The sequence below is a fragment of the Eubalaena glacialis genome, chromosome 17 (genome assembly GCF_028564815.1).
Source record: "Eubalaena glacialis isolate mEubGla1 chromosome 17, mEubGla1.1.hap2.+ XY, whole genome shotgun sequence".
Classification (NCBI taxonomy): Eukaryota; Metazoa; Chordata; class Mammalia; order Artiodactyla; family Balaenidae; genus Eubalaena; species Eubalaena glacialis.
This window is the reverse complement of record NC_083732.1, coordinates 14330424-14474602: the sequence shown is the minus strand read 5'-3', so window position 1 is coordinate 14474602 and position 144179 is coordinate 14330424. Positions and strand designations below refer to the sequence as shown.

The following is a 144179-nucleotide window of genomic DNA, read 5'->3' as shown; positions in this document are numbered from 1 at the left end:
ATCCATGCTGCTCTGAAACACATAAAATCTGTCAGATTCAAAGCAATGATCATCACAGCACAATCCTGCTAATAAGCTTAGCACTTTCAAGAACAGACAGCAGCCATAAGACCCAAACATACTGTTTATGGTGCACTAACGTGCAATAACCAAATCTGGGAAAATAGGAGTAAAATACATTTAAGAGTACCCCTAAGTATAGTTTCAAGCAGAGCAATATTTCTATAACCTGATAAGGAACAAAAACACCATACATACCAATTAAAGATGTAGATAAATGAAATGGATTTCTTTTTCTCTGGATCATCAGTGTTTCATATATATGTATATTTACATACATGTATATATACATACACACATATATATGCACATATACTATTTAAAAATCATATATATACCAGAAATTATATTATAAACTATATTAAATATATATTCTGGAAATATATTTATACATATTCTTGAAATTGTGATTATAATAATACTGCAACACTGTTCCAAAAATCTTTATGTATTTATAGTGGGAAAGTGTCAGATGGGTAGTGCAAGATACATAGCAAGTATACAGTTTTAATGATATCTTCAAGCAGAAAACATTAAAGTAGACAAATCATCTCATTTGGGAAGACCAATGACCAAATCATTGAAAAGTATTATTTAACAAATATATATATGTACCTATATATATAATTTTATATTTATCATTATTGTTAGTATTAAAAAATCTACATGTTTGCTTTTCATAGCAGCTAGAAGACTCAGTCGATATGTTCATATACTGAAATCCATGTGAGTGATATAAGTGAACACCTAGCTCTCCTTGGCATTAAAATATAAAAAGAAGGCTAGTTTGCAATTTCTCTATGCTTTTCCCTACTGTGATATAAGTGCTATTTATCAGCCGTAACAGATAAGCCTGCATACAGAAAGCAGTTTTCCTTCTCTCTTTTCTGTACTATTCACAGGCACACACTATCTGCCTACACTAAGCTCGACCACCCAGCACAACAAGCGCAGTAGGATTAAGAATAACTTTTAAAGTATCTACAGGCTATGGGCGCGCCATACTTTTTTTAGATGGTAGTTCCTGATGGGCTGCCATTGTATCCACTGCCACTGTATCCACTGTCTTCAAGTTCAGGGCTAGAAGACTGACTACCGTCTACCCTAACTACAAAGGTCCCAAAGGGTAATTCCCTTCTGGAGATTTACTTACGAAAAAATAAGCAGAATTTTCAATAAATGCCTTATTATGTGGGAAGGAGACACAGCCACAAATTAACGTGGTCTTGTGACTAAACGAATCTTGGTCTAGCCAGAGGCTCAGAGCACTCCCTCTGCAGGGAGGAGGGGTCTCACTGGAATGGCTTTCTTGACATCACAGAGCTCGACCACATACATATTCTCAGTGCTTAATTCCCAAGGGTGGGCAAGTTTCTTCCTGCAGGGCCCTGCTCTTCTCTGCGGCATACTGCCATTTCCCAATAATTCCCTTACAGTCAATGCCTCTTCTATCAGTTTTCATGATCAGTCAGAGACTAACAAAAGTACCCATTCCCTTCTCTTCAGTAGAGGAAGCTCCTTTTGTCCCAGGCTTCTGTGCCAGACACTCAGCATAAACCATCTCATATAATCCTTTTGACCACTTGTGTATTATATTATGGTTTCTAATTGAATGAGAAGACTCCAAGAGTTAAGTCAGTGCATCTCATACCTTAAGTTGTATGTATATGACAAGGGATCTTGTTAAAATGTAGATTACAATACAGCAGCTCTGGGTTTGGGACTGAGATTCCACAGGTTTGCAAATTCTCAGGCAATGCCTATGCTGCTGGTTCAGGAGCATCCGTTGGGTAGCAAGGGGTGAATGATGGATTTCACAGGGCTTATATTTAGCAGGTGAAAATTTGTGCCCCTGACAGTAAAGGTATATTTCAAGCTGTGCATTAAAATTAGGTAGGGGAACTGCAATCAATATTGGATGCTTCACAAACATTCACAGTGAGGTTGGTTTGCATTTCTCCATCTGCACGCGGATTGCCCTCCTCACCACAGGAGCATATTAAGCATATTAAGACTGCTGCCGAATACTGACTTCTCTGCATTGCTCTGTGCAGGTGGGAGATGGGTCTCCTATTATTGTTCCCATGAGTTTGGACATTGACTAGATTCATGACAACATAGGAAACATGCATGTGATGGGAAGGTTTCTAAAGATGAGCAGGAGACAGTAAATGCAGAACAAATATAAATAAAACTAAGGAAAATCATGAAGATCGTTCCAAAATTTGTTTAAATGTTCTTAAGCCAGATTCAGCTGCATAGTGACTCTATGCTCAAGACATGCTCAGGTCTGCCCTCTGGTAATGGTTATGACACTTTGAAGAGAGAAAATGGTCTTCAATACAGAAAAACGTGGGCTTCCAGCCAAGTACTTTGAGGATAATAGAAAATACTGTATGAGAGAACAGAACAGGAGGGAATGAGCAATGAGAAGAGACTCAGTCTAGGGAAGACTGAAATTAAAGGGCACCCTGAACAGAAGATTTGGTGCCGGTAGCTTAACTGATGACCTGAAGTTTATTAAATTATTCAGATAGATAGGCTCTAAGCATGGAGGGAATGTAGGTGCTCTTCAGAGGCAGTTCCTAAAATGCTAAAGTCAGCAGTATTTGCCCGCAAGACTATTTTAAAAGCAGAGGCTAGGGTAGCATGTTTAAACTTTAATGACACTGACTGACCTCCTCTGAGTTCCTTGGCAGACGATACTCAAATTAGGTTGCAGGGTTTGTCGTACTCTGTCCTGTAGAGCTCAGGGTGAAGAACTCTGCAGGAGATGTGGAAAGAGGAAGTGAAGAAGTAGCCATGTTGAGGCTAGGAAGGTCAGGCAGACTTTGGCTAGGTTGTCTTGGGTGCAGCAGGGGGCCTGCAGCCACTCCAGCTCCTGCTGGATGTCTACCTTGTGGGTCTGTGACCTCCAGGCCAGAAGCATGTGCTACCTCTGCTGGGAGTCACCTCCATCAGTGAAGTTGGAGGCCAAGAGGCGGGGTGGGGCTGCCGTGGGCTCTAGCTGGTCCTTGTGGGTTCTGGTTTGTCTTTGCTCTCTGCTACTTCATGCCCATCTTTTCTCCTTCATGAGCTGCTCAGCTGACTTCAGCCCAACACCAGACACAGAAGCAACATCTTCACATAGATATGTAACCCACTCCCACCACGCATGTGGTCAAATCTTACAGTAAATCCCTTATTCTGTATCTTAGCATTTTTGTTTCTCTGAGCAAACTCCAAGTGATGCAGGGTTAGTTCCAAATTAACTTTTCTTAGTCAGGGACAGCAGGTGAAGACTGAAATTCTAGGCATAGAAACCTGTACCCTATTTCTAAACGTCAATAAACCAAGTGGTTATTCTTGGGGAAAAGATAAGTGGGTGGAGGGAAGGGAAAGAAGACAAACTACAACAGGGGTGGACAAATGAAAGCCCACAGGCCAAATCTGACCCAATGCCTGTTTTTGTAAATAAAGTTTTACTGGGTCACAACCATGCCCATTTGTTCACTGACTACTTATGACTGATTTCGCCATATGACGGCAGAGTTGTACAGTGTGAGAGAGACTTCCTGGCCCAAGAAGCCTAAAATATTTATTATGTGGCCCTTTACAGAAAAAGTTTTCTAATACTTATTCTCAACCTTAGAGACAAAATCCTGTTTATCAGGTTCAATATTAATGTATTACCAGTTTCTATTTTATGAAGCTTTATACTGTTAGAATTTTTCATATAAAGATCTTCCAACAAAGGATTATGAAAAATGTGGGCCTTCATAAAATCTACTGATCTAGTTATTGTGTAAATTACCATACATTAGTCGTCTACTTTGTAAACACTGTGAAATAGACATTGTTTCAGTTGCTCCATACAATAATACATTTTACAGATTAATAATCAATAGTTTAAAGAGCTTATAAAATTTCTTAGTATCACATAACTAGAGTGACAGTGTCAATATTAAAACTTAAATCCTATTCTAATCCTTGACCTTAAAGTCTCCCTAGCAATATTTATACTAAATATTCAGTAGATTCTTACCGCTAAAGTTCAGTAAACTACTACTTCACAAAACAGATATAAATAGTATTTTGATATAATTATATGCAAACTTAAAAAAATTACTAATAAGTAACCACAGATATGAAATTATAAATGTCTTCGAAATGCTTAACAGATAAAATAAAAATATAATTAATACAGATTAAAAAACAATGCTATAATGTTTAATAACAACATCTTGAATAAAACTCTTATTAGCCAATTTCTCCTTAGCTGTTCATGTATAATATGTACCTTCTTCCTCTTTCTTACATGATTGTTCAATTTGGATACACTAACAATTTTTTTAAAATCCTCGACAGCTATATAGCTATGTTTCATTAAAAAAAAATCATCTCATAACAAACTCCCTAAATCCTATTTAAACATTGTTTAAAGGTAAGATAAAACCTGAGCAAATCTTAGTCTATGCTGCCACATAACGTAAGAGTTTAAGCATGTTATGAGAAATTGTGTACAGTCCATCACTGCTCTTCAATGAAGTTAGAGAACCCTCGGCTTTGTTATACAAAAGACAGACCCATTCTGCAATGAGCATTATTTTAGCTTTTGAAATGTACCCTGTGTTTCTATGTATTCCTTTAAAGGCTCATTCCCTCTCTCTCTGCTTTTCCCTCACCACTCTCTGCTTTCTCCTTTCCTCTCACCCTTGGAAACAGAGTTGAAGAAAGTCCTGCTTTGCAGGGGATGTTCAGAGGCTATTTGGGGAATGACGGCACTAATTTGTTTTGGCTTCACCCGACCTCAAACCACTGGCTAACAGCTTTATCTTTTGGGGGATTGATTTGCTTCCTAAAATGTAGGGAGAATAAGTTAACCAAGTTGGATCTAAGAAAGAGCTATATCACAAAGAGCCCATTCTTTAAGAAAGCAAAGATCCAATTTTGAACACACTGTAACTACAGTGCTAAAGGTAACCAAAAAGGACAGAAGCAATGAGGCCAACAAGGACTGACAAGGACAAGACAAAAAGGGGTCAGACATCATATAAAGCAGCCACGGAACTGACTTCCACCTACAAACCTCTCTGTTTTCTTTTGCTTTGCTTCACCTAATCTTGACTTTCTCCCACCCTCTCTGCTGTTCGTCCTGTGGCCACAGATCATAGACCAGCAGTGTAGACCAATGAGAGATACAGACCTCAGGAGGAAGGGCAAGTGAGGGGGCTGGAAGGAGCTGCCACCCTGGACCTGTGCCTGTTTTTAAAAATATTCTGAAAAGCAGAAGCCTGGTCCAGGATAAGGCTCCTGCACCTAGCCATACAAAGACCAGGATCAAAGTAAGGTCACAGAAGAAGGATGCACTCTCCAACTCTTCACTACACCAGTCCCCCCATTTCAGGGCTGAAGAGAGAAACAAATACTAAGTCACTAAAAATACTTGTCAATGAAGTTAACTATGCATACAAATCAACCCTCACTCTCAAACCCCTCTTAGCCTTATTCTCCACTCTTTAACCATAGGCATTCTTGCTGGAACCTGGCAATACAGTGAAAAAATGCAAACTGAAAATCTTGAAACAGATAAGAGGATAACGAGAAGTGCTGAGAACATGAACATGAAAGTGGACAGGAGAACACTTGGAGTCCTACGCTTAGCTATTGAGAAATGGGGGTTGGGTTGAGTTTGGACCAGTTAACAACTGAAAAAGAAAAGACAGATAGCAATGATGAGATCACAGGGGCTTCAGAAGAGGAGTATTTGCATATCAAGGGCTTGAGAGAGAACCTTGGAAACATTATTGAAGCCTTCAAATAATTTTGCAAAACTGGCCATTTCTATGAAACTGCTGAAAAAGTAAATGTGGATAAAGGCTGTGATACTAGGCTACGGGGACTATTATCATCCTACACTGACCATGCCGAAAAAGTCCACACAACACATTCATTATTTTTAAGAGTGAGTACATAGTAGAAGAGCAACCTAAATTTTATAAGTAAAATATAATTTAAAAAAATAATTGTTAGTTTTTTAGGAAACATTCTAGTCATACTTTTCTCCAGTATTAAGTATGAAATTGTGCACACCATTTTAAGTGATCTTTTTCTGGTACCAATTTTTCTCAGATAACAATATCCTCGTCTATGAGGGAAGAACCTTAGGGGCCCCTACTCCCATTCCCTCACTTTACAGAGTAAGAAACCGGAGCCCACAGGATGAGATGACTAGTCCAAGGTCAAGGAGACCCAAGATAAGGGCAGAGCTGTCAATCAGCCCAATGGCACCAAGCTTAGGTATCCCCTGTCCAAATACTCTATTTTCAGTCTAGGCTCGTTTCCACAATTGGGACTAACCTGCAAAATACGTAAAAGCAGAAAGTTTTTCACTTTATAACCATGTTACACTTCCCAGGGGGAATCCTCAGTCAGCAAGGTCTACGTCTCCATTTGGAATCTCTTCTAATTCAAATGTAGCATTCCAAAGAGAAAAGATGACAAAATATGTAATCAAAATATCATCTCTTCAAGAGACTTATGTTACAATGGTCAACTATACTTCATTTCATTTTTGTTCTTTTAAAATAACATAGTCACTTTTTAAAGAGAAATATATTGTCTGCAAGTGCCATTTTGCAAAGTTCATGAAAACTGCAGTTTTTGTTCATTTGTAAAACAGAAAACTTCAGAAATAAAAATATACATACACGGTATTTTTATCACACTAACAAAATGTAGGGCATAAAGGTATTTCCTTACTAAGAAATAAACAGCAAACTCATCTAGTTAAGGGTAATGTAGACTCTGCAGTTACATATCATAGCAATTTTTATTTTGAAATTTAAATAAGATACAGGCATTTACTTTTCAGATATCCTTTTATCTTATCTAGTCTTTACTAAATATTATGTGATAGCTCCTGGCAGTTTTCTGAAGCTAAATCGCGTTCAGTAATTCCCCTTTCCTCTATATGTCTGTTTGATTTTGTTTTAGACAATGTAATTTGCTCCATTCTGAATTCCCCCTAGAAATTTGCACACGCTTCTGTTACATCACTTACCAGGCAATGTAAATTATTCAATTACATACCCATTTCCTCACTAATCTGCAAAAGTTTTAAGGATAGAAACTTTACTTATTTAAGTATCAATGCAATATAACATGATACATGTATTGAGTGTTGATGGAGTTAATATGCCCCCCACCCATTTTTTAAAAAAATGTAGCTCTCTCAAGCAGATAATCCCAAACCGGAAACACAAGCCCTCCAAAATCCCCTAGCTGGCTTTCATTTGAGATCTCCTTCTCTCTTTGTGGCACTGGGATCTGCAGGTCACCCGATGTGACAACTAAGAAAACATTTTATAAGAACGCTTTAAAAGTTGTGTTTTTATTTTAAACTTCCCCAGACTTTTGTTAAGGTCACGGATAGGACTGCTTCTTATTATGGCTCCAATACACATAGCATTTTTAAAATACTTTAAAAAAACACTTTTATTTTCTTGACTCAATTTCAACCCCTCCTCTCTAAATAGAGCTGGGAATATTTAGAGATGCCACAAGTATAAAATCTGAGAGAACAGCTTTTCAAAATACAGGAAGCTACGGCCCTAGAACTCTATTCATACATGTTTACATACCTCTTCACCTTGAATAGAAAATCAGTATTCTAATTAAGTTTCCTATTTTTTAACCATTTTCCTAGCTATCTAACTAGGTTAGACAATTTCTCTGAACCCTTGTTAATTACTAGCAGTACTGAGGATGTGGCAATGTTAGTAGCATGGGGGTGGGGTGGGTTTAATGGTGTTAAATTAATGGTGTTATAATGGGTCAAACAGTCCAGGTAGACTGAGACATGTTGTATAGGCTAATGGCTCCCCCAAACAACAGTTTTATACACCTTTGAAAGGCATCACTTTGTTAATATAGTAACCTAAAACCAAAATGAACTGTGCCATTCAGGAAATTATTTTTTAAAAATTACAGTGATATGCTACAAAATGTAGTTTTTGGATACAAGTCCAGCAATTATGCCTAACTATCAAGGTTAGGATATAAATAGAAATTTATATCCTAGGATATAAATATTACCTTAAGGAAATATTAATGTGTCAACTTTTGACAGGTATTAGGAAAACCAACAATGTTTCAGATGGCATGCTAAATTACTAGGTATAAAAATAGCAAAGATCAAGTATTCAGTCTAAGTGTTAATTCTCAATCTGATGGGAGACACATACTGATACACATGAATAAATAAGTTACACAATATAGTTATGCATCAAAATATTTTGCCTATGCTTCCCCTCCCCCTTCCCCCACCTCCATGCAACAAAGCCTTTTAAAAGACACTGGACACAATGTATCCCCAGTAGCTTTAGGATAAATCCTGCTATTTTTCCCTCACAGTCTCCCCTGTTCTCCCACTACTGCTTTAAATAACTATGAGTGTTGCAACTGTCTACATTTTCCTTCCAACTTCCAAATAATCAGAGAGGCAGAGGTTGATAAATGGTGCCTAGCACAGTATCTGCCACAGAGTTAAGAATGCAGAAATGATTTACTGAATGTTGAATGAAAATAAATCCCTTTATTGACTTAAAAGAACAGCTAAACATGATGAAAAGTCACAAAAGAAAATGGGTTTCCCAAGTATCAGATTCATTTTAGTATCATGCTCTCACCCTACCAAATACTTAGATGAAGGTACATCTGTTGTTGTTAATTTAGGTCCTGGTTTCAGGGCAGACTGGGAAACAGCATAAGACAGTGAAAGGCAAATACTTAGAAGTAAAATGTTCAGAAGGTGTGACTATACAATTTAATACTATTTTTAATATTAAACTAATAAGCAAACACAAGGGCAGAAATGAAAGTTTCTGTTTCTTTCCCATACTGTTATGTGCAGTTTTGTACACATATATGTATGTGTTTCTCCCTACATGTGGTCATAATGCTTTCCAATACGTATTCCAGACTGTCACTAGGGCAATGTTTCATGAAAAAAAATACATACATATATATATAATATATATATATATTTATATATATTATATATATATGTGTGTGTGTATATATATATATATATATATATATATATATATATATATATATATATATAAAATCACGTGACTCTATTACTTATACCTGTCCATAATTTTCCACTCACTTCAGGAGAAAACCCAAAACATTTAATGTGAAACACAAAGCCCTCCATTATCTGACCTCAGCCAATTTGTCTGTTTCATCACTTTCAATGGCTGCCTCCTGCCTGTGACCCACCAAGGATGAATATTTCCATGTTCTCTGTTGCCTTCATCTAAAACCTAATTTCCCTCTCTGTACCTACTTGATTTTCAGGGATTCTGTGCCATCATCAGTTTCCCTTCAATCTCCACCCTCTTCCATTTGTGTGGAGCCCATCCATATGTTCCCACAGTATCACATTCTTGCTATTCTTAGCATGTATCTCTTGGTATTTAACTGTTCACCTAACCTACTACTTTCTTAAATCTGAAGTTCTTGGCTATATGTTTAATTTCCTACCTAAATCATGTTGGGTTTTAATTTTTAAGGTGAGATAGTTGAGGACATGTATGAATAAAAACAAATCCAGATGACCTTTTCATTCTTCTGTATTAAGACAGGCATTTATAAAACCCAAAGAAAAATGACTCTGCCATGACTGTTGCCATTTCTCAAGTCCCCATTAGTGTCCCTTCTACCTTTACTTTAACGTTCTCTCTAAGCAGTTTTAATCTGCAAAACTAAATTCCCTATCCTATCTTCTTCATCAACCCCACTCCCAACTTACAGACTTACCCACACGCCTTATAATTTATAGAATATGTCAAAAAAACACTTTAAGACTAAAAATTAATCTTTTCCTGTATTCCTTTTCTAGGTTGGTGACACCAACATCTACCCAGGCCAGACACATGGAAATGACTTTATACTGCTGTATCTCCCTAACCTCCCTAGTGTAATTATCATCTCTCATCTGGATTCTTGAAATGATTTCCCTGATTCTCCCACTAACAGAGTCAATCATCCACTCCAGTGAATCGCACCTTATCTTGTACATACTTCTGATATTGTATATATATCACATGGGTTTGTAGCTACTCTTTTGTTTTGTTTTGTATTTTTCTTGTCTGTTGCATCTGGGTAAAGACTGTACTTCATTTGGCTCTGTATTTTCAGTACCTAGCACAGGGCATGGCATAATCAGTGACCTAAACAGCTAATTATACATAGAATAATAAAACTCTACTGGTATTGTTATCCAGCTACAATCACAAAGAAAATTAGCCTATTTTTATGTCTAACTTTTTTTTTGCTAGAAGACAAAAAATTATTTCCTGTGTCCCTATGATATATCCCTCTCCCTCCCCTTCCTCCTACCGGCATATTCCTAAAAATTATGAATATTTTTCGGAGTTAAATTCTCCATATTATTACATTCTATGAGGAGGAAAAAAGAAACTACATGGTCAGGAATTTTCTCTTCTGTTTGTTGAAAACAGTTTAATTTATTGTAAGAGAGGTCCATTTTATTAATTAAAAAACCTAACAGCAACAAACATTTGCTTTCCAAATTTTTTTAACTGGCAATTTAAAAAAATTCTTGTATTTCAGGTTAGCCATCAAAATTAGTCTCAAAGCCCAAAATGACGTGACAGAAATGTAGTTTTTAACTTTCCTCTAAAATTAGGTGTCTACACAACTATGTTTGTTGAACAATGGACAGCTTTATTTTGCTGTTGATTCAGAATGAAAATGCTTAGGGTATCATGTATAATCTTCATCTAGTCTAACTTCCACCAATAAAAATTTTAGAATTAAGAAATGAATACCAGTAGATGAGAACCAGATTCATAAAGAAGCACCTTCTGAACAACGGGCTTTTTAGCATCTGTTCATATTTTAAGTGGAAAATGTCCACTTTTCCTTTCTCCAGTTATAAGGGCATCTCATTCAAGTGGCCAAAAAATCAAGGCAGAGAACATTCTAAAACATTTCATTACTAACTCACATCTGTTCATTCTTAGCCTCTCATCTCTGACTGCCAGCAGCCACGCGGCCCATTGTTCTGATGTTTATGCTATGCCCACCTGGTCTGCAAAGGCTCCACCTCTCATGTCTATTAGAATAAAACTGCACATAGGAAAACATCCCTGTTATTACAAATTGAATATTAAGTAGAAGCCATAATGAAAGTCACAATATTCCCTGAATAACAATGCCTCTCAATCACTCTTTTGGAAGCATATTTGTTCCTTACTGATGTAGGAAGCTGATTTAATAAAGCCACACTTCTTGTTACAGGCTGTTCTATGGCAAGGCAGTTTGTAAGGAAAGCGAAGCACACTCTGAGAGCCCACAAGCGAGGTGAGGGTTTCTACGCACCTGCAAGATCTAGGTGGGCATACAGCAAATAAATACCAGCTAAATATAATAACAGTTTTATCCTGAGTCACTTAATTCCTAGGATAAGTAGCCTCATTGTTGGTCTAATTTAAATCTGATATCTTTATGAAGTAGTGTGTAAGTAGCTTATTTTAAAAGGAGAAACATTTTGGTTAAGCTTTTGGGGATCAAGCTCAAAATCAGTTTCCAAAGGATCAGCTAATTAGGCAGTTTAATTTACAAGAAAATGATTCTCCCACAGAGGTGGTTAATGGATTTTTCAGTGTAAGATTATTTGCCTAGAACTAAGTGCAGAGTAAGATGCCAAATATAAATGTGTAATGAGTTAATTACAAAACACAGAAGCTAACAAACTTTATTTTACCCTGCAGGGACATAATGTAGTCTGAAGTACTGTTCAATCAGTATGTAGAGAGAGCAACAGTTTTTCCCTGGTTCTATTAATGTACTGAAATTCAATAAAACACACATTTTGTCTTTGTTGATATGAATAACATAGGTTGTATGTATGGTAGAAAGGATCTATAAGTCGAATCAAAATTAAGAAACTTGGGTTCAAGAAAATTTATTGTAAGCATTCTTATCTTACGATGAATCAAATGTGGCTTTGTGGAAGGTTGAATAAGAATGAAAAAATTTAAAAGGTGGTATATGGCTATCAGAATCGAAGTCAGTGTGGGCCATGACAGCGAAATTCAACTGACCTTTAAATGCCATTTGTGGATAGTATCTATCATGCCTACAACCTACATTACTAGAAATGTTTTAAAATCCACAAGAACTTGTGGCCCTCTATAATGAACTCAAAATGCCATAAGGCTGACACAACAGGAAGGACACAGGCCAATTACTGACTTCCACTGTAGGTCGTTGCTGTCATGGTCTGATTCGCACCGTCCTTCTCTCCAGCAGGTGTCCAAGACTGGGTCTGCTCTCGGTCATTTCCTCCACCTGCTCCAGCATTCGGATCCTGGGGTCCACTGTGAGGCTGACTGCACCTCCCGACTTACCCGTTAACACCTCAGCCTATGAAACAAATTCCCAATCTGCCTTTTAGGTGTACAGGGTTTTCACTGTTAGTAACTATCAAAATATTAATCAGGGAAATTACAGATCACTTCACCTTAAAATAATTAGCAGTTTTAGCATCTTTTTCTTATTTAAAATGCCTATGTACAAAATCAAACAATAAGGAAATATATAAACTAGAAAAATTGAAGATCTCTACCACCTTAATTCTACTCTCCTAAGCTAACCATGAATAGTAGTTTGGTTTAATATAGAGAGAGATAAAAATAGATACTTAAATATTTACATATTTATAGCTCATATAAATTTATAGTTTTTGACCACATTTTTTTCAATAACTAGATGAGATACATAATATTTGCTACTTGTTTTTAAAAGCTAATAATTTCTTGTGTATTTCCCTATATATTTCTGTTTCATTTTTTTTTTACTATTATTTGGATTTCATTCAAATTAGACAATGTAAGTTTCCACCAATATGACTAACTGAATGTCACAAAAGGCTCTCTGCCATTCCAAATACAGAAATGCTGGATAAAGTATAACAAAATAAGATAAAGACAGATATGGCTAGGATGTTGGAACTATCACACTGGAAAATTAAAGCAACCATGATTAATACGCTAAGGGCTCTAAAGGATAAAGAAGACAGCAAGCAAGAGCAGAGGGGCAATTTCAGCAGAGATGAAATTCTAAGAAAGAATCCAAAAGAAGTGCTAGAGATCAAAAACTGTAACAAAAACGAACAGTGTCTGATGGGCTCATTAGTAGACTAGACACGGCTGAGGAAACAATCTCTGAGCTTGAGAATATGTCAATAGACACTTCCAAAACAGAAAAGCAAAGAGGAAAAAAACTCCAGAACAGAATATCCAAGAACTGTGGGACAACCACAAAAGGTATAACGTATACATAAAAGAAGGAGAAGAAAGAGAGAAAGAAACAGAAGAAATATTTGAAGCAGTAGTAACTGAGAATTTCCGCCAAATAAATGTCAGCCAACAAACCACGGATCCAGGAAGCTCAGAGAACACCAATCAGGATAAATACCCAAAAAACCCTACACTTAAGTATATCATATACAAACAGCACAAAATCAAAGATTAAAGAAAAAAAAGCCTAACCTACATAGAAGAGCAAAGGTATAAATTACCTCCGACTTCTCAGAGACCACACAAGCAAGAACAAAGTGAAACATTTAGCATCGAGAGAAAAATCTCACAGACCTAGAATATTGAACCCTGTGAAGTTATCCTTCAAAAGTAAAGTAAAAATGAAGACTTTCTTGAACAAACAAAAACTGGAATTTATGGCCAGTAGATCTGTTTTGTAAGAAAGATTAAAAGAAGTTCTTCAGAGAGAAAGAAAATTGTGTAGTTAAGAAACTTGGGGCTTCCCTGGTGGCGCAGTGGTTGAGAATCTGCCTGCCAATGCAGGGGACAAGGGTTCGAGCCCTGATCTGGGAAGATCCCACATGCCGCGGAGCAACTGGGTCCGTGAGCCACAACTACTGAGCCTGCGCGTCTGGAGCCTGTGCTGCGCAACAAGAGAGGCCGCGATAGTGAGAGGCCCGCGCACCGCGATGAAGAGTGGCCCCCACTTGCCACAACTAGAGAAAGCCCTCGCACAGAAACAAAAACCCAACACGGCCAAAAATAAATATAAAAATAAAATAAATAAAAATGAAAAAAAAAAAGAAACTTGGATCTGCATAAATAAAGGAAGAGCATCAGAGAAGGAATAAGTGAAGGTAAATAAAACTTTTAATTTTCTTTTCTCTTAATTGACCTAACAGGTAACAGTTTGTTCAAAGTAATAATAGCAACAATGCACTTGATTATGTATATACAAATACATAGTATTATATATATATGCTTATGTATGCCTACGTATAAGTGAAATGAATGCAATGATGAAATGAAATGAAATGACAGCAATGATACAAGGGAGGGAACAGAGGAATTATGATTATTTTGTTATTATAATGTACTTGTACTACCTGTGAAAAGGTGATCTGTTATTTGAAAGTGGACTTAGATAAGTCATAAATGTATACTGCTCATTCTATGGCAACCACCAAAAAGATTTTTTTAAAAAATATAACTGACTATAAAGCAGAAACTAACACACCATTGTAAAGCAATTATACTCCAATAACGATGTTAAACTATATATATATATATATATATATATATATATATATATATATAAAACTGACATGCTAAGAAAGGAGAGAATATAGAATAACATGAAATGCTCAATTAAAACTGAAAAGGGCAGAAAAACAGTGGAAGACAAATATAGAAACAAAGAACAGGCAATGAATAAAAAACAATAACAAATATGGTAGATATTAATCTGACTATATCAATTACACTTTAAACATCAATGGTCTAAATATACCAATTAGAAGACATATGTTGTCAGAGTGAACTAAAAAACAAGATTTAGCTATATTTGTCTATAAGAAACATACTTTAAATACAAAGATATATATAGACCAAAAGTAAATGGATGGAGAAATATACCAGGATAACAATAATCAAAAGAAACTGGGGGTAGCTAAATTCATTTTTGACAGAGTAGACTTCAGAGCAAGGAAAGTTATCAGGGATAAAGAAGAGCATTACAGCATGATAAGAGGGTCAAGTCTCCTAGGACATAATAATTCCTAATATGTATATGCCTAATGTACATATACAGGTATGCCTCAAAACACATGAGGCAAAACCAGAAAGAATTGCAAGGAGAAATAGATGGATTCATTGTTATAGCTGGAGACTTCACTACCCCTCTATCAGAAATGGACAGATCCAGCAGACAAAAAATCAGTAAGGACATAGTTGAACTCAACAGCACCATCAGTCAGCTGTATATAATTGACATCTACTGACTACTATATCCAACAACAGCAGAATACACATTTTTATCAAGCTCATATGGAACATGCTTCAAGATATACAATATTCAGAGCCATAAGACACAACTTAATAAATTTAAAAGAATAAAAATCATGAAATGTCTACTTTCAGACCACAATAAGATTAAACTAGAAATCAGTAACAGAAAGAAAATGGAAAATCACAAAATAATTGGAGATTAAACAACACATTTCAAAATGAGTCAAGGAAATCTCAAGAAAATTTTTAAAAATATGTTGAACTAAATGAAAATGAAAACAAACCAGATCTTACCAAAATCTGTGGATACAGTAAAACAGTATTTCGAGGAAAATGTATAGCACTGACTATGTACATTAGAAAAGAAGAAAGATCTAAAATCAATAATCTAAGCTTCCACCTTAAGAAACTAGAAAAAGAAGAGCAAATTAAATTCAAAGTAAGAAGAAGAAAAGAAATAATAATCAGAGCAGAAGTCAATGAAGTTGATACAGGAAATTAATAAAGAAAATAAAAACAAAAGCTGGATATTTGAAAAGCTGAATAAAATTGATAAGCCTCTAACCGATCTAAATAAAAAACAGAGAAGACACAAATTGCTAAAATCAGAAATGAAAGAGGGGACATCAATTCCTTGAAATACGCATATTGCCAAAACTCACATAAGAAAAAATAAGAAATAGACAATCCCATTAAGCCTGTATCTATTAAAGAAATTGAATCAATAATTAATAATCTTCTAAAAACAAGCACCAGGCCCACCTGAGTCCACCTGTGAATTCTACCAAACATTTAAGGCAGAAATTATACCAATTCTCTACAATCTCTTCCAGAAGACAGAAGCAGAGGGAATACTTCCTAACTCATTTTTAAAGGCCAGTATTACCCTAATAAAAAGACAAAGACAATACAAGAAAAGAAAACTACAGACCAACAGCTCTCATGACCACAGATGCAAAAATCCTCAACAAAATATTAGTATATTGAATCCAACACTGTATAAAAAATTATAAACCATGACCAGGTGAGATTTATCCCAGGTCTGCAAGGTTGGTTCAACATTTAAAAATCAATTAATGTAATTCATCACACCAACAGACTAAAAAAGAAAAATCACATGATCATATCAATGGATTCAGAAAAGCATATGACAAAATGTAACACCCATTCATGATAAAAACTCTGATGATAAACTAAGAATGGGGAAAACATACTCAAATTGAGAAAAAATACCTACAGAAACCTACAGCTAAAATCATATTTAAAAGTGAGAAACTCAAAGCTTTTCCACTAAGATCAAGTACAAGGCAAGGATGTTTTCCATCATCAGTCTTTTTCAACACTGCATTTCAACTTCTTACTTTCTTGTAATAAGACAAGAAAAAGAAGTAAAAGGTATATAGATTAAGAAAGAAGAAATAAAATTGTCTGTGTTCACAGATGACATGATTGCCCATGTATAATATTCAAAACAACTGAAAAAAACTCCTGGAACTAATAAGCAATTGTTGCAAGGTTGCAGGATAGAGGTTAGTATACAAATGTCAATTGCTTTCCTAAATACCAACAATGAACAAGTGAAATTTGAAATTTAAAACATAGTACCATTTATATTAGCACCTCCCCAAATGAAATACTTAGGTATAAATCTAACAAGATATGTACAAGATCTACAAGACAAAAACTATAAAACTCTGATGAAATGAAAAAGAACTAAATAAATGGAGAGATATTCTATGTTCATGGATAGAAAGACTCAATATTATCAAGATGCAGTTCCTCCCATCTTGATCTATGGATTGAGCAGAGTTCCAATAAAAATCCCAGCAAGTTATTTTGTGGATATCAACAAACTGATTTTAAAGTTTATATGGAGAGGCAAAAAATCCAGAGTAGCTCACACAATGCTGAAGCAGAAGAGCCAAGGTGGAGGACTGACATACCTGACTTCAAGTCTTACCATAAATCTAAAGTAATCAAGATGGTGTCATTGGTGAAACAGACAAACAGATCAATGAACAGAATAGAAAGCCTAGAAATAGACCCACATAAATATAGTTAACTGATCTTGACAAGTGATCAAAGGCAATATAATGAAGAAAAGATAGTTTGGTACTGGAACAACTAGACATCCACATGCAGAAGAAATGCATCTAGACACACACACACCTTACACCCTCCACAAAAATTAACTCAAAATGGATCACAGACCTAAGTATAAATTGCAAAAGTATAAAACTCCTAGAAGATAAGAAGAAAACCTAGATGTCCTTGGGTAAGGGGATATCTTTTTGGATATGACACAAAGTCACAATCCATGAAGAAATAATTGACAAGCTGGACTTCACTAAAATTAAAAACTTGCTCTGCGAAAAACAATGTCAAGAGGATAAGACAACCACAGACTGGGAGAAAATATTTGCAAATGATACACCCGATAAAGAACTATTTTCCAAAATACACAGAACATATACAAACAGGGTGAAGTGGTCAAAAGAAAAAAAACAGCCCTTAATATTTAACAATAAGAAAACAAACAAGCCAATTAAAAAATGGGCCAAAGATATGAGCAGACACCTCACCAAAGAAGATATATAGATGGTAAATAAGCATATGAAAAGGGTGCTCAACATCAACATCATATTAGGAAATTGCAAATAAAACGAGATACCGCTGCACACCTATTAGAACTGCTAAAATCCTAAAACCTTGCAACACCAAATGCTGGTAAGGATGTGGAGTAACAGAAACTCTCATTCCTTGGTGGTGGGAATGCAAAATAGGATAGCCACTTTGGAAAAGAGTTTGTCAGTTTCTCACAAAACTAAATATATTCTTACTAAACAACCCAGCAATCATGTTCCATGGTATTTATCCAAATGAATTGAAAACTTAAGTCCACGGAAAAACCTGCACACAGATGTTTTTAGCAGCATTATTCATGACTGCCAAAACTTGGAAGCAACCAAGATGTAATACTTCAGTAGAAGAATGGAAAAAGAAACTGTGGTACATGGAGACAGTGAAATATTATTTGGTGTTAAAAAGAAATGAGCTATCAAACCATAAAAAGACCTCGAGGAAACTTAAATGCATATAACTAAGTGAAAGAAGCCAGTCTCAAAAGCCTACATACAGTATGATCCCAACTTTTCAATACTCTGGAGAAGAAAGAACTATGGAGACAGTTAAAAAGGGTCAGTGACAGTTAGGGGTTGTTAGAGGCATGAATGGACAGAGCACAGAGGATTTATGGGCAGTGAAACTACTCTGTATGATACTATAATGGGGGAATGCAAGTCATCAAACATTTTTCATTTCCAAAAGAATGAACAACACCGAAAATGAACAATGGTTAAAGTATGAACTTTGGGTGATAATAATGTGTCAATGCATGTTCATTTATTATACCATTTCACTCTGGTGTGCGGCGTTGACAGTAGGAAAGGTTGTACCAATGTGGGATAGGATATGTGGGAAATAACTGTACTTGCAGCTCAATTTTCCTGTGAACCTAAAAATGCTGTAAAACCTAAAGTCTATACTTTTTAGAAAAGGAATAAAGAACGAATACATGCTATGACATTGATAAACCTTGTAAACATTATGCTAAGCAAAAGAAGCCCTTCACCAAAGACCACATATATTACATGTATGATTTAATTTACGTATAATGCTCAAAACAGGCAAAACTGTAAGCCGGAAAAAAATTACTGATTGCCTAGAGGTGTGGGAGTGGGTGGTGCTAGGGACAAGAAGTGACAGCTAATTGGGTTTCTTTGGGGTAATGAGAGTGTTCTGAATTAGATTCTGGGATGGTTGCACAACTCCGTGAATGTAGTAAAAGCCCACTGAACCGTACACTTTAAATGGGTGAGCTTCATGTCATGTGTATATATCAATAAAGATGTTTAAAAAAAGAATATGAGTAGATTCCCGTTTTAATACTACACATTTGCAGTTAATAGTAAGGACATTCTCAGGTCAAATTTCCACATATTTAGCTCTTTATATCACAGGCAAATTGATGAGAAAGGAACTTTTAGCATATCAAATAAAAGATAGTGTGACCATATTGGAAGAGTACATATATTCAAAACTAGGAAATTCATCATCAAAGATCAAATTCTGCTTTTCGATGTGCTACTATGAAATTAAAATGACAATTTCTGTTTCTGCTCAGGATTATTCAAACATCACGCTTACAGTAAGCACAGACTTTTTGAAAACTTATCAGAGGTCACGGTTATGAGATATTTCCATAGCAAGTGCCCATATGAGTGTCTTGAATTACTTTTCATACCTCGTGTCTTTTACATAAATTTAATCATGTCATTTCAGAAACAATAACAAATGTCAAGTTTAATTTAGACTCCTTGAGTATTCTATGATGCAACATTATGTAGCCATGATTTTTATATATTAAAATTGTTTTATTTTTTAATTCAAATTTACAATGAAATGCAAATATGAGGTTTGACAAATGTAATGAGTTTTGATAAATGTATACACCTATATAATGAACACCCCAGTGAAGATATAAAATATTTCTATCACCCTAGGAAGTTTCCTCATGCCAATCCCTCACTGCCCCTGCTATGTTCTGATTTCTATCACCATAAATTAGTTTTGCCTGTTCTTGAATTTCTTGTGATTAAATTAGTATGGTATGTAATCATTTCTGTCTGGTTTCTTTTGTTCAACACAATGTTTATGAGAGTCTTATTCAGCTTAGGCTGCCGTAACAAAGTATCTTAGACTGGGTAACTTAAACAACAGAAATTTACTTTTTCACAGTCATGGAGGCTGGGAAGTCCAAGATCAAGATGCCAGCAGGTCTGACAGGTGAGAGCTCTCTCCTTGGGTTGCAGATGGCCCCACCTTCTCACTGTGTCCTCACACGGCCTTTCCTCAGTTCATGCATGTGGGGAGAGGGAGAGGGGGAGAAAGAGAGCTCTTCCTCTTCATACAAGGCCACCAGTCCTCCTGGATTAGGAACCCACCCTTATGACATGTGGCCTTAAGTACCTCATACAAGCCCTATCTCCAAATACAATCTATCACATTAGGAGTTATAGTATCAACATATGACTTTGGTGGGAGAGGGGGAAATGATTCAGTCCATAGCAATGAGATTCATAATATTGTTACATGTATAAGTACTCAGTTCATTTTTATTGAATAGTATTCCATTGTGTGAATATACAATTTGCAGTGAATGTAATTTTGATTGTTTTCTGTGTGGGTTACTTTGAATAAAACTGCTTTCATGTACAAATATTTGTGAATACATGTTTTATTTCCCTTGGGAAAACATCTAGGAACTGCTAGACCACAGGATAGGTACATATTAAACTTTACAAGAAACTGCCAGCCGTTTTCTCCAGAGTGACTATAAAATTTTATTCCCAAGAGCAATTGCTTGAGAATTCCAGCTACTCCACATACTTGACAACATTTGGTGTTTACAGTCTTTCATTTTAGTCATTCTAGTTGGTGGGAAGACATATTTCAATGTTGTTTTAATTTACATTTCTTTGATGGCTAACAATGTTAAAAGCTTTTCATGTGCTTATTTACCATTTGTTTACCTCCTTTTGTGAACTGTATATTGAAATCTTTTGCCTATCTTTATTAGGTTATTTGTGCTGTTGAAAAACTGATTTGCAGGGGCTCTGTATACATTGTAGATTAAGAGTCCTTTGTCAGATATACTGCATATATTTTCTCCCGGTCAGTGGCATGCCTTTACATTTTGTTTATTTTCCTCTTACTTTCATTTTCTATGGAGAAATTTGTAATTTTAATGAGGTCCAGTTTATCAAATTTTTCTTTTACCCTTAGTGATTTTTTTTTTTAATCTCTAGAAAAATCTTTGCCTGCCCCAAGGTTGTGAATATATTCTACATTTCCTTCTAGAAGTTTCAGAATCTCTGCTCTTATGTTTGTGCTTATAATTCATTTCAAAATAATTTCTGTCATGGTATGAAGTAGAAGGTCAAAGTTCATTCTTTTTCTGTATATATATCCAATTGTTCCAGCACTAATACTTGAAAATATTTTCCTTCCTATATCAAATTGCCTTGAAGCTTTTGTTGAAAACTAACTGACCAGATATGTTTCTGGACTTTAATCCATTCCATTGGTCTGTTTGTCTAGTCATGTCAATACCACACTGTCTTACTATAGCCTTATGGTAAGTCTTGAAATGAGAGACTGTAATTCCACAGATACTGTTCTTTTCCCAGGTGATTTTGGCCACTCAAGGTCATGATTTCCATATATATTTTAGAATCAGTTCATCAATTTCTTTTTTTTAAAGCCCATTAGGAGTTTAATTCAATTGTACTGGATCATACAGATCTAATTTAATAATATTTTGTTAAGAACACATGTATCTATGTTCATAAGGGAGATGCATCCATAATTTTTTTCTTTTAAAGTCGTTGTCAGGTTTTGATATCAGAACTATGCTGGTCTCAAAACAATCTGAGAAATTTTCCCTCTTCTGTATTTTGTGAAAGAGTTTGTTACATTTGGCATTATTTCTTCCCTAAATTGTTGATAGAGTTCACCACTGAAAACTTGAACCTGACGTTTTCTTTTGGGGAAGGATTTTGCTTGCAAATTCAATTTCTTTAACATATGTTGAACTATTCAGATGCACTACTTCTTCTTGTTTTATCTTTGGTATGATGTGTTTTGCTGGGATTTTTTCCCATTGTATCTAAGTTGTCAACTATGTTGGCATAAAGTTACTTGCAATATTCTTTTGTTATCCTTTGTGTCTATATAAAATCTAGTAGTGAAATTTGGCCCTGTCTCTCCTTTGTAATATTGGTAATTTGTGTTTCTCTACCTTTTTGTCAGTATTACTAGGAATTTATTAGTTTCAGCATTGCTAATATTTTGTTAGCCTTTTTTTCTATTTCATCGATTCCCATCCTTATCTGTATTATTTCCTTCTTTCAACTTATTTGGATTCAATTTGTATTTATTTTCTGGATTTTCGAGGGAGAAATTCATATCAATAATTTAAAATTCTTTTGTTTAAGGTTCTGAGTTTCCTTTAAGCAGTGCTTTGGCTACATCCCCCCAAATTTTGTATGCTGTATTTTCATTCTCTTAGTTTGAATTATTTTCTAAGTTCCCTTTTGATTTTTCTTTCATCTATGTGTTATGAAGAATTAATTTCCATATTTTGGAATCTTCCTACTTGTCTTATTGTTGATATCTAATTTAATCCTGTTGTGATCAGAGTACAGATCTGATGTGATTGTATCTATCTGATACAATTTCCCTTCAGTCTCAGAGACTCTTAACACTTCTTATAGTGCAGGTCTGCTGATAACATATTCTATCAGCTTTTGTTTACCTGAAACTGTTTTATTTCATCAGCCTGACATTTTATGAACTTGTATTGTAGGCTCATATTTTTCACCAAATTTGAAAAAAAGTTGGACATTATTTCTTAAAATCTTTTTTTCTTTCCCATTCTTTCTCCCCTTTCTAGAATTCTGATTAAATGTTTTATCATTTTCTATTGTCCCACTGGTCACTGAAGCCCTTTTCATTTTATTCTACATTTTAAAAATCTCTGATCTTCAGTGTGGATTATTTCTGTTGACCTGTGTTCAAGTTCACTGACCCTTCTTTCTGCACTGTTCAAATCAGCTGTTAATTCTATCTGGTGAGTTTTAAAACTTCACATATTGTATTTTCAGTTCTAGGCTTTCCTTTGGTTCTTTTTCTAGTTTCAGTATTTCAACCGAGATGTCTCATCTGTTTATTCCTTGTGTTCCTTTCCTTTAAGTCCACAAAATATGTATAATTGTTTTTTAAAAGCCACTAAAAGTCAGCTAACTCCAGTATCTGAGTATAATAAGGTCTGTTTCTGTTGAATGCTCTTTTGTCTTGATTTGGGGTCACAATTTTCCTGCTTTTTTACATGACTAGTAATTTTTTATAATATGGTGGATATTATAGTTGGTTCTTTGTAGGAAGGCTGTCTTATGTTATCTTCTCTAAAGGATACTGAGTTTTATGTCAGGAATTAAATTATTGGCAGATCTACCTCACCTTCATAAGCATTAACAAAGTATGCCTAACAAAATATGCTTTGTTAGGCTGGGTCTATTTCAATTTTTCCCTCTTTCTTATAAGTGGCTCTCAATTCAGTGTGTGGTTATAACTCTTAATGTTTGATTTTTCCAAGGTCTCTTCTGAATGCTCAAGGAACTCAGGAACGTTTATTCTCTTTGGCTGGGCTGTAACTCTGATGTGTCCCAGCTCTGCCTGACCTCTCTTTCGCTATTCAGTTCCCAGACTCACAATAACCAGTCTCTCAGGTCTAAAGTAGTCTTGCCCTGTGCAAGAACAGCACAGTCCTCAGTTAAGAATCCAAGAAAACACACTTGTAGACTTCTGTCCTCTCCCTCTGCTGCCTTCTCTTGGCACACTGTCCCACAAATCCTAGCCATTTCCTCCTCAGATCAGTGAGATCACCACTCTTCACTCCACTTGAACTCCACCTCCATACAAGTTGGCCAGGGAAAGTGTCACCATGAAGAAAGCCAGCATGAAACACACGGCTCACCTCTCGTTTCCCTCCTCTCAAGAACCAAAGTCCCGGGCTTCCCTGGTGGCGCAGTGGTTGAGAGTCCGCCTGCCAATGCAGGGGACACGGGTTCCAGCCCTGGTCTGGGAAGATCCCACATGCCGCGGAGCAACTGGGCCCGTGAGCCACAACTACTGAACCTGCGCGTCTGGAGCCTGTGCTCCGCAACAAGAGAGGCCGCGACAGTGAGAGGCCCGTGCACCGCGATGAAGAGTGGCCCCCGCTCGCTGCAACTAGAGAAAGCCCTCGCACAGAAACGAAGACCCAACACAGCCAAAAATAAATAAATTACTTAAAAAAAAAAAAAGAACCAAAGTCCCATGCCACCTTTTGTCCTGTGCCTGTAAAGTTGGCATATACTTTGTCTAGTTTTATAATGACTTAATATGAAGGAGTAAGGCTAATACCAGCTACTCCAGCACGAGCAGAAGCAGAAGCCCCTGACGTTAAATTTTAAAACTTTGTTGCCTGTGTGGAAACTGCATATATAGGCAAGTAAGTCTATACAATATTAACAAAAATGGGTATTTTAATGTGTATGTATTCCACAGTTTAGTGTTTGATTCTTAAAGCTTAGGAATCTAACTCTTGAGTACCAACCATGTAATCTAAGAAAATTTTGTTTTGCAAGGATCTGTGTCCTTTTCTATGGTGTAAGAATAATTATATTGTCTACCCCATGGTATTTTTGTAATTAAGTAATGTACACAAAGCACTTAGGTGCAGTGCATTGCATATTGTAATGCACATAAATGTTAATACTATTCTATGTTTGTTATATATAAAAATACCTAGAAAGTACATCACTGAATATTAAAAGTAATTATTTCTGGGTAACACTTTTTACTTACTTATTTTGACCTCTGTAATGCCATGCTCTTTAAATTGAATATCTGTCTTTTAATAATCAAAAAAATATTATTTTAAAGAAAATTTGACTCCCAGAAGATTTGATATTACAAGTCCCTAAAATTAGCCTATGTTGACTTATAAGTGCCAATAGTTTTCCCCAAAAGAATCGTTCTTTGTTCAAATTTCTAAAATTTTTTGCTTATCAGGAAGATATTAAGCAATGTAATCACGTTGACAGTATACACATTTAAATAGTCAGTAGCACAGAGATGCTAAGATCTTGAAGCCATTACAAGGCCAGTAATGAGCACATATCACTTTTCTTGCTATTTTTTTTTTTAACTGAGAATTATTTAAACTCCTGATTACTAGGGAAAGCAATGATACAATTTAAAAAATAAATTTATAAATGTGTATATTATGACAGCATTATGGTTGGAAAGTGTGATTTAAACAAACATAGGATTTCTAAGGAAACAACCATGATTGTTGCTTTGTGGAAAAAGGAATCGCTTTATGAGCAAAGAATCTGAATTTTATTGTAAAAGGAATGCTGCTTCTGTGATTTTTTTAAAATGTGTGTTCTTAGGATTTTCTTTCTTTCAGTTAAAAGCTTTTATATCGGAGAATAACTTCTTTCACATTCATAATTTTCCTTAACAAAATGGAGCTACTTGGAGCTTGTTTGTCCCTTTTGTGTTTAAACTGTATATGAACAGAGATATGTTTCCTATTTTAAGCTGCTTTCTACAAAAGATGTCCTTAACTCAGCCACCGAGATGTTAGAAATCCGATGGTATCAGATATTAACAATGTTATTTGAGAATTTCAGATCGTAAATGTTCCAAGTCCATAAAAAAGAAGATAAGAACATCAGATTTTAGCCTGGGGAAAAATAAGAAAGAAAAAAATCCCCCCACCCATTTCTCTCTTGATATTTTTGCTTTTATTATTGGATGTGAATTCTCTAAATTGTGAGAAGATAAAATAATGCGTAGGACTTAAATATCAAGTAGAGAGTACTTGTTGAAATGATATCTAAACATGTGGAGCATATTTAGATGAAACATTGATGACAAAAGACAATAAACCTCTAAGGCCAAAATCCTATGGTCTCACTTTCTTTTTTACATGTACTAAACCTCTTGTGCTAGTTGAAGACAGGAAAGAAATTGATATAAAAATGATATGAATTACAATAACAAACCTTTTTTTCTAGGTCTAATCCTTTATCAGATACACTGAGCACTTTACAGAAATTATTTTACTTAATCTTCACAAAACCCTGTGATATAAGTATTGTTATAATTCCCACTTTTCTGATGACGAATCTGATATTTGGGAGAAGGACGTTACTGTTCTCAAATCATAGAATTAGTAAGGGGCAATGGGGAAACCTGCAAATAGGGCTACCTGAATACAAAGCTCATACATGCTGTTGTTATTCCTAACACTACGCTAAATTACCTTCCAAAAAATCAGTTTCATAAGGTTAATTTCAATTTTGTTTTATGATATTAACAACACTCTACATTAAATTCTTGAAATACAGAGTCCCAAAACAAATGTCAGTAATTAACAAGTAAACATGACAGCACTTAAGAGATGAAAAATAGCTGGCCTAATGAACCCCCTTCTGACAATTCTTGGAAAACTGAGTTTTAAAGAAATTAAAATTTTATATGGAATTTTAAGTTTATATTCTGACACAAGCAAATTCATCCTATAGCAACATAAGGCACTCATTCATCTCTTGCAGAAAGCAACTAAAAAAGTGAAAAGTAAAATATAAGTCACTAAATCTAATTAACCTCCACTAGAACACTGTCATATTTTTTCCCATTATGTACTTTAGCACTCTTCTATTTAAAAGCTTTAGAACAATTTTCAAAAAATGCATTCATTATTCTTAAGAATATTTCCTTTCTGAAATTACTGAACATGAGACTATTGAGAAAGAAAATCATATTTTCATTCCAAAAGAAATTCATATAGGACCAGTTTAAACATTTCAAATTTTGAAAAACATGTTTATTAAATAACTTTAAAAATTTTGAATGAAACTTTATTTCACAAAAACTACTGTTTTCAGATATTGAAAATTGGGAAGTTTTGTGAGCACTCTTCTGTTAATGTATATTCAGTGTTCAACTTCAATCATTTTAAGGTTTCTATTTAGAGATGATTAAATAAGATATCAGTGGTATTATAACATATGAAAATCTAAACAGATTACTATAGTTATATAAGAAGTTTTAAGCAATTCAGAGAAGAGTTTTAATGCCTCTTTAATATCTATTGTTTTTGATGTTAAAATGCAAATAACTGCTGAATTAATTACATTTCTTTGCACATTTTCAACCAAGAAAAAAAAAACACAATAAAGCCATGATTTTGTACCACTTTCAAATGGCTCTTACATGGAGTGCAAAATTAATTCAAATTCAGTCAAATTATATGAAAATCATTACCACAGCTAAACAAATCATCTTGAAGTATAACATCACCATTTTATTAAGTATTTGAAATGGACAAGTTTATTTCAAAAGCAACAAAACCCTAAAAATATTTAACAGTGATTTTCAGTTTGGTTGTGATTTGCTTATACAATGAATTAATGTAGAACCATCAAAACTGTGCTGTTTCAAATATTTTCATACTTATCAATATAATTAAAAGAGTTTTTAAAGCTCATAGATTATTCAATACATTTATGACTTTACTTACACAGAAGTATGTAAACATAAGTACAAATTTCTAGTTCTTATATATCTCCTCCTTGTCTCTCCCCCTCCTATTCCTGCTCCCAGCTCAACTTTTGCTAGTGGACATTCATGTGTATGCACAGAACATCTTTCTTTTCTTCCTAAAAACCATTTATATGGAAGAAAATTAAAGAGAGTAGAATAATTTGCTCTATATCTTTAACCAAATCACATTAATGTTTGCTGTTGCTTAAATATCCATGTTAAAAATAGATGTAATATTTTGTAGTGATACAGCAAATACTTTGGCTTGCAAATACATCTGTAGTTTTACATTCTTTGTCTTCAAGCTTTTGATTTTACTGTCTTGTGGGAAACTTCTATTTTTACTGTTAATAGGCAATTTCTCAATGCTAAAGAAAGCTTTTTTTTTTCTTTGCTTATAACTAGACAACATGTATGTAAGTTAGAAGATATGAATTTACTTGGAAGGGAAGTTTTGTATATAAATTCCAGTGTCTTTTTTCAGATATTCTTGTTAGGCAAGGCAAAAAGAAAAAAAATAAATAAAAGCACTTTCAGAGAATACCTCATTTTTATTCCCACAGCATCCCTATGTGATAGGAATATTTTTATCTGCATTTTACAATGAATTACTTGTAGCTCAGGTGACAAAACTAACAAGAGGCAGCATGAGGGCTGGAGCCGGTCTTAGAGCTCTAGCCCAGTGCTTTGACCACAGACCACACAAAACATCTCACAGTGTGGCTCATACCTTTGCAAAATAATCAGTGAAAAGCTATGGCCTATGTATGAAAAAGCACATTAACTTACATTGTTACATGTCAAAAATTTCTAATTTACTTCAAAGCGAGAAATATGTATTAAACAACCTACCCACAAATATACTAAGAACAGCTCTCTCTCAAATAAAGGAATTTTCACACAGGTATACAAATGAGATGAAGGACAATTGTCAATAATTTGTTTATGGGTTTAGATTTTATTTTCAAACTATTGACTTCATCCTGTTATGCTGATCTGCTTTTACCATTGGAAAAAAAATTTTTTTACTCATTATTTCAAATAGTTTATTCATCCCTTCATACATATAAAAAAACCTCAACAATTCACTATTATTTTTTGTTCCTTGGTGAGCTGCCATTTTCCTCTAAGCTGCTTATGCGTGGAAAGTAGATCATTTTTTGTTTTGTTTTTATTGCTCAGCTTTTTATTTTCATTTATACATATACATGTATCTATTACTTTTCAAGTTCTTTTCCCATTTAGGTTATTACAGAATATTGAGTAGCATTCCCTGTGCTATACAGTATGTCCTTGTTGGTTATCTGTTTTAAATATGGCAGTGTAGAAAATTTTTTAAAGGAAAAAAGCAACATTTCTTATCAAATACCATAGAAGTAAATCATGTAGGATGATATCTATTTTTGGTGGCATGCAAGTTTATATTTATTTAAAATGCAATCTCTACACACAAACCCTAGTTATCATCTGCAAATGTTCTGATATTTTTTGAAAAGAAACACAAATAAAGCGTGAAGAGAATGAAGCATAAATACAATTCCAAACACGAAACGAGTACGTCCAGAAAGCAATGAAGGAGGCTATGAGTCACATCTAATGAAAGCAAAGTAAGAATCCTAAATAAAGATTTAATGTAAAATGGAAGCTCATCGGAACCATGTCCTCAGGTCTATGCTAGAATCATTTCCTAATATGTAATTTTTCTACTCTAAGCAGTTCATTTTTCAAGCACTCCTGTAAATATGATATCAGGAAGGAAGACAGAGATAATAAGGTAATACAAACTGCATTACCCATATAGGTTCTTAGCAAGACTTTTCCTTATTTCCAGGAGACAATTCAATAGAGCCTAGTTAACTCAGAAACCTCTATTCCATGCTCTCTCTCTCTGTTGTAAAAATTAGACTTTCTAATATTTTATTCCTCTTTGTTTCAGGATATATCACATCAAACAAAAAGTGCACTGACCACACCTAGACTAAGATTAGAATTCCTCACTGTATGTTCTACACATCACCTGCAACAGAATCTCTTGGAGGACAGGCGGAAGGGCAGTCGTGTTGAAAAATGTTGATTCATGGGCTGTATCCAAATCTAATGAAACAAAAATTGGGGGCAAAGGCCACTGGAATTGGCATTTAAATAAGCTTCTCAAATGATTCTTAAGTAAACCAAATCTTGAGAATCATCCCTGAAGAGTTAACAGTTCGTGAAACATGTCTGTATTTGTGCAAATTTGAACTCCCAGGAATATGCAGAGTCACTTTGTAAGTGGAGAAATTAATAAACCTATGAATGAATTAATGGATTAATTGAGAGCTGAACTAAAGACCTACAAAATGTTTGGTTCTATATAGATGCCAACACTCACTAGATTCACTGTTCTCTCAGAGCCTCAAGAGGTCAAGATAATTAGAAAAACAAAGGGCACAATATTCTTAGTGCTATATATTAATATGTACTAGTACTATCCACATGGAAGGTGCATGATACTTGCTGAATGAAAATGTGTTTCAGTGGATTTTCTCAAATGTTTTTACTGTAATTCGGAGAGACAAGCACTGTGCTATTCAACTCCACTCAGGCTACACTTCAACCCAAGCTCACTTGGCATTTGTGCGGGCAATGATGGCACTAGAGCAAGATGAAGTCAGAATTCAGAAATATAGGACAAACTCTATAGCAGAAGTATTTCACAGAATTTCTTTAACAATATATCACATGGCTTAACAGGAGGAAATATTTATTATTTAGCATGTGAAAAATATTTTCACACATCTGTGTACATATATCCTAGTTTTTCAATTATGCTAATTAATTTAGTGAACATTTAAAAATATATGTGCAGATATTCTATTTTGGTTAACTGTGGTCATCAATTGCCAGTTTAATAACGAATTTTTAAGACTATCTAATATTTAAAAATGAGAGCTACTTACATTGAGGTGATTTGGAAGATATTTTATTCAGTATGTTCTAGATTTAGAGTACTAACTTCACTGGTACTCAAAATTGTTATCTCTTAACACCCACAAATTTGGACATTTTAATCTCAAATATGTACTAATTCCATATTAAATTACATTGGTATATACTGAACGAATTTCTAAGCAGTATTTAAAGCAATCTTACAGACAATATTAAAGGATCCATAAATTTAATTTTTGAAAGTCCTCAGACTTTTTAAAAGAATCATTTTACAAAGAATATTTTAAAGTGTCAAGTTATCTGTCATCCTGATGCTCCCAATAATCAATACTCAAAAGAAATAGTTTGTATGAATGTTCCCCTGTGCTTTAGACCATTTCACATACTTTAGATCACTAAAATACAGGTATAGAGGTAGGTAGGTAGATTTTTTTCTTTTAAACATTTAAAGGCCCTCTCCCTTTCTTTCTTTTTTTTTCTTTCCTTTTTTTTTTTTTTTTTAACATCATTGGGTGACAGCATCCATTTCTCACTAGGTGAAATGCACGTTCTTATTTTGCAAACATGAGTGATTTCTGCTTTAAGAAGCATCCAACTTTAAAAAAAGAAAAAAAAAAAAGAATTTGCCAAAGGATCACCTTAATGTAATGAGTCCCTCTAGAAAATTAAGTTTATATTTTACATAATTTGGCAAGATACTGGGGTTTTAGAAACTCAATTACTGTATTCTGCAAAGATACCAGTATAATTATACTTGTTCTAGATTATTAGATTTAAAATAAATACAATATACCTGCAATCACCTTGTTTGTTTTTGCCAACACAGTTTTAATTTTTATATGATTAGAAAAAAGCTAAGACCAGGTAGTATAAAGCATGACTAATGCTATTTTTCTTCTTTAGCATCTCTGGAATGTGATTTTTAGATATTTGTCTCATCATCAATTCTGAGAAAATCTAAAAAAAACTTTTTAAAGTAATATACTAAAATGTGTAAGAAAAGTAGCTTTCAAATAATTCTGATGACATTTTAAAATGAGTATAAATTATATAGAGAAAAATCAAACACATAATTGTAATCAGCATTTCATCAAAAATAAAATGAAAAGTCCATGTAATATAATGAAAATGGACTCACATTTACAAGCTGAAATATCTCTTAAACTAATGAGGTTCCTCAAATCTTCTGTGAAAGTTAATGGAGTAAAATATATAGAGATTTTTTTAAATCTCTTACTGCTCCATTGTAACTGGTTTTTCTGCTTTTGAAAGATTATTGACTTTAATAACTTAAAAATAATGTGCAGATTCTTCATAGTTTTATTCATTGTGATCCATTTCCAGCATAATTACAAAAATATTTGAGAATATCTTATATTTGAAGTTGAGAACTACTTAGTTTGAGATGAATTGGCAGATATCTTATTCAACTTCTTCTGTAATTAAAGCACCAATTTCAGAGGTGCTTAAAATTGTTATATCTTAAAATTCCACAAATTTGGAAATTTTATTCTCTGGTATATATTAATTCCATATTAAGCTACTTTTGTACTATGAATTTATAAGTAGTATTTAAAGCAATTACAGAAAATATTTAATCTACTTAAAAGTCATAGACGTTGTATTATAGTATTTTCACATGCCCAGTACACTTAGAAAAGAAACTCACAAATATACAATTAAACAACTGCGAAAAATTAAATGTTAATCAGTATGTATTAACAATGCTAGATTCCTTAACAAACAAAACAAGGGTCAACAGTTTTACTACTAAACTAAAAGTTTTTTTCCCCTTCAAATCAACCAGTTTTATTTAGGAATAATCCTTTGTTATATTAACGTTAACTAATAATTATACTTTTTACTTATTTATCAGTGCACAAAGCATATAGACTGCTTCCCATGCATAATAAATAAAATTTTCAGCCAGTTATACCTGGTATAGGTAACAATGACAAGTTAAACCCTTAAAACATATAAGCTATTGCAAATTCATTCTAAACAATGTTGTGGATTCAAAAGGTTATTTTATATACCAGATGTCTCTGTTGCATTTTACAATTATTTCATGTACTAAAATTTGATTTCAAATATGTTTTCAAGAACTTAGCATTTGTATTTTCCTCACATATGTACAATCACTTATGTTTCTCTGGAATCAGAGTTTCAAAACTATTATCTTAAAATTCTTTAATAATAAATGAAATGATGTAAATCTAATATTAAAAGGACTGGGAAGATAGATATTTTATAGTTTCTAAATTGATTTAGGAGTATTGCATCAATTGATTAGTGTAGGACTTGATATCCAATGGAATAATAATAGAGATATACATGCCTATTGAAGATGCAGGTTTTAAAACTGAATAACTTAATAACCATTTTATTTCATACCCATACTTCACATATTTATCCATTACTATATCATGACTGAAAAATTCTTAGCTCCTGCATTAACTGAAAATATTCATGTACATCTGTCTGATTTCATGTAAGACATGAGCCATTCATTACCTTAGTTAAAGGCATACATAACATTATAAGTCATGAACTTATATACTCTACTTTTGAAGAACACTCTGAGTCTATATTTTAAACATATATTTCTAAAATAATAGAACAATATTAATGGGTAGGAGTATTAGTGCCTTAAAGACAAATATATTTCATATCAAAATAACATTTTACTTTAATTGATGAACTTTATGGGCAAAACAATTTGTGGATAGAATTTTCTGTTATATGACCTTTGTTCACTGAGACAACTAGGCAAGACGGTTGCATATGGCATTATTTTAGGGGACAGCCCAGTGGACTTGGAACATTCCATATTATTGCAGGGAAATCTCATAACCTATAGATCAGCATGAGTACACCACCAGCTGCCTGTGCTGACATGTGGACTCACATGGCGAAAGTCCAAACCTCCAGCTATCTCTCATTCTTAAATTTGCTCAGACCAGAGGCTAAAATGTCAAATGAAACAAAATCAGTGAGGACCAGCTGTTAATTGCTCACATTAGGTAGTCTCCAAAAGCCAATCCTTTGGTCTTCATCTCGAGAGACTAGAAACCTCAGAACAGAGGAGCTGAGATCTAGGGATGCCAGCACTGAGTGGACACCTGAGTCTCCTTAAAGAATCTCTTGATATCACTGAAGTTCTATGAGTTCCTCCACCCTGACTAGACATTCCTGAGGCTATCAGGAATCCCAAAGTGATTTGGAAAATGCTTGGATTTCCTCAAAAGATTCTCTTTGCAACATAGAGTATAACCGCCTTCATGTGGGTATCAACTGACCATGAGCTGTTGTATAAAGGAAATGAGGGGGACAGGAGGATACCTGCAAACCCAATGTCAATGTACCAACACACCAACACTGACGTTACAAAGGCAACATCCATTAACGGTTCCAGACTTGCCCCCTTCACTGTTACTGACTGAAGCAGAGGAACAATGTACAGGCACAGTCATGAAGCACAACTGCAAGAGTCCATCCTTACAACAGCAAACCTGCAGGGGTAATGATCACACTGCCTGCTGAACTACATCCGCTTGTCCTCTGCGACTTACCAGAGGAATCAGACTCTCCAGGAAACATTCCCTGATAACCGGCCCCTACTTCTGCATTAGATGTTATTCCTATGTACAACTCTGCGCTTAATCAAATTAGCAACTGTAGCAAAAAATATTAGAGTGATATTTACATTTTCATCTTAAACACTAGAATGTAAAGTTCCTGTGAACAGAAACCATGATTATTTTATTTTTACATCCCCAGGACCAAGTCTAGGGCCTAGCATTCAGTAAACGTTCGCTGAATGGAAGTTGAATGAAGGCAGCACCACCATATCTGACACATCTGCCACATTACTGATTTGGAGGCAGGGAGATGAGATTCCTTAAAAAACACCCAGATTTAACAGTTCTTAAAAAAAAAGATGGACAGCATGAAGTGAAAATGCCATGACATAACCTCCTCAATGCTGGAATGAATGCAGTTATTATAACATCAGAAATTATCAGTGAACCTGCCACCATTAATTAATAACACCTTGTAGGCCTATGCATGGAGACCTATATCATTTATTATAATGATAGTATTTTAGTACCATAAACACTTAAAACCAAGGAAGCTAGTTTAGAAAAAAAATAATTAAAAAAAAATCTGTATACTTCTGGGGCTCCTTTTTCTATATGTTAAATTTATCTGAAGCATTCAAATGATTTTATTATTTATTCACTTTCTAGTATATTGTTACAAAGTATTTGAAAATTGTTCTAATTATTTAGAATAGAATAGCTAATATCACTGAATTAAAAACTCAATGTTTTATATGTGGATAATTCGCTCTGAAATAAAATTTAACTTCCTTCTTTTGAAAAAATGGTTTTACAAAAAGAAGTTCAATTTAAAAAAACTATTATGCAGAGATTTCAGATGAAACAAAAATGTACATTTACTCCATTAAAAGATATAAAAGATTTCCTATGTATAAAACTTTCATGAAAGTAATGAGCCTATAAAAACACTGAAATCTCTGCCAACTTTCCTGTCATTTATGAAAGGCATAAAACATTAATTTACTATCTGCCCTTTTAAATTTAACTTGCTTTTTCTAAAACATCCTTGAAACAATAGGGAGACATCTTGGAATGCGGGCTGAAATATGTACTCTGGATACATTTTATAGACAAAAGATGTGATCAAGGCAATCATAATAGGAGAATAAAGCAGACAAACTTGAATTTGTATCACAAGTGCACAGAGAATAAATCTTGATTAAGTAGTCAGAAGGTAAGTGCTGCATATACAAAGCACAAAATACAGTCTAATAAATACTTCACAAGCTCAAGTGATTTAAACTTAACTCTTGCATGCAACTCCATGAAAGTCTAATGCAAGTGTGTGCTAAATGGTTTCTTTCCCCTAAGACAAAACTACTCAAAACTTTAAAAATCTCTTAACCACTACGCACTTTTACAATGCCAGAGAAGAAAAAGAGAAATTATTAATTTTTAAAATTACCCAGCAATTCCATTGCATCATCTTCATCATCAATATCTTCTTCTGTTACCGATGGGGTGGGGCTATGGACAGACTCAAACGAATCTTGAGAGAGCATTGCTGCCAGAAGTTTCTTATGCTGCTGTTGCTGCTGTTTTAATCCTTTAGTCTTGGGCTCCACCTTTAAGCTGAAGAAATAGTTAAATGTTAATTTTCAATGATGATAACATCATCAATTAGCTGTGGTAACTAAAGAAAATCTACAAACAAATTTTCACGCAATTATTTTGCTTTGCAAATCTATGCACATATTAGTAAAATTTTCCCCAAGGACAATGGAAATACAGACTGTCTTCTTTCCAAGACATTCTTCGGTACCTCATTAACAATTTCCTAGACTGGAATACTTGAAGAATATGACAAACCCCTGCCCCATTTAAGGGAGGAGGTGCTAATTGGCTCCTAACAATTATTGCCATGTGGGAATTAAAGCCCACTGTTAATGGTTTTCTAATTTTTTAGAGGAGGTAGGAAGTTCAGATCATTATATAAAATTCCCTGATTTACAAAACGAATGCATGTCAAGCAAAACACATGTAATGGGATAACTATTTTAACACACTATAATAAAATTTTTTTAATGAAAACTTTAATTTTACATAATTAAAATAAATGTCCTCACTGGTCCTCTCATGTTGCCTAGGTCTGGGGGTAGGACAGGGTAGAAGGAGGGATGGAACCAGAATTGGCATTTAAATGACTCTCAGTGCCCTCCAGTCTAAAAGAGTCTTGCAAATTTGGAAGAGTTTCCTTGTGATAAAGCCAGACTCCTTTGGGTAAAGGAGCCAGTCTTTCATGGCTCTCTCCCCCAACTTCCCAAGACAGCGTCTGACGGGAAAACTTACATGTCCACGTGGCAACCATTTATAGTTTTAAAAATTGTCCCAAAGTTCTTCTCTTTCCTATAATCTGATTTCTTTCCATATAATTGCCCAAAGGAAGAAAACGGCAAATGTCACCTCATGAAGGAAAAAGACATGATGAAAAGGAGGTCTCTCTCAAGCAGGAAGGAGAGATTAACCCTTTCTAAAGGTGCTCAGAAGGAAGGTCCAGGAGAGAAGGCAAATGAGCAAGAGGAGGTTACATGCACTTGGTTATTAAAAGAACAAAAAACAAAAAAAAACCAACCAGGTAAGTTTCAGGGCATGGATCAAAACATTTCAAGCGGTCTTAATAGAAGGGCCAGGTCCAACACTGTCTAAGAGAAGGTTGGAAATGGCAAGATGGCATTGTATGTCATCAGTGGGCAAAGATCAGTCAGCTCCACCTCACTGTTCACCTCAGAGTTAGGCTGGATATGACAGATAAGATCAAGGGAAACAGGTGGAGAGAAAGCTTGTTCTTTCCCCCAAGTTAAGGCTATTTAATAAATGCACAAGGAATGATGGAATCAGAAAACCACCACTTTAACCACCAACACAGTAACTGCTCAGGCAAGGATCATCAAGGGATGCTAATGCCCTTTGCTGACACATTGCTGGGGGAGAAGGACTGTCAAAAATCTCAAGGTGGTTTCCAACAGATTATTTATGTTTCTACTTGAATTTTTTTGCTTTGAAACAATTATAGATTTACATGAAGTCGTAAGAAATAATAGAGAGAGATCCTGTGCACCATTTATACAGTGTCCCTCAATGGTAACATCTTATAAAATTATAGCACAATATCACGGCCAGGATACTGACAATGATACAATTCTCCAATCTTATTCAGGCTCCCATTTTAATTGGACTCATTTTTGTGTGTGCCTCTCTATGCATTTAGTTCTAGACTATTTCAGTATTTTTGTGGGTTTGTGTATCATGTATCCACCACCACAGTCAAGGTACAGACCAGTTCAAACACTACAAGGTTTCCTCGTGTTGTCCTTTTCTAACCATTCCCACCTCCCTCTATAACTCTCCTTCCCCTTCCCTCATTCCTGGCAACCACCAGTCTGTGCCCCATTCCTATAATATTGTGATTTCAAGAAATGTTATATAAGTGAAACTACACAGTACGTAATCTTTTAGGATTGGCTTTTTTCATGCAGTATAATTCCCTGGAGATTCATTCATGTTGTTGTCTGTACCAGAAGTCCATTCCTATTCTTTGCTGTGTAGTGTTCCATGGCACAGATATACTCCAGTTTATCTAACCATTCACCCATTGAAGGACATCTGGCTGTTTTAAGCTTCTTGGCTATTAAGATACAGCTGCTATGAACATTCATGTACATGTTTTTGTGTGGAAGTTCCCATTTCTCTGAGATAAATGCCCAAGAGTACAAATGCTAGGTTATATGGTAGTTTCATGTTTAGCTTAGGTTTTTTTTTTTTACATTTACATTATCAATGTGTGATTATTTTAATAACTCTAAATGTGTCATGAATATATATGCTTTCCCACTAAATAGCTATAGAAAGATGCTTGAATATTCATGAAAAAGGAGATGACATAGGATTTGGTAAATTATTGATACAAGAAGAGGTGGAACATTACCACAGTGAGGAAACATGAGACTCAGGACTGGTGATAATTTCAGGGAGAAGAGAGACAGCGAGGTCTGTAAGCAGGAATGAGATGCAAGGTTCATACCTCCCTCTTCTCCTGTGGATTGCACAAGTGAAAACTGCATCATTAGAGAGAAAATAGGGTCCTGCTACTGGGAAGTAGGGGTCTTAATGCACACAAGTGGTGAGTAAGTGGGAAGAGGTGGGGTTTGGAGTCTTTCTCAGAGCACTTAGATTTCTGGGTCCCCTTATTTAGACTTTGAACGTGAATCTTAATAACAGGATTCTTAGAATACCTTCCTGAAGAAAGGCTGTATAGCAAAGCATTTAAGCACACAGAATTTGGAGCAAGATAGCCTGGCTCAGTCACTTAATAACTATCCAATCTTGGGACAGTGATGTAACCATGCTGGGACGTAGTTTCCTTATTCCTAAAATAGGGATAATAGTAATGTTCTCAAGAGGATGAAATGGGTTAAGATATGTAAAGCACATACAGCAGTCTACTAATTGGTAATTAATATCACTATATATTCAAAGAACACAATGGGCAGCATCCTAGATATTTACATGTCTTTTCTTAAGCAGTAACATCCCACATCCCAACAAACAGAGAAAGGAAATAAAAAAATATCTTGGGACTTCCCTGGTGGTGCAGTGGTTAAGAATCCACCTGTAGGTGCAGGGGACACAGGTTCCACCCTTGGTCCGGGAAGATCCCACATGCCGAAGAGCAACTAGGCCCATGTGCCACAACTACTAAGCCTGTGCTCTAGAGCCCGCGAGCCACAACTACTGAGCCCTCGTGCCACAACTACTGAAGCCCGCGCGCCTAGAGCCTGTGCTCCGCAACAAGAGAAGCCACCACAATGAGTAGCATGCACACTGCAACAAAGAGTAGCCCCCGCTCACAGCAACGAAGACCCAACACAGCCAAAAATAAATAAATAAAATAAAAAATAATAAAAAGCCAATTCTTCAAAAAAAAAAAAAGTGTCTTTATGAAAAAGAATAGCAGCTACGTTTCAATTTGGTGTCAATACACTCTAGGACTCCATTTTGCTTTGGTCTAAAAGGTTAAGTTCTAAACCAGGATCAGCTGGAAAAGGACAGTTTAAAGTGGCCATGCCCTCCACTTCTTCCCCCTGGATGGCCTGCCTTCTACCATCTGCCCTCTTCCTCCTGGCCGCACTCTTCCAGGGGGCCTGACCTTGCTCCATTTTGTTTCACACTCTGACTCTGAACACAAGTCGATAAGTATTAATTTTATCTGGCCACATGTGCTCTCTTTGGTGGAAAACTGGATGATTCCTCTCTTGAACTATCTCCTAAGCTTGTTTAGTTCACCATCGCAGCCTAATAGAGAAATCTGTGCCCTTTCTCTTGACTCTAATCAGAAATTAAAGGGTTCTCTTTTATTAAGGCCCAGGTTGTTGAAGAGATCACAAAAAGTTTTACACTTAATCGCTTCATTTTGATTTATGCAAAAGAGCTCTGTCTTTTTTTCTTCACGTCTAAATGTGATGTTTTATAATGTATTTAGTAGACATTTATTAAGTGTTTGCTACGTACCAGGCATTGTGGGCACTGGGCTGCAGAAATAAGACACATGTCCTTGTCATGCTCCTCGCTTTAAAGCAAGTACTTTGAATCTAGGATTTTTGTTTTCATATTGGTCTCACCCAGTACCCAGCACATCACCTTGTGTTAATGCTCAATAAATATTTAACAAATTCACTTTCTTTTTGAACCTCATTTTTTCTAACACACTAAATAAAATAAGAATTATTTAAGTAGATATAATCTGAGTCCTCCAACTTGAGAGATGTGAAAATCCAGGGAAATGGAAAGGTTGGTAGTGAAACAAAAGAAGGAAAAACAGACTGGAATGTGAATAATGAGGAACAAATGGTAGATAATAAATTTGTAACTCCCATTCACCAGCTGACAATGACCAAGACCATTTCATGAAGGTTGAAGCAAGTGTTTTCATTAAAATACATGGTTTGGTCATGAAGATAGTGTTGGGCTATAAGAACTAGACACTGACTGAATCCAAAATGTTGCCTGTCTAATAATAAGAGTCCATCTATGAGTCTATGAGTCCAAAGATGACTAGCAATGTGTTTCATAAAATAATTATTTGAATTAGTATATGTATTTCCTAAATAAATAAATGAATTCCTAAATAAATGAGAACAAATTTTGAATATATTAAAATGACCTCATCAATATTCTGAAACACATGACTTAGCTACATATCAATACTTCTTTTGGTTTTAAAGATAAATTTGTGAGTCGTAAGATCCATATTTCTGTATGTTTTAGATAGTCTTAAGGTTTCTGTTCTTTGATTACTTTAGCAAAATTATTTTTGATTAATCAATATTCTTTGTGCTTAAAATTTGCATGTGAGAATATTCCTAAATTACCAAGTCTGTTTTAGTCTCTGCCACATGTACTGTATATTTTCTAACATGCCCACAATAGCCAAACTTAGACAATATTAAGGTTACTTCTTTATTCTTGACTTCTTATATTAAAGAGTGCCCTCCCTCCATTTTCTTCCTTCTTGTTCTGGTTTATTTTCCATCATACCACTTATCACTACTTGAATTTATGTCATAAATTCGTATATTTGCTTGTTTATTGTTTGTCTCTTGCTGCCAAGAGAGGAGCTCTAAGAGGAGGGGAACATTTCTAGGGTTTGTTAACAGATATATCAGAAGCAATTATGAGCTTTAATGAAAAGGAACACTTCTTAATGGGAAGTGAATTTAGCTTTTAATATTTAATATATATTTCTAAGTTGTAAGATTTTCTATTCATTTTATGGCATATTTACCATCTAATAACAATGCTCACTTAATGAACAAAGCCAATTCACAAGATCTATAATATTTATTGATATTTTTCTTATTTTAATAAAGTGGTTCAGCTTAGAGGAGCTTCATTAGGCTTTCAAGGCTTGATAAGCCTATTTAAAAATTCACATTATAATTTACCAAGTAATTTTAGGAAATCTATTATCAGCTATTAAAAAGTCAAATTAAGATGGCTCAAAATAGAAGTACATAGGTTTATTAACTCAATTTTTATTTACATTTATATTATCAATGTGTGATTATTTCAATAACTATAAATGTACAATGAATATATATGCTTTCCCACTAAATGGCTAGACAAACCATGGCAATTGATGCCAACTGGTAGTACATGATGATCACAGGAAGCCAGCAATCATTCCCTAACACATTCACCTCTCCCTTATGAATCCTTCTTCCTTTTCTTGCTCAGATGCTTCAATTTCTTTCTTAAGCTCTCTTAATCTAGAAGCTCTTGGAGAATCTAAGAAAGATGTGGCAGGAAAATGTCCATTTGCACACATGGGACATTTTGCACATAATTTCAAGAGACTCATAGATCTCTTGAGTCCTTCCAGAGATCATGTAGGGGTCATGAACTCCATGTTAGTAGCTCTTGTCTTGTTTTATTAGTTTCTCCATATTGCCCTCATAATTGCCTTCGTTTTAACCAGCACTTAACCCTTCAGGTGACAGCTATGTATACTAAAGTTGCTGACCCTCTTCACACAATATTGTATTTGTAGGACCTAAGAAAAAGTTCAGGTAAGGTATATCATTAAAAAAAAAAAAAGTTCCTGGAAAAAATCGTGGCTCAAAGTCTACCCATAAGAATCTCAAAGTTTACTGCACCATTCATTTAATCTTCTCTAATCTAATGGTGAAAGTCCAGCCAATCATGTATGTATTGTTCTGAATGAATGGGAAAGTTGGTTATGTACTAAAGATGGAGTGTTGTAGTAACAGCCATTCAAATAAGACTTGAGCAATTAACAAGAGGGAAATCCATAATAGGAAAAGAGATAAAAAGTTAAGATAGACTATAAACAACTCTTTTTATAAAAAAGTTTTATTAATCAGATGTCTACTCACGGCCTTCTATGTGCCTCCTTCACTCACATAACAGATGCCTACTGACAATGGCAATGCGCCAGGCCCAGTAGGGGAGAGAAAAACGGAAGAAGTCGTCTTTGAAAATTAAGTCTTATCTTTCAAGAGTCTAGAATATCATTTAGTCTGTTAATGTTTAAGACTGTTAAGTTATAAATGACAAGATCATTACTATTTAAGGGCAAAAGCTAATACTCTAGTTATAGACTCTAGAGTCATTACAAAATTGCTCCCCAATCTGTTTTTATTCATTCAAATCAAATCTAATGCTATGTGAGTTCCTGGTATAAATTCAGAAATCCTGGTTTTATATTAGAGGATGGGATATAGTTCCCAACCTGTACTTTATTGCTACTCTTTAAATTTAGTTCAGAAAGCATGCATTCTTTTTTTTTCTCTAATGGGGCATCTGGGCAGGATTTCACCACTTTCTTCATTTCATAGGTAATATATCAACTCATAATTTAAAGATAGAGAAAAATAAAACTGAAAACAACTTTTCAAAACAAATATTTGAGTGAGATCTTCATGGATTAAGTTTTCTGGGTAATGGATTTGACCAGGATTGCAGGAAAGATTCTCCTTTATTGGATATTCAAGAGGGAATAAGAGCTCACTGAAGCTAGGAAGAAAACAGAAGCACTAACATTTGCAATAAATAGCTCCTATTTATTATTATGACTAAATAAAAGCAAAATGAAAGTCAACATTTCTCTATTTTATATTTAAGAACTAAAGATCTAGCAATGAATAAAGATAAAGGTCTAGTGGGTTTCATAAGTCTAGTGTTAGAAATAAAATTACCCTCATTGACAGGTGAAATTGATCTGACATTTCACAAAAGAAGGTAAATGGATTTTTAGAAATGCTTTTCTTCTCCTTATACAGTACACTTCAACTATTTAAATAATTTAAAGGTTATTTCTCATGGAAATAGAATCAATTTTCTATATGCCTGAAGCACATTAACGAGTATTCTGAATTTCCTTCCCTCCAGCCAAGTGATAAGTCAAAGTAAAAAAAACCCTGAAAGCTATTACATTGTAGAAAATACAATTTTCTCCTTGAGAAAGAATAGTTATTGGTTGCCGTTAAATTTAATGTAGGAAATACAAAGTTACTGTGGCTATGCTGTATATAGGAAAAACTCTTCTGTGGTGGTCTGCTAGTAACACTCACAGAAAGTTTAAGTTCCTGTCACATTTTAATTCATGGGTATTTTTTCTCAATATCGTGTAAGCCATGCCTCGATAATGGTTTTTCACTCCAACTTCCTTGTAGAAGTTTTCATTTTTGTTTCGAATTTTACTCACTGCAGTTAGTATTACAAGAAATGGCTACACTGAATATATTGATACTTTTTCTAAAAAATATGATCTAGACTTTTCAAAATTACCCCACTTCTACCAGCATATGGAAACTTAAGGCAAATCTTCTGACATCATTTTGAGCATCATAGGGCTGAGTAAAATGAATTAGGGACTTTCAAATTCACAAATCACAATAGTTTCAAGAATAATTTCAAAAATTAAACATAGAGAATGTAATAATTATATTCAATCATAGTTATCAACTCTAAAGGTTTCTCTCTATATTCCATCTAACTCTACCTTGTGTAGTCTATCATACATTTAATAGTTTTCTTCTTGTTGAATAACTAGATCTTTATGGTACATCAGAAGTCCTCCCTCTCCAATCTTAACAGTCAGCCCAATAATATAGTAGGTCCCGTCCACTATTATAGTAGGTCTCAACTGACAGTTTATGTCCTGAAATTATTTTTCTATTTGGTTTTAGTAACAAAGAGATGATACTCTTCTTAGATGTAAAGAAAAAAAAATCAAAACCAAATCTATAATAAAAGCAAATCTAATAAAACTCTAATTTTAAAACAGAGAAATTAATTTTTATCTTATATGTAACATAATTTTCTATATAAAATTGCCGAGTTATTTCATCAAAATCGTGCACTTGATTTCCCCTTTGCCTTAAATGATTAAAATATTCAGAATCTTAGATGACATCTCATCTCACCTCCCTGCAGGGCTAGAGCTGTTATCTTCATTGTCCCATTGTTCATTTTTACTTCTTGGAATTGGGGGCTGTAGCATTTCAGCAGCCAGCGGATCAGCATCATTCTCTTCTCGGCCAATCCACTCTCCAATTACACGGGGTCTCAGAAGAGAAGAATTAAACGCCACTGTTTCCTGAAGAGAAGAAAAGAATTTCTCTGCCTTATATTACATATTCCCATTAATAGGACAACAGGGAAATAATCTTGTGTAGATTTTAAACTGCTTCCTCAAATCAAAATGTTCCTTTTTTTCGTCCTGAATTGACTTAAAATTTCAGTCCTCTCCATCCCTACTAGATGACTTACTCTATATGATTTGTGCTGACTCGTGAAGGCCACTGTGATAAAGGATCCAGAAATGAAATCTTTGGTTTGGACAGCTCCATGTTTGTTCTCAGGCTGGAGGAGCAGGATTAGCATCTGTGACAGAGGAAGGAGTGTGCGCGAAGGCCCACACGGCAAAAGAGCTTTTGGTGCTGCTAGAAAACGATACATAACTTCTCGAGTATGGAGGAAACTGAGGTGGAGTCAGGGAACAGAGTCAAGAAGAGACAGGGCTGGAAGGATGCATTGCCTCCAACTGCAAAGCATCTTAGACTCTGAGAAATCCAGTAGAGGTTGGAAGCAGAGCACTATCGATGATGGGCATGCTATGACAATTCAAAAAATGCTGAACTCTTTTCATAGACTTGGATATGATGTGGCTCTTAAAATGGCATTTTAAATATTTAAATCATTTAATAATTTAAAACGAATACTGAACACATGCAACTGCTACGGGTATCTCGGTACATGGCAAAAAAGCAGATTAAAAAGTAATACGTATTGTATGATCTAATTTTTGTTTAAAAAATTCATATGGGTGTATATCCATGTGCCAGTCTCAGCCTACCAATAGCCAATATTGTTATCAGACCGGCCCTTGTGGTTCTTAATATGAATGCAAGACACCCTTCAGTAATAACCACTAGGAAACTTGAAAAAGTAAAGGTTTATTACTTACAGAACCTGGAAATTACACACTACACCTGGTGCCACACAGTGAGGTTCAGGGGGAGAGAGAGAGAAAGAGAGCAAGCACAGGCCTGGGTTTCTGCTTTTACTGGGGTGAAAGGTGGGGACTAAGGGTTTCTTGGGCTCACTCTTTATTCATGACTTTAAAAGAGAGTGGAAATTTAAAGCAGGAAGAGGAAAAAAAAGAAGTGGCCAGTTGAAAAAAATAAATCGCCAGTTATTAAAATCAATTAAGAACTCTAAAACAAAGGTGCCGCAGTCTGGGGAAGTGACCTGGATCTCTGCAGTAGTTTATCAGAGATAGTCATCTTTGAAGTGGATGCCTCAGCAACCAAAGCTTAAGTCAGGCACTTGCATTATAAAAATAAAAAACAAACAAATAAACAAAAACTGTCAGGGTTCATACTATAATCCATCAATCCAGCATTCATAGACTAATCCATTCATTTATTCATTCTTTTATATTTATTATGACCTACTATGTGCCAGATACTGCTTGATTTATTGGGAAAAACAATGGTAACACCAAAATTTAATGGTTTTATCTGAATGGAGGGACTACAGGTAATTTTAATTCTTCTTTTGGCATTTCCATGTCTTTTCAATATTCTATGAGAAACATGTACTTATCTTAAAATGAGAAAAAATGTATTTTTAAAACATCTTGATCTGAGAAACACAGGCTTTTAATTTGTAATATTACAAGAGTCTTGAACAATTCCTTAAAAATTTAGATCTGATTTTCTGAATCTTTACAATTCCCCCAAATATTATACAAATACAATATTATAATATATACAATGTAGCATTAATTAATATACAAATACACACCAAAAGCAACATGTGAAATATGACTAAGACATATTTGATGAACATTTATCCAAGTGATTATAAGCGACAGAAAGTAGTTGGATATCTTAATATTGATTCCCCAGCCTACGTGAAAATGTAGCAGATAAATTTTAGTGTTTGTATAATGTAGCAACTAATATGAAATCCTTCTGTATTTATATTCCCAAAGCCAGGAAATCAAAGCTTGCAGCTGTGAAATCATGCAATCAAATTAATGTTTTGCAATTACTGGAAAGGCATATTCATCTACCACAATTTAATATCATTTGAAGCACAAGAATTAAAATTAACAGCAATACTGTTAAATTTTAAACCTATATTTGCATTTAAGAGCAGATTAAGGAAAAGACATGTTCTAGAAAAAGAAATCTATAAACATATTTACAGCTTCAGAATCAGTTTTGGCCTGTGTGACTTTGAAATGTTACTTATTCTCTGAATTTTGTTTTCTCCAACTGTAAAATGGTCATGATAGAAATTACAAAACCTACTGTATCAAATGAAATAGTAAGAAGCATAGTTAAACCACACAATTCTGTACATATGCTAGACACAATTACTTAAGGATGTGGGCTGTATTTAAACTACTTCTAAATATGTGACGTAACTGGGAAAAATGGTACAGAACAGCAGGAATGGGTGAGTTAGGTAAGAACAGATGCTTGGTTGTCAATATGGGCAGAGTAACAGAACAGGGAATTGATAGTACAGGTTTTCATTCTATAAAGTTTTATTTTACAGAGAGTATATTAAAAAGATTGGATAATTAATTTAGTATTATCAATCTCTACATAATGGGACAGAACTGGGCTTAATAAGAATTGGGACAAAGAAACTGACCACTGTAACAACAGAAATGGGTGAGTTTAGGCATTATAAATGAAAAAAATGAAACAGGATTTAGAGTTGAGAATGATCATAGAGTTCAGAATGATCATAAAGTTGAGAACTGCAGAGAATCAGAAATAACTTTTTGGTTGATTACTGGGAAATTAAATGATAGATGCCACTGCTATTGGAAAGTAGAGCACAGAGAGAAGGATAAATAGTTTGATATGCAGCCTGTTTAACTCCAGCTGGCAGCAGAAATTTAGTGAGAAATAGCTAATGAGCAAAGCAATACAAAGAGCTGCAAACAGGGTCAGAGGAGTTAGGGAGTGAATATTCTACAGGTGAAAAGCGGGACTCTACTATTTTTATTTTTCAGAATGCACAAAGCTATTCTTATATTTACTCCTTTATGAAAATGTTATATCTCTAAAAATTCTTGAATATAGTCCATTTACTTGTAATAGAGCAAAATAGCAGATTTTTCTTTGGTTCTATTACTTATATTTGATTAAGCTAAGTAAAAATCTCTCCATAAATCTTTATGAAAGGATTTCAGTGAAGAAAGCAGTTCCACAAACATCAGTACATGGCAAAAGAAATTTTAAAACTTCACACTGAATACAAGTTTTGGAAAATATTTTAAGTACATGGATAAATAAAACATGTAAAATTTCAGTGCTAAACAATGTAAATCCTAATGATTCCTTAGAAATGTATAAATACATATTCCTTTGCCCTCCTAAGGCTAGAGGTCCCTAAATGTTCAGATTCTTAAACAAGTATGCTTAAATAATAAGAAAAGCATTAGTAGTCAAACATTCTCCAAAGGTCACAGATTTGCTTAATATTTCCTATTAATAGGAAGCTATCCTATCCAAGAAGTAGTTACCTTAGAGGAAGCCTACTCTCTCCAAGCAGCCTGCTCCCGCTGGCTAACCCCCAGTGAGTTCAACAGCTCTGACCACTGGTTATCAGCACAACATTTGATTATATTCCATGTTATTCGAATGTTTTCTCGTCTTAATAAAACGAGCTGTTCATGGAAGGCTGGAATCAGGTCTTAAATTCCTTTTTCCTCCATAATAACTAGCACAATGATTTAATAAAGTAAGCACAAAAATCTGTCCTGATTGAATTAAACATAATTCAAAGAATAAAAAATGGTGAATTATGAAGTATCTTTATGTCTAAAAATCATATAAAAAATTCATGGACAACACTGATTAACAGTGTTTTTAACTCTAAATTTAAAAAAAAAATTTTATTGACATATAGTTGATTTACAACATTGTGTTAGTTTCAGGGGTACAGCAAACTGATTCAGATATATATATATAGAGAGAATATATATATATGTATATTCTTTTTTTACATTCTCTTCCATTATAGGTGATTACAAGATATTGAGTATAATTCCCTGTGCTATACAGTAGGGTAAAGAAAAAATCAAGGATGCTGCCATAAGACCCTTCATCAAGACCTCTGAAAAAAACTAAGATGTTGTCTATTAAGAGTATTGTTTCGCAACATCTAAAAGACCAGCAGTTAAGTCTTGAGAGAGAGGCATGTCTTGAAAAGAACTGTGGATGTGGTTTTTGGCACAAGAAGAAGACAGGAATCATATACACAGGAAACCCAAACATTATTTGGGATAGTTGAATTGGCAAAGGCAACAGCCTGAAGTAAAAGGGGCTGAGACTATTCAAGAAGTAAACAGCTCTCGGGGACCCATTTTTCTACACAAAGGAAGAAAACAGAGGAAGTTGCTCAGAGGCATCTTTTCCAACGCCTTCTTCAGAAGTGGCCAAAAGGTTAACAAAAAAGAAAGAAACCAGAAGCTGTGGAAAACAACAGATGGGGACTCCCAGAGAACCCAGTTTCCACTCCCAGGGAACAGAACTGGGGCTTAATTAAGGAACACCTCCCAACCCCTTGGACAGGAAGACCTGATGACATTTGCCCAGCAAGACTTAAGAACTGCTATGAACCAGTAATTTCTATAAACCTCTCATTATTTCCCTTCTCTAACAGGAATATTTAATGTGGTTATCCCACATCAGTCTCATCACTTAATGGAAAAGAAGAAACAAAACTATCATCATTCACATGTATTTTTTATATAGAAAAACCAAGAGAATTCAGAAACAAGTTACAAATTAATATGAGTTCAGCAAGCTTACTGAATTTAAGATAAAATTAGAAAAATAACATTCATTCCTATATGCCAATAAGTTTTAAAATGTAACTTATAAAACAGATACCATTGACAATAATAGCTCAAAAGACAATGTACCTAGGAATCAATTTAACAAAAATCTGCATGCTCTTTTTGAATGTAACTATATGACTTTATCATAAAACACTATAATATTTAATTAAATGGAAACATGCTTTGTTCATTGATAGAATGACTCAGAAATGTAAAGATGTCAATTCTCTCATATCAATCTAAAATACAAAGCAATTCCAAACCCAATGGAGTAACAGAAATAAGCAAGCGGACCAAAAGAAGAAAATAGAAGGCCTAGAAACAAGATAAGTGACAGAAGCATGCATATTTATGGACAAATTATGAACTTTTCAATAAATAGTTATAGGAAATTTATATGTTCCAACTTTTTGCCATATTAAAAAAATAGTTTCAAGTAGATTAAAGATAAAAAACAGAATTTTTAATAGACAATAAACAGTAATATTTTCAGGATATCAAGTAGAAAAGAATTTCTTAAAACATTACAAGTTAATGTTAAAATTTTCTGTTAATAGAAGGCACTGTTTAAAAAGTGATGACAAGCCTAAATTTTTTAGAATAGATTTGAGACAACAAGAGCTGACATCCAGAATGTATAATAAACTCACACAAATCTAAAGAAAAAAAAAATAACTGGGCAATAAAAATGAGCAAAAGAGACAAGTGGGCATTCAATCCTATTAAAAAATTATAAAATTGTTAATTGAATCCATGAGAAACCATTTTTCATTAAAATACTTGATGACAGTCAGTGTTAGCAAGGATCAGGAGCAACATATATTAGTACAAACTGTTGCTGGGAGTATAAATTAATACAACTTCTTTTGAGAGAAATTCTGCGGTATCTAGCAAAAGTTAAAAATGCACATGCCATATTGCTAGATTAATTGAAGTTCAATTAGTTGTGTCTTTCTCTTTTAGCTCAGATACATTTTCACTCCTTAGTTAGTTACAACATCTCCTGTCTCCTCCTGATTCTCAACTGATCATGTTGCTTATCTCAGTGAGAAAATGAAAGCAATCAGCAGAGAATTTGTTCGTTTTCTCACCACCAAACCCACCAGCTACTAGCACTGTTGCCTACACTTACAAAAGATGAACTGTCATTTCTTTTCCGAGGTCTGACATATAGAAAGTACTTTATAAACATTTGTAGAGTGAATAAAAGAATGACAAAATTAAGATAATGTATGATTCAATGTTTCAATATGTATTACCAACATTACTGGTCATTAGGGCAACGTAAACCAAAACCGCAATAAAATACTACTTTACACCCAGGAGGATGGCTATAATTTAAGACAGACGACGACAACCCTGATCACTTGGTTAAGGGGGTGTCTTCCATGTTTCTCCACTGTAAAGTTGCTACTTTTCTCTCATCAATTATTAAGTATCTTTTAGAGTAGTAACTGTGAGACTATGTAGATATCCTGTAATTCATCAAAATTTCATCAGCTAATTTTAATTCTTTGCTGACCTTTGTCTTCATCAATTACTATGAAGGTTGCCAATTTGTGATTTTCTAATTTCACCATTCCATCTACATTTATTTGTTGGTACTCTACTATGAGAAAGCGCTTCTCCCTCACCTCCACTTATGTAGGTATGTAGGTATGTAGGTAGGTATATGTATGTACCTAGGTATATCACTATGGACTTAACAGATTTTATTTCATTCAATAGACTATAACACATTACTATCATTATTTTTAGGCTTTAATGTTCCTAGTAGGAGCTCCTGCAAGGAGGTTCCTGTGTCCTCCTGACATGTTCCATCATTCTTTGATTTCATCTTTACCTTCTGGTGCTAAATGATATCCAGACTCATGTTGTACTTTCTCAGCTGCGAATCTAGATTCAGCCATTTTTCCAAAGGGACCTGGCTCCTTTTAATAGAGAAAAATATTCAGAAAACAATATCTGGGCTCTAGTTGAGTTTACTGCCTGTAGATAGTGTATTTTTGTTTTTAAAATAAAAAAATATTATGAGTTCTGAATGATACTTTCAATTCAAAACAGGATATAGGATTGTTATTTAAACTTATCATCTTATATCTGTATTTCCTTTCCCCTATGCCAAAAATTCTGGTTCTTAAGGATATCAATAGAATTACTTTGCTATATCACACAAAGCATATACAACAGTCTCTTTATAATAATATCAACACTATCACTAATGATACAATTACTAAAAACAGTTTAAGAGCTGATGCTATTCCCTCGGGCCTTAGGTACATCCCACTAGAGAACAATCAAATGACTGTGTTTATAATAACTCGGAGTAATTCACCTCAGTGTGTTTTGCCATCAACCTGAAATACAGTTGTGCTCATTTGTTTCATTTGCTTTTGCTTCTTAGAAATCACTGTTTTAAGATTTAACTTTGTTTTTTAAAAATTATATAAAATATTTAAATGATTCCAAAGTCTCACATAAAGTTCTAAGAAGTCAAGATTCTATTCCTATCCTCTCTACACCTTCCTCACTCCTACTCTCTATTCCTTCCCTTCTCCCATAGGTAACGTTTAAAAAGTAATTGTGTGTGTGTGTGTGTTTTACAGTATGGCAGGTTCTGCCATTGTTGTTTTGGCTTTAATATAAGCAAATATGCATCTATATTTTCTTTACACTTTAGATAAATGATAGCACACTATCAACACACTTCTTTTCCTTGCCTTTTTTATTCAACAATATATCCTGGGGATCGCTCTACAGTATCTACAGAGATATTCTTTCATTTTTATAGCTGTATGGTACTCTATAGTGGAAGTACTATAATTTATCTGTTATTCTTCTTTCAATGAACATTTAGCTATTTCAACTCTTTTCCTATTAAAGTAGCACAACAGTGTATAGTCACCCACATTGGTCTTTTTATAGTGTTGCCAGTGTGTCCTTGGAATAGACTCATAGAAGTAGGATCATTTCATCAAAGAATAACTGCATATATAATTTTTTATATATGAAGACATTGAAAGCCTGGAGCTTGAAGGATGGAAAACAGTTGGAGAAAGGGGAGGGACTGACAATGAGCAAAAATGTGGAAATAAATAAAAAATATGACTGGGAAGTGCTGTAGTCTGGCTGCCTTACAGTACTCCTTTTCTCAGCACAGCACAGACTCTGAGTAGAGAAAAAGAGGAAAATAAAGCATAAGATATAGATTTGAAAGACAAAATGGAAACTGTTAATTCTAGTCTTAGAAATTTGGACTTAATTTGTGAAGCAGCAGGGAGTCATGGAAAATTTTTTAGCAGGATTCCCTAGGTAGGGTTCCCTAAAACCAGAGGCTAACCAAGTGATTTACTGATGGGGGTCTCTTTAAGTAAAACCTGTAAGAGACTGAAGGAAGCAGGAGAAGACAGGAAGAAGCTAGGCAAAGATATGGGTTCAGCTAAAGTCTACTCTCAGCCTATCCCATAAGGAGCTCTGTAATGTAAACGACAACTCAGAGCCTCACTTTAGTCAGTCATCGGCTGATGGGAACCCAGGCAGCTCTGGGCAGGATGGCTCCCACCGAGTTGAAACCATCCTCTGCAGAAGGGTGAGTCCATAAGCACCCAACATTCACAGGAGTTGAAGGATGGGTCACACTGCCCTACTGAAGGGTAACTGAGCAGGAACCAGCCAGGCCTACTATATGGCATTTTGAAGGGTGAATTAGAATGGCAGGAGCCTGAAGAATTAGATAAAGATATGAAAGGTAATACCGTCTGAACTTGGATAGTGGCTGTGTAGGCAAAATAATGGCTTCCGAAAGATGTCCACATCCTAATCCTCAAACCTCTAAATATGTTACATGACATGGCAAAAGGGGCTTTGCATGATTAAGGTTAAAGATGCTAAGATGAGATTATCCAGATGAGCTGGGTGGCCCCAAACTAATCATGGGATTCCATACACGTGGACAGCTTTTCCGGGATGCAGTTAGAGAGAAATGAGACACTGCTGCTAGTTTTGAAGACGTAGAAAAGGGACCATGCACCAGGAATGCAGCAGCCTTTAGAAAGTGGAAAAGGCAAGGTAACACCTTTCTCCTAGAACTTCAGGAAGGAATGAAGCCCTATTACACCAGATTTTAACCCAGGAAGACGCATGGTTTAACTTCTAAACTACAGAACTGTAAGATAATAAATTTGTGTTGTTTCAATTTGTTACAACAGCAGTAGAAAACCAATACGATGACTAAGAAAAGGGAAAGGAAAAGACTAATGAATAAGACATTTATTGAAGTCTCACAATTTTTTAAAAAAGCCTTAAAAATAACATTAGCTTCTGTTTTATTTTTCCATCTTAAGTAGAATTAATAATTCTTATTACCTTTATCAGAATTCATAAACTAACTTTAAAAGTCACAGAAAAAATAACTTCAGTGAAATTATAAGTGAATTAGAATATGACAGTAAAAGATCAGTATTTTATAAAGGTTAAGAAAAACAGATCTTTAGTGAACCCCCAAAATTGTTAATGGAAGATTAAGAGGAAGAAGCTGTATTGTCAGCTCAACACCCATTGTAAATCATTCTTTTTTTTAAATAAATTTAATTTTTTTATACAGCAGGTTCTTATTACTCATCCATTTTATACACATCAGTGTATACATGTCAATCCCAATCGCCCAATTTGTCACACCACCACCACTACCCCCGTGGCTTTCCCCCCTTGGTGTCCATACGTTTGTTCTCTACATCTGTGTCTCTATTTCTGCCCTGCAAACCGGCTCATCTGTACCATTTTTCTAGATTCCACAAATGTGTTAACATACGATATTTGTTTTTCTCTTTCTAACTTACTTCACTCTGTATGACAGTCTCTGGGTCCATCCACGTCTCTACAGATGACCCAATTTTGTTCCTTTTTGTGGCTGAGTAATATTCCATTGTATATATGTACCACATCTTCTTTATCCATTCGTCTGTTGATGGACATTTAGGTTGCTTCCATGACCTGGCTATGGTAAATAGTGCTGCAGTGAACACTGGGGTGCATGTGTCTTTTTGAATTATGGTTTTCTCTGAGTATATGCCCAGTAGTGGGATTGCTGGGTCATATGGTAATTCTATTTTTAGTTTTTTAAGGAACCTCCATACTGTTCTCCATAGTAGCTGTATCAATTTACATTCCCACAAACAGTGCAAGAGAGTTCTCTTTTCTCCAAACCCTCTCCAGCATTTGTTGTTTGTAGATTTTCTGTGGATGCCCATTCTAACTGGTGTGAGGTGATACCTCACTGTAGTTTTGATTTGCATTTCTCTAATAATTAGTGATGTTGAGCAGCTTTTCATGTGCCTCTTGGCCTTCTCTATGTCTTCTTTGGAGAAATGTCTATTTAGATCTTCTGCCCATTTTTTGATTGGGCTGTTCATTTTTTTAATATTGAGTTGCATGAGCTGTTTATATATTTTGGAGATTAATCCTTTGTCCGCTGATTCATTTGCAAATTTTTTCTCCCATTCTGAGGGTTGTCTTTTCGTCTTGTTTATAGTTTCCTTTGCTGTGCAAAAGCTTTGAAGTTTCATTAGGTCCCATTTGTTTATTTTTGTTTTTATTTCCATTACTCTAGGAGGTGGGTCAAAAAAGATCTTGCTGTGATTTATGTCAAAGAGTGATCTTCCTATGTTTTCCTCTAAGAGTTTTTTTTTTTAAACATCTTTATTGAAGTATAATTGCTTTACAATGGTGTGTTACTTTCTGCTTTATAACAAAGTGAATCAGTTATATATATACATATGTTCCCACATCTCTTCCCTCTTGCATCTCCCTCCCACCCACCCTCCCTATCCCACCCCTCTAGATGGTCACAAAGCACCAAGCTGATCTCCCTGTGCTATGCGGCTGCTTCCCACTAGCTATCTATTTTACATTTGGTAGTGTATATATGTCCATGACACTCTCTCACCCTGTCACATCTCACCCCTCCCCCTCCCCATATCCTCAAGTCCATTCTCTAGTAGGTCTGTGTCTTTATTCCCGTCTTGCCACTAGGTTCTTCATGACCTTTTTTTTTTTTTTCCCTTAGATTCCATATATATGTGTAAGCATACTGTATTTGTTTTTCTCTTTCTGACTTACTTCACTCTGTATGACAGACTCTAACTCCATCCACCTCATTACAAATACCTCCATTTCATTTCTTTTTATGGCTGAGTAATATTCCATTGTATATATGTGCCACATCTTCTTTATCCATTCATCTGTCAGTGGACACTTAGGTTGCTTCCATGTCCTGGCTATTGTAAATAGAGCTGCAATGAACATTTTGGTACATGACTCTTTTTGAATTATGGTTTTCTCAGGGTATATGCCCAGTAGTGGGATTGCTGGGTCGTATGGTAGTTCCATTTTTAGTTTTTTAAGGAACCTCCATACTGTTCTCCATAGTGGCTGTATCAATTTACCTTCCCACCAACAGTGCAAGAGTGTTCCCTTTTCTCCACACCCTCTCCAGCATTTATTGTTTCTAGATTTTTTGATAATGGCCATTCTGACCGGTGTGAGATGATACCTCATTGTAGTTTTGATTTGCATTTCTCTAATGATTAATGATGTTGAGCATTCTTTCATGTGTCTGTTGGCAATCTGTATATCTTTGGAGAAATGTCTATTTAGGTCTTCTGCCCATTTTTGGATTGGGTTGTTTGTTTTTTTGTTATTGAGCTGCATGAGCTGCTTGTAAATCTTGGAGATTAATCCTTTGTCAGTTGCTTCATTTGCAAATATTTTCTCCCATTCTGAGGGTTGTCTTTTGGTCTTGTTTATGGTTTCCTTTGCTGTGCAAAAGCTTTTAAGTTTCATTAGGTCCCATTTGTTTATCTGTGTTTTTATTTCCATTTCTCTAGGAGCTGGGTCAAAAAGGATCTTGCTGTGATTTATGTCATAGAGTGTTCTGCCTATGTTTTCCTCTAAGAGTTTGATAGTGTCTGGCCTTACACTTAGGTCTTTAATCCATTTTGAGTTTATTTTTGTGTATGGTGTCAGGGAGTGTTCTAATTTCATACTTTTACATGTACCTGTCCAATTTTCCCAGCACCACTTATTGAAGAGGCTGTCTTTTCTCCACTGTATATGCTTGCCTCCTTTATCAAAGATAAGGTGACCATATGTGCGTGGGTTTATCTCTGGGCTTTCTATCCTGTTCCATTGATCTATATTTCTGTTTTTGTGCCAGTACCAAACTGTCTTGATTACTGTAGCTTTGTAATATAGTCTGAAGTTAGGGAGCCTGATTCCTCCAGCTCCATTTTTCGTTCTCAAGATTGCTTTGGCTATTCGGGGTCTTTTGTGTTTCCATACAAATTGTGAAATTTTTTGTTCTAGTTCTGTGAAAAATGCCATTGGTAGTTTGATAGGGATTGCATTGAATCTGTAGATTGCTTTGGGTAGTAGAGTCATTTTCACAATGTTGATTCTTCCAATCCAAGGACATGGTATATCTCTCCATCTATTTGTATCATCTTTAATTTCTTTCATCAGTGTCCTATAATTTTCTGCATACAGGTCTTTTGTCTCCTTAGGTAGGTTTATTCCTAGATATTTTATTCTTTTTGTTGCAATGGTAAACGGGAGTGTTTTCTTAATTTCACTTTCAGATTTTTCATCATTAGTATATAGGAATGCAAGAGATTTCAGTGCATTAATTTTGTATCCTGCTACTTTTCCAAATTCATTGATTAGCTCTAGTAGTTTTCTGGTAGCATCTTTAGGATTCTCTATGTATAGTATCATGTCATCTGCAAACAGTGACATCTTTACTTCTTCTTTTCCGATTTGGATTCCTTTTATTTCTTTTTCTTCTCTGATTGCTGTGGCTAACACTTCCAAAACTATGTTGAATAATAGTGGTGAGAGTGGGCAACCTTGTCTTGTTCCTGATCTTAGTGGAAATGGTTTCAGTTTTTCACCATTGAGGACAATGTTGGCTGTGGGTTTGTCATATATGGCCTTTATTATGTTGAGGAAAGTTCCCTCTATGCCTACTTTCTGCAGGGCTTTTATCATAAATGGGTGTTGAATTTTGTCGAAAGCTTTCTCTGCATCTATTGAGATGATCATATGGTTTTTCTCCTTCAATTTGTTAATATGATGTATCACGTTGATTGATTTGCGTATATCGAAGAATCCTTGCATTCCTGGAATAAACCCCACTTGATCATGGTGTATAATCCTTTTAATGTGCTGTCGGATTCTGTTTGCTAGTATTTTGTTGAGGATTTTTGCATCTATGTTCATCAGTGATATTGGCCTGTAGTTTTCTTTCTTTGTGACATCTTTGCCTGGTTTTGGTATCAGGGTGATGGTGGCCTCGTAGAATGAGTTGGGGAGTGTTCCTCCCTCTGCAATATTTTGGAAGAGTTTGAGAAGGATAGGTGTTAGCTCTTCTCTAAATGTTTGATAGAATTCGCCTGTGAAGCCATCTGGTCCTGGGCTTTTGTTTGTTGGAAGATTTTTAATCACAGTTTCAATTTCAGTGCTTGTGATTCTCTAAGAGTTTTTAAATCATTCTTTTTGACTACTGTTTTAGTACCAGCCTGAGATTCACATTTTCTTAGCGAGAAAAATGCAAGACTGTGAGCTTCATGGTCAGCAGAGGGCGCCATGGGGCAGGCTCTCCCTCTCCCCCAAGGGGCAGGCAAAGGATGGTGGTTTGGTTCTGGAAGCCTGTGTGTCCTCTGTATAACTTTGTACTCCTGAATATCAGATGTGAGAGTGGGAACAATTTTTTTGCACTGACATAATTTTTTTCAATAAAAGCTTATTTATGACAGTAGTTGGAATCTTCCTATTGAAAAATAATAAATATGTAATAAATTTCATCCATTTCCACGAAGTCTTCAAAAATGGGAACATTAGGTAAGTAGTGAAAATCTGCAGTTTATGCAACTTAGTTAAATGGAAAATCCCCTGAGCTAGTGCTTAGAAGAGAGGAGGTGAGGGGAGGCGAGGATGTATCCTAAGGATGATATTTAACCAAGTGTCAAGGCTTCCACATTTTTATCCAATGAAGGTGAAATCCATTTTCAGTTCAAAGAACAATTAGTATGTCCTTTAGCTCACCAAAAAAAAAGGCTGATGTAGAAACCAACCAGGCTGCAAGTCAGAGCCCAGGAAAAAAAGGGAAGGACAAGGGCCAAGCAGTCACACAAGCTAATTTATGGCTCAGGCAGGCAGGGCTTTGCAGAATATACTGGAAGGAGTGAAAAAATGAACCCAGAAATAGTGATAATTATGCCTTTGTACTTAGAATGAACACAAAAAATAAATACAAGACAGGGATTGTTAAATTTCTGCAAATTATAAGGAAAGTCACGGTATAAGGAGGAGACGAGCTGGGGCAAAGACAATGATGGACAGAGGAGGACCAGAAAAGCAGGACGAAGCTGGGAGACCTCACCTGCCACTTACTCTACTTGCTATGCTATACAGTCAAGATCTGGTTTTGCACACAGTACAGATTGAAATTTAAATAATTTAAAAATATTAGGATGGTTTATCAATTCATATTTAAAAGTACATTCATAAATTTCATTTATTTAGTGAATCAGAAATGTATTTTTTGGTACAAAACTCAAAAGGTATAGTCCTATTTGGAATAGAAGGATGTTAACTTTATTGCTTTTGTAAATTATAATTATTACCTTATAGTTTATTATTTTAAAATGTCATGATTTATATAATCCCATTTTTTGCACCATACTTTCTATCACTTTCTTTCTACCCATATATCTAGGCACCAAGCCAAATTTCAATATGTTTTCTCTTTAGAGAGACATCTGGACCAATGTTCACCAAATATTGATGGCTATTTCTAGGTGCTTCTCTTTTTTCCAATCTGATGTCATATTTTTTTTCAGCCACAACAGACTGAATGCAGAAGCAGATATGAAAATCTAAAATTTTCAATTAAACCAGACAGTAAAGAGATTTTCAAAAATGTAAACAATGCCACTTTCTCACAAATATCTTGTTTTGGAAAATAAAGTATTTTTCATAAAAATGTTATTTTTGTTAATGTAATGGTTTTATCAGTGCTATTTTTAAAATGAATAAACATGTAAAATTTTTATCAGTTTTAAATTCTAACATGGCAAATATTGATAAATGAAACCTATATAAATTAAAGCTTTTGGGGTCCTCTAGATAATTTTTAGGAGTATAAAGGGGTCCTAAGACCAAAAAAATGAGAACTTCTATTTCAGTGACTCCTAAATGTATAACTCTAAATCAAATCTCACTCATGAGCAAGATCTCATATAAATATGTTTCATAGACAACTCAAACTAAACAGTTCAAAGGAGAAATCCTGATGCTATCCCAACCTGCCAAATTTGCTATTTCCCCAGGTTTTCCAATTCTGTTAAATGGCACCACAATTCACCTACTTGCTCATCCCCCAAACCTAGGAATCATCACTGACTGATTTCTTCTACAACTGATCTATTAGCAAGTTCCACTGACATTACTGTTAAAATATATTCCTAATCATATCACTTCTCACCACCTTAACAACTATCACCCCAGTCCAAGGCACCATGATATTCCCTTGGCATCTTGGAATTAAAAAAAAAAAAATCTTACTGAGTAAGGTTTCTAAAGGGTAGCTACAGAAAAGTACAAGTGTCTTCAATAACACCATCATCATCATCATCATCATCATCTAGATACAGGCAGAATCCAAATAGTTTCTATTAGTTTTCATTTTTAATATAGTGATTCAGTGATTACAGTGATTCAGCTTTCTCTAACCAAATTCTAAAACTCTCAATTCAAAAGAACAGGTGATATATATTTCATGCAATAACTTTCTTAAAAGAAAGCATATAACTTTGAAAGTTTTAAAATGTTAGCACCAAACAAATTATATTTGAACACTTTATGTTTCAGAAACTCTTTCATTTAGACAATGGATTAAAATGTAAGTTCTATATTTTATTTTCATTAGATGGTTCAACGTACCTTATCGAGTTCATCTGAAATTGCAATACCTGGGATTCAAGAGAGAGAGAAATAAAAAAGTTTTAGAAGCAATCCTTAATAACCCAATCTTAAAAACAAAAACGGAAGTTCCAATTTGTAGAACTAGTGCATTTTCCACTCTATTTTTTCTTTTGAAGAGTGCTTCAAAATAATGTGGTACCAGCCTTTCTACCAATGAAAACAAATTAGAAATTTAAGTCAACTATAACAGCGTGAACTGCTGAAACAATGCAAATGATGCAACAAAAACAAAACAAATACCAAACAAAACAGGTACCTACAAGCCTACCAGCTTGTAGGCTATTAAATGCAGAGCATACTTGCAAAGACAACTGTAGAGATGTTGTCTTTATGTGATAATGACAATCAAGTGCAACTTAGCCTGTTACAATTTTGTTCTTTTTTAAGAACTGATTCGGATTCCTAGAGTGATAAAATATTAAGGCAGAAAGGTGGTTGTAGATCATGTATTTTAATTCCCCTATTCGCCAGATGAGGACACAGAATAGAGAACTGAAGGAATTTGTCCCACATTCCCTTAGATCAACAGCTTCTTGAGCCAATGGATAAAGATTCCTCCTCACAAGCTCCCCTTCTCCCATCTACACACTCCCCAATGCACATCAGTCCAATTTCTGTCTTTACCATTCTTCCAAAACTATTCTAAATTAGTCATGTAAAAAGTTTTAGTCCTTAATTTATTTCTCTGTGATGAGAGACTCTGTTAACCCCACTCTCCTTCTTGAAATGCTACCCTACCTTTTCTATTCTTCTTTGTCTCCTTCACAGGAATACTCTTCTCTGGGGGGAGGGAGTCCTTTCCTGAAATGCCAAGGGTACACTTCCCTTGGTAACCTAACCCATACCACTGACATTTTTATTCCTCTATATGGTGATGACCAGCAAATCTTTATCACCAGCACAGTCTTTCTTCCGAGCCAGTTGCTGAATCCCTGTGGGCATTTCAGTCATAACACGTCAGGCTAAAGACATCCTCCTCCCATTGTCTCACTTCCCCGTCTGCTTGAATGATGTTGTGCCTATGGCTGCACACAGGCACTGTGGCCAGGCATTAGAGCAGGTGCGGCCAGCCCTCAGGTTTAGGACACAGGACAGAGGGAAGCTGGTGTCAAACCCCAGTGTTTTTTGTTTTTTTTTTTTATGTTGCCATGAGAAACTAGAGGGCAGGTCTTCACAAAAGCCGTGAAGGCTCCCTTCGTGCCCAGTGTTAGGAGACAGGGATGTTGACAGCCCCTCTCTCACTGCAGCCTCTAGCACTTGCTCAGTCTCTCAGCCTTAGCACTTTGTTCACCGTCCTGTGTCAGAGCACTGCGCTCTATCTTCCCTTTCCTGAGAAAGTATGTGGGCTGAAGGTGGTTTCATTTTTTTGTTGCTTTTTAATTGTACATCTTTTTGTATGACAAAAACTATATTTTGTACTTAACCAGATATATTTTTCACCCCAGGTCGGGGGTTTTCTTTGTAAAAAATAAATAAATAAAATAAAGGTGTTTTTTAATGGCAAAAAGTTTGTTTTCTTGTCTCTGAGATGGTGTTGAAGAAGTTATTAGAAAGAAAATGTGTCCAAAAGAGTGTTCCCTCTACTTCACAATTCACATGGTTGAAAAAACCCTGTAGAGAAACCATTTCCTATTGACCGTAATGAATACAGTCAGAATGTGGGTTGGTGGGGTGAAGAGGGAAGGAATTTGAGCTGCATTGTCTTTTGTCCAATTCACCAAAGAACTGTAGTGGGATCCTCTGGTTGTCCAAGCTAGTTTTCTACATCTATAGTTAATCATTACTAAATTCCTTCAACTTTGGAGCGCATGAGACTTTTTTTGATTTTTGTTTTGTTTAATGAGCTCTTGAAATACAGGGAAATGAAGTTTGTGAGGGGATTTGGAAGGAAAGGGTTATGGGTCTCTTTCATAATTTGGTTTCATCATGGAGTTTCTTCCAGTATAAGCCTGGTTTATATGCAGGAAGACATAAGACAGGACTTAAGGATTTAGAGTTATGACCATCAAGTTATTTGAAGGCAGCTACCATTTTTTAACTCCGCAGCTTCCATTACAGTTCATATCCAAGCACATGATCATAACCCAGTAAATGTTTGCTGAATATTCAAACCAACCCTCATTCCTTAGGATATGCTTCAGCAGTTTCTGTTACTTCCTTGTAGAGTAATAACAACAGACTGATGGCACAATTCCACCTCTAATTGAAATGATTTTTATTATTCCTAAAGGAGTGACTAGTGATGAGAAACCCTGAGATGGCAGAGGTTAGCATACTTTCTGATTTCTGGTTCATTTAAACCTTTGCAGACAAATCTAGTCCTAGCCCTTATTTGGGGGTTGGCTTTTCTATGGACCTCCACATAGTAATTCCAAACCTCAGGCTCCTGGAGGTTCATAAAATCAATGTAAATTGAACAGAAAGTAGGACTGAGAAGATTCTTTTCCATTTCAATCTTTGTCTGCATCTATCTTTCATTCTCAGCAGCTCTTTTGCTCTCTCCTGGCTGTCTCTGTCTGTTTTTCTTTACCAAGGTGTCAGTCTCTAGCTCTGCTGTCATGGTGACTATCACCTTCCTGGGCCAAGAGACAAGGAAAATTCTAAAGTTTGAAGTCCAAGGAAACACAGAAAATAAGAACAGACTGAAGCCAACGTTCAGAAGACTCTAAAGCACAAGAAAGAATGAACTGGGTTGGAAGAGAAAATCTGAAAGTAGTCTCAAGAAAATGAACCTGAGTAAAGATACCCTCTCTGCTTAGGTATGGAATGTCTGTGGAGGATACTTTACCAGTTGCTACATCATCTCAGTCCACTAAACTGGTAAATTAATCACACACAAAGCAGAAAAAATACTATGCCCTACCTCATCTCAATAAAAGGCACCATTCTTCCCCTGTAGATAAAACTAGAAACACAGGTGTATTCAAGATGAATTTTTCAAAACAATATTCTATAAAATTCTTCTTTGGTAAAAGTTGTTGGTAATTAAGAATTTTTATGTGTCACTACACTAAAACAGAGTCCGGCCATGATTTTGGGGGTTCGGGGTGACCTAAGCTTAACAATTATTCAAGAACTTGCTGTATTATGAAGGTACCTGCTTCAACAATTCAGGGAGAGAAGGTTTCATGAAGGTAGCATTGCAGCTGGGCAGCATCACTACTGAGTGAGTGTGGTAAAGAACTCTGAGATATTCTAATGAGTCTGCAGTAGGGAGTACATGTGAGACAGACAGATCCCACAGCTTTCTGAGCAATGATAAACATTTCTAGAGGTCTAACATATCACACATTTATGAATATTTGGGTTTAAAAAATATATGAAATTATTCAGGGTCACCTGGAATAACTCAGATTTCAAGATAATGTAGGAATTTTAGACAGTACCAAATGGTTTATGTAAAGATATTATTCCAGTTTATAGAAGCCAAATATATATTTCAAATGCTTATATTTACAATGATACAATATTACAAAAATGTTCCTTTCCAATATGATTTCAAGATTAGAACTGAATATATTGTTTAAAAATAAATATTTAAAAGACTTACTCTATTTTAAAAGACAGAAAGGGAGAGTAGATATATAAAACCAAATTTTCTTTCTCATCCAAAATCATAAAAATTAGACATCTGGAATTAAATAACCTATTACTCAATTGTCTGAGATTTTTGAAACTCCCTTGATTATCTTTAACTTTCTGCATTAATGCCCTTGGCCCTGCAAAAAGAGTTTCCTCACTCAGTTTTTAGAAAGTTATCAGTTGGTCTTTAAATTTTTTTTAAACCTCAGACTTATGAATCCATTATTCATAAAGATGGCAGCAATACTTCACCTATCTAGAGTGTAGCCAAGAACTTGCAAGTAAGTAAGTCAAAAGGCCTTCATGACCTTGAATGGTCAAAATGCACGTCACACAGAACTTGCACCTCACTTGCGAGCCAGCTCCCTACCTCCTCTGTTCACTGTCCGTTTTAGCAAGTATCAGGAGCTGTTTTGCAGGGCCAAGAAATGTTACCAATGGAAAATTAAGATGAAGAAAAAGGCTGCTATGAAGACATATTACAGTATAAGAAGCGATGAGTCCCAGAATAAAGCTCAAACTAACTAAATGGGGAACTTGGTTTGGGGAAGAAATTATGCCTCTAATTGTTCTAAATGTCTGGTCTTACATATTTTTTCAGATACCTATTATTATATTTTCTTAACATTTATATATTTTGATGATTTTTACCTAAGAATTTATCTAAATAAATACTATATATTGTATAATTCTTTAGGCTCTCTATTCTCCATGTCAAATTGCCTAGGATATTATTCACTTTTTGTATTTCAATTTTAATCAAAGCTTAACCTGATTAAAAGCCATTGAAAGAATATTAAAGAAACGCTTCTTTACAGAAGCAGGAAGCTCTAATGAGAACCATTGATACTGAGTAGCCAGGCTATTTCTCCCACTGCCAAGCAGAACATTCACAGCTATTCCCTGAGATGAGATTAACAACTTTTAGGCACTTCATTAACTCTCAAAATCCATCATATTTTAAGGTATATTTTTAAATTTTATAGAAACTGAGGAGCAGTGGGGAACAGAATATGCGAGAGAAAATACAGTGGGTTGCTACAGTATGTTGTAAGGAAAGAAGGCCCAGGATTTGATTATGGGACTCTTGATGCATACTGGATCACATGGTCTTCCTAAAAGCCCAAGTGAGATCTTACAGGAGACACTGTCCTTTCAGAGTAGCCAAAGAGGCTTGGCTTAGGGCAGCAATGGTGTCCCAGATAGAAGTGGGCTTCCTGGAAATGAACAGGGGGAAATGAGTTCCTTCAGAAACTAAGCTTCTCTTCTAGATAAAGAGGCAAGGGCTCCCATAGGCATATCAGAGGTTGGTTCCTGATTCTGCTGTACTGCAAACCTATCTGGATACTTTCATTTGTGTCCTTCAACTTATGGGCCTTTCCATTTATTCCAACCCTCAAAGAGGTCTCAGTGGTATCAGGAATTTCTTCCAAAACAGTTCTCACATTCCAAGCTGTGCTAGATCAAGTAAATAGGAGTCACCTGCTCCACCAAGATTTCCATTTTCCCAGGCATCAGGTTAGCCCTAGAGTTAGAATCAGGTTGTAGCTAAGAGAAATGAAAGTAGCAAATTTTCACGATTCTTTACAGCTTAGTCAATGTAATTCATTTCATGAGAGTAGATCGGAAAATTCATATGGTATAAACTGGAAGTAGCTATTTTCCAAAGTCTGATTCCCTATTGGAAAAAATCCCAATGATATCAGAATGTAAAGACAGATTTCCCCGATTCTTCCTTTTGCCAAAAGCCTATTTTATTTCATTTGGTCAAACTGATACATATTTATCACAGAACAAAATAGAAAATATAATAAAGGGAAAAGGAAAACAAGTCTCCACTCATAAATAATGATAACAGTTTCTTGTGAATTCTTCCAAATAATTTTTTGAGCGTATATAGGCATACGTACAAATACTGTATGCCTCTATATGCATATATAAAACAAAATTAAAGGCAAACATACTATTTTGTTATCTGCTTTTTGTATAAAACTATATTTTTATATTAGTAAATATTTTCTACAGTATCATTTTTAATGACTATAAAGTATACCATTGTGTGAATGTACCATGATTTTTTTATCCATTTTTCTTTCTCTAATAAAAGACACTTAATTTCCAGCTTTTCCTATTATGAATCCCATTGCAGGAAACAATGGAAGCACAGCTTGGAGATGGCTGCACACACAATGAATGTGTTTCCCATCTTTTTTTTTTTACCAAGTTATCTGCCACTTCGGACAGCTAGATTTTCTGAAATATTTTCTCTCCTTGATTTTTTGAAAGCATTCTACCTTGGGTTTCACCCTACCTGTCCGAAAATTCCTTTTCAGTGTCAACTAGATCACTTTTCTACCTGTATCTCAAATGTTGATGGTATGTGTTTGGGGGAGGGCTCTTTTTCCCTACATACTAAAGATTCCTGTATCTATATCCCTAATCAAATTTCTTCTCCAAATAGGCAATTTACACACACACACACACACACACACACACACACTTGATTGCTGGGGAACAGAGGAGGGCTATCCACACCATTTGGATGTACCAAAGGTGTTCGAAACAACATTCCTCCTCCACCCTCAAACCCTCTTGAATTCCTAGCTGAGGCAGAGGCAGCACCCAGTCACCTTGATTATAAACAAAACCAAAAAATAAAACAATCTAAGCACATCATTCTCTCTTTATCCTCACACCTCTTTCATATCAGTGAGTCTTAACCATATAATCTTCTACACTTTTTAACCAGCGGTCCCCAATCTTTTTGCACCAGGGACTGGTTTCATGGAAGAATTTGTCCACGGATGCGGGGGGAGGGCGGGGATGGTTCAGGCGGTAATGCGAGCGATGCGGGGGGGAGCGGCAGATGGAGCTTCGCTCGCTTGCCCGCCGCTCACCTCCTGCCGTGCAGCCTGGCTGCCAACAGGCCGCGGACCAGCACCAATGCCTGTCGTACACCATTCCCTCTTTTCTATCCCACAGCTACCGTTCTATTTCAGGCTCTCTTCATCTGGTTTTTGCCCTGAGACATGAACCATATCAATTCCATCTTCCACGTGGCACCAGAGTGATCGTGCAAAAACACAGGATCATCTGCACCCCCTGACTCCCCTGCCACCTAGACTTCCACCTTCGTTGACTTTATGACTCACTTCATCCTTAATGCATCAACAATACAAAATTTTCTTCTTTCTCTGAAATTTTTCTGTGAATTTTCTTCCTTCTTTTTACACACATGCTTTTCTGTCAGGAACCTCCCACTTCATGACACATCTTCACTCTCCTTTTACCTTAGCTTTACCTTTTTATCCTTATAGGCTCTACTCAGATATATTCTTCACCACGTTGGCCCTAAACCTCCTTGTTGAAGGCTCCCACAAGTGTCCTTACAAGGCTTTGAAATTCTGCTTTTCACGACTATCTCTCCTACTAAAAGGTAAACTTGAGGTCTGCATGCAATGAACAAACAATCACCACATCATCTGCTTCCATTTTCTCTCACAGGCTATTATTCTCTAACTCCTCAGGCTGTTTGTCAGAAAAGACTTTTGCGGGATGTTCAGGATTGCTGAACTAAAAAAGTCATCTGTTATTTTTTTCTTGGCTGAGTCCAGATGGCTATTATCAGTCACAGAGCATAAACATCTGTCCTCTGTTCTCCCAACAGCTGGGCTTTTTTCCTTGGAAAAGCTCCAGCCGGTGTTTCACATGAACGACAATCTGTAGACCAATGTCTAAATGGACTAAAGATACTCATCCTATCATTGCCCTCCTTCACAGAAAACTGCCAAAAGCAGCAAAAGCCTTAGGCTCAGAAAAGCCTTGGGCTCCTACTTGCTTACCTAGCTGTTTAATTTAATAGACAGGCCACAGTTAAAGCCAAAGATCTCAGCAAACAAATCAAATATATAAAAACCAAAACCTATGTAATATGACATCAAAGGCCCACACTTAGAGAAGCAGGAGGTAGATCTGCAGTGAAGAAAGAGTAAGGGAGGGGTCACAGAGAAGATGGACCAGGAAGAAATGGAAGCAGAGGTGGCACTCGCCCAGCGAATTGTGACTGAATTATGCGCTGATCACTGCGCTACATGCTGGAGAGTCCAGGTGCCCCTGGACTCCCCGCAGCTCAGAGTTCAGAGAGCTGTGAAAGCAGATCACAGCATTTAAGTGCGTACAGAGAAAAGTATGGAAGCACAAAAGGAGGGGTACCAGATCCACTCCACAGAAAGATAGCAGCACTAAATCAAGTGGCATTTGAGCTGAGGCTAAAGAGAGGAGCAGAAATTAGCTTGGGGCAAGTGGGGGTGTGATTTCAGGGTACAGACACAGCGTACGCAAATACATGAAATGGGGAAACATCAGTGAGTGTGAAAAACTTCCCTGTTACTGGTGCACAAGTGGCCTGATGATGAGTCATGAGAGGTGCTACTGGACACATGACGAAGGGTCAGAGCATGCAGCACCTTCTATGAGGTTTTAAGGAGCCCTTGAATGTCTGCAACAAGTGGTGTCAGGTCTTCACTCTAGATCCATCCCACTGATTGCAGTGAGGGCTGTTTGGAGATACAGAGAAACAAGAGTGTGGACAGGAATGGTTATTCATGCTTCAAACTATTTCCGTATTTCTCCTGGGCTCACAAGCTAGACGACATTCCCCAGCCTCCCTTGCAGTCAGTTGTAGAATGTGGGTGATGTAATGTGAGCACTTCCACCTCTAGGCATTAGAAACCACCCCCATAATCCTCTATTGTCTCCTTCTGCTTTCAGGACCCTTGGATCAGGTGCTAAAGATAGTAGAATAACAGGATAGAACTGTCTGCAACCCTGGAACACTATATGGAGTGACTAAATACTTATACTGTATTAAGCCACAGAGATTTTGGCCATAAGACTCCCCTAACTTAAGGTCATGGTAATCCCTCCAGCCACAAGCTCAATATAAGCAGGGACTGCACCTGTTTTTTCTGTCATGGGGCAGGAATGAAATGAAACAAAATGGAACATGTTAAATGGATAAACCAATGGTCTGGTCAGTGGTGCTGAGCATGAATTAGAGGGTGCTAATGTGGCAGAGAAGAAAATCATACCCAAGATAGAGGGAAAATATCAAGACTTGGAAATTAATTATTAACCGTTAGGGAGAAAGACAAGTCTAGAAGGGCTCCAGCCTGGCTGAACCAGTAACTGATGATGCCAACAGCTGAGACAAAGCATGAAGAAGAAAGGTCACAGTAAAGAAGGAGGTATGATCTACTTAGATATATTGAATTTAGCATGGCAGTGGGATATCCACCATCTTGTATAAAAGCATACACAGTCTGGATGGGAAATACACTTATCTGAGTTAGTTGTGTAGGGGTGATAATTAAATCTATGACGGAGGATAAGGCTGGACACAGAGAGCATTTGAAAGAGCAGAGGCAGAGAATGAACTGTGGGAACAGCATTCATAGCGGCAGGAAAGAAAGAGAAGTGTCAGAATGAAACCTACAAGATATGATGTGGAGAGCATCCAAAGACGATCAAATGAGGGCCAAGTCCCAGAAACTCAAAGATCGGAGAGTTTGAAGGCAGACAAAGTAATCAACGGTGTTAAAACTACCAGAGCAATTTTGTAAGATGAGGAAGAGTGTTCATTCCGTTTGACAACCTGGATTCAACTGGTGACCACAGTGAGAAAGGTCTGAGTGGAATGACGGGTGCAATTATGTAACTACACAGCGGGGTGAGAGGAAGGTGAGCAGGTGGAGACCATGCGTGTTAACTATTCTTTTTGAAAATTTGGATGAAAGAGGAAGAAGGAATTCTGTTGTACCTCTGTCTGAAGAAACTCAACCTCAAGAGAAGGGCTTTTGTGTGTGTTTGTTTTAACATTGGGTAGAGCTCTGGTGTTCAACATGGGAGCCACGCATATGGCTAATGAACATTTGAAACATGGCTCGTCCATGCTGAGGTGTGCTGTGGAATAAAATTCACACCAGAGTTTTGAAGCCTCAGGATGAAAGGAAAAGCACATAAAATACCTCAATAATAATTTTTATATGGAATACAAATTAAACTGATAATAATTTAGATATACTGGGTTAATATTTTATTAAAATTAATTTTACAGGTTTCTTTTTCCTTTTTTGAAATGTGCCTATTTGAACATATAAAATTACACATGTGGCTCATATTACATTTCTGTTGGGCAGCACTCAGCTGAAGCATGTTATAGGCTGTTAGGGATAAACAGTAATAACACTAATAATATCTGTGGCAGGCAGAATTCTAGGACGGCTCCCAAGATACATACCTGTGCAGTCCTTTCCCTTTGAGTCTGCATGGTGGGACCACTGAAGATGAAAGGGTATCACTCTCTTGATTTGGTTACTAAACAGCTGACTAAGTAAATCAGAAGGGAGATTATCCTGGTGGCCCTGACCTAATCAGATGAGCCCTTTAAAAGAAGGCAAAGCTTCAGAGAGATGCTCCCCAGTGGCTTCAAAGAAGAAATAGTGCATTGTTGTTTTGAGAGGAGGAGGCCACAAGGCAAGGACCTGAGAATGGTCTAAGAACAACCCGTGGCCAAGAGCCAGTGAGAAAACAGGGATCGTAGTGCTGCAAGAGCAAGCACTGAATTTGACCAACAACATGAATGAGCTTAGAAGACCTCAAGCCCAGGTGAGATCACAGCCCCAACTGGTACCTTAATTTCAGCCTGCCCAGACCCTGAGCAGAGGACCCAGCTAACCCGCACTCACACTCCTGAGGCACAGAAATCGTAAAATAATAAATCTGTACTCTTTAAAGCTGCTAAGTTTGTGGTAATTTGTTATACAATAATAGAAACTGAATATTATATCTAACATTTAATTAGCAATTATTTCATACCAGGTAACATATCAAGCACTTTAGATAGAGCATCTCATGTGATAGTCACAAAACCTTTAGAAATAGTACCATGATTATTGCAATTTTACAGTAAAGGTGACAGAAACACAGAGAGGTTAAGAAAGATTCCCAAGGTCACAAAACTAATAACTGGCATTATTCCAAGCCACTGGAGTTATTCTAACACGTATACCTTGAGGACAGAATCACAGCATGAGGAATGTCACAGTTCATGACTGACTTTAAGATAAAGCATTACATCGAGAGGTTTGCAAAAAGCCAGAAAGACAGCATGGTACAGTCTGCATAAGCTGACAGCTGTAGAGATGAGATAATTCTACCATTTTGAAGGATATAAACGATTTTTTGCTGTCAATCTCAACTAAATAACAAATACTTTAAAAGTATGTAACATCTTTTAGAAAGTAAAACTAAGATAAAGCAAAGACCAACCTTGCCAGAGAGAATTCTATCAGAGACTGTATGAAAATTAGGAGATCACTAAAAACTTTCAACCTTTCCTGTGACACAGGAGAAAAAGGTCCACAATAACAAGACAATGAATATTCCTTTTGACTATAACTGGAGAAAAGAGTCCATTCCCTAAGTCTTCCTAGTAAATAAAACAATGGTTAATAAAGTTACCATTAGATTAGAGAAAGAGTTACCAAGCCACAGCCATTATAAGAGTCAAACAAGATCAAACAAGAATGAACGACATCCTCCTTCAGGAAGATGGAAGAACAGTTTGAGATTAAATAGCTCAATTCTGGGCAGCGAGATCAGTACATAAGCATAGTAAATGATAAGGCTGAATTTCTACTCATTTACAATCACCATCTCAGGTGAACTGATAACTGAGTAGTTAGATACATGCTGGGCCTAAGACAAGACGTTAATATTAAATCTCAGCGAAAATCACAGAAACTCAAGTCATCCAAGAAAGTAGCATCTTGTTCCAAAAGAGACTCAAAAAACTTATACAGAGAAATGAGCGACCCCTCCCTGCGTGACCAACTGCTCCCTTATGCCACATAAACACCACCACTGCTGCCACAAAAACCAGAGCCCCCTTAAAACGATCAATGAAGCCAAAAACAACTCTCCATCATATACATCATATACATAGACGCTGAATGTTACACCGTATTCTGGCCAAGCTACGGACTCACCCAACAACTTCTCTGGCCCTGACTCTGTCCCAAGAGTAATGTCCCAAACCTGCATCCCTTCTACTCTCCTGATCAACCGCTACCCCAGCCATTTTATTTCTCCAGACTTCCCTGCCTGCGTTAAATGAGCCCCTGTCATAGCTCCCACTCGCTTCTGCTCAGACGACTCAGTTGCGAGCCCCCATCTAAGGCTATTCCCAGGTTTTCCTGGGACAGACCGCAGCGTGAACCTTGACGCGTCTGCTACAGATCTGGGCAAGTGCATCAAACTCCTTTATTTAAAAGTTTTAGTTAGTGGTCAAATGCTTTCTTACAAGTTAACAATGATATAACAAGTGTTTAAAAGGTAGTTGTCATGTTTTAAAGGACAAAAATTGACTAATACTATAAGTGAAGATGTGTAATAATTGGGCATTTTCTTCAATCTTTTTTTAAACTCACATTTATAGATAAACTGAGAGTCTATAAAGAGCCACAGACTCTGACCAAAGGGGTAAGACATACATACATATACACACATAAAGCCTTTGACATATTAATAGGTAAGGTTCTTTTCATGAACGTAATAATTAGCTGAAAACTCACTTTATCATTATTTGCTCCAATAGTAAATCTAGACAAAAGCAGGATTTTCTTGAATCCCAACCAAAGAGTTTCTACTAATGGCAAAACTACAAGACCCTATCAGAAGTCAAGTTAACTTCTGAGACAGGTTCACTGCACAAAAGTCTAATAAAAAAGGCTCTAGTGAATTATAAATTAAGAAGTATGAAAAAACTAAATCTCTCTCTATATATAAAATTATACTACAATAAAATATAGTATATAAATATATAATTACAGTATAATACAATATATAAACACACACACATGCACATATATACATATATATATAAACTTCTCCCAAAATATACCAAGGGAAATTTCTAGCTTTAAAAAAATATCATGAAACTAGTAACACTATGCTATTTTAAAAAACATACTGATCCTCAAATATAATCTACTAGAATTTGCTAGTGTTCTATTTTCCATTTAAGAATCTTTAATATTCCATAATACCAGAAGAAAATTTTAGTGAGGCTATAGCATTAATATGCATCTAGAGGTGCCTAATTTTTAAAATTGAGAGCTACTTTAGAACGAGAGAAAGACAGAAATACCTTGAACTCACTACTAAAACCATAAAGTACATATGTATTTCTACATACATAGAATGCATTTATCAAATCAAAATATTTGTTTGTCTACTCTCACAACAATAACATTTAAAAGTTTTTACTTGAAACATATCATTTCAAACCTTCTCACCTATCAGAAGAGGGACACAGAATCATGTCTTCCTGATCTGGAGATGAGAGAACCAAGGCTCGTACAGGTTTAATGATTTACGTAATGTTATTCACCTCATAGGTGGCAGAGCAAAACTTCTGACCCAGGCCCTAGGATTACAGATCATTGCTTTTACAAAAAGGTATGTTGCTAGGTTCTGAGCGGATTCTAAGAAGAATCTGGTCCAGTCACTATCCTTAAGAAGTTTACAGACATCAGAAGGTCATGGAAGAAACAGGTACATGCATTAACTGGGATGACACAGAACAACAGGGTTCAAAAGAGAAGAATGAGTAAGGTACCATTAGGTGTACAGCTCACCTGGGTAACGAACAAAGACCTTGTAGAGAGACTGGAATCAAACAGCCATTGTGGGGAGGGGGTCTATAGCCCCTCTTACTCTATATAAACTAGTCTTCCCATGAATCCCTGTAACATGCAAGATCAGTCCTCGTTTCCCATCTCACGCTCTTAGAACTCCTCAACCTCTCATGGAATTATAATGCGGATGTTGGAAATATGTTACTGGTAATAGTAATGAATGCTTCTACTTTAATATTGGTTAGGAATTCCAATTATAATGAAGTAAATGAACTTACTTCGAGAGAGATTCTCAAGGGCTTTTCCCAGTTTCTTGCTCTCTTGAAGGATGTGGTTCAATTCATCAAAATCACGGCTTTCTGGTTTAGTCCTCCAATTCCACTTAGGATGATCTACTGACCTTGGCACTATGTTTAAAAAAAATGATTACTTCATAAGCATGCTACATAATGATAAAAACTTACTATTCATCATTATGTGAAAGACTGTATCAAGATCAGTGTACAGAATAAAAATGTTTGGAAATGGTTTTCTTGTGAGCAAACAGAGGGGAAGTTATGAAGCTGGGTTTTAAGAAATGTTTTAACTGAACAAGTAAGGAAGTGTGACAGTGTTTATAGAACAAAGAAAATTCAGGTGCTGATTTAAAACTAATAATTTGTATAAATCAGGGAAAAACACAAGCAAAGTATATTTTCTATTATGTTTTAGCAGCTTAAAAAATAATTGCTACCTTCTTCATGAGCAATTAGTTAAATGTTTTTAAGACATTATTGCTGTCTTCTGATAAAACAAAGAAGACTGAATACTTATATTTACCTTCATTTTCCCTCAAACTCCCACTAAAATTACATTATGGTATTTTTCTTTTATCAAAGAATTGGTTGAATAAAGAGGGAAGACATCATTAGGCAAGAAAGAGCTACACATTTTTTTTTTTGGAAGATGCAAAATGAACTGAGTGGTAACTGGATTTAGCAAGGTAGAGAATACTGAAACCTAGTCCCTGAAGAGAGAGATGCCCCATAAAAGTGTACGTTTCATACCATTTAAACATGAAAGCATCAATCAAGGAGGACCAATGCCAAAATAATAAGGATATAAAAACATAATTGCCTTTCAGATTGGAAGGATCCATAAAATGTCCACAGCATAATGTAAGGCATATTATCACAAAATTTTACAACAGTGGTAATAAAGAGAACATCTTTAAAAGCTTTCAGGGACAAAAATAGCAAACCAAATTGTCATCCGACTTCTCAATAGCAATGCTTGGCCCCAGAAGACACAGGAGAAATTCCTTCAAAATTCCAACTGAAGATCACTTCTAACTTAGAATTTTATATCCAATGAAAGAATCAATCAAGATACTTGTAAGGTCTCAGCAGAGAGCTGAGAAAAAGTCTGGAAACTAAGGAGTAAAGACTGGAGCAAGAGGAAAAAGGACTACAGGAGAGAAGTCTCTAAAACCTCTTAAATGAAATAAAGTATAAAATATAAACTAAGACAGAAGAACACGATGTATTTAAGCATATTGAGAGTGTTTAATATATACTTTAAGGCAGGGTTTGGTGAAGCATTAGTGATGGGTACAGAGAAAGCAAAGCAAACAGAAAAACAAGCCAATTATTAATTCTAGAAACAAATTAACAGTTGGCTATTTTATGGCTCTACTGTGAAAAAGGCTAATTAACATAATCATGAAAAAATCAATGCAAAGTATACATTAACCAACATTTGAAATATCTGCCTGCCTGTACTATAAGAATGTGATGGGCCCTGGGTATAAAGCACAATGTCTTAGAAGGAGGTCAAGAGATAATGCCTCAAATTTAAAAACTGAAAGAGAACTATATAAGTATCTTATATATTTAGATATGTAGATCTGTGTACCAAAAGAAACATCTAAGAGTTAAAAGTGGTTCCACATTAAAAGCAGGACAGGAGAAAAAGAAGGACACCATTGCCTTGTGGTACTAATTTGCTTTTTAAACCATATATATTTTTGTTTTGATAAAAATAAAATAATTTTTAAAAGTTTATATGGTAAGGCTATAAGAAAGACAGTCTCAACCTACTGAAAATTTTTTTCTGCTACCTTTTTAAAAGTAATTCAGAAATATTTGTTATAATAAAACATATACTGATCCTCTGACTCAGCAATCTTATTGTCTGGTAAATTATCATAAATAAATGAAAACACTCATACTTATGTATATATGTACAAGGTTGTTTAGTTTATCAGAAAGTGCACGATATTTGTTTATTTCACCAAAAAGTTTGTGGTGGCAAAACTCTGGAAATAATGTAACTGTACTTCAACAGGGGAATAAAAAAATTATGGCATATTCACACTATGGTACAGGTATGCACTTATGGAAAAGTATAACATAGATCTGAATTTATTTGCATGGAGATATGTCCATAATACATTTTAAAATAATAGAAACAAGTTGCTTAAGAATGTGTACTGTACAGTTTAAAGCCACTTTTATAAAGCAATTCAACTCACACATTTTATGTTAGTTTATACAAAGAAAAGGATGCAAACTATTTCAAAGGATGTGAAAAGATACAAACTATTTCCGAGGGAGTAGACTTTGAGATGGCTAAAGGGAGAGAGACTATCTTTCTACATGTCTCTATTTTTTTCATTGTCAAAATAAGTAAATATTACTTCTATAATTTAAATAAATCTAAACTAAAAACATGCAGCTGCTTCCTCCGTGTTTCTTTGTTTAAGGGACTCTGGGAAGGAGATGTCAGCTAACATCAACACACCAGTGTTCAAGTGTGGACAGCGGAAGCAGTGATTGTGATCAATGGTTTTATAAAACACTTCCAGGCATATTGCTATTACGCCACAGGTCATTCCCCAGGAGTTCCCGGGGGGACAAGCCCAGGCACAGGGAAGAGAAATGCAGAAGAGGAGACAGAGAAAACTGTATTTGAACCAGATCCTTCAAAACATTTACTGGCACTTTTGTTAACCTTTTTTGAATAATTTCTCTAATCTGCATCATTACATTATCTAATTTTCCTGGAAATTACCATATCCTATTAAGATCTCATCAGTTAAAAAAAATAAGAACATAGGTTTTTAAAAAAAATCAGTCCCAATCAACCGCCCCAGATAATCATGTGACATGCCCCGCTGCCCACCCTAGCAGCCTTTGCAGAACTCCACCTGAATGTATGCACGTGGGCAAGCCCAGGTGAGACCAGCAGAACTGCCCAGCCCATTCACTGAACCATGAGAAATTATAAATTGTTGTTTTAAGCTACTGAGTTTAGGGGAGGTCATATGCAGCACTACAGAGAAATGAAATGACACCCAAGCTCTTTTCCTCAGCAACTTTTGAGAGAAACTAAGACAAATTTATTTTTATATTTTTGTAGCTTGTGACAATTTGCTACACATGTGATACCCAATTTATCATAGGATCCAAATCTAGGATAAGGAAGGCCACAGTATAATCATGGTCTAATCAACTACACTGGATAATTTCAAAAGATGTTTCGGTAAATAATGCAAGGTGATTTGGGAAGTCATCAGTCCAGTATACAGTCTCCAGATGAGAATCTCTAAAGGTTTCTGATGGATTAAAAACCGTGAGGGACTTCCCTGGTGGTCCAGTGGGTAAGACTCTACACTCCCAGCGCAGGGGGCCCGGGCTCGATCCCTGGTCGAGGAACTAGATCCCACATGCATGCCGCAACTAAGAAGTTTGCACGCCGCAGTGAAGATCCCGCATGCCACAACTAAGACCCAGCACAGCCAAAATAAATATAAATAAATAAATAAATATTAAACAAAACAAAAAACCTTGCTTAGGTCATACTTAGTATTAAAACTCAGGGCTACAGTTTAAATACATTTTCTAAAAAATATCCTCAGGAGACATGGAAAAGAGCAGAACAATATAAACAACATAATATGACCCATATGAGGTGAAAGAATCTGAGATTAGGGACAACCTATAACATCACTGAGACAAAACTCACCCCCAAAGCAGGAGCCCATCCACAGCACCGTGTAGATGAGCATGCTCCATTCATTCATAAAGAGGTCACTACTTCACAAAACAGCCGATTGTATATTGAACAGGGCCTATTTTGAACAATTCTTTATTATATTAATCAAATTCTGACTCACTGATACCTCCACCAATAATTTCCATCTGTGGGTTAAATAATAAATTTACCATTTCCTCCAAATGACTTTTGAGATACTATCTATCTATTTCTTTGAAACCAAAATAATTTCAATTATTTAGATCTTTCAACTCTGTTTTCTAAAATTTAATAAATGCTAATATTCTTTCCTGAAAGTTCCTCCCATACTTTCATTTAAATATGCCAGGAGGTTTCCCAGTACTATAGATATACCTAAAATTGATAACAGTGAATTTATTACTTCATGTCTCCTGCCTTCTGCATTTCCATACTATGATTTTTCAGACATTGTTTTGCCATCTTCATTCTCTCGTATCTATGTAACTTGTGTTTCCTATACACATGCATGGTCTTATCATTTCTTTCCTAAAATTTTAGCAAATATACAGCTATTCCTCTTTGCATATGCTGTGCTAAATGCAACATTAAAAAAAAAATGAGAAATCCTTCCCCGAATACAAAAGCATAAATAAAATTACTGAGGACTGGTTTTAGGTTTTGGTTTTAACTGAAACTAATGTACTTACCTCAATTTTCTCATCTGGATCACAAATTTGAAATGGCTATAAAAGAATCAGTGCACACTATCATGCACAAGGGATTGACAGACAAATGCTCTGCTGGTTCTTTCTGCCAAGACCCTACTCATCATCCTCAACCACTCCACCAGAACCACCACTCCACCAGGTAAACAGTAGAAATGCTTGAACCACAAAGGAAAAAACTTCATCAAACCCTATTTGTCATTATTTTTCCTCTATGACAAATCAAAATTGAAAATTAAAAACATAATATTATCTTGCAGATCTTTGTAGCTATACCAGCTTGCACTGTGTAAGGTGCTTTTTTGTTATCTGAAAATGCACAGCTTCTAAACTGTTATCTCATGAGACTAGGACACATTTTAGCACTAATTAAATCTTAAATTTTCATTTACTCGTTTATTCACTCATTTGTATATAGCACAAAGCACTGTCCTAGGTTCTGGGAGTAAACCAGTGGGAATAAATGTAACAAAATTCCCTGCCCTCATGGGGATGACATTCTACAGGAGCTCACAATCTATTGGATAGGCTAACAGGTTATTTTGTTCTTCACTGGCCTAATTAATATATAGTATCTATTTTTAAGTAAGCTTTAGCAATAGAGATGTTTTTAATGAATGTTAATGATATTTACCCCATATAAAAGTTAATGACTTAATATTATTGTCTTTTTTCCTTTTGAGAACAATCATTTAGAAAACTTTTTATATATATTACATAAATGTTTCTGCCAGACAATACTTCAGTTAAGAAAATATCCTTTTATTCTAAAAGTCCTTTTATTTAGTTTTGTTTTAAAATAAGAAATTGATGTAAAATTTTATCAAATACCATTCAAGTATTATTTGAGATATCATATGACTTTTCTTACTTTATCAATTTGTATAATGTACCAACATACACCTAATGGTAGTCCCAAAAAGGAGAAGAAAGAATATTTGAAGTAATAATGATTGAAAGATATTCCATGAAAACAGAAACCAAAGAGAGCAGGGGTGGCTATCCTAGTATCAGACAAAACAGACTTTAAGACAAAACTTGTTACAAAACAAAGAATATCATACATTGATAAAAGGGTCAATCAGTCAAAAAGATTTAACAATTATTTAACATATACACACCTAACAACAGAGACCCCAAATACATGAATCAAACATTGACGTAACTGAGGGTATAGAGTTCTACAATAATAGTTGGAGACTCTAATACTTCACTGTCAATAATGGATAGAACAACTAAACAAATCAATAAGAAAACAGAGTACTTGAACAACACTATAAACCAATTAGATCTAATAGACATATAGAGAAAAATACACAGAATAACAGCCATACATATTCTTCTTCCAAGTGCACGTGGCACAATCTCTAGTATAGACTATATGTCAGGCCACAAAATAAGTCTCAATAAGTTTTAAAATATTTAAATCATAACAGTATCTTCTCTGGCCACAATGGAATGAATTGGAAAGAAAAAGAAAAAGAAAAACCAGAAAATTCACAAACATGAGAAAATTAAACAACACACTCTTAAACAACCAATGGGTGAAAGAAGAAATCCCAAAGGAAATTAGAAAATATCTTGAGACAAATGAAAATGAAAACACAACATACCAAAATTTATAGGACACAGCAAAAGTGGTGCTCAGATGGGAATTTATAATTGTAAAGCCCATATTAAAAAGCAAGAAACATCTTATACCAATAACTGATCTTTATACCTTAAAGAAGTAGAAAAAGAAGAGCAAACTAAACTCAACCTAGCAGAAGGAAGTAAATCATAAATATTAGAACAGAGATAAGTGAAATAGAAGATACAAAGGTAATAGAGAAAATCAACAAAACTGAAAGTTGATTCTTAAGAAAGATTTTAAAAATTAACAAACCTTTAGCTAGATTAACTAAGAAAAAAGGGAAAAGACTCAAATTACTAAAATCAGAAATGTAATCAAGTCTGTAATCTACAAACTTTACAGAAATGTTTTTAAAAGGGGTTATAAGAGAATATTATGAATATTTAATGCCAATAAACTGGACAACCTAGATGAAATGGAAAAATTCCTAGAAACAAACAAACTACCAAAAGCTACTCAAGAATAAACAAAAGATTTATAACAAGTAAAGACACGGAATCAATGATCAACAACCTCACAACAAAGTCAAGCACAGGACAAGGTGGCTTCATTGGTGAATTCTACCAAACATTTAAAGAAGAACTGACACCAATTCTTCTCAAACACGTCCAAAAAAACAGAAAAGGAGGGAATACATCTAAACCCACTCTATAAAGCCAGCATTGCCGTGACACAAAAGACAAAGATATGACAAGAAAACTACATACCAATATCTCTTCTGAATACAGATGAAAACAATCCTCAACAAAATAGTAGCAAATCAAACTCAGCAGCATATTAAAAGGATTATGGAAACACGAAAGACCTGAATAGCCAAAACAATCCTGAGGAAGAAAATGGAGCTGGAGGAATCAGGCTCCAGGACTTCAGACTATACTACAAAGCTACAGTAATCAACACAGTATGGTACTGGCACAGAAACAGAAATATAGATCAATGCAACAGGATAGAAAGCGCAGAAATAAACCCACGCACCTATGGTCAATTAATCTACAACAAAGGAGGCAAGAACATACAATGGAGAAACAGAGTCTCTTTAATAAGTGTGCTGGGAAAACTGGAAAGCTACATGTAAATGAATGAAATTAGAATATTCTCTAAAACACAAATAAACTCAACATGGATTAAAGACCTAAATGTGAGGCTGGATACTATAAAACTCTTAGAGGAAAACATAGGAAGAACACTCTTTGACATAAATCGCAGCAATATCTTTTTGGATCCACCTCCTAGAGTAATGAAAATAAAAACAAAAATAAACAAATGGGACCTAATTCAACTTAAAAGCTTTTGCACAGCAAAGGAAACCATAAAGAAAACAAAAAGACAACCCACAGAATGGGAGAATATATTTGCAAACAGAGCTACCGACAAGGGATTAATCTCCAAAATATACAAACAGCTCATGCAGTTCAACATCAAAAAAATAAACAACCCAATCAAAAAATGGGCAGAAGATCTAAATAAACATTTTACCAAAGAAGACATACAGGTGGCCAAAAAACCCATGAAAAGATGCTCAACATCGCTAATTATTAGAGAAATGCAAATCAAAACTACAATGAGGTATCACCTCATGCTGGTCAGAATGGCCATCAACAAAAAGTCTACAAACAATAAATGCTGGCGAGGGTGTAGAGAAAAGGGAACCCTCCTATGCTGTTGGTGGGAATGTAAATTGGTACAACCACTATGGAGAACAGTATGGATGTTCCTTAAAAAACTAAAAATAGAGCTACCATATGATCCAGCATTCCCACTCCTGGGCATATATCCACAGAAAACCATAATTCGAAAAGATACATGTACCCCAATGTTCATAGCAGCACTATTTACAATAGCCAAGACATGGAAGCAACCTAAGTGTCCATCGACAGAGAAAAGGATAAAGAAGATGTGGTACGTATATACAATGGAATATTACTCAGCCATAAAAAAGAATGGAATAATGCCATTTGCAGCAACATGGATGGACCTAGAGATGATCATACTAAATGGAGTAAGTCAGACAGAGAAAGACAAATATCATACGATATCACTTATATGTGGAATCTAAAAAGATGATACAAATGAACTATTTACAAAACATAAACAGACTCACAGACTTGGAAAACAAACTTATGGTTACCAAAGGGGAAAGGTGGGGGGAGGGATAATTAGGAGTTTGGGATTAACATATACACACTATTATACATAAAATAGATAATCAACAAGGACCTACTGTATAGCACAGAGAACTCTACTCAATATTCTGTAATAACCTATACGGGAAAAGAATCTGAAAAAGAATGGATAGATGTATATATATAACTGAATCACTTTGCTGTACACCTGAAACTAACACAACACTATAAATAACTAAAATCAACTATAAAATTGTAAATCAACAATAAATCAACTATACCCTATATAAAATAAAAATCAAATTTAAAAAAGTATTTATAAGCTGTTCCCATGCAATAAAAACTAAAACTAATAAGTGAACTCATAAAAAAAGGATTAAACATCATGACCAAGTGGGATTTATCCATGAATTCAAAAGTTATTTAACATAAGAAAATAATCGGTGTAATAATTATGTTAATATAATCAATTTTAAAATGCATGATTATTTTGATTGATGAAGAAAAAGGCTTTTGACAAAATTCAACATTCTGTCATAATAAAAGCTCCCAATAAACTAGGAGTAGAAGGGAATGTCTTCAATATGATAGAAGACATTTATGAAAAACTCACAGCTAACATCATGTAGATCAGTAAAATAATAAAATTTTCCCCTTAAGATGAGGAACAAGAAAGGATGCCTGTTTTCATCACTTCTAGTCAATACTATTAAAATTTCTATCCAGACCAAGTAGGCAAGAAAAAGAAATAAACAGCATTCAAATTGGAAAAGGAAAAGGAAAACTATCTCTACTTGCAGACGGCATGAACTTATATGTAGAACAGCCTAAAGAATCCACAAAAACATGGTTGCAGCTAATAACAAGCTCAGCAAAGTTGCAGGATATAAGATCAATACTTGAAAATCAGTTGTATTTCTAAACACTACCAATGAACAATTGGAAAAAGAAAATAAGAAACAATTCCATTTACAATAGCATACAAAAGAATAAAATACTTAGGTATAAACTTAACCAAGAAGGTGCTAGTCTAGTACACTGAAAAGTACAAAACACTGTTCAAAGAAATTAAAGAAGACAAATAAATGTAAAGGCATCCCATGTTCATGAATTGGAATCCTTAACAATGTTGAGATCACAATAATCCCCAAATGATCTATTAACAGAATGTATTTCCTATTAAAATCTCGATGACCTTTTTTAGCAGAAGTGGAAAAGCTGATCCTAAAAATCACGTGGAATTGCAAAGGATCCTGGATAGCCTAAATAATGTTGAGAAAGAAAAACAAAGGTCAAGTACTCACACTTTCCAATTTTAAAACTCATTATAAAGCTTCTGTAATAAAAATAGTGTGGTACTTATATAAGGATAGGCATATAGAATAGTGAAATAGTACTGAGAGTCTAGAAATAAATACATTCATTGTCAACTGCTTTTCAACAAGGGTGCCAAGACCATCATTTAATGAGTAAAAAATAGTATTTTCAATAAATGACGCTGTCCAACAAATGGACAACTCAATATCCACATATAAAAGAATGAATTTAGACCCCTACCTTACATCATAAACAGAAACTAACTCAAAATGAATCAAAGACCTAAATTTAAGAACTAAAACTATGAAACTCTTAGAAGAAAACATAGGGGTAAATCTTTATGGTCTTGGATTAGGCAAGGGTTGACACCAAAAGCACAAGAAAAAAAAAGAGAGAGAGAGAGAAATAGATAAATTGGGCTTCATCAAAATTAATAACTTGCATATCAAAGAATACTATCAAGAAAGTGAAAAGACAATCTACAGAATGAGAGAAAATATCTGTAAATCATATATCTGATAAGGGTGTAGGATCAGAATATATAAAGAACTCTTGAAACTCAAGGAAAAAAAGAGTAACAACTTACTTTAAAAAATGAACCAAGGATCTGAATAGATATTTCTCCAAAGAAGATATACATATGGCCAAGAAGAACATGAAAGGATGCTCAACATCATTAGTTATCACAGAAATGCAGATCAAAACAACGAGATACCACTTCACACCCATTTGGATGGTATAATATTTTTGTTATAAATAGAAAAAAACAAATGTTGGTGAGAATGTGAGGAAACTGAAAACCTCTTACATTGCTGGTGGGAATGTAAAATAGTACAGCCTTCATAAAAAACAACTGGCAGTTCTCCCAAAAGTTTAAACATACAACATGACCCAGCAATTCTACTTCAAGGTATATACTCAAAATAATAGATAATGAGTGTTCAAACAGTTACTTGAGCATGAATGTTTACAGCAGCACGATTCATGATAGCAAAATGTAGAAACAACCAAAATACCCTACAATAGATGGATGGATAAACAAAATGTGGTATATCTATACAATGGAATGTTATTCAGCCACAAAAAAGGAATGAAGTTCTGATACCTGCTGCAATGGGAATGAACTGTGAAAATATGAATATTATGCTGGGTAAAATAAGCCAAACACAGAAAGATCACACATTATATGATTCAATTAATATGAAATAACCAAAATAGGTAAATTCACAGAAACAGAAAGCAAGTTCCCAGGGGCTGGTGGGAGGTAGAAATGTTGAGTGACTGTTTATTTGTTACAGAGTTTCCTTTTCTGATGATAAAATGTTTTGGAACTAGAAAGAGGTTAGGGTAGCACAGTATTCTGAATGTACTGAATGCCACTGAATTGTACATTTTAAAATGGTTAATTTTTGTTATGCTAATTTAACCTAAAAAAAAGCATTTTAGAGTGATTTGTTATGAAGCCATGGTAACTAGAACATCTCTAAAACTTTTTGCCTCTCCAAGGTCACAAAGTTATATTTGTATGTTTCATTTTAGAAGTTTCATTGTTTTTGTTTCCATCTTTAAGTCTATGACCCATCTCAGATTGATTTTCAGTATGAATTAAGGTAGGGATCAACTTGAATTTTCCATATGAATGTCCAATGTTGAAGGGATTTTTCTTTTCCTACTGTATTGCTTAGATGTCCTTGTGGAAAATCATTTGACCGCATATGTAGGTCTATTTTTAGACTCTTTATTAAATTCAATTGATCTATTTGTCCATCCTTTCACCAAAATCACACTGTCTTGATAACTGTAGTTTTATAAGACTTGAAGTCAGGTAGGGTAAATTCTCCAAACTAGTTCATGTTTTTCAAGATTGCTTTAGATAATCATGGTTCTTTCCCTTTCCAAATCAATTTAAAATAATACTGTCAATTTCCATGGGTCAAATACCTGCTAGATTTTGGATAGGGATTGTACTTATTTCAATAGGAGATGGTTATTTATTTCTCTGTTCCTCTTTTCTTGCCTTTGTTTTGGGAGAATAAATCAAAAAATTTGGGGCATCCTATTTTAATAAATTTATTAACTTTTTATTTATGCTTTTTTGTGCTTCTTTTTAGTGGTGCTTTACATATTACAATATACAGCTTTAACTTACCATGGTCTATGTTCAAAAGATATTCTATTACTTCAGGAATAATTTATGTTTCAACAATATATTTCCAATCAATAACTCTGAATCCTATAATCTTACTGTCATGTATAAATATACTATCTCTACATACATCATTAAACATTCATGATACTCTGTTATTAATTTCCTTTAAAGAGTTAACAGTCCAATGGAACCAGAGGTTGAGAGTAGGTCACCTGAACAGAAAAAGATATCAGATGCCAGTCCACCAGTAACATTTTGTGGCTACACAGCATCCCATAAATAGCAAAGGCTCTGCAAAATGAAAGGCTTTACAGCATTCTACCCTCAAGGTGATGCGATCCAGGACTCAGCCCTTTAAAATAAGCCCCTAGGGTTATGGATTTATCATTGGGAGAGGGGGAGAGAGACAGACAGAAAGACATTTCCAAGGTAGAAAGGGAAATGTGAGACTGAGAACTGATTGATTTCATTTTTCATTTATTCCTTTACATTTTTTTCATTCAACACTTATTAATTGAGCCAGGAACTGTACTGGACATTACTGGGAATATGGTTGTGAACAACACATTTAAATTTTAAACTTGTATATTTTTTTAAATGTTGGGACCAAATTTTATAAACCAAACTGGTGAAGCAGGATAATTTAGCTACAATCATAATTTTAAAAGAACATTTGTAGTTTGTAGTACCTCACATAATTCTCACAAGAACTTTGTGGTTGATACAATACTTTTTATGAGTACCACTATATAAATAAAGAAACTCAAGGAGTTAATTTCAGTCATTTTCACAAATGACCCAAATTCAGATTCCAGTTAGCACATACCGATTTTTCAAATTTTTCAAACAAAAATAAATATTTTCTACCTATTCCTTTTCCTGTTTAAATTAAAATCAAACATCTCACTCTGTAACAACCACAAGAAACTGATGTGTAAGGACAGCTTTCAAGCTCTCTTGTCTTCCAAGAATAACTGACTTGCTACAAGATCCTAAGCTACATGACAGGTTTATGCGTACGTGGTGGTAACAGAGCACTGGAAAAACTTAGTGGCTAGAAAGGCAGTCGGAAAGGAGGAGAGGCATTGAGAGAGAAGGGGTACTTCTCATCGTGGGAGAGAATAAATATACAAGCTTCAGTAATAAATGGGCAGGGCTTCAGAGAGATCCTGGGTGAAGGATTTTTTTTTTAATTTTGTTAAATGTTTTGAACAGAAATCTTCTTTGCTTTCCCTCTAAAATATTTAATTTGCTTTTATGTCCTTTATTAAATGTAGGGTTGGTATTGCTCTGAATGTGATAAAACACTGCAACTGTTCATGAGAGGCAAGGGACCTGCTCCACGCAGTTTACATTCTTAAAAGAATATTATACTCAAAAGGATCTAAATCGATTACACATGCTTGAGAATATGAGTGAGTAGCTATATATAAATAAAGCTCAATGTTAATGCTGAAACAAATGTGAAATTCATTAGAATAGCCAGAATATCAGATAAAAAGTTTAGCTTCAATTCTTACCTTTTCTTCATTTTACTAACACACACTTACATACATTAAGTAATATATGAATGACAAACTTCCTTACATGATTTTGATTCTGGTGATGGTGGAGAAATATTAGACACAGCAAGGTCGCTTTTTGACTTTTTAGGCTTCTTTGCATTTAACTGCCAGGGTTTATCATAGTTTCTGAATTCCCTTCTTGTTCCTTTATGTTCTGTTAAAACAAAAAAAATACATATAAAAATAGTAAGTGATTTCATGATTGGTCAAAAACTAAATCCATGAAGTAATTAGATATACCTGGCAAAAGCTATGTCATCTCATACCAAAATAATGCAAATGTCCCACAGTATTACTTGCTTTATTTCTCCTGTAAATTTGAGTTTTGAATTTGATATGAATTAGCTTATATATTAATATGATTAAGATCATGTTAAACTGTGAAATTATTCGAAAGTCTTTTTAAGGCACAGATTACTTAAAATAACACTCTATAAATGGGTGTCATGGAATAAAGCCTTGTATTCTGTTGTAAATAAAAACAGCTAAATGTTTAAGTAAATTTTACTCATTTGATGCTACCTTATCTGTATTCACTATGGCACATAAAACCACTGGTGCTCACCTACATTTCCTCCATAGTATCCCTCATTTTTTCCACTGTTCTGTTCAAGAAAGAGTAGTTCAACCACCTTTACTGAAAGCTGTAGTTCCCCTTCAAAGGTGGTCAGTGTCATACCAACTTCCAAATGAAATGATCTTTCCAGGAGTTCCTCTCTCTTAACTTCTTTGCATTCCATATTTTTAGACAGACTTATACTGTGGAATTTTTTCTTCTCTTATTCTCAGGGCATTACATTCTCCTCATCCCCATATCACCTATCTAACTGTTCCTTCTCTGTCTTATTCATGCTTTCTTATCTTTTCATCTGTATGACATTCCTTAGTTTCCTTCTGCCTTCTTGTTTAAATTTAAACAGCTTCAAATCATCCCAGCTCTATGGATGACTCAAAAATCTTTCTCTGACTACCCACTTATAAATACCAAGTAGACATCATGAAATATTATAGGGATTCCTCAAATTTTCATGTTAAGTTTGTACTTAATGAGCTGTTATCCAATTTTTCTACTTCCAACATCCCATTAAATACCAAAAGAGGCACAAATATTCTAAAACACTAGGAACAGAAATATTGGTCTATATTCTGCCAGAACCCAGGAAGTATTTCCATAGATAGAACTAAGACAAAAGATCGGCATATCAGAAAGAGACTGAAAAATCTCTAGACATCCACAATGCTTGCCCCTACCTCAGATTCATCTCCTCATATTGTTTCACAATCTATCAGAATTTGTCGTTTTACATACAAACTAGAACCGTACTTTCTTCTAGTGCAACATAGCTAAAAGAATAAAAAATCATGGACACAAAGCATAGCACCTCATGATACAAAGAAAAACTAAAAGGAGCCAGAAACAATGATATATTGGATTTTGTGGCTTTTTCAATTCTCCACTATTGGAAAGAAAAAAAAATCCACATTAATGTAAATATTCCAGTAATGATATTGTTCTTATTTAGGCGGTTAAAAAGAGATGAGAGACAGAAAGTCACTTGTCAGTCTAGCAGAGACCTACAGGATTTGACTGATACTGGAAATTTTAGTAGCAACCATGATTTCACCTGTCTCCCCCAAATTTTTGAAAACTAACTAAACGGTTCCAAGCTATATGGTGAGGGAACAAAAAAGAAGAGTCTACCTACACTATTTATTGACAAACCTGAAACTAGACAGAACATTCCTCATTTAAATTCAAATAAACAGAAAATAAATATCATTTTAAGAAGGAAGATTCAGTATAAAAAACAAAAATACATCATTCAAAATATAGAGGAAATTCACAGTTTGGGGAAAGATTTACTATGAAAAAACCTTTAAATTTTAGAATGTGGCTATTTTATCTTCTTAATAAAAATAAAAGAAAATAGACTCTGTGAAGCAGAAAGAAATGAGAAAAGAGATAAAACTATAAAAATATAACTGCTAAGAGAAATTAAAGAAGATAAGGAAACACTGACAGGAAGCTAAAATGCAATATGTACCAACATTTAAATTTGTGTACAAAGCGAGAAAGAGAAAACCAATACTACAGAGAACTAAATCAGTGACACAGAGAACATGCTTGACAAACCTCCCTAGAAGTTATCAATAAAGAAAACTCAATTTATACATAGTTGATTTTCTTGAAGAAGAAATCAAAACAAACACAACAGAAACATTAAGTACACAAGAAGAAAACTGTTCTAGGCTGAAGACCTGGGTTTGCTAATTGAAAGGATTCACTGAATAAAATGAAAAATTAAAGAAAAAAGACAAACATCTAGATGTAGTCCCAGTAAAACTTTGGAATATCAGAAATAAAGAAAAAACAAATCCCGTAAGTATTTAATAACAGAATATCGAAAAATGAGTAAAAACAAGGTTGCTTTCAATTTTCTCCTAGACATTAAATGACAGACTTCTGAGAAAATGTTATGTCCCAAGATGCTGGATACATTTAAAAGCAAAAAGAGGGCACCTTCAGATACTTTCAAAAAGTACTGACCTATATATTTTGACGATTGAGACATTTTCTAACTAATTAGAAAAAGCACCAAAAGAAATAATTCAAAATTACAGTTACAGTTTAAACTGGCATTATTTACTGTCACCTGAATTATACCTTCATCAGTTAATATTCACATCCAAGAATTAGTCTATGCTTTTCTTCTCCCTCCTGCCATACCCTTCCCTCTAAAATCTTTCCTCTTCACCTCCTGGGGCATACGTTCCACGGTAAACAAACAGCCCTCTATCTTCAAATCCCCTCCTTCAAGTCAGAAGAGCCACTCATTCTTTCCACAAGGGCACTCCCTCCTCTGCAGTTTCCTGGAATGAAGGGTGTTCATTCCCCCACGCGTCAGCTGCCATAGACTGCGTTTCTCTGGTCCATCCACGTTAAGCTGAAAGCTTCTCCTCTCTTGCGGTAAGTGCTGCCTGTCTACACTGCTCACCCCTCTTCATTACTGCATCTTTCTGCTCCTGATTTCTGCCGCAGCCCTACTCGAGACACTGGCACCGTCACCCTTGACCTTTTAACAGCGAGAATGAAACCCTGGTGACCTCTTAATCCTTAAACAAACCATGCACTGAACCTCATACTTCACTGCCCTCCTCAACTCTAAAGAGCTTCACTTCCCTGGACATCAGACAACCCCAAACTCAGGTCACCCACAGACGTCCTCATCATCTGGAATCATTCCACCTCAAAAGTCTTCATCCCAAATATCACAGTTTCCCTGTCCTTCTCAATCTTTCATGTTTTCACCACACCTCCCCTTATACAGGCCTCTCAAAGGTTTTTAGCTCTCTGCCTTGCTTTTTATGTCTAAACTGTTTCCTTGCTCCCTACCCTCTCATACCAGACCACGTGCTTTGATCACTTGCACAGTTTACCCACAAATACCCTCAGCTCCTTCGCAGTACCGCTCTTCCAGGCTCCATCCTCACTAGGGTACAACTACAGTTCTCATCCGTCTCTCAAACAGCTTTCCTGTCCCTCCTCCCAGCACTTCTGGGCACTGTGGGGAAAAATCACAATCTTGCCCATGGTTTCCATGATTAATTCATGTCTTCAACTTCAGATAAGCCCCAGAACTGCTTTAGTCTTTTTTATTTTCCTTTGCCAACTCTTTTTTTCTTCCCCATGGGGACTTTTCACAATTAATATCATTCACTTCAATCTCCCCTATTCAATCCCCAAACCTCTTGCCCTCAGCAAACAACCTCACTTCCTAATAAACAGGCAGAATTTAAGGCAAAAGATATCATCTCACCCTTGCCTTCTGCTAGTCCATCTCCCTATTCTAAATTTGACCACAACTCCTTCCATTCTCCCACTCACATGGTTTTATTGTGTACAATCCTGAATGCCATACCTGCGACTCCTGCCTTAACCCACTCCCAGAGTTTTAGACTCCTATCCAACAGCCTGCTGGAATTATCTACTAAGATACCCCACAAGAAATTCAAATTCATCCAAAGGAACTGGACTTATTATGGGTCTTCATAAATTTAGTCCCGTGTTCCCAGCTTGCTTTATTAAACAAGCACTAAGCCATTACCCTAGTAAACTGGGAGTTACAACAATCTCCTTCCCTCTCCAAGCAATGAGTCATTAAGTACTTGTGCTAGTCAGAATTCTAAAGTGATCCCCTTGATATCTGTCCCTTGATGTTATGCCCTAAATAATTCCCTCCCCTTGAGCGTAGACAGGACCTTTGACTTGCATCAAACCAACAGAATATGGCAAAGGTAATGGGATGTCAATGCCATGATTACACTGTATTATATAAGATTCCATCTTAGTAAACCTGAATGAAAGAAATTCCCTTACTTGTTAAAGAAATAAGCTGCCATGATGCAAGAGTCATGTGGCAAAGAACTGTGGGCTGTGCCTATTTGCTGAGAGCAGGCCCTGGCTGAGATCCAGCAAGAAAACAGGGACCTCAGTCACACAGTTGCGAGGAAATTAATTCTGCCGACAACCTGAATGAGCTTGGAAGCAGATTCTATTCCAGCCTCCAACACCTTGATTTGCAGCTTTGTAGATTAAACAGAAGATCTAGTTAAACCCTGCACAGACTTCTGACCTGTGAAAAACGTGAGATATTAAATGTCTGCTGATTAAAGCTAGAGAATTTAATACACTACTGTCTCTCCAGATATGATAATTTATAAATATGGGCTCATATGAGCTTCAGTGAGCTCATAGATGTTTATCTGGTCCACCTTCAGAAGAATGGTGCCTTCTTTGCACCTACAAACCAGAGCCTATGCCTAAGAGCCACCTTACTAAGAATCTAACGATAAGAAAGTGAGGCCAAGAAAAACCAAGAGTCCCCTCTTTTGTGTACCAAAAGCTCATATTCTAGTTCCCTGTATGCAGCAGAGAACTTCTGTATGGATAACTAACACCAGAGTTGTCTACATTCTTCAGAGGATACCCTATTCCCTACCCACTTTAGGCACCAATGTGAGAATACAGCCAAAGAAAACCAAAATCCTTTCACAGGATCCCATAGAGCATGAAGAGAAGAGAAGCGATGGTGTTCTCCCCAGGAGCATCTGGAATCCTGTCAGTCAGATACCGTGGGAGTCAGGTGAGGAGTCAGCTAACCAAGCAACAGGTCTGGGGAGAGAGTGGGGATTTGGGTTTGGAAGTAAATACTAATACCAAACTAACAGACCAGGGTGTAGAAGAAATAAGCTGTCAGACACACATTTTATAAATAAAAATCGAAGTCACGTCTACCCAATTGTATCACCAGTGCTTACTGGGGAGGTAAGGCTATTGCATACTTGGTAAGGCTGGTTCCCCAATAGAGTGAATAAAGCTTCCTCAGGTTGAATTTACTACATAAGGTAAAATTAGAACTGAGGGAAACAGAGAGTAATTATCCATTTGGGTTACAAAAAAGGTAACTCTGTAGAAATCTACTGTCTACCTTTCTACACAGATGAGCTCCATAAGCACTTAATTCAAATTCTTCATAAAAAGATAAGAAATTTAAAATAATTCGTTTTAATTCATATGAAAGCTTTTCATGCAAATCTGAATCTTATTTCTATTCAGATTGAATACAGAGAAGCTCTTATTTTGAAGCTAATACATAACAATATATTCAAATTCAAGAAGATTTTTTGACAAATTTTAGCATACAGATGAAGTCTCCGATGAATACATGAAACCCTAGGTGACCGCCTAGATTTACTCATTATAAAGAGAAAGACTTTCATAAATTTTAGTTTAAATGTATTAACATTAACTGTAAAATATATTTTTCATTTACCTAATGTTTCACTTTCGGCCCAGAGAGCTGCAGATCCAGATAAAGTTCTTTGAAGGTGTCCACGGTTTCCTTGTTTAGACTGAAGATGGTCAATGAGAAATGGGATTGGCTGGTCAGGGGTCTCAGTAATTAACTTGGTCATTAATTCCTGAAGGCAAAGTAAAGCATATGTTTACATCTAATCATAAGAGCAAACACGTCTGTATAACTTATTACTGCCAAGCACGACCACTAATTTAATCCTCATAATAATCTTTTCAGGCAGGCACAAGTTACTGTCCTCATTTCGAGGAAACTGAAGTGCAGAGAAGTAAACTATGTTACACAGCTAATACATGGCAAAGCCAAGATATATTTATTTTTATTATTATATTTGTCCAAAAACATACTAGAAATTTATTCTAGAAAGAATTTTCAATTTCAGTTTACTATTTTGAGAGATGCCATTATATATTAACTTTTCAATAAACCTCATCATATGCCTTATATACCAATATCATTTTTCTTTCTTAACTATATATAAATATCCCTAAATGAAGAAAATATTGTTGGAATGAAAGAAACAAGTAACAAGTCACAGCTTCACAGAAACCAAAAAATGTCTTAAACTGGTTCTCCAACAGAAGTTCCTTTTTCCAAAAGCCCTGATAGGTATTCACTCTTTCTTGTTCTTGTTCTTTCTTTCTTTTTTGTAAGGAGTGAAGCAATGGAGAGTCCCATTTTTAGACAGCTCTAATGATGCTTTAAATTGGGGAGAAATCTGCTTAAGGGTCATATCTACACATTGTTTTTGCCAGTCAGGAACAGCAAGAGCAAGTGCCAATTTGTGGTCCATTAGAATCCCCAGACTGTTCTCCGATGAACAGCTGCCAAGCCAACTGAACATCACTTTGTGCTGTGCAATTGGGTTTGTGAACTTGCATGCACCACTTTAGATTCATATTAGTCACATTTCATCATGTTGGGTTTAGCCCAGAATTCTAGTTTGTCAATTGTCATTTTAAGTTCAGATTCTGTGAGAGGCAGTGGTTCTAGTGATACACTGGGTATCAGGTATTAGGACTGCTAATGGAAGGGATACTGGAAATTCCCCATCCCATTGTCTTTTTTTGTTGGTGGCCTATTTCCTTTGCCTTGAATGCTCTTTTCCGGGATGTTCAGATGGCTGGCTTGTCACCATTCAGTCTCTAATGATATCTTCTTAAAAAAGCTTACCCTAATGAATCTTCATAAGCTTTTATCACTTCTTTATTTTCTTCGCAGTATTTAGCACTCTCCAGAATCATCTCATTTAATATTTGCTCATCTGTTTGTGCCTGACTCTTCTCCCCCGCTACTACAGCACTAAGACCAAGGACTGGCCTGGTTTGATCTCTACTCTCTCCTTAGGGTCTAGATTCTACCTAGTTCATAGGTGGTGTTGAATGAATGAATAAATATTTGGTTTACCGACCCCAGGTAAATATTAGAAATTTAAATCCCTTATTGTCCTAATAAACAACAATTAAAGCATCCATAGATTTCTTAGCCCAGCAAAACACACTCTTCTGAACTCCTACACAAGAAACTGCTGTCATATCTCAGGGATATTTGTTGACATTTATAATAGTCTAGGAACACATGGATTTATCTGAGTAGAGACTAAATGGATTTTATAGATGACAAGATTCCAAGTTGATCTCGGAGACATGGTTAAAATAATTCAAGGTATTTCAAAAACGTGCAGACTGAACATAAAGTTGGAACTAAAAAGAGGAAAGGATTTCTACTACGAACACACTGTGAAGCAAAATATTTGTCAGACAAATGTAAGACGTTTTTATATTCTAAAAAACAGGTAAGCAAACAACCAGTTGGCAAAGGTCTTCTTCACTTCTGTTATTTAGTCTTAATTATTATGGTTATAACTTAAGAGGTCATTCCTCTACATGGTAGAGCAATGCAAGGTTCAATTAAAACCCAATTACACAGAAATGGAACATAATTTAAAACATTTTAGATTTTGCTACTGTAAAAAAGATGCATTATATTCTATTTAAATTAACTGTACATTACAAAAGCTATGAGAAAATAGAAAAATAAATAGAAGGACCAACTAGATTACTCTTGTCACAGAAGGCCTGGGCACTCCGATAAAGCAAAATTAGGTCAGATAACAGGGCTTTAAAGCTAAAGCAATTTCTACCCTGAAATCTCTGAAGATCTCATGCACTTTTTAACTTTCAAGTTAGATGGAAAGTTTCTGGGTTTTTTTCCTTTTAAAATAAACTGAAGTGTCCCTATATTGTCTTTAGAAGATGGACCATACAGTCATACTAGACCAAGTAGTCACTGTTAATTTTTTTTAAATAGCATCCGTCTAGTAGCTAGTTTTGCATACCCTTATATTCCATGAATGAATATACGAGATTAACAGGACAAAAACCGTTATAAACAAAATGAAAAGAGCTAATTTTGCAATAAGGTGTATTGGGTATCTTGGTTGATCAAGAGTCTAGTTCTAGATTATTGCATTTAAAAGAGGAATTACCCTGCCTCTCACTCAATCCATGTATATCCACTGGCATTCGGACTTTAATGATTCTGAGGACTTAAACTCTTTCCCAGACGTGAACATTTTAAATCCTTAGATTTGCAAAGATGCTACCGGCAATAAAAAGGCTGGTTTTCCCCACTAGGACTGAGACACACAGAGATAGAACCGAGGGGCCAACAGATCGAGGAGATGAGAAAGGAGCCGCGCACCTTGAAGGTCAGGTGGGAGAGAGACACCCGACCGCAGAAGGTGGTCAGGGACCGGCCACCATAAGGAAAAGAGTATTCCAGAAGAGGGGGCCAATGTCGGGGATGGAGGCCGAACGCCGTTAGGGAATGTTCTGTGCTTCCGGGGAGGGAGAGCGGGGCTCATTTACTATTCTCACCCTGAGCGTAAGAGTTGTGCCATGGAACTCCTGGGTGTCAGAGCCGGACCAACAGACCGACGCTGCATCCGGCTTTCCCCTACTGGGCCACCCGTCGCCCGCGCGGACGCCAGCCGGCGCGGCAACAACGCGCTCCGCCGACGCTGCCCGCTCTGCCGGACGGCGGCCCCGCGCAGGCGCACTCGGGGGCGCGGACTCCGGCGCAGAGGCGGTTCCGGGGGACCCCGCCCGTCCGTCCCGAGCCCTAGCGGTGCCCGAGCGCCTGAGAGCAGGCTCCCCAGCAAGGGTCCCTGGGGTGTCTGTCACCCTCTTCCTGCCCCGGAATGCAGTCGCCCCCGCAGCTGTCCCGAGGGAGATACACCGACGTGGCTTTTTGGCCGCTGCCCCAAGCCTGTCCCGGGACGCCGTCTGCAGAGCCCGGGAACCGTGCCACGCTCTGGATGGCGACCCCAGCGCCCCGGGAGCTGGCTGCAGTGTGCCAGGGTATCCCTGTATCTACTGAATCGTGTCTGGAGCCAGAAACCCCACCCTCCTGCCTTGCCCACCACACCAGAGACTTCAGCCTCAGACCCAATGAGGATGCTTCCCAGCTCGGAGGACCAGGAAGACCAGGGCCGGGTCCCCGCCTGACAGTTCTGTGACAAGAGCCCTCCCCAGAGCTCAGGCCTTAGGCTCAGAGGCTGCCCTGAACTTTGGCAAGAAGGTTTGGAGGGTACCCGCCTGAGCAGCTTCTACTAATACCCTTGCCTGTCAACCAGGAATCAGGCCTGTAGTGTGGGCCGCCCTCCTCATTTGCTCCTTCGGTGGTTTTCAAGCTTTCCTTTAGCCAAGGATCTAATACCCTTGCCTGTCAACCAGGAATCAGGCCTGTAGTGTGGGCCGCCCTCCTCATTTGCTCCTTCAGTGGTTTTCAAGCTTTCCTTTAGCCAAGGATCCCTGGGAGGTTTTGGCTGTGGGCATAAATAAATTGAAACAATGGAAATGGCAATAGCACTCCTGTCCGGGAACAAAAACATCGTGGAAATTTTAGGCCAAGGGCTTGGGAATTGATAAAATAAAGGTATTAATTTTAATATGACCCTGTTTGCACTCAAAGGCTAGTTAAAGATGGGGCATTCAAGTTGCAAACAAAATATATTAGCAGCTGTCCTCAACAGAGGATTTAACTCATAGTTAATTGATATCAATAATATTACCGATGTAAGCGAGATGCGATAGAAGAAACAGGATAAGGCAGCGATTAGACACAGAGGCTTTGAAATCCTATGGACACTTTTTCAAATCACTCGTCTTCTACTTAGTAGCTGTATGACTTTGGGCAAGAAACTTAATCACTTTAACGTTCAATACTTCATCTACTAAATGTGGATGATAATAGTACCTACATGATACGGTTGCCAGGAGGATTAAATAAGATAATGATCGCAAAGCATTCATAAAGTGCTTGGGATATATGTAGCCTATTGTGATGGGTGGCCTAACATTTTCTTCTAAGGCTGGGAACTGTTTCCCAGAATCTTCTTTATATGATCTGGGTTAGAGTACAGTATCCCAATGTGAGGAATTCATAGAAGACTTAGAAAGTAAGAGAAGCAGAAAAAATTATTCTCTGGAGTTGATTGCAAGCAGATGTGACGGCAGATGAGGCATTCACATCACCTTCCCAGCAAATCTGTGGAAACCTCCACTGCAGACTGGGATAGCTGTAGGAGTGGTACAAAAGTACTGGAGAACTGCAGCAGCTTCCAGGCAAGGAATTGAAAACCACTTGCTTTGGATATCCAGGTGGTGATTTTCAGGGTGGGCTCCTGCACCTTTGTTGACAGACAGCTCCCCGACCTTCAGCATTTCCCTGGCCTCTGCACCCCGACCTAACTCTCCATCATGCAAACTTATTTGTATTAAACTCTATATGACCCAGATACGGAGTGGCTTCTGTTTTCCTGACTAAACCCCCCTTAATGATCTACCCAAAGGTGGTGTTAGCTAATATTTTCAAGTTTATTATTACTTTTATATATTTCTATATTATTTTTATATATTTCTATGTTTATTATTACCACTACTGTTATTACCATTTTTATCAGATATTTTTATAGCATATGTTTTTGATAGACTATGTACATTGCATCTTTTTATTGGCTTTATTTTTTCTGATTATAAAACGAATGCTCTCTTAATACAGTTTATTATAAACTGCAGTCTTTAACTTCATGAATATACTATATATTGAGACAGCCCCTTCATTGATATGTTTCCTTTTTTGTTAATTATAATTCTGTTACCAATTCAAATATATTTATTTTTAAAACATAAATATATAGGAAGATAACATTATTTTTAAAAATTTTGAAAAACAATCTAGAGAACATAAATCATTAATTACTGACTGCAAATTTGTATTATACATCATGTGAATACATGGAAGTTAGGGCTATTATAACCTTGTACTATATAGAGCATGGCCATAATTAATAAGTTGGAGAATGAATGCTAACTAAATAGCAATAATGACTGTCACAAAATACATTTTAATTTTAACGTCCACTAGATAAAAGCAAAACCATGAGTGAGTTGGTAGCTCATTATAGTCATTTATTATTAAATAATGTGTGAGTAGTTAAGGGAATGAGTAATCAGGCAACAGTAGAAAACATTTTAATAGATTCCTTTCATCTGATGAAAGCTATGGAATCTCTTGGTTAAAAAAACAAAAAGTACATGTATACACACAAACATCAAATCTTACATAATATTCCTGGGTGTTTACCCATCCATGGGCTAACCCTCTAAGATTTCATTGACTCCAGGTTAAGAATCCTTGCTTCAGGTCACACAGCAAACAGACAGCATGGCATTCTGCCTAAAAATTTACTTACTTACTTAATTACTTACTTGGGAGTAAGTTACTTCTTACTTCATTCCCTGAGAGGTAAGTACTAGCCTCAGTAGAAAGTTATCAGGAAACAAAATTAAAACCATTTCCAAAATCTCAGGACTTTCTCATCATATAGTCTTTTTGTTAAATCAATAAATATACAGGATATTACACTATAGTAATAATGGAGGTGGTGTCAATCAAATATATTTTTTACTCAACACCATAATTATCTTAAATATTAATTGGCATGTGGCACATTACCATCTGTAGAATATTTTAGTTCAAAGCTGGCATTAAGATCTGACGACTGAATTAATTCATTCTAAATCTGCATGTTTCAATTTTCTCTTTTTAATTAGGTCTTATTAAAAATTTGCATGAGATCACAACCTTCCAAACACTCACCCTCTCCACCACCACCTGTTTTTCATAAATAGGTAGTTAATGGGCATTGAATTGTCAACAAATAAATGAGAGACTATCCACTTGAAAATCAGTTGTCTCCAAAGTAGCTTATTTTTCTGAAACAGCCTTATTTTAAATTGATGTCAGCATTCCCAACTGATAGAATCCCACTTGGTTTCCACCTCCACCAGAACCCTTGCCTTTTCATTCATTCCATTTTTCTAAATAGAAGTAGAATGGAGGAAGTTTTTTTTCTGCTTCATTACACCTCTAGGCTCTGTTATGAGTTTTGGCTTTGGCAACAAATAGGTTCCAATGCAGCATCTAGGTTTCCATGCACAAGTGAGAAGGGGACAGACATCTGTTTGATGTTTTCCGGTCAGACTCTTCCGTTCACAGAACTCAAACTGTCCTCTGGTTAATCAACCTTCCTCCACCTCAGGACCATGCCCAGGCCCACCCTAAATGTTCTCTCATTCCCAATCAGAACTGAGATTTCACTGGAAGGCTGAGCTCAACAGGAAAGGAAGCAATGTGAATAGCAATAATTAAAAGTATCAGTTATTTATTGAGTTTGATAGGCACAAGTGTCAAGTATATTCCATAGATTTAACCACTCACTATACATTAAAGGACTGCATACAAGATGCACAACCCAACTAGGATATATGCACTTTTACAAAGGTGTGTGTTAACTCCCTGCTTATTTCAGGTCACCTGCCCCTCACCAACAACCCACCAATGCAAACAATCTTAGCCACGCATCCAAACACAAGCATACAGGCCTAGGGAATAAGAAATTCTCACCCCTGTTTTGAAAGACTCTTTGGCCCTTCTTAAATATCATTTAATACAAAATTAGGTTATGATACTCATTTGTAATACACAGTAAAAGGCAACTAATTTACCTCGTTATATATTATAGAATATAATCCAGTTAGGGAAAGTAAAAAAATAAAAATGAGTAGTTTTATAATGAAGATTAAGAATAACCCTACATCTCTGTGATTATTTAGCTCCTACATCTTAGATCAACAGACAGAAGTGAACTTTGAGGCTCTGGGTCTTAAATACAAATATTCCCAGCAGAGACAGAGTGGACGTATTGATCAGGTGCCCACCTGGAGCTATCCGACTGAGGCTAGAGTCGTAAGGACATGAAGAAAATTATAGCCTTTTAAATTGTCATATGAATATTAAAAATGGCATTTATTAAAAGAAGAAGGAATTGTGGGCAAATGATGACACAGATGCCTACTAAATATAGCTTCAAAGAAGTCACCAGAATAATAGGAACCACATGGAATTAAAAAAAAAGGCTCTGATCAGCTCCAAGCAGAGTTAGTTAGGCATAGTAAGTGTTTGAATAATATTACAAATACAATTGTACACAACACTCATGCCACTGTATTAAATCATGTGTTTACCAGTTCAGCTCTCTGAAGAGTTCTTGAGGTCAGGAAACATGTCTTAGACATCTTTGTTTCCCAAGATCAAAGAACAGTTCCTGGCACATGTGCTAAAAGAAAGAATGAATAAATGAATAAATCATGTCAATAACTTTACTAAAAACCTTCTGTAGCTGCATTATTACCTGAAAAAAAATCCCCACAAAAAACAAACAAACCCCACATACCTCCCTTCATAGCATTCAAAACTACCTAAACACGGTCCCCAACCTGTGGTTTCATCTCTTATAAGATGCTCTAGATTCTACAGAGAGCAAAAGTTCCCTTGATACATCTTTCATATCACATAATTATAGTAGGCTCTCATCTCAGAATAAACAAGCCTGGCATGGCCCAGGGATTAGGGAGCTTACATTCTTTGGAAGAGTAAGACAATAAACAAATAATAAAATCAATAAGTAAAATAAATATAGATTCTGGAAAGTTCTATGGAAAAAAGGCAGAGAATATATTAGATAAATGGGGGTAAGATATATTACAGGGAGTGATCAAGAAAGCCTCTCTGAGGAAATGATATTTGATCTGAGACCTGAGGGTAAAACTAGAACCAGACCTTCAAAAATCTAGCAGTTCAGGCAGAGAGAAGAATAAATGCAAAGACTCCTGGGCATTGTGGGGCTTGGTATATTCTAAAGAGCTGTCAAATGCCAGCAGGGAATAGTGAGTTGAAGAGGTAGGCAGATGCCAGAACCTGCAGGGCTTTGTTGCTTGACATGTAGACTGAATATTACTTTAAACGGAATGCAAAGTTAGTGAATGATGTTAATTAAGGAATTGAAATTGATTTACCCTTTGAAAAGATGTGCTGAAACTGTTCAGAGACTACTGAACTATATAGTGGTGCTTTAAGTGAGGGTGCAAAGCAATGGCCTGACTTTATACATAAATTTCTAAAAGTAGACCTGACCCGGCAAGGAGTGGGTCAAATCAGCCTAAAGAATGAATCACCCAGGTGCTGGGTTTGAATGACTGAGCTGATGTCAGTGCCATTCACGATAATACGGAGCAATGAACAAGGGATGGTTCAGTGGTGGAAGACCAAGAGTTCCAACATGAACATGGGAAAGGAGCTGTGAACTAGCCAGACAGAAGAGACAGATAGTGTTCACAGCAATTTTTCAATTAATATTTTTCAATGCTTACTTTAGAATGACAATCATTCTCTTTTATTTGTGCAACAGATATTTATTGAGCGCTCACTATAAACTAGACACTGTGCGTTTCAGCTGGTCAGTGAACAAAACAGAAAGGTATCCCTGCTCTGCAGTTGTTGGTCTGTGGGTTTCCTCTTCAAATTGTCTGGAAATAGGAAACAAGTGTCAACAGCAGAAACAGAGAATGGGAGATGAAGACTGGGAGTTTTGAGAAAAGGGAAACAAATGAAAAATAGTGACCCAGGAGTGTAGGATTACCTGGCCACTTGAGATTTGTTGTCACAAATTTAAAGTAAGACAAGTTTGTGTGGTAGCATGTTTTTCTCCCAGCCCTGTTCAGCTGCACAGGTGTAGGCATGAAAGAGGCAAAAATTTGTTATTTAGGCAGGTTTATGGTTTAACTAATTAAGTAGGATGAGCTGAGAGAGGGGCAAGGTAGCAATACTTGGGAGTACGTGCAATGGAGCAATTGTAATGACTGGCCACTGGCCCCAGAATTTAAGCTGAGCAAGGACATCAAAGAGGTAAGGGAAAATGAAAATGTGGTAGGATCAATGGATTGGACATCCAGGTAGGGTCAAAGAAAAGTTGGGGTTGGGATACTAGAGGCAGTGAGCTAGATAAAGAGGAGAAGATGGTTGGAGAGAAGGATGCTTGAAAGTGAGACTCTGGAGAACTGCAGTTATTGAGTAACAACAAGAGGAGTGGCTAAGACAGGAAATAAGGTGAAAAACAGATCACTGGGTGAGAGGAGTTCAACAAAGAGGTCAGTGTGATGGAAAGGTCCTTTACATGTATACAAAAATTGCAAGAATGAACACAGATGTAGTATTAGAAAGAATGGCAGTATATTGAGTTACAGCTATTGAGAAATACAGGGAAACCACCCAGACGTCTATAGAGTTAAAACTATTGAGGAATATAGGGGAGCCACCCAGGGGTCTATAAAAGTTACAACTGAGGTGGTAGGCAATATAATCTGATGACACAGAGTTGAAAGATAGGTCTATTTTTACATTTTTCCTTAAATCTAGTAAGTCTAAAACATTTAAGTACGAATGTTTCCTCTTTATTAGAAATATTTCATCAGCAAAAAAAATTTGGGGGGAGAATGGATACATGTATATGTATGGCTGAGTCGCTTTGCTGTGCACCTGAAACTATCACAACATTGTTAATCGGCTACACTCCGATATAAACTAAAAAGTTTAAAAAAAATTTTTTTCAGCTAGGAAGAAAACCATACTATTTATTATTAAAATCCAAGATTATAAAACATTAGATGAATATACAAATTTATATATTCATTTTCAAAGAAAAATTATAGCTAATATGCAGAACACCAAGTCAATGTACAAAACAAAAAGTTAACTGATAAGGCACTTAGTCCTAAACCAACATTAAACTAAGTCATGGCATTAAGCATAGACAGAAATTCTTACTTTTTTTTTTTAATTTTTTTTAAATTTTGAAATAATTATAAATGTATAGGAAGTTGCAACCACTTTTTTTTTTTTAATTTTATTTATTTATTTATTTATTTATTTATGGCTGTGTTGGGTCTTCGTTTCTGTGCGAGGGCTTTCTCTAGTTGCGGCAAGTGGGGGCCACTCTTCATCGCGGTGCGCGGGCCTCTCACTATCGCGGCCTCTTTTGTTGCGGAGCACAGGCTCCAGACATGCAGGCTCAGTCATTGTGGCTCACGGGCCCAGTTGCTCCGCGGCATGTGGGATCTTCCCAGACCAGGGCTCGAACCCGTGTCCCCTGCATTGGCAGGCAGATTCTCAACCACTGCGCCACCAGGGAAGCCCAGAAATTCTTACATAAATTAATTTAGCAGCATGCTGGCATCAAATATTCTCTACGGTTTATGGAAAGTAAAAGAGCAAATTGACGTCATTAGTAATTGCTGGTAATAAATTTCTATTTTACAGACACCTAATACCCCATTCACAGAAGGTATGTGCTAAAATCTCTCTCTCTCTCTCTCTCTGTGTGTGTGTGTGTATATATATATATATATATATATATATATATATATATATATATATATATACACACACACACACAGAGATTATATATATATATACACTCTATGTAGGCTTTGTAGAGTTATATATGTTTTGATGAAAACAGACATCATGTGCTTAAGACTAAATTCCTTAATGAACAATAAACAGCAATCAGTTTCAATAAACCCTCACTGAGTTCGACTAGGCTCACTGCAGCTGGTAAATCACAAGGTGATTTAGAAAGATTCACAATCACTCAATAAAATCCATTTTCTGCTGAGGCAATGAATAATCTTGCCAGCTGTTGTCAAGATGGTTTTACATATGAAGTATGCCGTGTATGCTTATATATTTTTATTTGACCAAAAACATTTTCCCTCAACACTGAACCTAGACCACAAACACTATTTGGAAGCAGTGGCTCTGTAATGTTTAACAGGTTAAATACAAGTTGGTTTCTTGTATAATACAGTGGAATGACCTTACAAACCTACACAATGACTAGCCTCATGCCCCAAGGTCCTATTAGAATAACAGAAAAGATGTTATGTAAAAAATGAAAGCACAATAATAGCATGGGAAAACAAGAAAGAGTGCCATCAATGGACTGGAAATTTTGAGAAACTCTAAAGCATGAAGAACTAAGCAGATGAGGTAAGACTAATGGTTACATTAGAACAGCCAAGACACTACAGCCCAAGACACCAGAGGAAGTTCTCTTCTTCCCAAGAGAGCCAGAGAGACCATTCCAGCTAAAGCACCAACCATAGGCCAAGGAGAAGCCATCAGTGTAATTCATTAAAGAACTACATTCGGAGCAGCTGGGCTTGTTGAGACCCATCTCCCTCTTCTAAGGGATGCTGTTGGCAGCTGGGGCTTTTACACACAGAGTGAGGTCAGAGAACTCTTTTTTTTTTTAGTTTATTAATTAATTTATTTATTTTTGGCTGCATTGGGTCTTCGTTGCTGTGCGTGGGTTTTCTCTAGTTGTGGAGAGCGGGGGCTACTCTTCATTGTGATGGGAGGGCTTCTGATTGCGGTGGCTTCTCTTGTTGCAGAGCACAGGCTCTAGGCACACAGGCTTCAGTAGTTATGGCACGTGGGCTCAGTAGCTGTGGCTCACGGACTCTAGAGCTCAGACTCAGTAGTTGTGGCGCATGGGCTTAGTTGCTCCACGGCATGTGGGATCTTCCCGGACCAGGGCTCGAACCCGTGTCCCCTCCATTGGCAGGCGGATTCTTAACCACTGCGCCACCAGGAAAGTCCCCAGAGAACTCTTTGCCAATGCCATCTGTCTAAGAAAGGACTCCAGGAATAGCCGTAGACTCCAAGAAGCAGCAGAGTACAACTTGAGGTAACCCTGGGCTCCACATCTCATGGAAGGTGAGGACAGAGTCCGGTAAGTGAACTACAGGAAAGCTTTCTACTCCCAGAGCAGGGCCCTCCTTTCTTGGGGATGCTGGATTTCCACCTGCATATTGTACAAGGAAGTCTGACTGCTAAGCTCTCTAAGCCCATTCACCCAGCTTTCCCAGTCAAGGAAGAGGTCAGATGGGGAATCTACTCAAGTACAGAGGAACCCATACAAGCTACCTATAATAAGAAATCTTATCTTTCATTCATATATATGAATCGACAACCAGAAATCACCAGAAATTTTAGGAAAAATTGTGCAAGTGTATAAGCAAGACAACTGAGATGAGAAGAAATAGAGCAATTTCAGGAAACTACTGGAAAGAGTGTTACATTTATAAAACAAGAACTTGCTGCCATGAAAAATAAGAAATCTAAGGAAAATATTACATAGCGTCGACGAGGATTAAAATAGAATTGCGAAAATCAAAATATAAATGGAAGGACTAAATAAATTCAAGGCAATGTAGTGATCTAAAAACTAAAGTTGAATAAATCTAATGATAAATGAAATAAAAATTCAAAAATCGGGAAATATACATTAAGAGGTATGGAAGTCAAGATATGGAAGGCCCACCACTCTTTTAAGAAACATTTCAGAAGAATACACTGACAATGCCGATAAGAAAACAAAGAAAAAGACAATAAAAATTCCCTAAGCTAAAGAGATATACCCAAAGCATCAGACTAAAAGAGCTCAGAATTAATGAAAAGACCCTTAACTAAAAATACCCTGATGAAATGTTATGAGTTCACAGACAAAAATAAAATAATAAAAGATGTCAGAGGGGAGAAGTGCTGCCTTATAAAATAAAAAGAATCTGAGTGATAGTAAACTTCTCATCAGTAAAACTCAATGTTAAAAAACAAAAGGGCTGTAAACTTTAAGATGCTCAACTGGGGTGAGCGGGGGACATGACCTTAGAATTGTATGAACGGGCCAGGATATAAATCAAATGTGTGGGAAAAAATAAGGATATTCTCAGACATGAAATTCAGAGAGTTTATTTCCCCCCCTCCATGAAAAAAAAAAGTTAAAGAGATGCTCTACAATGATAAAAAAGGAATCTAAGTAAAAGCGTAACATGAATATAAAAACCAAAGGCAGCCAGGTATTCAGAAATATGGTGAAATGCTAGAAAGAATTTTTTAATATAGAATTTGACCTTTAGTAAGATCTTCAGGTAACAATATTTTAGTAAGAGGTGATTACTTTTCCGTTTTTATGGGTATAGTCACTCTACATGACTCTGCAGCCCCACACCTCGTGCTTAGCCTCCACGGTGTCCTACTTCTGGGGCAGAGGGTGGCTTTCCTCTCCCTGAGACGCCCACACCACAGCTCCACCCAAAGAAGATGCTCGCACAGCCCCTTACACGCCAGTCCACGCAAAGAAGCAGCCTTCCAAGACATCACCACTGGGATCTTCAGAAAGAACAGTGTTGCCCAAGAAGGTCCAGTGCAACTGGATGACCTTCCTTTACCCACAAGGCTCTCAGGAGGTCCCATCATGCCTCACCTCTCCCAACTGTGTCATCAACAGAAACACAAGCCTCCCAGTTTAGCGCCCAGACTGTCATACCCATAGTCTTCTGTATATTCACAAATCTAACCTATCTTCACCCCCTCTCTATGATTCCAGACCCTTCCACCACGTTCTATGATGGTACACTGAAAGAAGGATGGAAACCATGTTTAAATTTACTGAAACTAAAGCCACCAGCAGACCAGCAGATCAAATCGTCCATGTTATTCCTCCCATTTGTTTCCTCTCTGTGTCCACGCAGGCGTTTAGCCCATGGTTGGGTCCCCAGCACCAACCCCTGCTTTACGTTTCACAACCTCACTCCCTTCCTCTTAACACTCAACTCTCCACCCTGTAAATGAAATACTTTCTGTCAATCTTATTCTGTGCCTTTTCCTTGGTAACATGGTTTTTCTGTCCCCATACCTTTGATTCCTTCCTCCAATAGCCAACATTTTTGTGTCCTTTTTGGTATTTTTCATGGCCAAAGAAGTCAGACAAATTCAGGAAATCTGAAAGTGGAGACCCAACAATAAGAATTCTCTAATAGTTTCATTATAGCAGGAAAACAAGAGAGAGTTTATTTTATTTGCTTTGTGATTTTTAAAAAGTAGTTGATTTGCCTTTATTTTAGTTTTTCAAGGAATTAGGGAAGAAGTTAAAACTGGAAACAAAGACTGAATGTTTATTTTCTTCTGGGTTAGTTTTCAGTAGTGGTAAATAACTAGATCTTGTCCTATGTGTTTGTCTTGCTGTTCCTCTGTGTATGTGACGCAGGTGGTTATAGACTGGAATACTGTCAGAGGTAAATGACCCTCTCTGGAAAAAACCTTAGATGACATATGAACTGTGACCCATCATACAACCAATCAGCCAGCTGTATGTTCTCTGCCAGTCCAGAGCTGAATCCACCATCAAGTTCTCACGGCAAGTCTGTGAGAACTGTCCTAAAAAGCCATGACTCAGACTGCCTACACCTTTGAATTTACAATATCTTAGGGAGATCAGGTTAGGCAACAGACTTACAATATTTTATTTTAGGACCTGGGTGGACCCAGTGATCCTAGAATAAACCACATTCTTAGGTTGAAAGTATTCCCAAGCTCTCAAGATTGAAGTGTCCTAAGAGACCCGTATTTCTTTGCTCTTTGTGAAGATCCAACATAGGATCCCTATGTCAAAATAAGCCCAGTCTAAGCTAACTTGGATGACAGGCTCCAAATGACAGATGATCATCAAATCACCTTAAGAATGTGCAGAGTCAAAAGACAAATGGACTCACTCAATATGTAGTAACTCTGAGGCTTCCAAAAGAAGGGGGAAAAGAAAAGAAACCCCAGAAAGTTAAGAGTGAGAGCAGCCAGTGGTGAGAATAAGCAAGTCATCAACGGATGCAACAGGACCCGAGGGCCCCGGGAACCACGCCCTGTGATTCAGGCACTCCTGTCTCCCTACAGCCTCCCGCGGGGGCATAAAAGTACATCACAGAAGAGGTGTCACCTCCTCTTCTGCAAAGATAACATCACAAAGCTCCTTACCGATGTCTGCTCCCGGTTGAGTGAGGGTCTTCAAGAAGTAATTTGGCACTTGGAGACAGTGAACTGCATAGATTTGAAACTCCTGGAGTAGCAGGGAACCTCATCAAGGGGTTTCCAATGCCTGATGCTTCTCAGTAACCAGGAAGGGGAGACAGACAGGGCTGGGGTGGCAGGGGTTACTCCCACAGACCCTGTAGGGATGAGGACTTCATTTGCCATCATCATGCATTGGCCATTGGTTTCCAATAGAATAGATGTAGTCATACGGATTTCGTTCTAAAGTTTTCACTGTAATTAGGATGAATACTGATTCAAGGATACATGCGAATAAACAGTTTCGTCCTGAAAAATATACTAAGGATAGGACTGGCTGTAACATTTGTGGGGTCCAGTACAAAACAAAAATGTGGAGGCCTTTGTTCAAAAATGATTAAGAATTTCAAGTCAGTGAGAGCAGAGCATTAAACCAAGAGTGAGGACCTGTGTGACTGCACAGGGCACATGCCCATGAAGCCAGCCCTGGCTACAGGAATGTAAAGAGTTGCTGAGTCAGACCCTGCTGTGCTATAAACTGCTTTTTCAGTAAACTTCCCCAATGCTAAAGGTGCATATTCAGCAAAACAATTCAAATACAGCATGAACATCTCAAGAGTACTTGAAGTACTTTGCTCCTGATAATTGTTTGATTACATATTCCTTTCAGGCTATGCTAATCAACCTGTGAGCATATATTTAAAATAAATAGGATAGTGTTCAGAGATATTAATCACTCGTTCATTTGCAAGGGAATTTTAATTAGCTTTGTTTAAGCATACCCATTTGGCTTTTAAATTAATTAAGAGGCCCTGTAGCCTTCTAATAGTTAAAGTGGCTGCAGAAAAATCATAGGCTATATTTTAGTATCTTTATTTCTATAATCTATGTTTCAGGGCTGTAAATTTCTTTATTTTGCTATATTTTGCTTTTCTTTAGAAGATACACCAGGAATAAAAGAGAAAAATTGACTAAAAAAATCCAATAAAAAATATACAGAGCCAATTCACAGGACAAAAGGAATGGCTCTTAAACACTGCAACACAATTTAGCAGTGCATTTCAAAAGTAAAAATGTGAATCCCAATCTAGCAATTCAAAAATGAGAAATATACATGGATATTTATTGAGCACTACTATAAGTCTTTTGATAAGATTTTGGCTAAAGAAATAATCATACACTACACTTTGGAATATTTTACAATTATTAAGCAAAATAAAGCAGTTTATATGTACTCATATGGATCTTTCTACAAGTTAAATTGCTAAATGAAAAAACCACTCAGAGTGTTAGTTTATGGTTTTTAGGATAAGAATCCAGTAAACTGGAAGTTGGGAGCCTAATTAGGAAAACGTTTAGGAAAATAGGGGAATTGATAGGAGAATGGAGAAATACCTGGGGGGGACCTGGAGAAAGGAGACTGCCTCAATATGAAAGCGATGAGGGGCCACAGGTGAGAGGAACAGTCTAAGACTACAGGAACGGGAAGAGATCTTCAAAATGATGGCAGAAGTTCCTCACTTTACAGAAGAGAGAACTGAAGACCACAAGGATGGGCTGATTTGTCTAAGTGTACAAAGCCACTCAGAATTGTGCTGTATACTGTACAAGATGGAATTCATCATTACTTTATTGCAATGATTAATTATTAATGATAAATTAATTCATCATAAAAATTTTAGGAAATATTATAAATTTAGAAACATGCTGATAAATTCAGTAAACAGACATTGAGCCTTTTAAAAAAAAAAAAAAATCACACCCAAACTCCATGCTAGGGCCTGGGAGATACTAGGATGAACAGGACATGTTTCCTACTGTTTGGTGGCAGGGAGTGGAGGGAAGAGGTTGAGAGAAAAATATGCCCCCAAAGTTGCCATTTAGTGTAAAAGTTGCCATTTAGTGTAAAAGTTGCTGCAGTTAGATATGAACTGCCGGGACTTCCCTGGTGGTCCAGTGGTTAAGACTTCACTCTCCAATGCAGGGGATGCAGGTTCAATCCCTGGTCAGGGACCTAAGACCCCACATGCCTCATGGCCAAAAAAATCAAAACATAAAACAGAAGTAATATTGTAACAAATTCAATAAAGACTTTAAAAATGGTCCACGTTGAAAGAAATCTTTAGATATGAACTGTCTACTTAGGAACAGATATTGGAAAAGTGTATGGCTTTATAACATGTACCATGAAAAGTACCCAGCACACTTTCTATTTCTCTGCCTTCAGAATCTTAAGTTTTCATAGCACTGAACACGCTGGACAAAATGTGGATGTTAGTTTTCTACCCCACAGCATCAACCTCCAGCACAGATACTTGAAGATGACTGGTTTCCTAATTGGCCCTTCCAATACCCCTCTATTATATAATTGTCCTAATAATATAGTTCTAATATAATAGTTGTCCACAGAGCTCTCCCTTAATAGACCATAAATTCCTAAACCACAAGGATCTGGGCTCATATATATTTCTAAATTTCTCCTAGTACATAGTAGGACTGTTAATTTTTATTTTTTTGTTTGTTTGTTTGTTTGACATGGTGAGGCAAACATAAGAAGTATAAAAGAGAACACATTCCTTGACATCGAGGCGTTTACAATTAGTATTTGACCAATGAATCTCAATAGGAACGGGAGGTCCCATTCCAGATGTTCAGAATCTTGAATTATTGGCTGGGGGGAGAGAGAGAGAGACAGAGAGAAGGAGAGAATATGAAGGTGTGTGTGTAGTAGTTAGATTCAGAGAGGAGTGGAACAAACATAATATATTTTAATACCTTCCCCCTGTAAAGTTATATGTCCAGGGAAAACCCCACGCTCTGTTCTTTGTGTCCCTCAGAGTACGACAGTGTTAATCCCTGGGCACACAAAAGTTGTTCACTAGGTATTTGCACACTGATAGTTATAAAAATCCCTTTGTACCTTTTCCACATATTTGCCATTGAGGTATATCCTCTTACTTGACATGATATGGAAGAGTTCAAATTATTGCTGAATGTTTTGCTAAATTCTCCCTAAAGCTGTTAAAATAAGTTGTTTCAAGTCCTACTCTAGAAAAACTGTAGAATTTGAGCTAAAAAATTTAACAGTATCTTCATATCACTAACACTCAACATCATACATGGTATAATTCATTCAACTACAGGGAGACCTACTGCATTTTCAAAGATGCTGGTTCTCTAATAGTTAATATTTACTTCTCCCTCAGAGCAGAAATGAAATCTTGAGCACAAAATTAAATGAAAGGTACCATAACTAACGGTGGCCACTAGATGGTAACAGCAGAAATGTCATTATTTTCAGAACTAAATTATTGAGATAACTGCCTTTACTTAAAATGAGAAATTATGAGTTTACTGTAAAGCATGTAAGTCCAAAACAAGATGGAATTCATCATTAAAATTGTAGGAAATGTTATAAATTTAGAAACAAAATTACTTTGTACAATAGTTGGCACTTAAATCCATGCAATAATTGCTAAGGGACGCATGTTTCCTCTCTCAGAAATAGCATGACTACCCACTTGATTTCTCAACTATGGCATTATTCTTGATTTCTCCTTCACCTGCACCCCCAGGTAGTCAAATGCTAAGTCTGACTGATAGAACCTCATAATTAGATCTCGAATCTAATCAATCCTCTCCAATCCAGATGCCACCCCCTAGTCCTGGCCACCATCATCTCTCCCCTTGGTCACTGTAATGCTCTCCTAACAGGTATCACCACCTTCAGCCTTGTTCCCCTCTAATCCATTTTTTCAAACTGAAGCAAGAGCACGTTTGTACTGCTCTCATCTAATTATTTCACTCTCCTAGTCAAAGCCCTTCAATGGCTTGCTATCACCTTCAGAATCAAGTAAAATCTCCTACAGATTGTTATAGGGACGTGCGTGAACTGATTCCTGCTGAATTCTCTAATTTCATCTCCTGCCACTTCTTTCTCAAACTCTGCACTGAAATATTTTCTTTCCTTTGGTAAATCTTCTAAAGGTGTCCTTTCTCTATTTTTTGCCACAATGTTCATTTTCTTTCCCTACACCATTCTTAGGATGCCAAGGGAGGGAAAAAGTCATGCTGAAACTTGACTTTTAGGCTGTGATATAACTTCTGATTTGTCACTGCAACCTAGTACTGTTGCATAATGGTGGGAAGGAAGGTTCACTGCAAAATGCCTCACTTTTCACTGATCTGCTCACATTTCCATACCTTGTTCTACAAAAAATGTGAGATTATTAGTGAATTTTATTTTGCTTCAGGATATCCTCCATTTATTTCATCAACAATGAACAACTCTGCCTAGAGGAATGTGTCAATTCTCCACATTTTTATATTTAATCAGATCCCATTAATATAGCCAACATTCCTTGTAATATACAGAATGAGATTGAAATTATCCCTGGGTTTCAGATTGACTAGACTTGAGCAACCATCACTAATACCTGAATTCAACTCATGTTACTCACAAAAAGGCTATTAAGTTGTAGGAAATTCACTAAATATCAATACATGGATATATATCATTTCTGTTTTCAGCATTTCCATCTTTTGCCAGCCCCAAATAATTAGGTTAAAGCATGAGTGAGAACTACAGCATTGTCTTACAAATGAAATGAAATTTTGGCTAGTGGATTAAACAAAATTAAGAAAGTAATGTGTTTCTCTAATATATTCCCTTAGGAAACATTTCCAAGGTCAACATTCAATCCTCAGGCTTTTTCCAAAGCTTAGTCTTTATTTCCTGAAGCCAAGAACATGATGTTCTCTCTTTTCAAAATCATAATAACCTATGAAAGAAAATAGGACCGTAGTCCCTAACAGAGGCATATTCTTCAAACCAAGAATGGACTGAGGATGAACTAGGGTCAATCTCCTTTAAAATGGATTCTCAGAGACTACCCATTTTTTATATATTTAATTGGAATACTTGTATTATTTTTTAAAGTAATGTACAATTGGGGATAAAAAGTATTTGGTAAGCAAAATTATTTGTAATGGAATTTTTTAAAAATATTTATTTATTTGGCTGTGCCGGGTCTTAGTTGCAGCACGCAGGATTTTCATTGCTGAGTGTGAGATCTTCGCTGGAACATGGGATCTTTTTTTTTGATTAATTAATTAATTTATTTATTTTTGGCTGCGTTGGGTCTTCGTTGCTGCGTGTGGGCTTTCTCTAGTTGCGGCGAGCAGGGGCTACTCTTCGATGCGGTGCACGGGCTTCTTATTGCAGTGGCTTCTCTTGTTGTAGAGGTGGGCTCTAGGTGCGCAGGCTTCAGTGGTTGTGGTACACGGGCTCAGTAGTTGTGGCTCGCGGGCTCTAGAGCGCAGGCTCAGTAGTTGTGGCACACGGGCTTAGTTGCTCTGTGGCATGTGGGATCTTCCCGGACCAGGGCTGGAACCCAGGTCCCCTGCATTGGCAGGTGGATTCCTAACCACTGAGCCACCAGGGAAGTCCCTGTAATGGAATTTTATCTATAATATCTTCGACTTTAAAAAGTAAAATAACAGTTTTGGCAGAATATGACTTTTTATATTTGGGGAAAATATACAAAAATATACAAAGATTAATCCAGCAAACATCTGTACTCAAAACCGAAGTAACATTCATTATTTTTGTTTCCAGTTTTTTCTTTTTACTATAAAATAAGTAGAATATTTCAAAGAAAAATCAAAATCTCCTATGCACCCAAGTAAAGATGGGAACTTAATATATTTTAGAGATGGCCTTATATATCAGAGGAGAAAAATGGACAATTTAAAAAAGGGTATTGGGACAATTTGCTTTCTATACATAAAAAAATAAAATCAGATTCCTAATTCAAACCCCATATAAAAATAAACTCCAGATTTATTAAAAGCTTAAATGGGGCAAAAAATACTATTAGAAGAAAATATAAGAAAAAAATCTTCATAACCTCAGAAAAGGAAAATATTTTATAGATAAGAAACAAAAATCATGGCAAAAAATGGAAAAATTAATAATTTTGAAATCAGAATTTATATTCTCTTCAAATCAGTTACCCTTTACCAACAAAACTATCCAATGTGTTTTACATGAGTGACAAGTTGTATGAACTATTCAGTATGTATTAGTGATAGTCATCAATTTTTCTGGTTTTTCCCTTCCGGGCATGTGGTAGGATTACACTTTCCCAGTTCTGAGTGGCCATGTGATATACTTTGGACAATGAAATGTGAGAGGTGATTATGTCATTCTGGGCAGAAGCCTTAAGAGCCAGTGCACGATCTTCCATGCTCTCGTCCCTCTGCCGTGGTGGCCAGTCATGTTTCAGAAAGTGGACGTTCTCAAGTGAAGATGGTAAAAACCAGAACTCACCACTGACCCAAGATGGACACTGAGTGTAAGAAATAAACTTTTGTGCTTTAAGCTACTGAGATCTTATGGTTGTTTGTTACCCATCACTTGGATAGCAATATGACCAGATCATGCTGGACTCTGAAAGCAAGTGACAGAAACCCAACTCAAAGTTGCTTAAGGGAAGAAAAGCAACAACTAGTTAACAAGGTCACGTCGTAGAAAAGGAATGACCTCTTGAAACATTCATGGTTACTTTTCTCTCACTCTTGTCATCGTCTCTAAGCATGTTGGCCTCACGCTCTTAAACCAGCCTCTTTCATGGCCATCAGCACATCGGTTCAGCTTTGAGCTTTGAGATGGTAAAGAAAAACATTAGCTTTTCCAATTTAAATTTGAAAATTTGGGGGACAGGACTCTGGTTGATCCATGCATGGCCTGGCTCCCATGCTTGTGCAAGTTACTGTGCGACAATGACAAGTTTTATCCTAAGATCATAATAATAGTTCCTCCTGTGGTTTTTATCAGAACTAAATGAACTAATCCATGTGAACACGCAGCTCACATAGTAACCATATACTAGCTATCATTAACATGACAACTGTGTGATGGTTAGTTTTATGTGTCAACTTGGCTAGTCCACAGTACTCAATTATTTAATCTAACACTAATCTAGGTGTTGCTGTAAAGGTACTTTTTTTTTTTTACTGTCAGTTACCAATATTTTTTTTTAGTGGGAGTATAATTGCTTTACAATGTTGTGTTAGTTTCTGCTGCACAATGAAGTGAATCAGCTATACGTATACATACATCCCCTCCCTCTTGGACTTCCCTCCCACCCCCCCATCCCACCCATCTAAGTCATCACAGAGCACCGAGCTGAGCTCCCTGTGCTATACAGCAGGTTCTCACTGGCTATCTTAGACATGATAGTGTATTTATGTCAAAGCTAATCTCCCAATTCATCCCACCCTCCCCTTCCCCCACTGTGTCCACACGTCTGTTCTCTACGTCTACATCTCTATTTCTGCCCTGGAACTAGGCTCATCTGTACCATTTTTCTAGATTCCACATACATACATTAATATACAACATTTGTTTTTCTCTTTCTGACTTACTTCACTACGTATGACAGTCTCCAAGTCCATCCACGTCTCTACAAGTGACCCAATTTCGTTCCTTTTTATGGCTGAGTAATATTCCATTGTATATATGTACCACATCTTCTTTATCCAGTCCTCTGTCGATGGACACTTAGGTTGCTTCCATGTCCTAGCTATTGTAACTAGAGCTGCAATGAACATTGGGGTGTGTGTATCTTTCTGAATCATGGTTTTCTCAGGGTATATGCCCAGTAGGGGGAATGCTGGGTCGTATGGTAGTTCTGTTTTTGGTTTTTTGAGGAACCTCCAGACTGTTCTCCACAGTGGCTGTATCATGTAAAGGTGCTTTGCATACATGGTAAACGCGTACAATCAGTTGACTTCAAGTAAAGGAGATAGCCCTTCACAATGGGAGTGGGCGTCATCTAATGAGCTGAAGCCTTAAGAACAAAAACTGAGGTTTCCTGAAGGAGAAATCTGTCTCTAGACTGCAGCACCAACTCCTGCCTGAGTTGCCAGCCTGCCCCACAGATCTCAGACTTGCCAGCCTCTACAATTGCATGAGTCAATGCCTCAAAATAAATCTCTATCGGATCTGTTTTCTCTGGAGCACCCTGACTGATACAGACTACAACCACATTCACAGGTAACCTTCATCTCCATTTTATAGATAAAAAACAAACAACGACAACTGAGCTGATAAGCAGTAGAGTTTAATTCAAATTCAGACGCCATGATTCCAAAGCCCATGGCCTGGGGGAGATACTCAAGCTGGGTTTTTAACACTGGGTAAAATTCCCATAGCCCAAGAGAAAAAGGAAAAAAAAAAAAGACAGGGATGAAAAGCAAGAGTCTGTCCTACTTTTAAAGAATTCTATGTGATACAGCCTCCATTCATGATCCCTTCGGATTTGTACTAACAACCACAACCAGAGCATTTGCTTTGTACACATTATCTTAATGCTAGCTATTTCTTCTTGATCTATTTGTGATTTATGTAGAAAGCAACAGCCACCAGCTTTTAGGTCAAAAAACTTCATAGATGTATTCAGTGAAATCTGGCTACCTCTCAGACTTTTCTTTTCCAAGGAGAAGAAACTCAGTTCATGGTCCTTAACTCATGGACGTGGAATCCAAGGTATTAAAGTTTTAGGACACTGGTCCAGGAGACAGACTAGCAGACTCAGAAGCAAAACCCATGACTCTATCATCTCCAATCAAGTGTATTCTCCTTGAATCTTGCTTCCTTCTCATTCCTTCCATGGCAAAAGACCCCACACCAAAAGGAAAGATACAACAGCAAGGGAAAAGGGGAAACACATTCAACTTTGAAACAAGTTGCACAAATCTGGGGTAATGGTGGAGTCAACTTTTCACTAATAGCTGTGGGGATAACTTCAAGAGTAACCAGCTCACCAAAATGCTGACTCATATGCCTTAATACATAAGCACCTTAGGACAGAGGTTCAAAGAGAAGTGGTCATCATTAGGATTACGTAAGCCTAAAAATAATTTCCATCTAAAGACACCGTCCTTGAACCAGATATTCTTCTTATGTGAAAAGTAAATATATTTCTATTCACATAAGTTCACCAAGACTTTTAAACAATAAATAGAAAAGAAATTGTCAAATCATCTCTTCTATGTATCAAAAGATTACTGTATTTCTTTAATTTGGTCTCACCTTCGATTTTTAATATATAACTCTTTGGATAAATAAGTCTCCAAGTGCCTGATAAATTCTGAGTTCCTAAGCAACAATTTAAAAAGATATTGTCACCCATGCCTTTTACAACATAATAATTACAAAATAAGTTCATACCTTTAAAGAGGGAGGCCTGTGTGCCATGAACAGCAACGTGGATCACAGGTAGACTTAAGTGTTGGATGTGCTCAAAATGTGCCTATAAGTCACCACCACAATGCTGTACAGTCATCTTTCTTTCTATCTATCATGGTCTATCCTAACTGTACTAGGAGTATTCTTATTTTTTATAGTTTGTGCCTCACCTCTAAGTAGCACTTGACAGTATACAAGCCCCTTATGGTACCTCATTTAATTCATAGAAGTTATGCAAGTATCATCATCATCACAGATGTGGAAATTGTGATCCTAGATCCTAGATCATGCTGGATCACTGAGATGGAAACTGTATCTTCAAATTTGATAACTGCCTACCTACTATTCTTTTACCTTGATACATTACAGGTTCCATGAAGACAATATTTTGCTCACTAGTCTATCTGCATTTTCTAGCAGAGAGGGAGGATTTAATAAATCCCTATATAATGAATGCATACTAAAATCTGGATGCCAGATCTTATTAGCAGTGATAAAGCTTCAATTCACTGAATTTCTGGTGGGCAACACACTCTGTAATTGATCATTTACATGCACGCTTTATCAGTAGACTATGCAAAAGGGTTACCGTACAGTTCCTCATCAGAAATGGCTAACATGAAACTGATGACACTCATTAAAGCTCAGTTTAGAACAGTGGTTCTCAAAGTGGGATCCCTGGACCAGCAGCATCCACATGCTTGGGAACCAGACGTGCAGATTCTTGGGTCCCACTTCATAGCCACTAAACCAAAAGCTCTGAGAATGGGACCGAGAATCTGTGCTTTAACAAACCCTCCATTATTTATTTATTTATTTATGGTTGTGTTGGGTCTTCGTTTCTGTGCGAGGGCTTTCTCCAGTTGCAGCAAGTGGGGGCCACTCTTCATCGCGGTGCGCGGGCCTCTCACTATCGTGGCCTCTCTTGTTACGGAGCACAGGCTCCAGACGTGCAGGCTCAGCAATTGTGGCTCACGGGCCTAGTTGCTCCACAGCATGTGGGATCCTCCCAGACCAGGGCTCGAACCCTTGTCCCCTGCATTGGCAGGCAGATTCTCAACCACTGCGCCACCAGGGAAGCCCATAAAAAGATTATTGAAATAGAGTCATGTTAAGAAATTACTCAGCTGGTTGGCAAACAGGTAAAGTACTGGAGAAAGCCCTCGCACAGAAACGAAGACCCAACACAGCCATAAATAAATAAATAAATAATTAAATAATTAAAAAAAAAAAACCCTCCAGATGACTTTGATACACGCTCAAGTTTTGAGAACTGCCAGTTTAGCAAGACAATATCCACGGAAGATGGTTTGAAGGATATGACGTCCTTCTACTCCTCAAAATAGTCTAAAGCACAGGCCATGTTATTGGCCCTCTGTAGCATTCCTTTGCCTGCCCTGTGTTTTGGCATCAAGCCACTGACCTGTATCCAGAAAGAATAACTTAAAAAATAACTTTATGTATACTCATTTGTTCATTTCTTCATAGATTCAGTATCACAACACCATATTGCCTCAGTCTGCTAAACAATGTGTGTGGGGGGCAGGTGGGGAATGGGGGGAGGAGGAAAACAGGTCTCTACTCCCAAGGAACTTAAAATTTGATAGAAGAGAAAAAAATACTCATATCAAAATGCATACGACAGTGACATGGGTGGTAAGTGGTTACAGACACTTTATACCTCAGAGGAGGAGTGGTTTCCAGCTGGCTGAACAGCTGAGGTGATCAGATAAGACTTCTTATGACCGCTATAAGGAAGGACAAATATGTTCAACTCCACTGAGGCTCTGGAGCAAAATACAATAAGGCTAAGCAAGCTTAAAGGATGGAGTTGCTAAATAAAATATATATGCAATTGCATTTTATCCCCAAAATCTTTTTACAAGCTTTGTGAAGAATTTTCTCCATGGAATAATAAGTAAAGGGGGGGGAAAAACATAAATTGTCTGTTTTATCTGAAAAAAAAAAAAAAACCTCAAAACTGGTCTTGGGGATAAAAACTAGAGGCAATCTTCATGGAACTCATTATTGGAAATGATCAGTGGAAAATAACCATCAACAGTAGAAAGCAATTAAGTATTCCATGAACTCGCTGCCAGGAAATGTAGTCGGTGCAAGTCGGAAAGTAGCTCCCTAAATGTCAAAGAAGTCCTACAACTATCATAGAAAGTTCACGTTTGTGGGCAATTAAGCGGCTTTTACTAACTCAAGCTAAATGCCCAAACACTGAGTGAGGGGAAATAACATATAATACACATACTACAGCTAAAAAGGAAAAAGAAACACTCACTAGAAATGTCACATTCGTGCTCCATTGCCTGTTTTGCGTTTATTTTAGACTTCAGTAAACAATGAGGTATGTATCTCAAAGAAAGAGCTACTTTTTATTGTTTTTAGTTCTGCCCAATCATTAAGAGTGGCTTTCTATATGATTTTTTTCTTAAGAAAAAATCACATGGAGTATAGACACACAGTACTACGAATCGAATTCTCTTAGTCTGTGGAAAATCTCCATCTATTTCAGTGTCTTCTTCTGTAGGAACTCTGTTTCTCTTCAGGACCTTTTTCATCATCCTCTCCACCACCAGCGCTGAGCATCACCACCACCACCACCCCCACCCCACCCCCCGCCCAGGTTCTCTATTTTTATTACTAACATTACCTTTTTAATCCACATTAATTCACATTTGATCCTGATCAACCCTCACATACTCCATAACTTCCTACCCAACCCTCACATACTCTACAACTATTCAATTGCATGTCCTGTTTAATAGCCCCCACCTGCTGCCTCCCTTTCCAGTTGCGCTTACCATCACCCTAGTTTGGGTCATCATCATCTTTCCCTTGGTAATTGACACCAACTAGTGCTCTCTACATCCCAGTCACCCCACACACCACTATAAGATGTATCTTCTTAAAGCAGCAATTTGATGTGCACTACCCTGTCCAAATATTAGCTAGTCTCACCTACCTACCAACTTAAATAGTTGGTAACTTACTTAAGTACTAACTTCCTGCCTGACATTAAAGTTGATCCATGTCTGGGACCAGTCTATTGTTCCATCACCATCGTCCACTATCCTTATACACGTGTACTGTGAGCCAACTACACCAAACTGCTCCTCCAAGAAAACATTCCAGTCTCGGCACACCCATCTTTGGATCATGCCATCCTTTGAGCTGGAATGCCTCCATCACCTCCCAAATCTCTTACTGTCCTGAAAAATCTTCTTCTAACTCAAGATTCATCCCAAATGCAACTTCATTCACTTATTCATTCATGTGCTCATTCAACAGCTACTTTTTCGAGCATCTACTGGACAAGACACTGGGAGATGCTGAGGTAGAGCAGGAAGGGGAGGGCAGTGTGACTAAGTGAACAACTTCTGCCCTCAATAAACTTATAATTGAATTAGAGGGTAAGAGAAAACATAATTAGCAGTAATACAAAGAACATTTTCCAAAGACCTATTGAAAGTACAAATCAAGAGCCTTCAGGCTAGAGAAGGAGGCAGCTTATTCTGCTAGGGAAAAAAAACAAAAATCATGTTTCCTTCATCTTGTATTCTTTTTTTTTTAAGATTTTTTTGATGTGGACCATTTTTAAAGTCTTTATTGAATTTGTTACAATATTGCTTCTGTTATAATGTTTTGGTTTTTTGGCCATGAGGCATGTGGGATCTTAGCTCCCCAACCAGGGATCGAACCTGCACCCCCTGCGTTGGAAGGTGAAGTCTTAACCACTGGACCACCAGGGAAGTCCCATTCATCTTGTATTCTTGACTGGTAATTGGTTTATATTAAATATTAAAGACATTTAATGCCTTTCCCTCAAGCAAAGGTTATCAATCTGTGGTGATTTTGCCCCTCAGGGCATATTTGGTAATGTCAAGAGTCATTTTTGATTGCCACAACTGGGAGAAGTGTTACTAGCATCTAGTGGGTAGAGCTGCTAAATGTCCTACAACACATTCCCCGACAGCAAAGAATTATCTGGTCCAAAATGTCAACAGTGCTGAGGCTGAGAAACCATGCCGTAATACCATAAATAAGATGGAAGCTTAAAGGTCTACGGAAGTTTGAGTGGTAAAAGGCATTTTGGAAAGAGGTGAAGGGAATCCCTTAACACTTCTCAAATCATAACAGAGATCCAAGTAGAATTGGCAGTTACCTAAAACCAATCTCTTATGTCATAAACCTTTAGGAGCTTATAGAAGGAAAAAATAAACCATTCAATGTTTAAACAGTTAATATCATCAGGAAGTTGTCATGTTGTTTTTACCCATTGATTCTAGTTTTGTCTCCTGAACATACACAGAAAAAAATATATGTTCCATACAATAATCTTTCATGTATTTGAAGACATAGGTGATGCTCCCCTTAAGTTTTATTTCTTAAATTTAGTATTTCTAAATATTTCAAACATTTCTCATTATCCTAGCCATTATGGCAACGACAATTGCATTCACAATATTTCCAATTAAATGTTGAACTTCATCTTTATTCCTTTGAAGGGTCATATTGTTCATCTTAAGTTCCAGGCTCTGTTTTTCAAAATTCTGATTATATCATCCATGAATTTTTAAAATATAGCTTGCCTTTCATCACCTAAGTCGAATTTTTAAAATATAGCTTGCCTTTCATCACCTAAGTCATTGGTAAAAATATGGACCAGGACATTTCTGGCACCAGCAAGTCACTGAGTGCTGCCCTCCAGGCTCACATCAGTCAGCAGTGCATCCTCCTGGAGACAGTGGTCCAACAAGCTCCAAGTGACTGTACTATCACTCAATCCACATTTCTCTACCTTATATATAACCATCTTACGCATATGGAAGACTTTTCCAATTGCCTGGGATAAAATCTCAGGCTATGTCTCCTAAATGGATCTTATCAGTAAGCCTAGTTATCTTATATCAGAAAGGAAGATTGAGCTAGAGTGAAATGATTTGTTTTCAATAAACGCATAGTGGCTTCAGTGGCACATATTTCCCACTCTAAGCACACAGGTTTTATTAATCAACATTTAATCATAAATTCTCTGATTTTACTCTAGAACAATTAATCTTGTCTTCTGTTGAATATACCTAGTCTACTACCTTGAAAGTTAAAAATCCTTTTCCTGCTTCCCATATTTTGGCACTTTTATGTTCCACCTTGGCAAGTCTGGCATGGGGATGAAGAGCGGGGATATTGATATAAAAATACCTGGGTTTGCATCCTAGCTCCTCTATCTGATTGATGTATGACCTTAAGCAAGTTAACCTCTCTTTGCTTCAATACCCTTATCATTAAAATGGAGCTAACAAAATTACCACATAGGATTGTTGTGAGAATCAAATAAGATATATCCTGGTGCTTAGAATAGTGACTGACACGTAGTAATTGTGGTTAGATGTCAGCTTATTAAAGAGGGTATGGTTCTATGAACCACAGAACTATGGTTCTATGACCTCAATCCAAGTTCTTTAAATTCAGAAGGATATAAGTGCTCTGGAACAAGAAACCTTTAACTGATTAAAAGTATAGTGCATTATTTTTTCTCATTTCTAGATCTTCAGCTTCCTCTTAATCAAGAACATCCTATTTTGTAGTTTTTTAAAGATAATCATTTTTGATAGAAAATATATCAGCAAAATAAAGGTAGAATTATTGCACTTTTTCCATGTCATCTGCTAAAATCTCACCATCTGCTCCCACCATGAGCTCTGTTCCATCATGATATTATTAGAACCTATACTTCCAATCTTTCAAAATATATGTAGAGAGAGAGAGAGAACAATACCTTTGGCTAAGTGGAAATAACAGTTATGCCTACCCATAGTAACGGAATCAATTTCCTTGTCAAAGTATTTTTCTGTATTTCAGCAACCAATTTTAGCCAATTAATCTGATAGTGATCAGCAACAGCAGAGCGTAAATTGTACACAGTAAACTCATACTGGCGTCTACTGAGCATTGTTTCTCTTCCTTAGTACTCAGTGTATTTTATTATACCACGCTTAACCGTAAATCTTAGAATTTTAATATTAACCAATTAATCTTCTCTTCTTTCATTTAACAAGTAAAGTGATACACTGGCAACAAAAGCACGGAGCCAGAAGCAGAGGCCAGCTCCACATATTACACATTCATTCCAAACATGATGTTGGGGCCACTCAGCAAATCTCCTAGAATTGATACAAACAGCAATACATTTGTATGTAGAATACTAAACTGGCAAAAGTCATTGAATACACGTTCTTCTGATCCATTGCTGTTGCTGATATCTGTTCCCTCTGTAATTAAGGAACCGATTAAAACTTCAAAGAAAGGGGCTGAGAAGTCTAAATTGATGTTGACTTGAGATGCAAACAAAATTTTAAATTAATAGTTTCAGAAAGCAGAATTTGAACAATTTCTATCTGTAAAGATTTAGCTTTAGTTCAAGTTATTAAAATGGGTAAAACTTCCCATCCCATTGTATCTGCAGAGAAAAGGCACTGTGGTTAAGTGTCTCCTTATAAATAGGACACACAACTGAATGGCAGACTGCTTAAAATCCACCCATATCGATCCCAAAGTCTAGTATGTTGCTTTTAGTAAAAGAGAAATACACCTGCCACCCTACTGGAAAAGCTACACAGCTTCATTTAGACTGCCTAATGATGTACACCTAGATTCCTTCATTCAATAGTCTTCCAGCATATAGTTACTGCCAGAAAATTCTCCTGGGCACACTGCTGCAAAGTATTTATGGAGATACCGGTGGCCATAGAAAGGATATGACCTTAGAAAGAATCAGGATAGGCTCGGTGGAGGCACGGGGAGGAGAGGTGAGGGAGTTTTTTCCTGATTATTTCCCAGAAAGGTGCTCTGTTGCACACTCTACAACCTGAAGCACAAATTTGAATGTGATAACTTAGAAGCATCTTCATCAGCCTCATATCGCAGGTGTCGATGTGTATATTAGATCTAAAACCTTGAAGAAATCTTCCAGACACAAATATATTTCCTCTCAGGAGGCAGCTTGAGAGGAATGTGCATTTTTAGTAATATTGAAAACTATAAACTTCAAATATTAACACTGGAAGGAAAGTTTCATGATGGGGAAAGGTCTGAACCACAAAAGCAAGACAGAGACCTCTGGAGCAACTCATGATAATCACAGTCACTACCACATGGGTCTGAAGTAGGGGATGAAAGGATGGAGGGATGGAAGACATAATTTCATGGTTAACTCTTACCCAAATTTAGGCAAAAGTTTCTCTCCTTAATGTGCTCCATACAGTATTGTTGAAATAGGTTCAGAATTTTCAGTATCATTTTTACTAAAGATTATGAAGTAAGAAAACCATGAGCACAGTCATGACAATGATCTCAGATAATTTTACTTTCAAGTGTGCACTGGACCAAGGATGACAGCTACATCTTGCCTGTCTTTTGCATTTCCTAGTTCTTGGCCCAATGCCGTCCTTAACCTCTGCTGCACGGAATAGCCTCATAGATATCCAGACCCAATGTCTGGTCCAAAGGGAAAGATAATACTCTTCTTCTAATCACTAGAGTCATCCTCTCATTTTCTAATTCTTGTCTAATGAGGCCCTCTTTCCCAGGAAGGTGGAACTGGAAACAAATCCAAATGGCGAGGATGGAGACATACCAGAAGACACGATATGAAGTGAAAGTAGAAAATTCAGAATTGTCAGCAAATCGAAATTTGAATCCATAGAAGTGGATGAGCTCTAGGACTAAGCCCTGAGAATATTCAACATTTGAAGAGGAGGTGGAGGTGGAAGAGTTCCCAAAGGAGACGGAGAAGACATGGCTTAAAGAGGCAGAAGGAAAACTAGGAGAGGATGGTGTTACAGGAGCCCAGAGAAAACAGCATCTCACTGCGTGGAACAGTTGGAAGGCCAGGGAGAATGGGAAGAAGAGATACCTCTGAAGCTAAGGCAATGCCGTCCAATTACATATTCTGCAATAATGGCAATAATCTATGTCTGCTGTGGTCAATTCAGCAGCCACATGTTACTACTGAGCTCTTAAAATACGGCTAGTGAGAATGAGGACTGAATGTTTAATTTCATTTCATTTAGTTTAATATAAACAGTCACCTGTGGCTAGTGGCTGCTGTACTGGACAGTGTGGAGAGTCTAAGCAGATAGAGGGCAAACTAGCCTAGTAGCTAAAAGTATGAGCTTTGATCATCAAAAAGACAAGAGATCACAAGTGTTGGTGAGGATGTGAAGAAAAGGGAACCCTTGTATACTGTTGGTGGGAATGTAAACTGGTACAGCCAGTATGGAAACAGTATGGACATTCCTCAAAATATTAAAAGTAGAACTACCATATGATCCAGTAATCCCACTTCTGAGTATATATCCAAAAGAAATGAAAACAGGATTTCAAAGAGATATCTGCACTCCCATGTTCACTGCAGCATCATTCACAATAGCCAAGATATGGAAACAACCTAAATATCTGTCAATGGATGAATGGATAAAGAAGATGTGGTGTACACACACACACACACACACACACACACACACACACACACAAGGACATTATTCAGCCATGAGAAAAGGAAATCATGCCATTTGCAACAACATGGATGCACCCTGAAGGCATGATGCTAAGTGAAATAAGTCAGAGAAAGACAAATACTGTATGATATCACTTATATGTGGAATCTAAAAAAGCCAAACTCATAGAAACAGAGAGTAGAATGGTGGCTACCAGAGGAAGGGACATGGAGGATTGGGGAGATACTGATCAAAGAGTTATAAACTTCCAGTCATAAGATGAACAAGTTCTGGGATTCTAATGTACAGCATGATGATCATAGTTAATAATATTGTATCATATACTTGAAAGTTGCTGAGAGAGTAGATCTTAAATGTTCTCACCACAAAAAAGAAATAGTCATTATGTAACATGATGGAGGTGTTAGCTAACACTATGGTAGTAATCATTTTACAATATATAAAAGTGTATAAAACCAACACTTTGTGTACCTTAAACTTACACAATATTATATGTCAATTATATCTCAATAAAGCTGAAAATATTTTAAAAATTAAAAAATTTAAAAGTATAAGCTTTGGACTCAGACATATATCCCAGGTTCACATCATCTCCCCCACTTATGCTCTGTATATTTGGGGAAAGTTATGTCAACTCTATAGAGCTACGATTCTTCACATGGAAAACAGGCATGGTAAAACAACAGCATCGTTAAAAGCATAAAACAACATAATACAATACTGACAAATGAAATGCAGGGATTTGGTGGATTAATTAGAGTCTGGTTAGTTAACCCACAAAGGCCCTCTGGAAGATTTAAACTTAGAGCGGGGCTTTTGAATACAGATTCATGAAGTTTATTGTTTTCCCTTTGGAGAGAATCATAGCCTAATCTTCCTCCTTCAGATAATGCGACAATTAAACTAGCCAAGGTAGTCAAGCTTTTTGTTGCATTTCTTATTATGCAGAAAAAATGCTGAAGTATTCTTTCATTAACCTATTCTTGTACTAAATAACTGAAATCCTTCACACTTTAGTTCATGATAGTTTCTTCTACCATTCTTAATTGTAATTCCGTCACCTCAAAGCCTTCTTTTCGCTAGGACAACTTATCTTACTAGCTTCCATCTTTTTGCTTACACTTTTTACCTAATTTATTAATATTGACCCTCAGTTGGAATTTAGCCTCAAGGTGTAATTTGACACTCAAAAAGGAGTCAAAGATTTTTCCCAAAAACATCTGCTGAAGCAACTGCATGTGCTGTAAAATTTGATTGCCTTGAATTGAATTCTTCCGAGCCTGGGTTTCAATCCTGAGTTTCCTTCCAAATTGTCGCACATATAAAATATTTGCTGAGTTCACCAATGTCTTAAGTATATCTATCCACCAAGTTGTACAATTTAATTCAGTTAGCGTGGCATAAAGTGGTTTTTTATGTCAATGAAATAGCAATGTATACAACAAGCCCCAGTTAGAACCAAGACATCTGGGACCTGCATTCATCCAATCTAAAAAAGCCTATTAACAGTTTTGCTGCCTTGACAGCCACGGAGCCAAATAAAGATAAAAACACACTATGTTGGAAGCAGAAAATTATCCTAATCAAAATGTCACTTTTGAAAATATCTTTTTTTAAATGCCAATACTGTAAACAGAAATTTCCAAATGACAATTAAACATAATTAAATGCTAGATTTCTCTTCAAGCTTCTTTCATTCTCTACAACTTATTTTTCTGAACTGAAACTCAATTTCTCTTTCAAGTACATCTTGTTCCTGTCAGGGAAAAATGCAGCTAATATTTTTTAAATTTATCAAGTAAATTTAAAGGCGTATTGGACCATATTTAAAAATCTCAAAGACTCTGAAGGTATTTTCTCTAGCCATAGAGCCTTGGATTAATATACAACAAGACAAAGGGTGAGGTGTAGACATATGCACCCATGAGGATCAGAAGGTACCCTGGCACAGCAGTATCTAAGACAGTAATTTGCTTTTTCTTAGTTTCTAGAAAGTGGCCTACACTGGTCAGGTTTCTTTTTATTTTTCTTTTTTCTGGATTTTAAATATGTGTTTCTTTGTTTAAACAGGAATCAGTGACATGTGGAAGGAATCAGATAATGCTGCAAAGAGAAATGAAGGGAAGGTCCAAGCCATGGAAGCAATGGAAGGAAAGAGAATAGATGAATTTGGATAGTCTCATCCACCAGAGGGCAGACAGCAGAAGCAAGAAGAACTACAATCCTGCAGCCTGTGGAACAAAAACCACATTCACAGAAAGACAGACAAGATGAAAAGGCAGAAGGCTATGTACCAGATAAGATAAAAGAAAGAACAAGATAAAACCCCAGAAAAACAACTAAATGAAGTGGAGATAGGCAACCTTCCAGAAAAAGAATTCAGAATAATGATAGTGAAGATGATCCAGGACCTCGGAAAAAGAATGGAGGCAAAGATCGAGAAGATGCAAGAAATGTTTAACAAAGACCTAGAACAATTAAAGAACAAACAGAGATGAACAATACAATAACTGAAATGAAAACTACACTAGAAGGAATCAATAGCAGAATAACTGAGGCAGAAGAACGGATAAGTGACCTGGAAGACAGAATGGTGGAATTCACTGCCATGGAACAGAATAAAGAAAAAAAAAAGAAAAGAAATGAAGACAGCCTAAGAGACCTCTGGGACAACATTAAACACAACAACATTTGCATTATAGGGGTCCCAGAAGGAGAAGAGAGAGAGAAAGAACCCGAGAAAATATTTGAAAAGATTATAGTCGAAAACTTCCCTAACATGGGAAAGGAAATAGCCACCCAAGTCCAGGAAGCACACAGAGTCCCAGGCAGGATAAACCCAAGGAGAAACACGCCAAGACACATAGTAATCAAACTGACGAAAATTAAAGACACAGAAAAATTACTGAAAGCAACAACGGAAAAACAACAATAACATACAAGGGAACTCCCATAAGGTTAACAGCTGATTTCTCAGCAGAAACTCTACAAGCCAGAAGGGAGTGGTATGATATATTTAAAGGGATGAAAGGGAAGAACCTACAACCAAGATTACTCTAGGGAAGAACCTACAACCAAGATTACACTACCCGGCATGGATCTCATTCAGATTCAACAGAGAAATCAAAAGCTTTACAGACAAGCAAAAGCTAAGAGAATTCAGCACCACCAAACCAGCTCTAAAACAAATGCTAAAGGAACTTCTCTAAGTGGGAAATACAAGAGAAGAAAAGGACCTACAAAAACAAACCCATAACAATTAAGAAAATGGTAATAGGAACATACATATCGATAATTACCTTAAACATGAATGGATTAAATGCTCCAACCAAAAGACGCAGGCTCGCTGAATAGATACAAAAAAAAGACCCATATATATGCTGTCTACAAGAGACCCACTTCAGACCTACGGACACATACAGACTGGAAGTGAGGGGATGGAAAAATATATTCCATGCAAATGGAAATCAAAAGAAAGCTGGAGTAGCAATACTCATATCAGATTAAATAGACTTTAAAATAAAGAATGTTACAAGAGACAAGGAAGGACACTACATAATGATCAAGGGATCAGTCCAAGAAGAAGATATAACAATTATCAATATATAGGCACCCAACATAGGAGCACCTCAATACATAAGGCAAGTGCTAACGCTTATAAAAGAGGAAATCAACAGTAACACAGTAATAGCAGGGGACTTTAACACCTCACTTACACCAATGGACAGATCATCTAAACAGAAAATTAATAAGGAAACACGAGCTTTAAATAACACAATAGACCAGATAGATTTAATTGATATTTATAGGACATTCCATCCAAAAACAGCAGATTACACTTTCTTCTCAAGTGCACACGGAAATTCTCCAGGATAGATCACCTCTTCGGTCACAAATCAAGCCTCAGTAAATTTAGGAAAATTGAAATCATATCAAGCATCTTTTCTGACCACAACGCTATGAGATTAGAAATCAATTACAGGGAAAAAAATGTAAAAAACACAAACACATGGAGGCTAAACAATACGTTACTAAATAACCAAGAGATCACTGAAGAAATCAAAGAAGAAATCAAAATATACCTAGAGACAAATGACAATGAAAACAAGACAATCCAAAACCTATGGGATGCAGTAAAAGCAGTTCTAAGAGGGAAATTTATAGCAATACAATCCTACCTCAAGAAACAAGAAAAATCTCAAATAAACAATCTAACCTTACACCTAAAGGAACTAGAGAAGGAAGAACAAACAAAACCCAAAGTTAGTAGAAGGAAAGAAATCATAAAGATCAGAGCAGAAATAAATGAAATAGAGACAAAGAAAACAATAGCAAAGATTAATAAAACTAAAAGCTGGTTCTTTGAGAAGATAAACAAAATTGATAAACCATTTAGCCAGACTCATCAAGAAAAAAAGGGAGAAGACTCAAACCAATAGAATTAGAAATGAAAAAGGAGAAGTTACAACAGACACCACAGAAATACAAAACATCCTAAGAGACTACTACAGGCAACTCTATGCCAATAAAATGGACAACCTGGAAGAAATGGACAAATTCTTAGAAAGGTATAACCTTCCAAGACTGAATCAGGAAGAAATAGAAAATATGAACAGACCAATCACAAGTAATGAAATTGAAACTGTGATTAAAAATCTTCCAACAAACAAAAGTCCAGGACCAGATGGTTTCACAGGTGAATTCTATCAAACATTTAGAGAAGAGCTAACACCCATCCTTCTCAAACTCTTCCAAAAAATTGCAGAGGAAGAACACTCCCAAACTCATTCTACGAGGCCACTACCACCCTGATACCAAAACCAGAGAAAGATGTCACAAAAAAAGAAAGTTACAGACCATTATCACTGATGAATATAGATGCAAAAATCCTCAACAAAATACTAGCAAACAGAATCCAACAACACATTAAAAGGATACACCATGATCAAGTGGGACTTATCCCAGGGATGCAAGGATTCTTCAATATACACAAACCAATCAAAGTGATACACCATATTAACAAATTGAAGAATAAAAACCATATGATCATCTCATTAGATGCAGGAAAAGCTTTTGACAAAATTCAACACCGATTTATGATAAAAACTCTCCAGAAAGTGGGCATAGAGGGAACCTACCTCAACATAATAAAGGCCATATATGACAAACCCACAGCAAACATCATTCTCAATGGTGAAAAACTGAAAGCATTTCCTCTAAGATCAGGAACAAGACAAGGATGTCCACTCTCACCACTATTATTCAACATAGTTTTGGAAGTCCTAGCCACGGCAATCAGAGAAGAAAAAGAAATAAAAGGAATACAAATTGGAAAAGAAGAAGTAAAACTGTCACTGTTTGCAGATAACATGATACTGTACATAGAGACTCCTAAAAATGCCACCAGAAAACTACTAGAGCTAATCAATGAATTTGGTAAAGTAGCAGGATACAAAATTAATGCACAGAAATCTCTTGCATTCTTATACACTAATGATGAAAAATCTGAAAGAGAAATTAAGGAAACACTCCCATTTACCACTGCAACAAAAAGAATCAAATTCCTAGGAATAAACCTACCTAAGGAGACAAAAGACCTGTATGCAGAAAACTATAAGACACTGATGAAAGAAATTAAAGATGATACAAACAGATGGAGAGATATACCATGCTCTTGGATTGGAAGAATCAACATTGTGAAAATGACTCTACTACCCAAAGCAATCTACAGATTCAATGCAATCCCTATCAAACTACCACTGGCATTTTTCACAGAACTAGAACAAAAACTTTCACAGTTTGTTTGGAAACACAAAAGACCCCAAATAGCCAAAGCAATCTTGAGAAAGAAAAACGGAGCTGGAGGAATCAGGCTCCCAGATTTCAGACTATACTACAAAGCTACAGTAATCAAGACAATATGGTACTGGCACAAAAACAGAAATTTAGATCAATGGAACAGGATAGAAAGCCCAGAGATAAACCCACACACCTATGGTCAACTAATCTATGACAAAGGAGGCAAGGATATACAGTGGAGAAAAGACAGTCTCTTCAATAAGTGGTGCTGGGAAAACTGGACAGCTACATGTAAAAGAATGAAATTAGAACACTCCCTAACACCATTCACAAAAAAATAAACTCAGAATGGATTAGAGACCTAAATGTAAGACTGGACACTATAAAACTCTTAGAGGAAAACATAGGAAGAACACTCTTTGACATAAATCACAGCAAGATCTTTTTTGATCCACCTCCTAGAGTAATGGAAATAAAAGCAAAAATAAACAAATGGGACCTAATGAAACTTAAAAGCTTTTGCAAAGCAAAGGAAACTATAAACAAGACGAAAAGACAACCCTCAGACTGGGAGAAAATATTTGCAAACGAATCAACGGACAAAGGATTAATCTCCAAAATATATAAACAGCTCATGCAGCTCAATATTAAAAAAACAAACAAGCCAATCAAAAAGTGGTCAGGGGCTTTCCTGGTGGCACAGTGGTTAAGAATCCGCCTGCCAATGCGGGGGACACGGGTTCGAGCCCTGGTCCGGGAAGATCCCACATGCCGCGGAGCAAATAAGCCGGTACACCACAACTACTGAGTCTGCGCTCTAGAGCCCATGAGCCACAACTAAGGAAGCCCAGAAGGCCAGGCACCTAGAGCCTGTGCTCCGCAACAAGAGAAGCCAGCGCAGTGGAAGCCAGTGCACTGCAACGAAGAGTAGCCCCGGCTCCCTGCAACTAGAGAAAGCCCACGTGCAGCAACGAAGACCCAACATAGCCATAAATAAATAAACAGATGTTCTTTAAAAAAGAAAAAAAATGGTCAGAAGACCTAAATAGACATTTCTCCAAAGAAGACATACAGATGGCCAAGAAGCACATGAACAGCTGCTCGACATCACTAATTATTAGAGAAATGTAAATCAAAACTACAATGAGGTATCACCTCACACCAGTCAGAATGGGCATCATCAGAAAATCTACAAACGACAAATGCTGGAGAGGGTGTGGAGAAAAGGGAACCCTCTTGCACTATTGGTGGGAATGTAAATTGATACAGCCACTATGGAAAACAGTATGGAGTTTCCTTAAAAAACTAAAAATAGAATTACCATATGACCCAGCAATCCCACTCCTGGGCACATACCCAGAAAAAACCATAATTCAGAAAGACACATGCACCCCAATGTTCATTGCAGCACTATTTACAATAGCCAGGTCATGGAAGCAACCTAAATGCCCATCGACAGATGAATGGATAAAGAAGATGTGGTACATATATACAATGGAATATTACTCAGCCATAAAAAGGAACGAAATTGGGTCATTTGTAGAGACGTGGATGGATCTAGAGACTGTCATACAGAGTGAAGTAAGTCAGAAAGAGAAAAACAAATATCGTATATTAACACATATATGTGGAACTTAGAAAAATGGTACAGATGAACCGGTTTGCAGGGCAGAAATAGAGACACAGATGTAGAGAAGGAACGTATGGACACCAAGGGGGAAAGTGGCAGGGGGTGTGTGTGTGATGAATTGGGAGATTGGGATTGACATGTATACACTAATATGTATAAAATGGATAATTAATAAGAACCTGCTGTATAAAAAAAAAAGAAGATGAATTTGCAGCAATGGAAAGAGTAGGAGCAAAGTCAGAAAGAAAAGCAAGAGTTGCAACAATGGTTAAAATGATATTCCAATAAATGTTATCTAAGCCAGTGCTGCCATGAAGGAGGGCAGGCAGAGATAGACAGAGATAAACTTCATGCTTGGTTAATTTGCCTGTAAGGATGTGAAAACTATATTAGACCTTCTTCCTTTGTGGGGAAGGAAACAGATTCTTCCTGGAGTTTTACTCAGAAGACAGTCTGATTCTTGCCACCAGGAATGGACTGGGTTTGGGATTGACAGCTAAAGTAATGCTGGGGACTTCCCTGGTGGTGCAGTGGTTGAGAATCTGCCTGCCAATGCAGGAGACACAGGTTCGAGCCCTGGTCCAGGAGGAACCCACATACCTCAGTGAAACTAAGCCCATGCGTCACAACTACTGAGCCTGCGCTCTAGAGCCCGCGAGCCACAACTACTGAAGCCCGTGGGCCTAGAGCCCGTGCTCTACAACAAGAGAAGCCACCACACTGAGAAGCCCGTGCACTGCAACGAAGAGTAGCCCCCCTCACCGCAACTAGAGAAACATGCGCAGCAGTGAAGACCCAATGCAGCCAAAATAAATAAATAAATAAATATTTAATATCTACTTCTAGATACAAGACATGACACACCCTATGAACTGATACCTATTGTCTGCAGATTACTGATGCTCACACATCCTTCACTGTAGAATGGTCCTCTCTCCCTCTGGATAGACTGTCCTGTACTATTGGGAGTGCACAGAGGAATGGTATAGAAAGAAGAGGCCCTATTCAGACCAGTCACACACATCAGTCCACTTTTTTAAGTTCTTTTTTTTTTTTTTTTTGACTGCATGGCCTGTGGGATCTTATTTCCCCGACCAGGGATCGAACCTGTGGCTCCTGCATTGGAAGCACGGAGACTTAACTACTGGATCACCAGGGAAGTCCCAGTCCACTTTTTTATCCTATGCATTTTAGTGCTGTAAAATTCCCTCTCCGCACTGCTTGAGCTGTGTCTCATAAATTTTGACATACCTTCCTTTTCATTGTGAGATGGGTTTTTATTTCCTTGTGATTTCTTCTTTGACAAGTAGATTATGTAGAAGTGTGTTGCACGGTTCCCCAGTGTTTTGGGAATCTTCCTGTGTTCCTTCTACTACTGATTTCTAGTTTCATCCCACTGTGATGGAGAAAACACCTTGTATGTTTTCAACTGAGGATTGTTTCGTGGTTCAGGGAATCGTCTATCTCTGTATGCATTCCATGCCACTTGAAAAGAATGTGCATTCTGCTGCTGTTGCATGGAGTGGTCTACAAATGTCAACTAGACCCTGTTGTCTGATGTGCTGTTGAGTTCTTCTATGGTGTTTCTGAATTTCTGCCTAGTTGTTCCTCAATTGTCAAGAGAGGGATTTTGGAATTTTGATAAATTCCAATTATCTGTCTATAATTACAGATTTGTCTATTTCTCTTCTTAGTTCTATCAGTTTCTGCTTCACACATTTTGCAGCTCTGCTGCTCAGTGCATACACACTCAGGATTGCTCTTTTTCTTGGTGGGTTGACCCTTCTATTATTACAAAATGACAATTCCTGTCTCTGATAATTTTCTATCCTCTGAAGTCTACTTTATCTGACATTTACATAGCCACTCCTGCTTTCTTTTGATATTTGCATAATATTTTTTCCATTCTTTTACTTTTATCCTGCCTATATCTTTCTATTTGAAGTGAGTTTCTTAGTTGGGTCATGTTTTTCAATCCACTCTGACAATCTCTTTTAACTGGTATACTTAGACCATTGCATTTAATTGAATTAGTGACATATTAGGGCTAAAGTCTGCCATGTTATTTTTTTTTTTTCTGTTTGTTCTCTCTGTTTTATTTTTTTCTTTTTCCTATTCCTGGGGGTTACTTGAACATTTTTTTAAATTCCATTTTTATTTATCTATCATTTTTGAGGGCATCTTTTTGTATAGTTTTTTTAGTGCTTGCTCTAGGTATTACATTATACATATACAATTAGTCAACAGGTATTGTCATTTTACCAGTTCAAGTGAAGTATAGAAACCTTACCTTCTTTGCAGCTCTTTACTCTTCCTTGATTATAATACAATTTTCTTAAGTACTTCCTCTACATACTTTTAGAACCTCATCTGACATTGTTATAATTGTGCTTCAATCATGACATAATTTAGAAAATTCAAGAGGAGAAGGAAAACGTATTGTATTTACTCATATTTTTGCTCTCTCCATGTTCTTTCTTCCTTCCTGATGTTCTAAACTTCCTTCTTCTTTCATCATTTCCTTTCTGTTTAGAGGACTTCCTTTAGCCATACTTTTAGGGAAGGCCTGCTGGTGACAAATTCTCTTGATTCCCCTTTCATTTGTGAAGGATATTTTCTCTAATGGAATCCTAGGTTCTTTTTTTTCAGCACTTGAAAAATATTGTGCCACTTCCCTTGGACCTCCATGGGCTGATAAGAAATCTGGTGTCATTCTAATTGCTTTTTCCTCTATAGGTATAATGTTGCATTTCTCTGGCTGCTTTCAAGATTTTTCTTGTCTTTCTTCCCCAGAAATTTAATTTCGATGTGTCTTGGCACGGATTTCATGGCAGGGGTGGCCTTGTTACCACTGGACCACAAGTCCTGAGTCTTCTCTAGGCCTCTTCTGACACAACCCCAATGGGGAGGGAGAGGAATGCCTTATTACTGTCAGGGGTGGGAGGAGGCCAGGCTCCCCACATGGTCTCCACTGACATTGGCCTCAGATCGGGGGTAAGAGTGAGGCAACAATGTAAAATCAAATTAAAACCACAATGAGATACCACACAAACCAGTTAGAACGGCTATTATTAAAAAGACAGATGATATCAAGTTTGGGTGAGAATAGTGAACACTGAAACTCTCACACACTGTTGGTAGGAACGTAAAATTTTACAAGCTTCAAAACTAGTGGCTAATGTCTTAAAAAGTTAAACATATACCTACCATATGATCCATCCAACCTATTCCAGGTGCCCAAGAGAAACAAAAGTATAAATCCATACGAAATACTAATTCAGCAATAAAAAGAAGTAAACTACTGATACATGATGCAACATGGGCGAATTGCAAAATAATGATGTCAAGTACAAAATGATATACACCTTCCCCCAAAAAAGGAGCATAGAGTATGATTCTATTTATACAAAACTCTAGAAATGGAAAACCAACCTTAGTGACAAAAAGGAGATCAGTGGTTGCCTGGGGATGTGGAAGAAGTAAGGAAGGGTAGGAGGGAGGCATTACAAAGAGGCATTCCAGACAGCAGGAAGGAGGGCAGGCATATGAGAAGATGTCCCAGCTGAGTCCATGTATTTTAGGTACCTTCCAGGAAATTGCAAACATTTTCACTACATATCATTGACTCTATGACACTTGATCATATGTAGGTGCAAAGGAGATGCCACCACTCATAAACAAACAGAAACAGTATCTCTGCCTCAGCACCCTTTCTTGTGTTCCAGCACTCTTATGCATTTATTTTTTTAATATTTTTGCTGATATTTCAATAAAATTTTGAGAGGGAGTAGAGGAAAATGCATATGCTTAATTAACCAGAATTGTAAATTTTCTTTACTCAGAATTTTAGTTTATTATTCATTGGTTGCCATGTATAAATCATTGATAACAATTCTTAACTACACTCACATAATTTAATGTTTAAAGAAACCCAATGGATGAATTATTTTGTAAATACTCATTTCCTAGGTGTCCTTTTCTATTTTTAATATTTTTTAAAATTTTGAAATAATTTTAAACTTACAGAAAAAGTATGTGAACAACACAAAGAACTCCATATACCCTTCACCTAGAGACCCCATTCAAGTTTCGCCAACTTTCCCAAAAACGTCCTTCATAGCAAAAGTATCAACTCTAGAACCATATTTTGCACTTACTTGTCACGTCTCTTCAGTCTGAGACCTCCCTTGACCTTCATGATCTTAACATTTTTTAAGACTCCAGATAAGCAGAATTTCCCCATCAAGCTTATCAGATATTTTCCCGTTATTCAATTCAAGTCATGCATGATTGGCAGGAATATTACAGAAGCGATGCCATGTTGTTTTAAATGCATCCTAACAGGGGGCACAACACTTGAGTAAAGTAGTGTCTGCCAGGTTTCTTCACTACAGAGTTACTTTTTTCCCTGTATAATTAACATCTATTTTGTGGAAAGATACTAGAGATTATGTAACATCTCATTCCTCATCCAACTTTCACCCATTAGTTTTAGCATTGATAAATATTTCTTGCCCGAATTATTACTAAGATGGTTGCCAAGTAGTGATTTTCTAATTCCATCTTCCCTTCCAGTTTTATTAATTGGCATTGTACTTATGATAAGGTAAAGCTTTCTCTTCTCCCTATAAATTGAACACATTCATGTATCCCATGAATGTGTGGAATAAAATATTCCTATTTTATGCAGTAAGATAATGTTACTATCATTCTTTATTTTGCTTCTTAAATTGTCCCAGATTTAGTTAATAGGAGCCTCTTCAAGCCGGCTTCTATGTCCTTTGGACATGTTCCTATCATTCTTTGACCACTTCCTTACTTTTTAGCTTAATAAGATGTTCCAGGTTCATCTTGTATTTCCCAGTGCCAAGCCTTGAATGAACCATTTCTCCAAGGATACCTGGTTCCACTTAATGGGGAATATCATTTAGAACACAAAATCTGGTTGCTACGGTTGACCATGCATTTGATGAGTCCACCTCATAACATATATGCCAAATCAGTTAACACAAATTTAGACTACGTGAGTAGAGGTACCTTGAACTAAACACAGAAGGTTGTAAAGTGATTCCATTCTACTTGGAGTGGGTCAGACCACATTTGGGAAAATGCAGTGAACTTAGTTTGCCACATCTTCAATAGATAGAGATTTAAAAATTCTATGGAGATTGTATGAAGACCGCATTATTCTGCTTTTTAAAAATTGAAGTATAGTTGATTTATAATGTTGTGTTAGTTTCAGGTATACAGCAAAGTGATTCATATATATTTATCAAGATATAATCTTTTTCAGATTCTTTTCCATTATGGGTTATTATAAGATATTAAGTATAGTTCCCTGTGGTATAACTTGTTGTTTATCTATTTTATATATAGTGGTGTGTATCTGTTACTCCCAAACTCCTAATTTATCCCTCCCTCCCCCCCTTTCCCCTTTGGTAACCATAAATTCGTTTTCTATGTCTGTGGGTCTGTTTCTGTTTTGTAAATAAGTTCATTTGTATCAATTTTTAGATTCCACATATAAGTGATATCATATGGTGCAGGATTTCCCACTCTTGTGAGTGTGACTAGGCCCGAACCAAGACATATGGCTGCCCTGAGCACCATTCCAACCCATAATTTTCAAATAATTATTCTATTTAACAAGATGAGAGAAACTGAAAATTGTATACTTGTTTGTATTAAAAATAATGAATTTATTGCAACGTTTCACATCATATAACCTCTTGGGAATTAAGTTAAACTGCTTACAATATAAACAAACTAGATGGCTTGATCCTAATAAGCAACAGAATTTCTGATCACCAAGTTCTTTGACCGTTAGGTGCTTAGCCCTAGGCTTTGAGATCAGTCTTATGTTTGCCCCATGCATCTTACCTACGTATGTTGCAAAGATACTCTACTTTGGTGGGAGCCAAACCATTTCACATCTTGCCAGTTAAGTGAGGAGCTATGTGTGAAATCTATATTAAGATTATAGTTCTAACTTATTGTAGCAACATCAGCATTCCTTATAGATTGATGCCAGACTGCTGACTACTTGCCTGCCCTGAGGAAGCCAATGAGAGCACTAAAAGTATTATATCTTACAAACATTTCAAAGAGTTTGTGGAATCTAAGTCATTATTACCATTTTCACCTTATAGCTTCATACTATTTAATTAAAATATCATTACCCAAGACTCTAATGCAACGATTTCTAGGCATGGTTTTGTAATGCCTCAAAATATCTTCAAACATAGTTAAAGGTAGTATAAATGTATACTTCTAAATCACCTGGAAACAAGATTAATTTCACTCTAAAGTAGTTTCTGAAACACCATATTGTGTGCAGCACTTTTATAAGCTTCTCAAATGATAAAATGTTAGAAATAAATAAACTAAGTAAGAAATAAACTAAACTAAGTAAACTGTACAGGTTTAAAAAAAAATGAGATATAAGTATTCGCAATACCAGTATATGTTACCTTTGCTACTGTTTTAAATAACATTCATGTGCTGTCTTTAAAGTGCCTCGCTTCAGTGAGTTTTCTTAAAACAGACCAAGCTAATAAAATCTGTAAAGGGAACATATTGTCAGGTCTTATATATTTTCAAAACTAAAGTAAGCCTATGTCACTAATGCCAGTGCCTCAGCACAAAAAAAAATCACTGCAAAGCACAGATAATAAAACTTAGCATCACCTATTTCAATTTGTAATTGGTAAATGGAGATTTTAGCTTATGTCACTGTTTCTTACAATGTGGCCCAGGAATTAAATATATGACCATCATTTGTGCTACTTCTTACTAAATTCAGATTCCTAGGCTCCTCTTCTGATTTCTTGAAGCAATTTTTATGAGAACTATTAACCAAAGGCCTGGGAGCTTTGAGGAGAATGATAGATCAATATGTCCATTTTACACTAGTTCCACTGGTTTTCAAGTATGAGGAGACTTTCCAGTTTTGTAAAGTACATGTAATTCTACTCTCAAAACGAAGCTCTCTCATGATCAAAACTGTTGCATAAGGACTTGATTTCAGTAGAAGAGAACTTATCCATTTTCTCCCTTTAATTATTTAAAGTGCACATCAACCCTTAAAAATTAACTACTCATCACTGCAATCCAAGCTAATGGGGATGTATGTAATATGTTACCCCCCAAAAATGAATAAAATACAAAACATATACTTTTGTCCTTGTTTGTTTTTCAGTGAGGAGGTCTAATGATTTTATGAGACAATTCTGCCATCCCTTAAGATTCAGCAGTGGAACTAGCTAGTGAGCATTTGAAAAAGTGAGCATTTAAAACCAAGTTGGATTTATTTCCTAATTATGTATATAGAAAGTTTACATACATTCCAAACTCTGTTACTATCACTTGGAGAGAATCTTGGGAATTATAAAAGTCAGCAAATGAGAATAGCATCTATTAAAAACAATTCATTTATTCTCCCTAGGAAAATGTACTTATATTCTAGAGAAGAAACCCTCTAAATGTATTTATTTTATGTTTCTTTTGATACAATTAACACACTGTGCCACAGAGAGTTATTATATTTCTCCTTTAAATACAGTGTATAATCTCTCATCTTTACACTAAAGGCAAAGAAAGGAATTCTAGTAGCTCCAGCAATTCTACTCTGCTTTTGTATATAGACTTCCTTTGCTAACACTTTTCGCAAAAACAAGAATCAAGACATATATTGTAGGACTTTATGACTATAGAACAGTGATTTTCAATTGAAATAATGGTCATATCTCTCAAGACAGTACATGGTTAACTTAACAGTTGGTCAGAAAAACAAGGGATTTTGCACATCTTGGTTATGTGAAACCCGTTATGATCACACCCTTGTCCGCTCCCTTTTTGTGCTGGGACATTAATTCGCAGTCTTATTTTCTCTGCAGTTATCATTCTCCTCTCTTCAGTCCTGGAGAAGGTGTTCCATCCTCTGTTCTATCTCTTCCTCCTGCCGCGTTTCAGCCTTAAGACACTGCGGTCATGTAAACCCCCAAGTATGACCACAACGGTTTTTTATGGGGGGGCGGGGATCTCGACCCTCCCACGTCCTCTCGCAGCGGGTCGGTGCCCAGCTGGACGGTTGGACCGGAAAGGAGGGGACCGTGGGCGTCCCTCCCCGCTGGTCTCTGCAGCTGCCCAGCGCCCTGGCAACGAGAGGGACGCTTTGCCGGTGCCTGCTTTCAGTTCCCCTTCTCATTTTCTCCTGTTCTCCCGCTTTTCCATTCTCCTACTGTATTTTTGTCATCAATTCTTTGATGGCGAGAGAAAACAGCTCAGAGCCGTCTCCTTCCCATAAATACGCGTGTGCTTTTCCCGAACCTTTCTCTGCCCCCTCTCTCCCCCTAACACAGGTAGGGGGGCCGCAAGGCAAAGGATTCTCCTTTCATCCAGAGACCAATGTCAGCGCCTCAGCTTGACAATTTCATTCCACACGCCCGCACCTCCCGAAGCCTACTTCCTACCAGTTCAGTTTTCTCCCAGGTAACCTTATTCCATCCCATTGCTAAGCACTTCCTCCACCTTTTTCGGGTTCTACTACTGCCTACATTTGGGGAAAAACGCGCAAGACAGTGTGAATTCCAGGAAGAAAGTGAGCGTGTGTAAGCCTGAGTGTGTGCACCTGTCTATCTCAGCCTGTCCGGGCCCCGTGCATGTGGTTGCAAGGTGCAGGGCAGTCAGACACCTCAAACTTGCCCTGCCAGGATAAGGCTTGTCCCTCCAGAGCTTACCTGTCCGCGCCCAGGTAACCGAAGAAGCGCCCGCGCGGCCGCCTTCCAGGACACCTGGCCCGGACAGAGAGAGAGAACTGGGGCCACAGGGGCGCCCCTCCCGCGCAGCTCTTCGGTCTCCCTCCTTCCCTCCGGGGTGTCCTGAACCCCCCAAAGACAAACGGGACCGCTCGCACCCGCAGCGCCTTACCTCAAACAGGGGACCGATCTTGTTCTTCTCCAGGTAAGCCTGGATCCGGGATTGCTGATGAGAGGCCATGGAGAGACCGATGGGCCGCGGAGAGTGCGGGAGACCGCGCGGCCGTGCGCCTCTGCCCGGGGACACCCCTGCTTTCCCCTGGACCGGGGCCGGGACAGGAGCTCGGGAGCCTGGGCTCCCCCGGCGCGGCGCGGCGCGGCGCGGCGAGCTCGGCTCCCGGCGCGGGCGTGGGCTGCAGCCGCTGGAGCCGGGAGCGCGTGGGGCGCCGAGAGCCGGAAGCCGGGGCGCGGCGCCGCCAACTCAGACAACTCGGAGGCGAGGGGAGCTCTCATTCATCGCGCTCTCCTCCTCCCCCAGACCCACGGCTCTCCGCGGCGCCCGCGCGGGGGCACCTGGAGCAGAGGTTCCAGGTTCCTTTCTTTCTGGGCTGCAGCGGCGGGAATCAGGGGGCGGGAGGCGAGCCGGGAGGCGCGGCTCTGCCCAGAACGGCGCCGGGGGGCGCCCTCGGGCGGGCCAGGGCTGCGGGGCTCCCACTCGCGGGGAGCGTGCGTGTGCGTGCGTGTCCGCGCCGACGGTGGGTGCCCGCTCTCCCAGGTTACGGGAACACCCGCCCGGGCTTCTCCCCAGTCTCTGCTCGCCCTGCCCGCTGCTCCCTAGCGACAGCGCCGCTCCGAAAGCCAATGGTGAAGGTGCTTCTTTCAAAGTGCACGTAAATCTGGCGCTTGTTGGCTACTCCTTGGCAGCTACAAAGGCAGTTCGAAAGGGGGTCGTCCCCACCGCCCCTTCTGAGCCTCTCCTCGCACCTCCTGCGCTGCCCCCGCTAGCTCAGGGTCCGAGATGGGGAGCGTTGTGAGAAGGTGCGTGAGTCTGAGGGTCTGCCACGAGCATGAAGTTGCCTTCCTTCAGGCGGTCTGGCTTGGCTTGGAGCAAGTCGACGGGCTGAGAATTCAGCTGGAAACTCCCAAGGTGCAGACGCCCAGAGGCTGGGGCAAACCTTTAGCTTTTGACAGGAAGAAGAGATGGAAGCGAGCCAGCCCTCCCTCCCAGTTTGCCTTCCTAATCCTCATATAATTATGTGGATTACAACCCACACATAATTATGGCTATATATCTATAGCTACATCTCAAATACTACGCTAGTGCACTTAACGATAGATGCTTTCCTATAGATGCTTCTTGAGCTCCTCACATTTAGCCAGTAACTTTTATTATGCAGCAGTTTCCGAGGGAAGATCTCCAGACAGCAGAGGTTCCTTCACAAGCTCTTTCTTGTGGAAAAACAAAAAACAAGAAAAACAATCATTGAGGCCTCCAATGACGAGTTCCCTGTCTCCTAAACATGATGTGTTATCAAAATTAAAAGATTTGTATTAGTAAACATGAAAGTTAGAATGAAGGGAGCAGTTATCCTAAAGCAGACTGCAACAGTGTAGGTTTCCTTTTCTTTTGCCACTTTCTGGATTTCTGTAATTCATAATATCTTTATTGGTGTCAGTGTTTTTTCTTTTTTTTTTTTGATAAATTTATTTATCTTGGCTGCATTGGGTCTTCATTGCTGTGCGCAGGCTTTCTCTAGTTGTGGTGAACGGGGGCTACTCTTCGTTGTAGGTTGCAGAGCACGGGCTCTAGGCGCGCACCCTAGAGCACAGGCTCAGTAGTTGTGGCTCACGGGCGTAGTTGCTCCGCGGCATGTGGTATCTTCCCGGGCCAGGGCTCGAACCCGTGTCCCCTGCATTGGCAGGCAGATTCTTAACCACTGCGCCACCAGGGAAGTCCCAGTGTTTTTTCATCTGTATTTTAAATGAACTACTTAAGTAGAAACATGCACTAGTTAAGAATGGAATATCCCCAAAAGTACTGTTAATTCTATTTAATAATTCAGATTATTATTCTGCCAGAATACCTAACAGCATAACCATCACTGATAACCTGAAATAGACATGATTTGGATTGGA

General features: G+C 36.7%; 1 protein-coding gene across 1 annotated transcript; it reads right to left on the bottom strand.

The window, feature by feature from the left end:
* Nucleotides 1–35562: 35562 nt before the first annotated feature.
* C17H8orf34 (chromosome 17 C8orf34 homolog) lies at nt 35563–142556 on the bottom strand. Its single transcript, XM_061171581.1, is given in 9 exon segments — nt 35563–35746; nt 44119–44291; nt 60063–60091; nt 73663–73791; nt 86915–87046; nt 92727–92874; nt 142216–142350; nt 142352–142420; nt 142422–142556. Coding segments are annotated over 9 exon segments (1134 nt in total).
* Between the last annotated feature and the right edge of the window lie 1623 nt (nt 142557–144179).